The sequence below is a fragment of the Protopterus annectens genome, chromosome 7.part0 (genome assembly GCF_019279795.1).
Source record: "Protopterus annectens isolate FY-2018-M chromosome 7.part0, PAN1.0, whole genome shotgun sequence".
Taxonomy (NCBI): Eukaryota; Metazoa; Chordata; order Ceratodontiformes; family Protopteridae; genus Protopterus; species Protopterus annectens.
The window spans coordinates 747,836,873-747,981,051 of NC_056739.1; positions in this window are offsets into that span (position 1 = coordinate 747,836,873).

Sequence of the window (144,179 nt, forward strand, 5' to 3'; positions counted from 1 at the left end):
TTGCAACAGAAAGTAATCAGTCTGGTTTAATCTAGCTTAAAGCATTCCTGCAACAATGTTTTTTGATTTGATAATTGGACTGGTTTCTGTTTCTCTGCCTTTAATAGCCAGTGTTCTGAACCAGTTATACTTGTTTGCCCAAGCTGTTCAAAGCTGGGGTAAGATTGGCCTTCTGCCTTTTGCCCTTCTGCAGTTTTGGAAAAAGATAACCGTTTATTTTCAATTGTTTTCTGCACTTTTGTGTAATATGTGCAATGTTTTTTGCAATCAGTGCAGCTGTTTTTACTCTCTTTTTTGTTGTCTGTTAGTCCTGAATATCTGTCACTGTTTGTGACCCTTTCTGTTTGTAGTGAAATCTTTTGTTTAGAGAGGCCTAACTGTTTTTCTTTGTGGTAGAACTTAATTAGTCTGGTTTAATATATCTAAAAGCATTCCTGCAACACTATTTTTTTATTGGAAATTTCCACTGGTCTCTGTTTTGCCTCTGTTAATAGGTATTGCTTTGAACCAATTATTTATTGCTTTGAACCAATTATACTTGTTTTCTCAAGCTGTTAAAATTCATAGAGGTATATTTTACCAATATCACAGCAGGGAAAAAGGCAAGTGTTTATTTTCAATTGTTTTTTACTCTTCTGTTTTACTATGTCTCTGTCTAATCTCTGCAGCTGTTTTTTTGCAATTGGTGCAGCTGTGTTTAGGCTCTTTTTTGTTGTATGATAGAGCTGAATATCTGCTACTGTTTGTGAACCTTTCAGCTTGTAGACAAATCTTTTTTCTAGAGAGGGCTAGCTGTTTATCTTTGTAGCAGAAAGTAATCCATCTGGTTTAATCTAGCTAAAAGCATTCCTGCAACACTTTTTTGGTTGGATAATTGGGCTGGTTTCTGTTTCTCTGCCTTTAAAAGCCAGTGTTTTGAACCAGTTAGACTTGATTGCTCAAGCTGTTCAAAGCTGCAGAGAGATTGGCCTTCTGCCTTTTGATCTGCTGTGATATTGGAAAAAGCTAAGTGTTTATTTTGAAAATTTTCTGCACTTCTGTTTTAATACATATTTGTGTAATCTGTTCCAGTGGATTTTGCAATTGATGCAATTGTCTTTTGTTTCCTTTTTGTTGTCTGTTACTGTTTGTGATCCTTTCAGTTTGAGGTGAAATCTTTTGTCTAGATAGGCCTAGCTGTTTTTCTTTGTGACAGAAAGTAACCAGTGTGGTTTAATCAAGCTGAAATTATTCCTGCAACAGTTTTATTTTTGAATAGGTAATTGGGCTGGATTCTCTTTCTCTGCCTTTAATTGCCAGTGTTTTGAACCATTTATACTTGTTTGCTCAAGCTTTTCAAATATGCCAAGAGATACCCCTTCTGCATTTTGCCTTGCTGTGATATTGAGAAAAGATAAGTGTTTATTTTCAATTGTTTTCTGCACTTCTGTTTTACTACTTACCTGTGTACTCTGTGGAATTGGTTATTGCAGTTGGTGCAACTGTTTTAGTCTCCTTTTTGCTGTCTATAGAGCTGAATATGTTTTACTGTTTGTGAACTTTTCAGTTTGTAGAAAAATTGTTTGTCTAGAGAGACATAACTGTTTTTCTTTGTGTCAGAAACTAATCACTCTGGTTTAATTAGGTAAAAGGATTCCTGCAACAATGTTTTTTTTTTTATTGGGTAATTGGGATGTTTTTTGTTTCTGTGTCTATAATCGTCAGTGTTTTGAACCAGTTATACTTGTTTTCTCAAGCTGTTCAAAGCTGGAGAGTGACTGGCCTTCTGCCTTTTACTCTGCTGTGATACTGAAAAAAGATACGTCTTTATTTTGAAATTTTTTCTGCACTTCTGCTTTACTACATATTTGTGTAATCTGTGCAAGGGGATTTTCCAATCAATTCCACTGCTTTTAGTCTCCTTTTTGGTGCCTGTTAGAGCTGAATATCTGTTACTGTTTGTGACCTTTTTAGTTGTAGTGAAATATTTTGTCTAGAGAGGCCAGCTGTTTTTCTTTGTGGAAGAAAGTAATTAGTCTGGGTTAATTTAGCTAAAATCATTCCTGCAACACAGTTCTTTTTTTTTTTTTGATTGGATAATTGGGTTTGTTTCTGTTTTTCTGCCTTTTATAGCATGTGTTTTTAACCAGTTATCCTTGATTGCTCAATCCTTTTAAAGGTGTAGAGAGACTGGCCTTCTGCCTTTTGCCCTGGTCTTATATTGGAAATATATAACTGTTTATTTTCACTTGTTTTCTGTACTTCTATTGTACTACATATCTGTGTAATCTGTTCAACTGGGTTTTGCAATCAGTGCAACTGTATTTAGTGTCCTTTTTGTTCTTATTACTTTTGTGACCCTTTCAAATGGTTGTGAAGTCTTTTGTCTTGAGATGCCTAGCTGTTTTTCGTTGTGGCAGAAAATAATCAGCCTGGTTTATTCTAGCTGAAAGAATTCCTGCAACACCACTCTTCTTTTTAATTAGATAATTCGGCTGGTTTATGTTTTTCTCCCTTTAATAGCCAGTGTTTTGAATCAGTTATACATGTTTGATCAAGCTGTTCAAAGCTGCAGGGAGATTGCCCTTTGCATTTTGCTTTGCTGTAATATTGGAAAAAGAAAAGTGTTCATTTTCAATTGTTTTGTGCACTTTTGTTTTACTACACACCTGTGTAATCTCAGCAACTATTTGTTGTAATTGGTGCAACTGCTTTAGTCTCCTTTGTGTTGTATGTTAGAGCTGAATTTCTGTTACTGTTTGTGACCCTTTCAGCTTGTAGTGAAAATATTTTGTTTAAGGAAGATCTAGCTGTTTTTCTTTGTGGCACAAAGTAATCAGTCTGGTTTAATCTAGTTAAAAGCATTCTTGCAACACTGTTTTTTGATTGGATAATTGGGTTTATTTCTGTTTTTCTGCTTTTAATAGTCAGTGTTTTGGACCAGTTATCTTTGCTTGCTTAAGCGTTTTATAAGTGTAGAAAGATTGTCATTCTGCCTTTTGCCCTGATGTGATATTGAAATTATTTCAATAATAAGATAAGTGTTTATTTTCAATTGTTTTCTACACTTCTCTTTTACTATATATCTGTGTAATCTGTGCAACTGTTTTTTGCAGTTGGTACAACTGTTTTTAGTCACATTTTTGTTATCTGTTTGATCTGAATATCTGTGATTTTTTTGTGTCCCTTTCACCTTGTAGTGAAATCTTTTGTCAAGAGAGGCCTAGCTGTGTTTCTTTGTGGCAGAAATTAATCTGTCTGGTTTAATCTAGTTAAAGGCATTCATGTAACACTGTTTAGGTTGGATAATTGGGCAGGTTTCTGTTTCTCTGCCTTTAATAGCCAGTGTTTTTGACTAGTTATACCTGATTGCTCAAACTATTTAAAGATGCAGAGAGATTGCTTTTTGCCTATTGCCTTGCATCGATATTGGAAAAAGATAAGTGGTTATTTTCAATTGTTTTCAACACTTCTGTTTTACTATATATGTGTGTAATCTGTGCAATTGCTTTTTGCAATCGGTGCAACTGTTTTAGTCTCCATTTTGTTGTCTGTTTCAGCTCAATATCTGTGAGTTTTTGTGCCCCTTTCAGTTTGTAGTGAAATCTTCTACGTCTAGTAAGGCCTAGCTATTTTTCTTTGTGACAGAAAGTAATCAGTCTGGTTTAATCTAGCTTAAAGCATTCCTGCAACAATGTTTTTTGATTTGATAATTGGACTGGTTTCTGTTTCTCTGCCTTTAATAGCCAGTGTTCTGAACCAGTTATACTTGTTTGCCAAGCTGTTCAAAGCTGGGGTAAGATTGGCCTTCTGCCTTTTGCCCTTCTGCAGTTTTGGAAAAAGATAACCGTTTATTTTCAATTGTTTTCTGCACTTTTGTGTAATATGTGCAATGTTTTTTGCAATCAGTGCAGCTGTTTTTACTCTCTTTTTTGTTGTCTGTTAGTCCTGAATATCTGTCACTGTTTGTGACCCTTTCTGCTTGTAGTGAAATCTTTTGTTTAGAGAGGCCTAACTGTTTTTCTTTGTGGTAGAACTTAATTAGTCTGGTTTAATATATCTAAAAGCATTCCTGCAACACTATTTTTTATTGGAAATTTCCACTGGTCTCTGTTTTGCCTCTGTTAATAGGTATTGCTTTGAACCAATTATTTATTGCTTTGAACCAATTATACTTGTTTTCTCAAGCTGTTAAAATTCATAGAGATATATTTTACCAATATCACAGCAGGGAAAAAGGCAAGTGTTTATTTTCAATTGTTTTTTACTCTTCTGTTTTACTATATCTCTGTCTAATCTCTGCAGCTGTTTTTTTTGCAATTGGTGCAGCTCTGTTTAGGCTCTTTTTTGTTGTATGATAGAGCTGAATATCTGTTACTGTTTGTGAACCTTTCAGCTTGTAGACAAATCTTTTTTCTAGAGAGGGCTAGCTGTTTATCTTTGTAGCAGAAAGTAATCCATCTGGTTTAATTTAGCTAAAAGCATTCCTGCAACACTTTTTTGGTTGGATAATTGGGCTGGTTTCTGTTTCTCTGCCTTTAAAAGCCAGTGTTTGAACCAGTTATACTTGATTGCTCAAGCTGTTCAAAGCTGCAGAGAGATTGGCCTTCTGCCTTTTGATCTGCTGTGATATTGGAAAAAGCTAAGTGTTTATTTTGAAATTTTTCTGCACTTCTGTTTTTATACATATTTGTGTAATCTGTTCCAGTGGATTTTGCAACTGATACAATTGTCTTTTGTTTCCTTTTTGTTGTCTGTTACTGTTTGTGATCCTTTCAGTTTGAGGTGAAATCTTTTGTCTAGATATGCCTAGCTGTTTTTCTTTGTGACAGAAAGTAACCAGTATGGTTTAATCAAGCTGAAATTATTCCTGCAACAGTTTTATTTTTGAATAGGTAATTGGGCTGGATTCTCTTTCTCTGCCTTTAATTGCCAGTGTTTTGAACCATTTATACTTGTTTGCTCAAGCTTTTCAAATATGCCAAGAGATACCCCTTCTGCATTTTGCCTTGCTGTGATATTGAGAAAAGATAAGTGTTTATTTTCAATTGTTTTCTGCACTTCTGTTTTACTACTTACCTGTGTACTCTGTGGAATTGGTTATTGCAGTTGGTGCAACTGTTTTAGTCTCCTTTTTGCTGTCTATAGAGCTGAATATGTTTTACTGTTTGTGAACTTTTCAGTTTGTAGAAAAATCGTTTGTCTAGAGAGACATAACTGTTTTTCTTTGTGGCAGAAACTAATCACTCTGGTTTAATTAGGTAAAAGGATTCCTGCAACAATGTTTTTTTTTATTAGGTAATTGGGATGTTTTTTGTTTCTGTGTCTATAATTGTCAGTGTTTTGAACAAGTTATACTTGTTTTCTCAAGCTGTTCAAAGCTGGAGAGTGACTGGCCTTCTGCCTTTTACTCTGCTGTGATACTGAAAAAAGATACGTCTTTATTTTGAAATTTTTTCTGCACTTCTGCTTTACTACATATTTGTGTAATCTGTGCAAGGGGATTTTCCAATCAGTTCCACTGCTTTTAGTCTCCTTTTTGGTGCCTGCTAGAGCTGAATATCTGTTACTGTTTGTGACCTTTTTAGTTGTAGTGAAATATTTGGTCTAGACAGGCCAGCTGTTTTTCTTTGTGGAAGAAAGTAATTAGTCTGGGTTAATTTAGCTAAAATCATTCCTGCAACACAGTTCTTTTTTTTGATTAGATAATTGGGTTTGTTTCTGTTTTTCTGCCTTTAATAGCCATTGTTTTGACCCAGTTATACTCTTTTTCTCAAGCTGTTTAAAGCTGCAGAGAGATTGGTCTTCTGTCTTTTGCCCTGCTTTGGTATTGGAAAAAGATAAGTGTTTATTTTCAATTGTTTTCTGCACTTCTATTTTACTACATATCTGTCTAATCTGTGCAACTGTGTTATGCAGTTGGTGCAACTGTTTTTAGTCTCCTTGTAGTTGTCTGTTAGAGCTGAATATGTGTTACTATTTGTGACCCTTTAAGCTTGTAGTAAAAACTTTTGCCTAGAGGCATAGCTGTTTTTTGTTGTGGCAGAAAGTAATTAGTCTGGTTTAATCTAGCTAAAATTATTCCTGCAACAGTTTTTTTATTGGATAATTGGGCTGGTTTCTTTTTCTCTGCCTTTAATAGCCAGTGTTTTTGAATAGTTATACCTGATTGCTCAAACTGTTTAAAGCTGCAAGGACATTGCCTTCTGCCTATTGCACTACTTTGATATTGGAAAAAGACAAGTGTTTATTTTTAATTGTTTTTTGCACTTCTGTTTTAATAAATATCTGTGTAATCTATGCAACTGCTTTTAGTCTCCAGTTTGTTGTCTGTTTGAGCTCAGTATGTGTAACTGTTTGCTAGCTTGTGGGGAAATATTTAATTTAGAGAAGCCAAGCTATTTTTCTTTGCAGCAGAAAGTAATCAGTCTGATTTAGTTTAGCTAAAAACTCCTGCAGCACTGTTTTTTTATTGGATTGTTGGGCTGGTTTCTGTTTTTCTGCCTTTAATAGCCAGTGTTTTGAATCATTTATACTTGTTTGCTCAAGCTGTTCAAAGCTGCAGATAGATTGGCCTTCTGCCTATTGCCCTTCTTTGATATTGGGAAAAGATAATTTTTTATTTTTAATTGTTTTTTGCACTTCTGTTTTAATAAATATCTGTGTAATCTATGCAACTGTTTTAGTTTCCTTTTTGTTTTCTCTTAGATCTGAATATCTCTTACTGTTTGTGACCCTTTCAGCTTGTAGTGAAATCTTTTGTGTAGAGAGGCCTAGCTGTTTTTTTCTTTGTGGGAAGAAAGTAATCACTCTGGTTTAATCTACCTAAAGGCTGTTCTGTCACACAGGTTTTTTGATTTGATAATTGGTCTGCTTTTTATTTCTCCGCCTTTAATATCCAGTGTTTTGAACCAGTTATACATGTTTACTCAAGCTGTTCAAAGCTGCAGAGAGATTAGCCTTCTGCCTTTTTCCCTGCTGTGATATTGGAAAAATATAAGTGTTTATTTTCAATTGTTTTCTGTACTGCTGTTTTACTACATACCTGTGTAATCTCAACATCTGGATTTTGCAATCAGTGCATCTGTTTTTAGTCTCCTTTTTGTCTGTTGGAGCTGTATATTGTTAGTATTTGTGACCCTTTTAGCTTGTAGTGAGGACTTTTGGCTAGAGAGGCCTAGCTGTTTTTCTTTGTGGCAGAAAATAATGTGTATGATTTAATCTAGCTAAAAAGATTCCTGCAACAGAGGATTTTTTATTGGATAATTGGAATGTTTTTTGTTTGTCTATAATAGCCAGTGTTTTGAATGAATTATATTTGTTTTCTCAAGCTGTTCAAAGCTGGAGAGTGATTGGCCTTCTGCCTTTTCCTCTGCTGTGACACTGGAAAAATATATGTGTTTATTTTGAATTTTTTTCTGCACTTCTGCTTTACTACATATTTGTGTAATCTGTGCAAGTGGAGTTTGCAGTCAATGTCACTGTTTTTAGTCTCCGTTTTGTTGTCTGTTAGAGCTGAATATCTGTTACTGTTTGTGCCCTTTTCAATTGTAGTGAAATCTTTTGTCTAGATAGGCCTAGCTGTTTTTGCTTTGTGGAAGAAAGTAATTACTGTGGGTTAATCTAGCTAAAAGCATTCCTGCAACACAGTTGTTTTTTTTTTTTTAGGTTCATAGGTTCATAGATTAGTACTAGGCTAACTGCCCTTATGGGTCATTTAAGCCTAGCCAGTTACCCCATGTGAGAATCAAACCCTGCACCTTGTGTTTGTAAAGTAGTCAACTGAACCATTATGCCAACCTCCCACCCGTTGATTGGATAATTTGGCTGGTTTCTGTTTTTCTGACTTTAACAGCTAGTGTTTTGAACGAGTTATACTTGTTTGCTCAAGCTGTTCAAAAATGCAGAGACACTGGCCTTCTGCCTTTTTGACCTGATCTGATATTAGAAAAAGATGTGTTTATTTTCAATTGTTTTCTACACATCTGTTTTACTGTATATCTATTTAATCTGTGCAACTGTTTTCTGCAGTAGGTGCAACTGTTTTAGTCTCATGTTTGGTGTCTATTACAGCTGAATATCTATTACTGTTTGTGACAGTTTGAGCTTCTAGTGAAATATTTTGTATAGAGAGGCCTAACTGTTTTTCTTTGTTGCAGAAAGTAATCAGTCTGGTTTAATCTAGTTAAAAGCATTCCTGCAACATTGTTTTTGATTGGATAATTGGATTTGTTTCTGTTTTTTTTGCCTTTAATAGCCAGTGTTTTGAACCAGGTATACTTATTTGCTCAAGCTGTTAAAAGGTATAGAGAGACTGACCTTCTGTCTTTTGCCCTGCTGTAATATTGGAAAAATATAAGTGTTTATTTTCAATTGTTTTCTGCACTTCTGTTTTACTATATATCTGTCTAATCTGTGCAACTGTTTTTTGCAGTCGGTGCAAGTTGAATTTCTGTGACTGTTTGTGACTTTTGTCTAGAGAGGCCTAGCTGTTTTTCTTTGTAGCAGAAACTAATCACTCTGGTTTAATCTATCTAAATGTATTCATGCAACATTGTTTAATTGGATAATTGGGCTGATTTCTGTTTCTCTTTTAATCACCCGTGTATTATACCAGTTATACTTGTTTGCTCAAGCTGTTCAAAGCTGCAGAGAGTCTGGGCTTCTGTATTTTACCCTGCTGTGATACTGGAAAAAGATAAATATTTATTTTCAAATTTTTTCTGTACTTCTGTTTTACTACATATCTGTGTAATCTGTGCAACTGGTTTTTGCAATTGGTACAACTGTTTAGTCAAATTTTGTTGTCTGTTTGATATGAATATCTATGACTTTTTGTATCCCTTTCACCTTGTAGTGAAATCTTTTGTTGAGAGGCCTAGATGTTTTTCTTTGTGGCAGAACATAATCAGTCTGGATTAATCTCACTAAAGGCATTTGTGCAATACTGTTTAGGTTGGATAATCTAGCAGGTTTCTGTTTCTCTGCCTTTAAAAGCCAGTGTTTTTGACTAATTGTACTTGATTGCTCAAACTATTCAAAGCTGGAGAGAGATTGATTTCTGCCTATTGCCCTGCTTTGATATTGGAAAAAGATAAGTGTTTTTTTTAATTGTTTTTCGCATGTATATTTAAATTCATATCTGTGTAATCTCTGCAACTGTTTTTTGCAATTGGTGCAACTGTTTCTCTTTCTCTGCCTTTAATTGCCAAGTTTTGAGTTGTTTGCTCAAGCTTTTCAAATATGCCGAGAGATAGCCCTTCTGCATTTTGCCTTGCTGTGATATTGGGAAAAGATAAGTGTTTATTTTCAATTGTATTCTGCACTTCTGTTTCACTACTTACCTATGTATTCTGTGCAACTGGTTTTTGCAATTGCTGCAACTGTTTTTAGTCTCATTTTTTGTTGTCTGTTGGAGCTGAATATGTTTTACTGTTTGTGACCTTTTCAGTTTGTAGAGAAATCTTTTGTCTAGAGAGACCTAGCTGGTTTTCTTTGTGGCAGAAACTAATTACTCTGGTTTAATTAGGTAAAAGGATTCCTGCAACAATGTTTTTTTTGATTGGGTAATCGGGCTGCTTTCTGTTTCTCTGCCTTTAATAGCCATTGTTTTGAACCAGTTACAGCAACTGTTTTTAGTCTCCTTGTTGTTGTCTGTTAAGGCTGAATATCTGTTACTATTAGTGAACCTTTAAGCTTGTAGTAAGAACTTTTGTCTAGAGAGGTATAGCTGTTTTCCTTTGTGGTAGAAAGTAATCTGTCTGGTTTAATCTGGCTAAAATGATTCCTGAAACACTGTTTTTTTATTGGATAATTTGAGGTTGGTTTCCGTTTTTCTGCCTTTAATACCCAGTGTTTTTAGTTATACCTGATTGCTCAAACTGTTCAAAGCTGCAGGGACATTGCCTTATGCCTATTGAGCTACTTTGATATTGGAAAAAGATAAGTGTTTATTTTTAATTGTTTTTGCACTTCTGTTTTAATAAATATCTGTGTAATCTGTGCAACTGTTTTAGTATCCATTTTATTGTCTGTTTGAGCTCATTATCTGTGAGTTTTTGTGCCCCTTTCAGCTTGTAGTGAAATCTTCTATGTCTAGAGAGGCCTAGCTATTTTTCTTTGAAACAGTAATTAGTCTGGTTTAATCTAGCTAAAAGCATTCCTGCAACAATGTTTTTTGATTGGATAATTGGACTGGTTTCTGTTTCTCTGCCTTTAATAGCCAGTGTTCTGAGCCAGTTATACTCGTCTGCCCAAGCTGTTCAAAGCTGGGGTGAGATTGGCCTTCTGCCTTTTGCCCTTCTGCAATTTTGGAAAAAGATAACTTTTTATTTTCAATTGTTTTCTGCACTTCTGTGTGCAATGTTTATGCAATCTGCACAGCAGTATTTACTCTCCTTTTTGTCTGTTACACCTGAATATCTGTCACTGTTTGTAACCCTTTCAGTTTATAGTGAGGTATTTTATTTAGAGAGGCCTAACTGTTTTTCTTTGTAGTAGAAAGTAATTAGTCTGGTTTAATCTATCTAAAAGCATTCCTGCAGCACTATTTTTGTTTTTGATTGGAAATTTCCGCTGGTTCCTGTTTTCCTGCTGTTAATAGGTATTGTTTGAACCAATTATACTTGTTTGCTGAAGCTGTTTAAAAATTCATAGAGATTGACCTTTTGCCCTGCTGTGATATTGGTAAAAGATAAGTGTTTATTTTCAATTGTTTTTTACTCTTTGGTTTTACTATGTATCTGTCTAATCTGTGCAGTTGGTTTTTGCAATTAGTGCAGCTGTGTTTAGTCTTATTTTTGTAGTCTGATAGAGCTGAATATCTATTACTGTTTGTGACCCTTTCAGCTTGCAGTCAAATCTTTTTTCTAGAGAGGCTTAGCTGTTTTTCTTTGTGGCAGAAAGTAATCAGTCTGGTTTAATCTTGCTAAAAGCATTCCTGCAACACTTTTTTGGTTGGATAATTGGGCTGGTATCTGTTTCTCTGCAAGTTATACTTGATTGCTCAAGCTGTTCAAAGCTGCAGAGAGATTGCCTTCTGCCTATTACCCTGCTTTGATACTGGAAAAGATAAGTGTTTATTTTCAGTTGTTTTTTGCACTTATGTTTAAATTCATATTGGTGTAATCTGGTTTTTGCAATCAGTGTAACTGTTTTCATTCTCCTTTTTGTTCTCTGTTTGAGCTAAATATCTGTGACTGTGTGTTACCCTTTCAGGTTGTAGTGAAATATTTTCTCTAGAGAGGCCTAGCTGTTTTTCTTTGTGGTAGAAAGTAATCACTCTGGTTTAATCTAGCTAAAAGCATTCTTGTGACACTGTTATTTGATTGGATAACTGAGCTGGATTCTGTTTCTCTGCCTTTAATAGCCAGTGTATTGAACCAGTTATGCATGTTTCCTCAAGCTGCTCAAAGCTGCAGAGAGATTGGCCTTCTGCTTTTGATCTGCTGTGATATTGGAAAAAGCTAAGCATTTATTTTGAATTTTTTTCAACTTTTGTTTTAATACATATCTGTGTAATCTGTGCAAGAGAATTTTGCAATTGATGCAATTGTTTTTTGTTTCCTTTTTGTTGTCTGTTAGAGCTATCTGTTACTGTTTGCGATCCTTTCAGTTTGAGGTGAAATCTTTTGTCTAGATAGGCCTAGCTGTTTTTCTTTGTGACAGAAAGTAACCAGCGTGGTTTAATCAAGCTAAAATGATTCCTGCAACAGTTTTTTTTGAATGGGTAATTGGCTGGATTCTTTCTCTGCCTTTAATAGCCAGTGTTTTGAACCATTTACACTTGTTTGCGCAAGCTTTTCAAATATGCCGAGAGATAGCCATTCTGCATTTTGCCTTGCTGTGATATTGGGAAAAGATAAGTGTTTATTTTCAATTGTTTTCTGCACTTCTGTTTTACTACTTACCTATGTATTCTGTGCAACTGGTTTTTGCAATTGCTGCAACTGTTTTTAGTCTCATTTTTTGTTGTCTGTTGCTCAAGCTGTTCAAAGCTGCAGAGAGATTGGCCTTCTGCCTATTGCCCTGCTTTGATATTGGAAAAAGATAAGTTTTAATTTCTAATTGTTTTTTGCACTTCTGTTTTAATAAATATATGTGTAATCTGTGCAACTGTTTTTAGTTTCCTTTTTGTTTTCTGTTAGATCTGAATATCTGTTACTGTTTGTGACCCTTTCAGCTTGTAGTGAAATATTTTGTGTAGAGAGGCCTAGTTGTTTTTCTTTGTGGAAGGAAGTAATCAGTCTGGTTTAATCTATCTAAAGGCTGTCCTGTCACCCAGTTTTTTTATTTGATAATTGGTCTCCTTTTTGTTTCTCTGCCTTTAATAGCCAGTGTTTTGAACCAGTTATACATGTTTGCTCAAGCTGTTCAAACCTGCAGAGAGATTAGCCTTCTGCCTTTTTCCTTGCTGTGGTATTGGAAACATATAAGTGTTTATTTTCAATTGTTTTCTGTACTTTTGTTTTACTACATACATGTGTAATCTCAACAACTGGATTTTGCAATCAGTGCATCTGTTTTTAGTCTCCTTTTTGTCTGTTGGAGCTGAATATTGTTAGTGTTTGTGACCCTTTTAGCTTGTAGTGAAGACTTTTGGCTAGAGAGGCCTAGCTGTTTTTCTTTGTGGCAGAAAATAATCCATCTGATTTAATCTAGCTAAAAATATTCCTGCAACAGAAGATTTTTTTAATTGGATAATTGGAATGTTTTTTGTTTCTCTGTCTATAATAGCCAGTGTTTTGAATGAATTATACTTGTTTTCCCAAGCTGTTCAAAGCTGGAGAGTGACTGGTCTTCTGCGTTTTCCTCTGCTGTGACACTGGAAAAAAGATATGTATTTATTTTGATTTTTTTTCTGCACTTCTGCTTTACTAGATATTTGTGTAATCTGTGCAAGTGGATTTTGCAATCAATGTCACTGTTTTTAGTCTACTTTTTGTTGTCTGTTAGAGCTGAATATCTGTTACTGTTTGTGACCTTTTCAGTTGTAGTGAAATCTTTTGTCTAGATAGGCCTAGCTGTTTTTTGCTTTGTGGAAGAAAGTAATTAGTCTGGGTTAATCTAGCTAAAAGCATTCCTGCAACACAGTTTTTTTTTATTGGATAATTTGGCTGGTTTCTGTTTTTCTGCCTTTAACAGCTAGTGTTTTGAATGAGTTATACTTGTTTGCTCAAGCTGTTAAAAAATGCAGAGACACTGGCCTTCTGCCTTTTGACCTGATCTGATATTAGAAAAAGATGTGTTTATTTTCAATTGTTTTCTATACTTCTGTTTTACTGTATATCTGTTTAATCTGTGCAACTGTTTTTGCAGTAGGTGCAACTGTTTTAGTCTCATGTTTGTTGTCTATTACAGCTGAATATCTATTACTGTTTGTGACACTTTCAGCTTCTAGTGAAATCTTTTGTATAGAGAGGCCTAACTGTTTTTCTTTGTTGCTGAAAGTAATCAGACAGGTTTAATCTAGTTAAAAGCATTCCTGCAACACTGTTTTTGATTGGATAATTGGATTAGTTTCTGTTTTTTTTTTGCCTTTAATAGCCAATGTTTTGAACCAAGTATACTTATTTGCTCAAGCTGTTAAAAGGTATAGAGAGACTGACCTTCTGTCTTTTGCCCTGCTGTAATACTGGAAAAATATGTGTCTATTTTCAATTGTTTTCCGCACTTCCGTTTTACTATATATCTGTCTAATCTCTGCAACTGTTTTTTGCAGTCAGTGCAACTGTTTTTAGTCTCTTTTTGTTGTCTGAGTTGAATACATGTGACTGTTTGTGACTTTTGTCTAGAGAGGCCTAGCTGTTTTTCTTTGTGGCAGAAACTAATCACTCTGGTTTAATCTGTCTAAATGCATTCATGCAACACTGTTGTTTGATTGGATAATTGGGTTGATTTCAGTTTCTCTACTTTTAATCACCAGTGTATTGTACCAGTTATACTTGTTTGCTCAAGCTGTTCAAAGCTGCAGAGAGTCTGGCCTTCTGTATTTTGCCCTGCTGTGATACTGAAAAAAGATAAATGTTTATTTTCAACTTTTTTCTGTACTTCTATTTTACTACATATCTGTGTAATCTGTGCAACTGTTTTATGCAACTGGTACAACTGTTTTTAGTCACCTTTTGTTGTTTGTTTGATCTGGACTTTTTGTATCCCTTTCACCTTGTAGTGAAATCTTTTGTCAAAAGAGGCCTAGCTGTTTTTCTTTGTGGCAGAAAGTAATCAGTCTGGTTTAATATAACTAAAGGCATTTGTGCAATACTGTTTAGGTTGGATAATCTGGCAGGTTTCTGTTTCTCTGCCTTTAAAAGCCAGTGTTTTCGACTAGTTATGCTTGATTGCTCAAACTATTCAAAGATGCAGAGAGATTGCTTTCTGCCTATTGCCCTGCTTTGATATTGGAAAAAGATAAGTGGTTTTTTTTCAATTGCTTTTCACACATATGTTTAAATTCATATCTGTGTAATCTCTGCAACTGTTTTTTGCAATCAGTGCAACTGTTTTCATTCTCCTTTTTGTTCTCTGTTTGAGCTATATATCTGTGACTGTTTGTTACTCTTTCAGGTTGTAGTGAAATCTTTTGTCTAGAGAGGCCTAGCTGTTTTTCTTTGTGGTAGAAAGTAATCACTCTGGTTTAATCTAGCTAAAAGCATTCTTGCAACACTGTTATTTGATTGGATAATTGGGCTGGATTCTGTTTCTCTGCCTTTAATAGCCAGTGTATTGAACCAGTTATGCATGTTTCCTCAAACTGTTCAAAGCTGCAGAGAGATTGGCCTTCTGACTTTTGATCTGCTGTGATATTGGAAAAAGCTAAGTGTTTGTTTTGAATTTTTCTGCACTTCTGTTTTAATACATATCTGTGCAATCTGTAAAAGTGAATTTTGCAATTGATGCAATTGTTTTTTGTTTCCTTTTTGTTGTCTGTTAGAGCTATCTGTTACTGTTTGCAATCCTTTCAGTTTGAGGTGAAATCTTTTGTCTAGATAGGCCTAGCTGTTTGTCTTTGTGACAGAAAGTAACCAGTGTGGTTTAATCAAGCTAAAATGATTCCTGCAACAGTTCTTTTTGAATGGGTAATTGGGCTGGATTCTCTTTCTTTGCCTTTAATTGCCAGTGTTTTGAACCATTTACACTTGTTTGCTCAAGCTTTTCAAATATGCCGAGAGATAGCCCTTCTGCATTTTGCCTTGCTGTGATATTGGGAAAAGATAAGTGTTTATTTTCAATTGTTTTCTGCACTTCTGTTTTACTACTTACCTATGTATTCTGTGCAACTGGTTTTTGCAATTGCTGCAACTGTTTTTAGTCTCATTTTTTGTTGTCTGTTGGAGCTGAATATGTTTTACTGTTTGTGACCTTTTCAGTTTGTAGAGAAATCTTTTGTCTAGAGAGACCTAGCTGGTTTTCTTTGTGGCAGAAACTAATCACTCTGGTTTAATTAGGTAAAAGGATTCCTGCAACAATGTTTTTTTTGATTGGGCAATTGGGCTGCTTTCTGTTTCTCTGCCTTTAATAGCCATTGTTTTGAACCAGTTAAACTTGTTTGCTCAAGCTGTTCAAAGCTGCATAGAGATTGGCCTTCTGTCTTTTGCCCTGCTTTGATATTGGAAAAAGATAAGTGTTTATTTTCAATTGTTTTCTACACTTCTGTTTTACTACATATCTGTGTAATCTGTGCAACTGTATTATGCAGTTGTTGCATCTGTTTTTAGTCTCCTTGTTGTTGTATGTTAAGGCTGAATAACTGTTACTATTAGTGTACCTTTAAGCTTGTAGTAAGAACTTTTGTCTAGAGAGGTATAGCTGTTTTCCTTTGTGGCAGAAAGTAATCTGTCTGGTTTAATCTAGCTAAAACGATTCCTGCAACACTGTTTTTTATTGGATAATTGGAGGTTGTTTTCCATTTTTCTGCCTTTAATACCCAGTGTTTTGACTAGTTATACCTGATTGCTCAAACTGTTCAAAGCTGCAGCGACATTGCCTTATGCCTATTGAGCTACTTTGATATTGGAAAAAGATAAGTGTTTATTTTTAATTGTTTTTTGCACTTTTGTTTTAATACATTTCTGTGTAATCTGTGCAACTGTTTTTTGCAATCTGTGCAACTGCTTTTAGTCTCCATTTTGTTGTCTGTTTGAGCTCATTATCTGTGAATTTTTGTGCCCCTTTCAGCTTGTAGTAAAATCTTCTATGTCTAGAGAGGCCTAGCTATTTTTCTTTGAAACATAAAGTAATTAGTCTGATTTAATCTAGCTAAAAGCATTCCTGCAACAATGTTTTTTGATTGGATAATTGGATGGTTTCTATTTCTCTGCCTTTAATAGCCAGTGTTCTGAGCCAGTTATACTTGTTTGTTCGAGCTGTTCAAAGCTGCAGAGAGATTGGCCTTCTGTCTTTTGCCCTGCTGCGATATTGAAAAAAGCTAAGTGTTTATTTTCAATTGTTTTCTTCACTTCTGTTTTACTACTCATCTGTCTAATCTGTGCAATTGTGTTATGCAGTCATTGCAACTGTTTTTAGTCTCCTTGTTGTCTGTTAGAGCTGAATATCTGTTACTATTAGTGACCCTTTAAGCTTGTAGGAAAAATGTTTGTCTAGAGAGGCATAGCTTTTTTTCTTTGTGGCAGAAAGTAATCAGTCTGATTTAATCTAGCTAAAAGGACTCCTGCAAAAGAGAATTTTTTTGATTGGATAATTGGGATTTTTTTTTGTTTCTCTGTCTATAATAGCCAGTGTTTTGAACCAGTTATACTTGTTTTCTCATGCTATTCAAAGCTGAAGAGTGGTTGTCCTTCTGGCTTTTTTTCTGCTGTGATACTGGAAAAAGATACGTGTTTATTTTGAATTTTTTCTGCACTTCTGCTTTACTACATATTTGCAACAATAGAATGACAAAAAGTCACTAAATAAAACTGGTGCAGAAATCAAGGACTGAAGCACAGCTCGAACAGTGATGCTCTTTTATTGAATAATACAATATAGACACTCGACTGGTATTGAATACATCAACGGAACGACGGAATTTCTTAGATTTACTTACAATATAAGTGAAAAGGGTATTGCTTACCTAGATACGTATATAAGTCATTCTAGTGGAGGTTTTGCATCTAGGATATATAGGAAAACTACATTTTCAAATAACTATATAGAATTTAACAGTAATCATCCACCTTATATGTTTAAAAATGTCTTCAAGGGACAATGTATTAGAGCTGCCCGCATGTCATCCACAAAGGAAGTAATGGAAGTTGAATTAGAGTTTATTTCCAATATGTTTAGAAACAGGGGATACACTTTAGTCATGTTGAAAGATATAATAGATTATGTAAAAAAGCAATGGGGTAGTAAATATATACCATTATTAGGTAAATTTCAATTTGCCAGTGTAGACATTGATACAAAAAATAATCAGTTGGCATGTGAAGGTAGAAATAGAGTGTGTGTTTTAATGTATATACCATATGTGAACTTAGTGAAGGAAATAGTAAACAGACACTGGGATTTGATAACAATATCGGAATATATTGGGATGAGACTAGGTAGTCACCCGTACTTTGTATATAAAACAGCGCCAAATATTAAAAGGTTATTGGAAAGGGCAAACAAATTTGTAAAACCTAAGAACATATTAAAAGGGACTAGTAAATGTGGATCATGCAAACAGTGTGGGCGTATTAACGAAGTGGTAGGCATTAAGCTTGAAGACATTAACAGGACATATGTGAAGTGCAGGGCAGGCAATTGCAATTCCAAGCAGGTAGTTTACATAGCTACATGCCTTGCCTGCACAGCATTTTATATAGGAAAAACCGAGAAAACAGATAAAAAAATGTATATATGAACATTATTACAAAATTCAAGTAAAAGATATGAACAATGCATTGTATAAACATTTGTGTGACAAAGGGAATCAACATTATTTTAAATTTTCTATTATCGATCAGGTAGATAGCTATGCACAAGGAGGGAATTGGAAAATGTTGTTAGCAATGAAAGAAAGCAAGTGGCAAATACTTACAGATGCCACTAGATATCCGGGCATTAATGAAAGTATTAGTATTAAACCTTTTTTAGTTCTAAGTTAGTATTTATATTGCATTTATGTATTTATAGTAGATATTTATAGTAGATGAGTATGTGATTGTCACATTTTTAGGATATAAACTAGTAAATAGATTTTTTAAATGGATTTTAAATGGAGTTTTGAATTCCATTAGAGAATTTTTAGAATGTATTATTGGAATGTATTTGTATAGTTATGTGTATAAAGTGTATCATGTTATATAGGAGGATGTTATATAGGAGGATGTTTCTTTAAGCAATTTTTAAAAAAAAATTTGGTGCCAAATTTGCTATTTAAACCATGGGTACTTTCAAAATACTGGTTCTGAGGAAGTCTGTATATTAACAGATGAAAGTGCTTAACCAGTCGAGTGTCTATATTGTATTATTCAATAAAAGAGCATCACTGTTCGAGCTGTGCTTCAGTCCTTGATTTCTGCACCAGTTTTATTTAGTGCTTTTACTACATATTTGTGTAATCTGTGCAAGTGGATTTTGCAATTGATGCCACTGTTTTAGTCTCCTTTTTGTTGTCTGTTAGAGCTGAATATCTGTTACTGTTTGTGACCTACTCATTTGTAGTGAAATCTTTTGTCTAGAGAGGCCTAGCTGCTTTTCTTTGTGGAAGAATGTAATTAGTCTGGGTTAATCTAGCTAAAAGCATTCCTGCAACACAGTTGTTTATTTTTTTTTGCCTGGGTTCTGTTTTTCTGCCTTTAACAGCTAGTGTTTTGATTGATATATACTTGTTTTCTCAAGCTGTTCAAAAATGCAGAGAGACTGGCCTTCTGCCTTTTGCCCTGATGTGATATTGGAAAAAGATGTGTTTATTTTCAGTTGTTTTCTACACTTCTGTTTTACTATATACCTGTTTAATCTATGCAACTGTTTTTTTCAGTAGGTGCAACTGTTTTTAGTCTTCTGTTTGTTATCTGTTACAGCTGAATATCTATTACTATTTGTGGCACTTTCAGCTTCAAGTGAAATCTTTTATCTAGACAGGCCTAGCTGTTTTTCTTTGTTGCTTAAAATAATCAGTCTGGTTTAATCTAGTTAAAAGCATTCCTGCAACACTGTTTTCTGATTAGATAATTGAGTTTGTTTCTGTTTTTCTTTTGCCTTTAATAGCCAGTGTTTTGAACCAGGTATACTTATTTGCTCAAGCGTTTCAAAGATATAGAGAGACAGGCTTTCTGCCCTTTGCCTTGTTGTGATATTGGAAAAAGATAAATTTTTTCAATTGTTTTCTGCACTTCTGTTTAATTATATATCTATCTAATATGTGCAACTGCTTTTTTTGCAGTAGGTGCAACTGTTTGTCACTTTTTGTTGTCTTTTTCAGTTGAATATCTGTGATTGTTTGTGACGTTTGTCTAGAGAGGCCTAGCTGTTTTTCTTTGTGGCAGAAACTAATCACTTTGGTTTAATCTAGCTAAACGCATTCATGCAACACTGTTGTTTGGATAATTGGGCTGGTTTCTGATTCTCTAGTTTTAATCATCAGTGTATTGTACCAGTTATACTTGTTTGCTCAAGCTGTTCAAAGCTGCAGAGAGACTGGCCTGCATTTTGCTCTGCTGTGATGTTGGAAAAAGATAAATGTTTATTTTTAATTTTTTTCTGTACTTCTGTTTTACTACATATCTGTGTAATCTGTGCAATTGTTTTTTTGCAATCAGTGCAACTGTTTTATTCTCCTTGTTGTCTGTTAGAGCTGAATATCTGTTACTGTTTGTGACCATTTCAGCTTGTAGTGAAATCTTTTGTCTAAGGAAGGTCTAGATGTTTTTTTTTTTTTGTAGCAGAATGTAATCAGTCTGGTTTAATCTCATTTAAAGCATTCATGCAACACTGTTTTTTGATTGGATGATTGGGTCTGTTTCTGTTTTTCTGCCTTTAATAGCCAGTGTTTTGAACCAGTTATACTTGTTTGCTCAAGCTGTTCAAAGCTACAGAGAGATTGCCCTTCTGCCTATTGCCCTGCTTTGATATTGGAAAAAGATAAGTGTTTATTTTCAATTGTTTTCTGCACTTTTATTTTACTACATATCTGTCTAATCTGTGCAACTGTGTTATGCAGTTGGTGCAACTGTTTTTAGTCTCCTTGTAGTTGTCTGTTAGAGCTGAATATATATTACTATTTGTGACCCTTTAAACTTGTAGTAAAACGTTTTGTTTAGAGAGGCATAGCTGTTTTTCTTTGTGGTAGAAAGTAATTAGTCTGGTTTAATCTAGCTAAAATGATTCCTGCAACAGTTTTTTTATTGGATAATTGGGCTGGTTTCTGTTTCTCTGCCTTTAATAGCCAGTGTTTTTGAATAGTTATACCTGATTGCTTAAACTGTTCAAAGCTGCAGGGACATTGCCTTCTGCCTATTGCACTACTTTGATATTGGAAAAAGATAAGTGTTTATTTTTAATTGTTTTTGCACTTCTGTTTTAATAAATATCTGTGTAATCTGTGCAACTGTTTTTGCAATCTGTGCAACTGTTTTTAGTCTCCAGTTTGTTGTCTGTTTGAGCTCAGTATCTGTAACTGTTTGTTCCCCTTTCAGCTTGTAGGGAAATCTTCTATTTAGAGAAGCCAAGCTATTTTTCTTTGCAGCAGAAAGTAATCAGTCTGATTTAGCTTAACTAAAACTCCTGCAACACTGTTTTTTTATTGGATTGTTGGGCTGGTTTCTGTTTCTCTGCCTTTAATAGCTAGTGTTTTGAATCATTTATACTTGTTTGCTCAAGCTGTTCAAAGCTGCAGAGAGATTGTCCTTCTGCCTATTGCCCTGCTTTGAAATTGGAAAAAGATAAGTTTTTATTTTTAATTGTTTTTTGCACTTCTGTTTTAATAAATATATGTGTAATCTGTGCAACTGTTTTTAGTTTCCTTTTTGTTTTCTGTTAGATCTGAATATCTGTTACTGTTTGTGACCCTTTCAGCTTGTAGTGAAATCTTTTGTGTAGAGAGGCCTAGCTGTTTTTCTTTGTGGAAGGAAGTAATCACTCTGGTTTAATCTATCTAAAGGCTGTCCTGTCACCCATTTTTTTTTATTCGATAATTGGTCTCCCTTTTGTTTCTCTGCCTTTAATAGCCAGTGTTTTGAACCAGTTATACATGTTTGCTCAAGCTGTTCAAAGCTGCAGAGAGATTAGCCTTCTGCCTTTTTCCTTGCTGTGGTATTGGAAAAATATAAGTGTTTATTTTCAATTGTTTTCTGTACTTCTGTTTTACTACATACCTGTGTAATCTCAACAACTGGATTTTGCAATCAGTGCATCTGTTTTTAGTCTCCTTTTTGTCTGTTGGAGCTGAATATTGTTAGTATTTGTGACCCTTTTAGCTTGTAGTGAAGACTTTTGGCTAGAGAGGCCTAGCTGTTTTTCTTTGTGGCAGAAAATAATCCGTCTGATTTAATCTAGCTAAAAATATTCCTGCAACAGAGGATTTTTTTAATTGGATAATTGGAATGTTTTTTGTTTCTCTGTCTATAATAGCCAGTGTTTTGAATGAATTATACTTGTTTTCTCAAGCTGTTCAAAGCTGGAGAGTGATTGGCCTTCTGCGTTTCCCTCTGCTGTGACAATTGAAAAAGATATGTGTTTATTTTGATTTGTGTAATCTGTGCAAGTGGATTTTGCAATCAATGTCACTGTTTTTAGTCTACTTTTTGTTGTCTGTTAGAGCTGAATATCTGTTACTGTTTGTGACCTTTTCGGTTGTAGTGAAATCTTTTGTCTAGATAGGCCTAGCTGTTTTTTTGCTTTGTGGAAGAAAGTAATTAGTCTGGGTTAATCTAGCTAAAAGCATTCCTGCAACACAGTCATTTTTTGCTTTTTTTATTGGATAATTTGGCTGGTTTCTGTTTTTCTGCCTTTAACAGCTAGTGTTTTGAACGAGTTATACTTGTTTGCTCAAGCTGTTCAAAAATGCAGAGACACTGGCCTTCTGCCTTTTGACCTGATCTGATATTAGAAAAAGATGTGTTTATTTTCAATTGTTTTCTATACTTCTGTTTTACTGTATATCTGTTTAATCTGTGCAACTGTTTTTGCAGTAGGTGCAACTGTTTTAGTCTCATGTTTGTTGTCTATTACAGCTTAATATCTATTACTGTTTGTGACACTTTCAGCTTCTAGTGAAATCTTTTGTTTAGAGAGGCCTAACTGTTTTTCTTTGTTGCTGAAAGTAATCAGTCTAGTTTAATCTAGTTAAATTCCTGCAACACTGTTTTTGATTGGATAATTGGATTTGTTTCTGTTTTTTTTTTGCCTTTAATAGCCAATGTTTTGAACCAAGTATACTTATTTGCTCAAGCTGTTAAAGGGTATAGAGAGAGTGACCTTCTGTCTTTTGCCCTGCTGTAATACTGGAAAAATATGTGTCTATTTTCAATTGTTTTCTGCACTTCCATTTTACTATATATCTGTCTAATCTCTGCAACTGTTTTTTGCAGTCAGTGCAACTGTTTTTAGTCTCTTTTTTGTTGTCTGTTTGAGTTGAATATATGTGACTGTTTGTGACCTTTGTCTAGAGAGGCCTAGCTGTTTTTCTTTGTGGCAGAAACTAATCACTCTGGTTTAATCTGTCTAAATGCATTCATGCAACACTGTTGTTTGATTGGATAATTGGGCTGATTTCTGTTTCTCTACTTTTAATCACCAGTGTATTGTACCAGTTATACTTGTTTGCTCAAGCTGTTCAAAGCTGCAGAGAGTCTGGCCTTCTGTATTTTGCCCTGCTGTGATACTGGAAAAAGATAAATGTTTATTTTCAACTTTTTCTGTACTTCTGTTTTACTACATATCTGTGTAATCTGTGCAACTGTTTTTTGCAATTGGTACAACTGTTGTTAGTCACCTTTTGTTGTTTGTTTGATCTGAATATCTGTGACTTTTTGTATCCCTTCCACCTTGTAGTGAAATATTTTGTCAAGAGGCCTAGCTGTTTTTCTTTGTGGCAGAAAGTAATCAGTCTGGTTTAATCTAACTAAAGGCATTTGTGCAATACTGTTTAGGTTGGATAATCTGGCAGGTTTCTGTTTCTCTGCCTTTAAAAGCCAGTGTTTTTGACTAGTTATACTTGATTGCTCAAACTATTCAAAGATGCAGAGAGATTGCTTTCTGCCTATTGCCCTGCTTTGATATTGGAAAAAGATAAGTGTTTTCTTTCAATTGTTTTTCACACATATGTTTAAATTCATATCTGTGTAATCTCTGCAACTGTTTTTTGCAATCGGTGCAACTGTTTTCATTCTCCTTTTTGTTCTCTGTTTGAGCTAAATATCTGTGACTGTTTGTTACCCTTTCAGGTTGTAGTGAAATCTTTTGTCTAGAGAGGCCTAGCTGTTTTTCTTTGTGGTAGAAAGTAATCACTCTGGTTTAATCTAGCTAAATGCATTCTTGCAACACTGTTATTTGATTGGATAATTGGGCTGGATTCTGTTTCTCTGCCTTTAATAGCCAGTGTATTGAACCAGTTATGCATGTTTCCTCAAATTGTTCAAAGCTGTAGAGAGATTGGCCTTCTGACTTTTGATCTGCTGTGATATTGGAAAAATATACCTGTTTATTTTCAATTGTTTTCTGCACTTCTGTTTTACTACATACATGTGTAATCTCAACAACTGGTTTTAGTAATCAGTGCATCTGTTTTTAGTCTCCTTTTTGTCTGATAGTCCTCCATATTTGTTAGTATTTGTGACCCTTTTAGCTTGTAGTGAAGACTTTTGTCTAGAGGGGCCTAGCTGTTTTTCTTTGTGGCAGAAAGTAATCAGTCTGGTTTAATCTGGTTAAAAGCATTCCTGCAACACTGTTTTTGATTGGATAATTGGGTTTGTTTCTGGCTTTTTTTTGCCTTTAATAGCCAGTGTTTTGAACCAGGTATACTTATTTGCTCAAACTGTTCAAAGGTATAGAGAGATTGACCTTCTGCCTTTTGCCCTGCTGTGATATTGGAAAAAGATAAGTGATTATTTTGAATTGTTTTCTGCACTACTGTTTTACCATATATCTGTCTAGTCCGTGCAACTGTTTTTTGCAGTAGGTGCAACTGTTTTAGTCTCTTTTTTGTTGTCTGTTTGAGTTGAATATCTGTGACTGTTTGTGACTTTTGTCTAGAGAGGCCTAGCTGTTTTTCTTTGTGGCAGAAATGAATCACTCTGATTTAATCTATTTAAACGCATTCATGCAACACTGTTGTTTGATTGGATAATTGGGCTGGTTTCTGTTTCTCTACTTTTAATCACCAGTGTATTGTACCAGTTATACTTGTTTGCTTAAGCTGTTCAAAGCTGCAGAGAGACTAGCCACCTGCATTGTGCCCTGCTGTGATATTGGAAAACGATAAATGTTTACTTTCAATTTTTTCTGTACTTCTGTTTTACTACATATCTGTGTAATCTGTGCAACAGGTTTTTGCAATCAGTGCAACTGTTTTAGTCCCCTTGTGTTGTCTGTTAGAGCTGAATATTTGTTACTGTTTGTGACCATTTCAGCTTGTAGTGAAATTTTTGTCTAAGGAAGGTCTAGTAGTGAAATCTTTTGTCTAAGGAAGATCTAGATGTTTTTCTTTGTGGCAGAATGTAATCAGTCTGGTTTAATCTCATTAAAAGCATTCCTGCAACACTGTTTTTTGATTGGATAATTAGGATTGTTTCTGTTTTTCTGCCTTTAATGGCCAGTGTTTTGAACCAGTTATCTTTGATTGCTCAATCCTTTTAAAGGCATAGAGAGATTGGCCTTCTGCCTTTTGCCCTGCTCTGATATTGGAATAGATAAGTGTTTATTTTCACGTGTTTTCTGTACTTCTATTTTACTGCATATATGTGTAATCTCTGCAACTGTGTTTTGCAATCAGTGCAACTGTATTTAGTGTGCTTTTTGTTGTATGTTAGAGCAGAATATCTGTTACTGTTTGTTACCCTTTCAAATGGTAGTGAAGTCTTTTGTCTAGAGATGCCTAGCTGTTTTTCTTTGTGGAAGAAAATTATCAGTCTGGTTTAATCTAGCTAAAAGCATTCCTGCAACACTGTTCTTTTTTAATTGGATAATTCAACTGGTTTCTGTTTTTCTCCCTTTAATAGCTAGTGTTTTGAATGAGTTATAGTTGTTTGCTCAAGTTGTTCAAAATGCACTCGATTATAATTGGGGGGGGGGACAGGAATATAACTATTAATCCACTAAAAGATAGGTCATATAAAATCATAATCAACCTCTCCAAGCCACAACATTCCCATCAGAAATAACTGAGGACTTCAACTTAATAGATCCATTTGAACTAAACAATACAGACACTCAAGGTGCCAGATACACTTATTTTTCCCCATATTATAATACCTGGTCTAGGATTGACATGTTTTTGATTTCTCAAGGCTTGGTACATCATGAAGTGAGCTATAACACAGAACCTAGATGTTAATCAGATCACTCTAAAATAAATCTACAAATAGTACATAACAAGGTGGGGTATAAATTACACAATACAGAAATCTGGACATTAAATACAAATTTGCTGATAAATAAAGAGGTAGAACAAGAGATTATTAAATCTCTAATGCAATTAAATGAAGATTTTTTTTTTAAGAGTCGAGATTCCTCTGGACATTCAGTGGGCAGCCTTTAAAGTTATGGCTAGGGGTACCTTCATCCAAAAGGCATCATATTTTAAAAAGCAAAGAAGAGAAAATACAGAGCAATTAGAAAACAAGCTAAGACTGCTTGAAACTGAGTTTAAAAAAAAACGGTAATCCTACTGTTGAGAAGCAAATAGCAAGCTTACAGAAACAATTAAATGAGATTATAACACAACAATTCTCATTTACAGAACTCAGAATGCTACATAAATATGCAAAATGGGTGCAAACACCTTCAAAATATCTTCTCAAGAATTATCAACATAAAGAACCCCCATTGTAAAATACAAGAAATAAAATATAAAGACAAGACGTATAGATGTGATATTGAAATAATTTGGGTTTTTGAAGAAAGATTTCAAAACATATATGGCCCATAAGAGTATATTAATGAGAACCTATTTCAATCCTTTGCAAATACCTTAGAATTTCCTAAGGTTAATGAATCCCAAGCCAATAACCTTAAAAGCTTAATAACAGAAGAGGAAATTAGTAGGGCTATTGATAAAATAAAACCTGGAAAAGCTCCTGCCCCTGATGGATATGTAGCAGAATTCTATAAACACTTTAAGTCTCAAGTCACACCAATACTTTTAAAACTATAGAACTATATTATACAAGTTGGGATATTGTTTATATATAAACAACTCCAAATCTGTGCTTATTCCAAAACCAAATACAGATCCCACAAACCCAAATAATTATTTACCTATAGCTTTGATTAATCTGGACATTAAGATTTTCTCAATGATTATAGCTCAAAGAATACAAAAGGTAGCTCCAGTCATAATATCACCAGAACAACTAGGTTTTATGAGTCATAGACAAGTTAAGGATAACACATTAACTATAGATGCTCTAACCCATTTATGTGCTATGGACAAATCCCCAAAATATGCATTATCTGTCGAAGCAACAAAAGCCTTTGACAGAGTATAAATTTGGATTCCCTAAGGAATATATAAAAATGATCCAAACATTATATACTAAAGCAACTACTACCCTTTATTTTAATAAGAAAACTTCTAAACCAATACAAATAGTTAATGAAACAAGACAAGGTTGCCCACTTTCTCCACATTTGTTTAATCTGTATATAGAAACACTACTACTGCAAATTACTCAGAGAACATACCATCATCTTATCTATGTCTCCAACACCCAAATTAAATACACAGCATTTGCGGATGATCTTAATATCTACTTTCAATATCCAAATACTGATTTAAATAAAATACTATCATCTATAGATACTTTTTCCATGGTATCCAACTATGAGATTAATTCCAGGAAATCAATCGTATATCCAATTAATCCAATAGGACATAAAGAGTTTTACTTTTCGGAGACTAAGGTCAAAGTGCAATGCACTCTGAAATATTTGGGTATAAACTTTAGTTATGTACAAGCAGAATTGTTCACTAACAATTTTGGTAAAACATGGCACAATATAGTTAAGAGTATGACTAAATGGGAAAAGCTTAAACTATCTACCTTATCAAAAGCCTCAGTTATAAATATGAACATTCTGCCTAAAATATTATATCATCTCAATGCCATCTTTATAAAAATACCAGTTACTTTCTTCAATAAAATGAAAGTTAGACTGGCAAAATTCATACGGTACCCAAAGTGTACGATAACTAGCTATGATAAGCTAATACCCCCAAAAGAAAAAGGTGGCCTAGGCCTTCCTGACTTTCAGTTATACTATGAAATTATCAATGCAAGCCATATCGTACAGATAGCGAATTATGACCCAGTAGGGAATACACGGTATCCATTATGGATCATATTACTATATAGGCATGTAACACAATATAAAATCAATCCAAAATTTATTCACTTTATAAAACAGGAAACTCTTAAAACAATATAAATTCATCCAATATCAATCAACAACTCTGAAATTTTTTAAAAAACTACTGATGTCAGTAAACTTAAAAGATACAATTACTCTCCTGCAACCAATTCACAATAATCCAGATATAAAACTAGCAAACAATGTGATACATCTGGATAACTTTCCTTTAATAAAAAATTATACAGTTTGGGATTTTTATCAAATAAGAAATCTTTCATTGAAAGATATCACAAACTTAGTCAAAGTCAAGAGTACTGTAAAACATTAATTGAAATACTCTCTGAATAGTCTGGGATAGTCTATGTATTTTAAGGATAGTAAACATTACTGCTGGAATCAAACCTGCTACTAAAGGATACTGTAACACATTAATTGATATCTTGTCATGAATGGTATGTGAATATTATGTACATAAGAAAAGTAAGCACACCACTCTGTTGAGATTAGCAACCAAAATAAGTAAGGTGACATATCTGTACATATGTATATAAGTTTTTAGTAGAGTAGAATGTTATCATATTATAGGCTGATGTTATGCATATGTTATAGCTCACAGTAGTAAAGTTGGTATAATAAATATGCGATATGGAAAAACTTTTAGACAAACTTAATAATTTAATTATATCAGTGTGATAATACTATGGTTTTCTACAAAATATGAATGTTATTAGCATAATTGACAATAACTATCATTACATGTTTATGAATGTACAATGCAACATCAACTGTACCACATCTAATTGTCTTGTTATTCTTTTTGTTTTGTTTTTATACCAGAAAAGTTTTCAATAAAAAGATATTTGATTAAAAAAAAAAAAAAAAGCTGTTCAAAAATGCAGAGAGACTGGTCTTCAGCCTTTTGCCCTGATGTGATATTGGAAAATGACAAGTGTTTATTTTCAATTGTTTTCTACACTTCTGTTTTACTATATATCTGTGTAATCCATGCAACTGGTTTTTGAAATCGGTACAACTGTTTTTAGTCACCTTTTTGTTGTCTGTTTGATCTAAATATCTGTGTTTGTTTGTGCCCCTTTCAGCCTGTAGTGAAATCATTTGTCAAGAGAGGCCTAGCTGTTTTTCATTGTGGCAGAAAGTAATCAGTCTGGTTTAATCTATCTAAAGGCATTCGTGTAAGACTGTTTTGGTTGGATAATTGGGATGCTTTCTGTTTCTCTGCCTTTAATAGCCAGTGTTTTCAACTAGTTATATGTGATTGCTCAAACTATTCAAAGATGCAGAGAGATTGCCTTCTGCCTATTGCCCTGCTTTGATACTGGAAAAAGATAAGTGTTTATTTTCAATTTTTTTGCACTTCTGTTTTAATAAATATATGTGTAATCTGTGCAAATATTTTTTGCAATCGTGCAACTGTTTTTATTCTCCATTTTGTCTGTTTGAGCTCAGTATCTTTGACTGTGTCCCTTTCAGCTTGTACTGAAATCTTTTGTTTAGAGAGGCCTAGCTTTTCTTCTTTGCTGCAGAAAGTAATCAGTGTTTAATCTAGCTAAAAGCATTCCTGTAACACTGTTTTTTTATTGGATAATTGGGCTGGTTTCTGCTTCTCTTCCTTTAATAGCCAGTGTTCTGTGCCATTTATACTTGTTTGCCCAAGCTGTTCAAAGTTGGAGTGAGATTGGTCTTCTGCCTTTACCCTGCTGTGATATTTGAGAAAGTTAAGTGTTTATTTTCAATTGTTTTCTGTACTTCTGTTTTACTATATATCTAATCTGTGCAACTGGTTTTTGAAATTGGTGCAACTGTTTTTAGTTTCCTTTTTGTTGTCTGTTAGAGCTGAATATATGTTACTGTTTGTGACACTTTCAGCTTGTAGTGAAATCATTAGTCTAGAGAGTCTTTTTCTTAGTGGCAGAAAGTAATTTCTGGTTTAATCTAGTTAAGAGCATTCCTGAAACACTGTTTTTTTATTGGATAATTGGGCTGCTTTCTGTTTTTTTGCCTTTAATAGCTCGTGTTTTGAATCAGTTATACTCGTTTGCTCAAGCTGCTCAATGTAGCAGAGAGATTGGCCTTCTGCTTTTGCCCTGCTTTGATTTTGGAAAAAGATCAGTGTTTCTTTTCAATTATTTTCTGCACTTCTGTTTTACTACATATCTGTGTAATTCATGCAACTGTTTTTGCAATTGGTGCAACTGTTTTAGTCTCCTTTTTGTTGTCTGTTAGAGCTGAATATCTGTTAGTGTTTGTCAGCCTTCCAATTTGTAGTGAAATCTTTTGTCCAGAGAGTCTTAGCCTGAGTTACTCTAGGTAAAAGCATTCCTGCAACATTGTGTTTTGATTGGCTTATTGCCTGATTTCTGTTTCTCTGCCTTTAATAGCTAGTGTTTTGAACCAGTTATACTTGTTTGCTTAAGCTCTTCAAAGCTGCAGAGAGATTGGTCTTCTGCCGTTTGCCCTGCTGTGATTTTGGAAAAAGATAAGTGTTTATTTTCAATTGTTTTCTGCACTTTTGTTTTACTACATATATGTGTAATCTGTGCAACTGTGTTATGCAGTCGGTGTAACTGTTGTTAGTCTCCTTTTTGTTTTCTGTTAGACCTAAATATCTGTGCCTGTTTGTGACCCTTTCATCTTGTAGTGAAATCTTTTATGTAAAGAGGCCTAACTGTTTTTCTTTGTGGCAGAAAGTAATCACACTGGTTTAATCTACCTAAAGGCTGTCCTATCACACTGATTTTTTGATTTGATAATTAGTCTGCTTTTTGTTTCTCTGCCTTTAATAGTCAGTGTTTTGAACCAGTTATACATGTTTGCTCAAGCTGTTAAAAGCTGCAGAGATATTAGCCTTCTGCCTTTTTCCCTGCTGTGATATTGGAAAAATATAAGTGTTTATTTTCAATTGTTTTCTGCACTTCTGTTTTACTACATACCTTTGTAATCTCGACAAGTGGTTTTTGCAATCAGTTTATCTGTTTTTAGTCTCCTTTTTGTTGTTTAGTGCTGAATATCTGTTAGTATTTGTGAGCCTTTCATTTGTAGTGAAGACCTTTGGCTAGAGAGGCCTAGCTGTTTTTCTTTGTGGCAGAAAGTAATCAGTTTGATTTAATCTAGCTAAAAGGACTCCTGCAAAAGAGAAATTTTTGATTGGATAGTTGGGATTTTTTTTGTTTCTCTGTCTATAATAGCCAGTGTTTTGAACCAGTTATACTTGTTTTCTCATGCTGTTCAAAGCTGGAGAGTGATTGTCCTTCTGCCTTTTGTCCGCTTTTGTCCGCTATGATACTGGAAAAAGATACATGTTTATTTTTAATTTTTTCTGCACTTCTGCTTTACTACATATTTTTGTAATATGTGCAAGTGGATTTTGCAATTGATGCCACTGTTTTTAGTCTCCTTTTTGTTGTCTGTTAGAGCTGAACATCTGTTACTGTTTGTGACCTTTTCAGTTGTAGTGAAATGTTTTGTCTAGAGAGGCCTAGCTATTTTCTTTGTGGACAAATGTAATTAGTCTGGGTTAATATAACTAAAAGCATTCCTGCAATAGTTGTTTTTTTTTTTTTTTTTTTTGCCTGGGTTCTGTTTTTCTGCCTTTAACAGCTAGTGTTTTGAACAAGATATACTTGTTTTCTCAAGCTGTACAAAAATGCAGAGAGACTGGCCTTCTGCCTTTTGCCCTGATGTGATATTGGAAAAAGATATGTTTATTTTCAGTTGTTTTCTACACTTCTGTTTTACTATATATCTGTTTAATCTGTGCAACTGGTTTTTGCAGTAGGTGCAACTGTTTTTAGTCTTGTGTTTGTTGTCTATTACAGCTGAATATCTATTACTATTTGTGGCACTTTCCGCTTCGAGTGAAATCTTTTGTCTAGACAGACCTAGCTGTTTTTCTTTGTTGCAGAAAGTAATCAGTCTGGTTTAATCTAGTTAAAAGCATTCCTGCAACACTGTTTTTTGATTAGATAATTGAGTTTGTTTCTGTTTTTCTTTTGCCTTTACTAGCCAGTATTTTGAACCAGGTATACTTATTTGCTCAAGCTGTTCAAAGATATAGAGAGACAGGCTTTCTGCCCTTTGCCCTGTTGTGATATTGGAAAAAGATAAATGTTTATTTTCAATTGTTTTCTGCACTTCTGTTTAACTATATATCTATCTAATCTGTGCAACTGCTTTTTTGCAGTAGGTGCACTGTTTGTCTCTTTTTGTTGTCTGTTTGAGTTGAATATCTGTGAGTGTTTGTGACTTTTGTTTAGAGAGGCCTAGCTGTTTTTCTTTGTGGCATAAGCTAGTCACTTTGGCTTAATCTAGCTAAACGCATTCATGCAACACTGTTGTTTGATTGGATAGTTGGGCTGGTTTCTGATTCTCTAGTTTTAATCATCAGTGTATTGTACCAGTTATACTTGTTTGCTCAAGCTGTTCAAAGCTGCAGAGAGACTGGCCTTCTGCATTTTGCTCTGCTGTGATATTGGAAAAAGATAAATGTTTATTTTTATTTTTTTCTGTACTTCTGTTTTACTACATATCTGTGTAATCTGTACAACTGTTGTTTGCAATCAGTGCAACTGTTTTATTCTCCTTGTTGTTGTCTGTTAGAGCTGAATATATGTTACTGTTTGTGACCATTTCAGCTTGTAGTGAAATCTTTTGTCTAAGGAAGGTCTAGATGTTTTTTCTTTGTAGCAGAATGTAATCAGTCTGGTTTAATCTCATTTAAAACATTCATGCAACACTGTTTTTTGATTGGATAATTGGGTTTGTTTCTGTTGTTCTACTTAGTTGTCTGTTTGAATTGAATATCTGTGAGTGTTTGTGACTTTTGTCTAGAGAGGCCTAGCTGTTTTACTTTGTGGCAGAAGCTAATCACTTTGGTTTAATCTAGCTAAACGCATTCATGCAACACTGTTGTTTGATTGGATAATTGGGCTGGTTTCTGTCTCTCTACTTTTAATCACCAGTGTATTGTACCAGTTATACTTGTTTGCTCAAGCTGTTCAAAGCTGCAGAGAGACTGGCCTTCTGCATTTTGCTCTGCTGTGATATTGGAAAAAGATAAATGTTTATTTTCAATTGTTTCTCTACTTCTGTTTTACTACATATCGGTAAAATCTGTGCAACTGTTTTATTCTCCTTGTTGTTGTCTGTTAGAGCTGAATATCTGTTACTGTTTGTGATAATTTTAGATTGTAGCAAAATTATTTGTCTAAGGTAGGTGTTTTTTCTTTGTGGCAGAATGTAATCAGTCTGGTTTAATATCATTAAAAGCATTCCTGAAACACTGTTTTTGATTGGATGTTTTTTGTTTCTCTGTCTATAATAGCCAGTGTTTTGAACCAGTTATACTTGTGTTCTCATGCTGTTCAAAGATGGAGAGTGATTGGCCTTCTGCCTTTTCTCTGCTGTGATACTGGAAAAAGATACGTGTTATTTTGAATTTTTTTCTGCACTTCTGCTTTACTGCATATTTGTGTATTCTGTACATCTGTTACCATTTGTGACCTTTTCATTAGTAGTAAAATCTTTTGTTTAGAAAGTCCTAGCTGTTTTTCTTTCTGGAAGAATGTAATTAGTCTGGGTTAATTTAGCTAAAAGCATTCCTGCAACACAGTTGTTTTTTTATTGGATAATTTGCCTGGGTTCTGTTTTTCTACCTTTAACAGCTAGTGTTTTGAACGAGTTATACTTGTTTGCTCAAGCTGTTCAAAAATGCAGAGAGACTGGCCTTCTGCCTTTTGCCCTGATGTGATATTGGAAAATATATGTTTATTTTCAATTGTTTTCTACACTTCTGTTTTACTATATATCTGTTTAATCTGTGCAACTGTTTTTTGCAGTAGGTACAACTGTTTTTAGTCTCCTGTTTGTTGTCTATTACAGCTGAATATCTATTACTGTTTGTGACACTTTCAGTCTCTAGTGAAATCTTTTGCCTAGACAGGGCTAGCTGTTTTTCTTAGTTGGAGAAAGCAATCAGTCTGGTTTAATCTCATTAAAAGCATTCCTGTTTTTTGATTGAATAATTGGGCTTGTTTCTGTTTTTTTTTTTTTTTTTTTTTTTTTTGCCTTTAATAGCCAGTGTTTTGAACCAGGTATATTTATTTGCAAAAGCTTTTCAAATGTATAGAAAGACTGGCCTTCTGCCCTTTGCCCTGCTGTGATATTGGAAAAAGATAAGTGTTTATTTTCAATTGTTTTCTGCAATTCTGTTTTATTATATATCTGTTTAATCTGTGCAACTGGTTTTTGCAGTAGGTGCAAGTGTTTCTAGTCTCTTTTTTTGTCCATTTGAGTTGAATATCTGTGACTGTTTGTGACTTTTTTCTAGAGAGGCATAGCTGTTTTTCTTTGTGGCAGAAACTATTCACTCTGGTTTAATCTAGCTATACGCATTCATGCAACACTGTAGATTGATTGGATAATTGGGCTGGTTTCTGTTTCTGTAGTTTTAATCACCAGTGTATTGCACCAGTTATACTTGTTTGCTCAAGCTGTTCAAAGCTGCAGAGAGACTGGCCTTCTGCATTTTGCTCTGCTGTGATACTGGAAAAAGTTAAATGTTTATTTTCAATTTTTTTCTGTTCTTCTGTTTTACTGCATATCTGTGTAATCTGTGCAACTGGTTTTTGCAATCAGTGCAACTGTTTTTTTCTCCTTGTTGTTGTCTGTTAGAGCTAAATATCTTTTACTGTTTGTGACCATTTCAGCTTCTAGTGAAATATTTTGTCTAAGGAAGGTAGTTTTTTCTTTGTGGCAGAATGTAATCAGTCTGGTTTAATCTCATTTAAAGCATTCTTGCAACACTGTTTTTTTGTTTGGATAATTGGGTTTGTTTCTGTTTTTCTGCCTTTAATAGCCAGTGTTTTGAACCAGTTATCCTTGATTGCTCAATCCTTTTAAAGGTGTAGATTGGCCTTTTGCCTTTTGCCCTACTCTGATATTGGAAATAGATACATTTTTATTTTTACTTGTTTTCTGTGCTTCTATTTTACTACATATCTGTGTAATCTGTGCAACTGGGTTTTGGAATCAGTGCAACTGTATTTAGTGTCCTTTCTGTTGTATGTTAGAGCAGAATTTGTCACTGTTTGTGACCCTTTCAAATGGTAGTGAAGATTTTTTTCTAGAGATGCCTAGCTGTTTTTTTTTTGATCAGTCTGGTTTAATCTAGCTAAAAGCATTCCTGCAACACTGTTCTTTTTTTAATTGGATAATTCGACTGGATTCTGTTTTTCTCCCTTTAATAGCTAGTGTTTTGAATGAGTTATACTTGTTTGCTCAAGCTGTCCAAAAATGCAGAAAATGGCCTTCAGCCTTTTGCCCGATTGTGAAATTGGAAAAAGATAAGGGTTTATTTTCAATTTTTTTCTACACTTCCTTTTTACTATATATCTGTGTAATCTGTACAACTGTTTTTTGCAATCAGTACAACTGTTTTTAGTCACCTTTTTGTTCTCTGTTTGATCTGAATATCTGTATTTGTTTGTGCCCCTTTCAGCTTGTAGTGAAATCTTTTGTCAAGGGAGGCCTAGCTGTTTTTGTGTTGTGGCAGAAAGTAATCAGTCTGGTTTAATCTAGTTAAAGGCATTCATGCAAGACTGTTTTGGTTGGATAATTGGGCTGGTTTCTGTTTCTCTGCCTTTAATAGCCAGTATTTTTGACTAGTTATACGTGATTGCTCAAACTATTCAGTGATGCAGAGAGATTGCCTTCTGCCTATTGCCCTGCTTTGATATTGGAAAAAGATAAGTGTTTATTTTTAATTTTTTTGCACTTCTGTTTTAATAAATATCTTTGTAATCTGTGTAACTATTTTTTGCAATCATGCAACTGTTTTTAGTCTCCATTTTGTCTGTTTGAGCTCAATATTTGTGACTGTACCCCTTTCAGCTTGTAGTGAAATCTTTTGTCTAGAGAGGCCTAGCTATTTTTCTTTGCTGCAGATGGTAATCAGTGTGGTTTAATCTAGCTAAAAGCATTCCTGCAACACTTTTTTATTGGATAATTGGGCTGGTTTCTGCTTCTCTGCCTTTAATAGCCAGTGTTCTGAACCATTTATACTTGTTTGCCCAAGCTGTTGAAAGCTGGAGTGAGATTGGCCTTCTGCCTTTGCCCTGCTGTGATATTTGAAAAAGATCAGTGTTTATTTTCAACTGTTTTCTGTACTTCTGTTTTACTATATATCTAATCTGTGCAACTGGTTTTTGCAATCAGTGTAACTATTTTAGCCTCCTTTTTGTTGTTTGTTAGAGCTGAATATCTGTTACTTTTTGTGACCCTTTCAGCATGCAGTTAAAACTTTTGTTTAGAAAGGCCTAGCAGTTTTTCTTTGTGACAGAAAGTAATCAGTCTGATTTAATCTAGTTAAAAGCACTCCTGCAACACTGTTTTTTGTACTGGTTACTTGGGCTGTTTTCTATTTCTTTGCCGTTAATAGCCTGTGTTTTGAACCAGTTATATTTTTTTGCTCAATTTGCTCAAAGTTGCAGAGAGATTGGCCCTCTGCTTTTGTCCTGCTGTGATTTGTGAAAAAGATCAGTGTTTATTTTCAATTGTTTTCTGCACTTCTGTTTTGCTACATATCTGTGTAATCTGTGGAACTGTTTTTTGCAAAGGGTGCAACTGTTTTAGTCTCCTTTTTGTTGTCTGTTAGAGCTGAATACCTGTTAGTGTTTGTCGGCGGTTCAGTTTGTATTTAAATATTTTGTCTAGAGAGTCCTAGCTCTTTTTCATTGTGGCAGAAAGTAATCAGCCTGGGTTAATCTAGCTAAAAGCTTTCTTGCAACATTGTGTTTTGGTTGGATTATTGCCTGATTTCTGTTTCACTGCCTTTAATAGCTAGTGTTTTGAACCATATAAACTTGTTTTCTCAAGCTGTTTAAAGCTGCAGAGAGATTAGCCTTCTGCCTTTTGCCCTGATCTGATAGTGGAAAAAGATAAGTGTTTATTTTTAATTTTTTTTCTGCACTTCTGTGTTACTACATATCTGTGTAATCTGAGCAATTGGATTTTGCAATCGATGCAACTGTTTAGTCTCTTTTTTGTTGTTTGTTAGAGCTGGATATCTATTGCTGTTTGTGACCTTTTCAGGTTTAGTCAAATCTTTTGTCTAGAGAGGCCTAGCTGTTTTTCTTTGTGGCAGAAAGTAATCAGTCTGGTTTAATCTAGCTAAAAGTATTCCTGCAACACTTTTTTTTGACTGGGTAATTGGGTTGGTTTCTGTTTCTCTAACTTTAATAGCCAGTGTTTTAACCAGTTACACTTTTTTGCTCAAGCTGTTCAATGCTGCAGATAGAATTCCCTTCTGTGATATTGGAAAAAGATAAGTGTTTATTTTCAATTGTTTTCTGCACTTCTGTTTTACTACATACCCATGTAACCCCTGCATCTGTTTTTTTGCAATCAGTGCAACTGTTTTTGCTCTCCTTTGTGTTGTCTGTTAGAGCTGAATATCCATTACTGTTTGTGACCCTTTCAGCTTGTAGTGAAATATTTTGTCTAGAGTGGCCTAGCTGTTTTCTTTGTGGCAGAAAGTAATCAGTCTGGTTTAATCTAGCTAAAAGCAGTACTGCAACACTGTTTTTTTATTGGATAATTGGGCTGGTTTGTGTTTTTTTGCCTTTAATAGTTAGTGATTTGAACAAGTTATACTTGTTTACTCAATCTGTTTAAAGCTACAGAGAGATTGGACTTCTGCCTTTTGCCCTGCTGTGCTATTGGAAAAATAAAAACGTGGTTATTTTCAGTTGTTTCAGTACTTGTTTTACTATATATCTGTCTAATCTGTGCAACTGTTTTTTGTAATTTGTGTAACTGTTTTTGCTCTCCTTTATGTTGTCTGTTAGAGCTGAATATTCATTACTGTTTGTGATCCTTTCAGGTTGTAGTGAAATATTTTGTCTAGAGAGGCCTAGATCTTTTTCTTTGTGGCAGAAAGTAATCAGTCTGGTTTAATCTAGCTAAAAGCATTCCTGCAACACTATTTTTTGATTGGATAATTGGGCTGCTTTCTGTTTCTTTGCCTTTAATAGCTAGTATTTTGAACAAGTTATACGTCTTTATTCAATCTGTTCAAAGCTGCAGAGAGATTGGACTTTGGTCTTTTGCCCTGCTGTGATATTTGAAAAAGATATGTGTTTATTTTCAATTGTTTTCTGTACTTCTGTTTTACTATATATGTGTCTAATCTGTGCAACTGTTTTTTGCAATTGGTGCAACTGTTTTTAGTTTCCTTTTTGTTCTCTGTTAGAGCTGAATACATGTTACTGTTTGTGGCCCTTTCATCTTGTAGTGAGCACTTTTGTCTAGAGAGGCCTAGCTGTTTTTCTTTGTGGCATAAAGTAATCAGTCTGGTTAGTTTAGCTATAATGATTCCTGCAACACAGTTTTTTTTATTGGATAATTGGGTTGGTTTCTGTTTCTCTGTCTTTAATAGCCGGTGTTTTAAACCAGTTATACTTGTTTGCTCAAGCTGTTCAAAGCTGCAGAGAGATTGCCCTTATGCCTTTTGCTCTGCCATAATAGTGGAAAAAGATAAGTGTTTATTTTCAATTGTTTTCTGCACTTCTGTTTAACTGCATACCTGTGTAATCTGTACAACTGGTTTTTGCAATTAGTGCACCTGTTTTTGCTCTCCTTTATGTTGTCTGTTAGAGCTGCATATCCGTTACTGTTTGTGATCCTTTCAGGTTGTAGTGAAATATATTTTCTAGAGAGGCCTAGAACTTTTTCTTTGTGGCAGAAAGTAATCAGTCTGGTTTAATCTAGCTAAAAGCATTCCTTCAACACTAATTTTTGATTGGATAATTGGGCTGGTTTCTGGTTCTTTGCCCTTAATAGCTAGTATTTTGAACAAATTATACTTGTTTATTCAATTTGTTCAAAGCTACAGAGAGATTGGCCTTCTGCCTTTTGCCCTGCTGTAAAATTTGAAAAAGATGTATTTATTTTCAATTGTTTTCTGTACTTCTGTTTTACCGTATATGTGTCTAATCTGTGCAACTAGTTTTTGAATTGGTGCAACTGTTTTTAGTTTCCTTTTTGTTGTTTGTTAGAGCTGAATATATGTTATTGTTTGTGACCCTTTCAGCTGGTAGTGACATCGTTTGTCAAGAGAGTTCTAGCTGTTTTTCTTTGTGGCAGAAAGTAATCATTCTGGTTTAATCTAGTTAAAAGCAGTCCTGCAACACTGTTTTTTGATTGGATAATTGGGTTGGTTTCTGTTTTTCTGCCTTTAATAGCCAGTGTTTTAAACAAGTTATATGTTTTATCTCAAGCTGTTCAAATATGTAGAGAAACTGGTCTTCTGCCTTTTGCCCAGCTGTGATATTTGAGAAAGATATGCGTTTATTTTCAATTCTTTTATGTACTTCTGTTTTACTACCTATATGTGGAATCTGTGCAACTGGGTTTTGCAATCTGTGCAACTGTTTTTAGTCTCCCTTTTGTTGCCTGTTAGAGCTGAATATCTTTTACTGTTTATGATCCTTTCAAGTTGCAGAGAAATCTTTTGTCTAGGGAGGCCTAGCTGTTTTTCTTTGTGGCAGAAAGTAATCACTCTGGTTTAATTAGGTAAAGGATTCCTGCAACACTGTTTTTTTGATTGGACAATTGCGCTACTTTATATTTCTCTGTTTTTAATGGCCAGTGTTTTGAACCAGTTATACTTCTTTGCCCAAGCTGTGCAAAGCTGCATAGAGATTGGTCTTCTACTTTTTGCCCTGCTGTGATATTGGAAAAAGATAAGTGTTCATTTTCAATTGTTTCTGTACTTCTGTTTCACTATATATCTGTCTAATCTGTGGAACTGTTTTATGCAATTGGTGCAACTGTTTTAGTCTCCTTTTCATTGTCTGTTAGAGAAGAATATATTTTACTGTTTGTGATACTTTCAGCTTGTAGTGAAATCTTTTGTCTAGAGAGGCCTAGCTATTTTTATTTACGGCAAAAAGTGATCAGTCTAGTTTACTTTAGTTAAAAGCATTCCTGCAACACCATTTTTAATTGGATAATCGGGCTGGTTTCTGTTTTTCTGCCTTTAATAGCCAGTGTTTTGAACCAGTTGTACTTGTTAGCTCAAGTTGTTCAAAGCTGTAGAGACTTTGGCCTTCTGCCTTTTGCTTTGCTGTGATATTGAAAATAGATAAGTATTTATTTTCAATTCTTTTCTGTACTTCCATTTTACTACATATATGTGCTATATGTGCAACTGCATTTTGCAGTTGGTGCAACCTTTTTAGTGTCCTTTTTGTTCTCTGTCAGAGCTGAATATCTGATATGGCTTGTGACCCTTTCAGCTTGTAGTGAAATCTTTTGTCTAGAGATGTCTAGCTATTTTTGTTTCTGGTGAAAAGTAAACAGTCTGGTTTAATCTAGATAAAAACATTCCTGCAAGACTTTTTCATTGGATAATTAGGCTGGTTTCTGTTTCTCTGCCTTTAATACCCAATGTTTGAACCAGTTACGCATTTTTGCTTAAGCTGTTCAATGTTGCAGAGAGATTCCCTTCTGCCTTTTGCCCTGTTTTGATATTAGAGAAAGATAAGTGTTTAAATTCAGTTGTTTTATGCACTTCTGTTTTACTACATACCTGTGTAATCTGTGCAACTGTTTTTTGCAATTAGGGCAACTGCTGTTGGTCTCTGTTTGTTGTCTTTTAGAGCTGAATATCTTTTACTGTTTTTGACCATTTCAGCTTGCAGAGAAGTTTTTTGTCTAGAGAGGGCTATCTGTTTTTCTTTGTGGCAGAAAGTAATCACTCTGGTGTAATTAGGTAGAATGATTCTTGCAACAATGTTTTTTTGATTGGATAATTGATCTGCTTGCTGTTTCTCTGTCTTTAACTCATTACATCCAAGTAACATCTCCAGATGCATCTGTAGTTAACACCTACTGATGCCTCTCAGCATCAAATATTGCCTGCTCATATTTGCATCAATATTTCTAAAACATGGTATGTGCAAGATTTTAAAAGATTTCAGCTTAACGATTACACAATGGCAAACTCAACTTCATTAACATTTAATTTCTGTCTAGTGCAGGTAAATAGGTATTAACAGTTTTTATGTTATTAATTTATATAGATATAATTCTCACATTTTTCTAAATATCTCAACAAACAAGTAACACAGACAAAACTCCTTAGCCTCATAAGAAAACTCTCATTTAGATGAATAAAATTCTGCTGACAGTATGTGTGTATCATAAATGGTTGCTGAAATATTGTAAGGTGTTTACAGAATATTACAAATGTAATAGCTGCTATGTTTACCGTGATTTATAAAATTTGGTTAAAGACCTGGAACTAAAGAATACTACTACTGTAAAAAGAGTTTATGCTCAAGAGTTCAACATTTATACTTCTCTATTAACTCCTATAATCCCAGAGATATGAACATTTGTTGAAATGTGAAGACGTAATTTGATTCTGTCAAAAAGCTTAGAGTCCACCCATTGGAAGTTACATTGCATCTTCCTGATCTCCACTGCAGTGAATGAGTTAATAGCCATTGTTTTGAACCAGTTATACTCATTTGCTAAAGCTGTTCAAAGCTGCAGAGAGATTGGCCTTCTGCCTTTTGCCCTGCTGTGATATTGGAAAAAAATAAGTGTTTATTTTCAATTCTTTTCTGCACTTCTGTTTTACCACATATCTGTGTAATCTGTACAACTGCTTTATGCTATCAGTGCAACTGTTTTAGTCTCTTTTTTGTTTCTGTTAGAGCTGAATGAATGTTACTACTTGTGCCCCTTTCAGTTTGTAGTGAATACTTTTGTCTAGAGAGGCCTAGCTGTTTTTCTTTGTGGCATAAAGTAATTAGTCTGGTTAGTTTAGCTAAAATTCTTGCAACACTTTTTTTGATTGGATAATTGGGTTGGTTTCTGTTTCTCTGTCTTTAATAGCCAGTGTTTTGAACCAGTTATACTTGTTTGCTCAAGCTGTTCAAAGCTGCAGAGAGATTGCCCTTATGGCTTTTGCTCTGCCATAATAGTGGAAAAAGATAAGTGTTTATTTTCAATTGTTTTCTGCACTTCTGTTTTACTACTTACATGTGTAATCTCTATAACTGTTTTTTGCAATCAATGCAACTGTTTTTGCTCTCCTTTATGTTGTCTGTTAGAGCTGAATATCCGTTACTGTTTGAGATCATTTCAGGTTGTAGTGAAATCTTTTGTGTAGAGTGACCTAGATCTTTTTCTTTGTGGCAGAAAGTAGTCAGTCTGGTTTATCAAGCAAAAAGCGTTCCTGCAACACTATTTTTTGATTAGATAATTGAGCTGGTTTCTGGTTCTTTGTCTTTAATAGCTAGTATTTTGAACAAGTTATACTTTTTTACTCAATCTGTTCAAAGCTGCAGAGAGATTGGCCTTCTGCCTTTTGCCCTGCTGTGATATTTGAAAAAGATATGTGTTTATTTTCAATTGTTTTCTGTACTTCTGTTTTTTATATATGTGTCTAATATGTGCAACTGGTTTTTTGCAATTGGTACAACTGTTTTTAGAGTCCTTTTTGTTGTCTGGTAGAGCTTAATATATGTTACTGTTTGTGACCCTTTCAGCTTGTAGTGAAATCTTTTGTGAAGTGAGGCATAGTTGTTTTTCTTTGTGGCAAAAAGTAATCAGTCTGGTTTAAATTAGTTAAAAGTATTCCTGCAACACTGTTTTTTGATTGGATAATTGTGCTGGTTTCTGTTTTTTGCCTTTAATGGCTAGTGTTTTAAACCAGTTATAGTTTTTAACTCAAGCTGTTCAAAGATGTAGAGACATTGGCCTATTGCCCTGCTGTGATATTTGAAATAAATAAGTGTTTATTTTCAATTCTTTTATGTACTTCTGTTTTACTACATATATGTGCAATCTGTGCAACTGGGTTTTGCAATCAGTGCAACTGTTTTTAGAGTCCTTTTTGTTGTCTGTTAGAGCTGAATTTCTGTTACATTGTGTGACCCTTTCAGCTTGTAGTGAAATCTTTTATCTAGCGATGCCTAGCTGTTTTCTTTGTGGTAGAAAGTAATCAGTCTGGTTTAATCTAGTTAAAAGCATTTCTGCAACACTGTTTTTTGTATTGGATAATTGGGCTGTTTTCTGCTTCTTTATCTTTAATAGCCCATGTTTTGAACCAGTTATACTTGTTTGCTCAATTTGCTCAAAGTTGCAGAGAGATTGGCCATCTGCTTTTGCCCTGCTGTGATTTTGGAAAAAGATCAGTGTTTATTTTCAATTGTTTTCTGCACTTCTGTTTTACTACATATCTGTGTAATCTGTGGAACTGTTTTTTGCAATTGGTGCAACTGTTTTAGTCTCCATTTTGTTGTCTGTTAGAGCTGAATATCTGTTAGTGTTTGTCAGTGTTTCAGTTTGTAGTGAAATCTTTTGTCCAGAGAGTCCTAGCTCTTTTTCATTGTGGCAGAAAGCAGTCAGCCTGGGTTAATCTAGCTGAAAGCATTCTTGCAACATTGTGTTTTGATTGGATTATTGCCTGATTTTGGTTTCTTTGCCTTCAATAGCTAGTGTTTTGAACCATTTAAACTTGTTTTCTCAAGCCGTTCAAAGCTGCAGAGAGATTAGCCTTTTGTCTTTTTCCCTGCTCTGACATTGGAAAAAGATAAGTGTTTATTTTGAATTTTTTTCTGCACGCCTGCATTATTATATATCTGTGGAATCTGTGCAAGTGGATTTTGTCATCAATGCAACTGTTTTAGTCTCTTTTTTGTTGTCTGTTAGAGCTAAATATCTATTACTGTCTGTGACCTTTTCAGGTTTAGTCAAATCTGTTGTCTAGAGAGGCCTAGCTGTTTTTCTTTGTGGCAGAAAGTAATCAGTCTGGTTTAATCTAGCTAAAAGCATTCCTGCAACACTTTTTTTGATTGGGTAATGGGGCTGCTTTCTGTTTCTCTGACTTTAATAGCCAGTTACACTTTTTTGCTCAAGCTGTTTAGTGCTACAGAGAGAATGCCCTTCTGCCTTTTGCCTGATGTGATATTAGAAAAAGATAAGTTTTTATTTTAATTGTTTTCTGCACTTTTGTTTTACTACATACCTGTGTACTCTGTGCAATGGGTGTTTGCAATCAGCACAACTGTTTTTCATCTCCCTTTTGTTGACTGTTAAAGCTGAATATCTTTTACTGTTTGTGACCCTTTCAACACGCAGAGAAATATTTTGTCTAGGGTAGAAAGTAATCAATTTGGTTTAATCTAGCTAAAAGCAGTCTTGCAACACTTTTTTGTTTTGATTGGATAATTGGGTTGGTTTGTGTTTTTCGCCTTTAATAGCTAGTGTTTTGAACAAGTTGTACTTGTTTTCTCAATCTGTTCAAAGCTGCAGAGAGATTGGCCTTCTGCCTTTGCCCTGCTGTGATATTGGAAAAAGATAAGTGTTTATTTTCAATTGTTTCTATACTTCTGTTTCACTAAGTAGCTGTCTAATCTGTGCAACTGTTTTTTGCAATTGGTGCAACTGTTTTTAGTCTCCTTTTTATTCTCTGTCAGAGCTGAATATCTGTTATGATTTGAGACCTTTCAGCTTGTAGTGAAGACTTTTGTCTAGAGATGCCTAGTTGTTTTTCATTGTGGCATAAAGTAATCAGTCTGGTTAGTTTAGCTAAAATGATTCCTGTAACACTATTTTTTTATTGGATAATTGGGTTGGTTTCTGTTTCTCTGTCTTTAATAGCCAGTGTTTTGAACCAGTTATACTTATTTGCTCAAGCTGTTCAAAGCTGCAGAGAGATTGCCCTTATGCCTTTTGCTCTGCCATGATAGTGGAAAAAGATAAGTATTTATTTTCAACTGTTTTCTGCACTTCTGTCTTACCACATATCTGTGTAATCTGTGCAACTGCTTTATGCAATCAGTGCAACTGTTTTAGTCTCCTTTTTGTCTGTTAGAGCTGAATATCTGTTACTATTTGTGACCTTTCAGCTTGTTGTGAAGACCTTTGTCTAGAGAGGTCTAGCTCTTTTTTTTTGGGGGGGGGGCATAAAGTAATCAGTCTGGTTAATTTGGCTAAAATAATTCCTGCAACACTTTTTTGATTGGATAATTGGGTTGGTTTCTGTTTCTCTGTCTTTAATAGCCAGTGTTTTGAACTAGAAATGAGAAATTGCCCTTATGCCTTTTGCTCTGCCATGATAGTGGAAAAAGATAAGTGTTTATTTTCAATTGTTTTCTGCACTTCTGTTTTACTACATACCTGTGTAATCTCTACAACTGTTTTTTTGCAATCTGTGCAACTGTTTTTTCTCTCCTTTTGATGTTTGTTAGAGCTGAATGTCCATTACTGTTTGTGGTCCTTCCAGGTTGTAGTGAATTCTTTTGTGTAGAGTGGCCTAGCTGTTTTCTTTCTGGTAGAAAGTAATCAGTCTGGTTTAATCTACCTAAAAGCAGTCCTGCAACACTGCTTTTTTTGTTGGGTTAATTGGGCTGGTTTGTGGGGGGGGGGGTTGCCTTTAATAGCTAGTGATTTGAACAAGTTGTACTTCTTTACTCAATCTGTTCAAAGCTGCAGAGAGATTGGCCTTCTGCGGTTTGCCCTGCTGTGATATTGGTAAAATATGTGCTTATTTTCAATTGTTTCTGTACTTCTGATTTAATATATATCTGACTAATCTGTGCAACTGGTTTTTGCAATTGGTGCAGCTGTTTTTAGTCTCCTTTTTTGCCTGTTAAAGCTGAATATATTTTACTGTTTCTGACACTTTCAACTTGCAGTGAAATCTTTTGTCCAGAGAGGCCTAGCTATTTTTCTTTGTGGCAGAAAGTAATCAGTCTAGTTTTGTCTAGTTAAAAGCATTCCTGCAAGACAGTTTTTGATTGGATAATCTGGCTGGTTTCTGTTTTGCTGCCTTTAATAGCCAGTGTTTTGAACTAGTTGTACTTGTTAGCTCAAGTTGTTCAAAGCTGTAGAGACATTGGCCTTCTGCCTTTTGCCCTGCTGTGATATTGGCAATAGATAAGTGTTTATTTTCAATTATTTTCTGTACTTCTGTTTTACTACACATGTGTAATTTGTGCAACTGGATTTTGCAATCAGTGCAACTGTTATTAGTGTCTTTTTGTTGTCTGTTAGAGCTGAATATCTTGTACTGTTTTGATGCTTTCAGCTTGCAGAGAAATCTTTTGTCTAGAGAGGGCTAGCTGTTTTTCTTTGTGGCAGAAAGTAATCAGTCTGGTTTAATCTAGCTAAAAGCATTCCTGCAACACTTTTTTTGATTGGGTAATGGGGCTGCTTTCTGTTTCTCTGACTTTAATAGCCAGTTACACTTTTTTGCTCAAGCTGTTTAGTGCTACAGAGAGAATGCCCTTCTGCCTTTTGCCTGATGTGATATTAGAAAAAGATAAGTTTTTATTTTAATTGTTTTCTGCACTTTTGTTTTACTACATACCTGTGTACTCTGTGCAATGGGTGTTTGCAATCAGCACAACTGTTTTTCATCTCATGCAACTGCTTTATGCAATCAGTGCAACTGTTTTAGTCTCCTTTTTGTCTGTTAGAGCTGAATATCTGTTACTATTTGTGACCTTTCAGCTTGTTGTGAAGACCTTTGTCTAGAGAGGTCTAGCTTTTTTTTTTTTGGGGGGGGGGCATAAAGTAATCAGTCTGGTTAATTTGGCTAAAATAATTCCTGCAACACTTTTTTGATTGGATAATTGGGTTGGTTTCTGTTTCTCTGTCTTTAATAGCCAGTGTTTTGAACTAGAAATGAGAAATTGCCCTTATGCCTTTTGCTCTGCCATGATAGTGGAAAAAGATAAGTGTTTATTTTCAATTGTTTTCTGCACTTCTGTTTTACTACATACCTGTGTAATCTCTACAACTGTTTTTTTGCAATCTGTGCAACTGTTTTTTCTCTCCTTTTTGATGTTTGTTAGAGCTGAATGTCCATTACTGTTTGTGGTCCTTCCAGGTTGTAGTGAATTCTTTTGTGTAGAGTGGCCTAGCTGTTTTCTTTCTGGTAGAAAGTAATCAGTCTGGTTTAATCTACCTAAAAGCAGTCCTGCAACACTGCTTTTTTTTTGATTGGTTAATTGGGCTGGTTTGTGGGGGGAGGTTGCCTTTAATAGCTAGTGATTTGAACAAGTTGTACTTCTTTACTCAATCTGTTCAAAGCTGCAGAGAGATTGGCCTTCTGCGGTTTGCCCTGCTGTGATATTGGTAAAATATGTGCTTATTTTCAATTGTTTCTGTACTTCTGATTTAATATATATCTGACTAATCTGTGCAACTGGTTTTTGCAATTGGTGCAGCTGTTTTTAGTCTCCTTTTTTGCCTGTTAAAGCTGAATATATTTTACTGTTTCTGACACTTTCAACTTGCAGTGAAATCTTTTGTCCAGAGAGGCCTAGCTATTTTTCTTTGTGGCAGAAAGTAATCAGTCTAGTTTTGTCTAGTTAAAAGCATTCCTGCAAGACAGTTTTTGATTGGATAATCTGGCTGGTTTCTGTTTTGCTGCCTTTAATAGCCAGTGTTTTGAACTAGTTGTACTTGTTAGCTCAAGTTGTTCAAAGCTGTAGAGACATTGGCCTTCTGCCTTTTGCCCTGCTGTGATATTGGAAATAGATAAGTGTTTATTTTCAATTATTTTCTGTACTTCTTTTTTACTACACATGTGTAATTTGTGCAACTGGATTTTGCAATCAGTGCAACTGTTATTAGTGTCTTTTTGTTGTCTGTTAGAGCTGAATATCTTGTACTGTTTTGATGCTTTCAGCTTGCAGAGAAATCTTTTGTCTAGAGAGGGCTAGCTGTTTTTCTTTGTGGCAGAAAGTAATCAGTCTGGTTTAATCTAGCTAAAAGCATTCCTGCAACACTTTTTTTGATTGGGTAATGGGGCTGCTTTCTGTTTCTCTGACTTTAATAGCCAGTTACACTTTTTTGCTCAAGCTGTTTAGTGCTACAGAGAGAATGCCCTTCTGCCTTTTGCCTGATGTGATATTAGAAAAAGATAAGTTTTTATTTTAATTGTTTTCTGCACTTTTGTTTTACTACATACCTGTGTACTCTGTGCAATGGGTGTTTGCAATCAGCACAACTGTTTTTCATCTCCCTTTTGTTGACTGTTAAAGCTGAATATCTTTTACTGTTTGTGACCCTTTCAACGCGCAGAGAAATATTTTGTCTAGGGTATAAAGTAATCAATTTGGTTTAATCTAGCTAAAAGCAGTCTTGCAACACTTTTTTGTTTTGATTGGATAATTGGGCTGGTTTGTGTTTTTTGCCTTTAATAGCTAGTGTTTTGAACAAGTTGTACTTGTTTTCTCAATCTGTTCAAAGCTGCAGAGAGATTGGCCTTCTGCCTTTACCCTGCTGTGATATTGGAAAAAGATAAGTATTTATTTTCAATTGTTTCTATACTTCTGTTTCACTAAGTAGCTGTCTAATCTGTGCAACTGTTTTTTGCAATTGGTGCAACTGTTTTTAGTCTCCTTTTTATTCTCTGTCAGAGCTGAATATCTGTTATGATTTGAGACCTTTCAGCTTGTAGTGAAGACTTTTGTCTAGAGATGCCTAGTTGTTTTTCATTGTGGCATAAAGTAATCAGTCTGGTTAGTTTAGCTAAAATGATTCCTGTAACACTATTTTTTTATTGGATAATTGGGTTGGTTTCTGTTTCTCTGTCTTTAATAGCCAGTGTTTTGAACCAGTTATACTTATTTGCTCAAGCTGTTCAAAGCTGCAGAGAGATTTGCCTTATGCCTTTTGCTCTGCCATGATAGTGGAAAAAGATAAGTATTTATTTTCAACTGTTTTCTGCACTTCTGTCTTACCACATATCTGTGTAATCTGTGCAACTGCTTTATGCAATCAGTGCAACTGTTTTAGTCTCCTTTTTGTCTGTTAGAGCTGAATATCTGTTACTATTTGTGACCTTTCAGCTTGTTGTGAAGACCTTTGTCTATAGAGGTCTAGCTCTTTTTTTTGGGGGGGGGGGCATAAAGTAATCAGTCTGGTTAATTTGGCTAAAATAATTCCTGCAACACTTTTTTGATTGGATAATTGGGTTGGTTTCTGTTTCTTTGTCTTTAATAGCCAGTGTTTTGAACTAGAAATGAGAAATTGCCCTTATGCCTTTTGCTCTGCCATGATAGTGGAAAAAGATAAGTGTTTATTTTCAATTGTTTTCTGCACTTCTGTTTTACTACATACCTGTGTAATCTCTACAACTGTTTTTTTTGCAATCTGTGCAACTGTTTTTTCTCTCCTTTTTGATGTTTGTTAGAGCTGAATGTCCATTACTGTTTGTGGTCCTTCCAGGTTGTAGTGAATTCTTTTGTGTAGAGTGGCCTAGCTGTTTTCTTTCTGGTAGAAAGTAATCAGTCTGGTTTAATCTACCTAAAAGCAGTCCTGCAACACTGCTTTTTTTTTTGATTGGTTAATTGGGCTGGTTTGTGGGGGGGGGGTGCCTTTAATAGCTAGTGATTTGAACAAGTTGTACTTCTTTACTCAATCTGTTCAAAGCTGCAGAGAGATTGGCCTTCTGCGGTTTGCCCTGCTGTGATATTGGTAAAATATGTGCTTATTTTCAATTGTTTCTGTACTTCTGATTTAATATATATCTGACTAATCTGTGCAACTGGTTTTTGCAATTGCTGCAGCTGTTTTAGTCTCCTTTTTTGCCTGTTAAAGCTGAATATATTTTACTGTTTCTGACACTTTCAACTTGCAGTGAAATCTTTTGTCCAGAGAGGCCTAGCTATTTTTCTTTGTGGCAGAAAGTAATCAGTCTAGTTTAGTCTAGTTAAAAGCATTCCTGCAAGACAGTTTTTGATTGGATAATCTGGCTGGTTTCTGTTTTGCTGCCTTTAATAGCCAGTGTTTTGAACTAGTTGTACTTGTTAGCTCAAGTTGTTCAAAGCTGTAGAGACATTGATCTTCTGCCTTTTGCCCTGCTGTGATATTGGAAATAGATAAGTGTTTATTTTCAATTATTTTCTGTACTTCTGTTTTACTACACATGTGTAATTTGTGCAACTGGATTTTGCAATCAGTGCAACTGTTATTAGTGTCTTTTTGTTGTCTGTTAGAGCTGAATATCTTGTACTGTTTTGATGCTTTCAGCTTGCAGAGAAATCTTTTGTCTAGAGAGGGCTAGCTGTTTTACTTTGTGTCCAAAAGTAATCACTCTGGTGTAATTAAGTAAAAGGATTCCTGCAACAATGTTTTTTTGATTGGATAATTGATGTGCTTGCTGTTTTTCTGCCTTTAACTCATTACATCCAAGTTAAAGGCAGAGATGCATCTGTAGTTAACACCCTCTGACGCCTCTAGGTATCAAATATTGCCTGTTTATATTTGCATCAATAATTTCAAAAACATGGTATATGCAAGGTTTTAAAAGATTTCATCTTAAAGTTTACTCAATAGCAAACTCAACTTCATTAATATTCAATCTCTGTCTAGGGTAGGTAAATTGGTAGTAACTCTTTTTATGATATTAATTTATATAGATATAAATTTTCACATTTTTGTAAATATCTCAACAACCAAGTAACACAGACAGAACTCCTTAGCCTTATATGAAAACTGTCATTTAGATGAATAAAATTCTGCTGACAGAATGCGTGTAACATAAGTGGTTGCTAAAATATTGTAAGGTGTTGACAAAATATTACAAATGCAATAGTTACTGTGTTTACCGGGACTTATAAAATTTGGTTTAAGACTGGGAACTGAAGAATACTACCACTGTAAAAAGGGTTTATGCTCTAAAGTTTGACATTTACACTTCTTTATTAACTCCTATAATCCTAGAGATATGAATATTCGTTTGAAATGTGAGGACATAATTTGATTATGTCAAAAGGTTTAGGCTCCGCCCATCGAAAGTTATATTGCGTCTTCCGGAGCTCCATTGGAGTGAATAAGTTAATAGCCATTGTTTTGAACCAGTTATACATGTTTGCTCATTCTGCCTTTGCCCTGCTGTGATATTGGAAAAAGATAAGTGTTTATTTTCAATTGTTTCTGTACTTCTGTTTCACTAAATAATTGTCTAATCTGTGCAACTGTTTTTTGCAATTGGTGCAACTGTTTTTAGTCTCCTTTTTGTTCTCTGTCAGAGCTGAATATCTGTTATGGTTTGAGACCTTTCAGCTTGTAGTGAAGACTTTTGTCTAGAGATGCCTAGTAGTTTTTCATTGTGGCATAAAGTAATCAGTCTGGTTAGTTTAGCTAAAATGATTCCTGCAACACTATTTTTGTTATTGGATAATTGGGTTGGTTTCTGTTTCTCTGTCTTTAATAGCCAGTGTTTTGAACCAGTTATACTTATTTGCTCAAGCTGTTCAAAGCTGCAGAGAGATTTGCCTTCTGCCTTTTGCCCTGCTGTGATATTGGAAAAAGATAAGTGTTTATTTTCAATTGTTTTCTGCACTTCTGTTTTACCGCATACCTGTGTACGCTGTGCAACTGGTTTGCAATTGGTGCAACTATTTGTAGTCTCCTTTTTGTGGTCTTTTAAAGCTGAACATCTCTTACTGTTTGTGACCCTTTCAGCTTTTAGTGAAATCTTTTGTCTAGAGAGACCTAGCTGTTTTTCTTTAAGGCAGAAAGAAATCATTCTGGTTTAATCTATCTAAACGGATTCCTGGAACGCTGTTTTTTTTATTGGATAAATGGGTTGGTTTCTGTTTCTCTGCCTTTAGTAGCCAGTGTTTTGAACCAGTTATAGTTTGCTCAAGCTGTTCAAAGCTGTAGAAAGACTGGCTTTCTAACTTTTACTTTGCTGTGATATTGGAAAGAGAGCTTGGCCTTCTGCTATTTGCCCAGCTGTGGCCCTGGAAAAAGATAAGTGTTTACAGCTTGTAGTGAATTCTTTTTTTTTTTTTTTGTGTAGCAGAAAGTAATCAGTCTGGTTTAATTTAGCTAAAAGCATTCCTGCAACACTGTGTTTTGATTGGATTATTGTCTAGTTTCTGTTTCTCTGCTTTAATACCCAGTATTTTGAACCAGTTATACTTGTTTGCGCAAGCAGTTTAAAGCTGCAGAGAGATTGGCCTTTTGCGTTTTGCCCTGCTGTGATATTGGAAACAGATAACTGTTTATTTTCCATTGGTTTCTGCAATTCTGTTTTTCTACATATCTGTGTTATCTGTGCAACTTGGCTATGCAATCAGTGCAACTGTTTTTAGTATCCTTTTTATTGTCTGATATAGCGGAATATTTGTCATTATCTGTGACAATTTCAGCTTGTAGTGAAAATGTTTTTCTGGAGAGGTCTAGCTGTTTTTCTTTGTGGCAGAAAGTAATCAGTCTGGTTTAGTCTAGCTAAAAGCAGTCCTGCAACACCATTTTTTTTATTGGGTAATTTGGCTGGTTTGTGTGGGGGGGTTATCCTTTAATAGCTAGTGTTTTGAAAAAGTTATACTTGTTTACTCAGTCTGTTTTCAAGCTGCAGAGAGATTGTCCTTCTGCCTTTTGCCCTTCTGTGATATAGGAGACAGATAACTGTTTATTTTCCATTGATTTCTGCAATTCTGTTTTTCTACATATCTGTGTTATCTGTACAACTGAGTTTTGCAAGCAATGCAACTGTTTTCATCTCCTTTTTGTTGTCTCTTAGAGCTGAATATCTGTTACAATTTGTGACGCTTTCAACTTATAGTGAAGACTTTGTCTAGAGAGGCCTAGCTGTTTTTCTTTGTGGCAAAAAGTAATCAGTCTGGTATAATCTAGGCAAAAGGACTCCTGCAACCTTTTTTATTGGATAATTGGGCTTGTTTCTGTTTCTCTGCCTTTAATATCCAGTATTTTGAACCAGTTATACTCGTTTGCTCAAGATATTCAAAGCTGCAGAGAGAAAGTGTCCTTCTGCCTTTTGCCTGCTTTGATTTTGGAAAAAGATAAGTATGTATTTTCAATTGTTTTCTGCACTTTTGTTCTACTACATATCTGTGCAATCTCTGCAATGGGTTTTTGCAACTGGTGCATCTGGTTTTAATCTCCTTTTTGTTGTCTGTTAAAGCTGAATATCTGTTACTGTTTGTCACTGTAGTGAAATATTTTGTCTAGAGAGACCTAGCTGTTTTTCTTTAAGGCAGAAAGTAATCATTCTGGTTTAATCTATCTAAACGGATTCCTGAAACACTGTTTTTTTTATTGGATAAATGGGTTGGTTTCTGTTTCTCTGCATTTAATAGCTAGTGTTTTGAACCAGTTATAGTTTGCTCAAGCTGTTCAAAGCTGCAGAGAGACTGGCTTTCTCCATTTTACTTTGCTGTGATATTGGAAAGAGAGCTTGGCCTTCTGCTATTTGCCCACCTGTGATCCTGGAAAAAGATAAGTGTTTACAGCTTGTAGTGAATTCTTTTTTTTTTTTGTGAAGCAGAAAGTAATCAGTCTGGTTTAATTTAGCTAAAAGCATTTCTGCAACACTGTGTTTTGATTGGACTATTGTCTCGTTTCTGTTTTTCTGCTTTAATATCCAGTATTTTGAACCAGTTATACTGGTTTGCTCAAGCTGTTTAAAGCTGCAGAGAGATTGGCCTTTTGCATTTTGCCCTGCTGTGATATTGGAAAAAGAGAAGTGTTTATTTTCAATTGTGTTCGGTACTTCTGTTTTACTATATATCTGTGTAATCTGTGCAACTTGGCTATGCAATCAGTGCAACTGTTTTTAGTATCCTTTTTATTGTCTGTTATAGAGGAATATTTGTCAGTATTTGTGACCATTTCAGCTTGTAGTGAAAACTTTTTTTCTGGAGAGGCCTAGCTGTTTTTCTTTGTGGCAGAAAGTAATCAGTCTGGCTTAGTCTAGCTAAAAACAGTCCTGCAACACAGTTTTTTTTTGATTGGATAATTTGGCTGGTTTGTGGGGGGGAGGGTTGCCTTTAATAGCTAGTGTTTTGAAAAAGTTATACTTGCTTACTCAGTCTGTTTTCAAGCTGCATAGAGATTGTCCTTCTGCCTTTTGCCCTTCTGTGATATTGGAAACAGATAACTGCTTATTTTCAGTTGGTTTCTGCAATTCTGTTTTTCTACATATCTGTGTTATCTGTACAACTGATTTTTGTAACCAATGCAACTGTTTTTGTCTCATTTTTGTTGTCTTAGAGCTGAATAGCTGTTACAATTTGTGATGCTTTCAACTTGTAGTGAAGACTTTGTCTAGAGAGGCCTAGCTGTTTTTCTTTTTGGCAAAAAATAATCAGTCTGGTATAATCTAGCTAAAAGGACTCCTGCAACCTTTTTTATTGGATAATTGGGCTTTTCTGTTTCTCTGCCTTTAATATCCAGTGTTTTGAACCAGTTATACTTGTTTGCTCAAGATATTCAAAGCTGCAGAGAGAAAGTGCCCTTCGGCCTTTTGCCTACTTTGATTTTGGAAAAAGATAAGTATGTATTTTCAGTTGTTTTCTGCACTTTTGTTCTACTACATATCTGTGCAATCTCTGCAATGGGTTTTTGCAACTGGTGCATCTGGTTTTAATCTCCTTTTTGTTGTCTGTTAAAGCTGAATATCTGTTACTGTTTGTCACTGTAGTGAAATATTTTGCCTAGAGAGGCCTGGCTGTTTTTCTTTCTGGCAGAAAGTAATCAATCTGATTTAATCTAGCTAAAAGCATTTCTGCAACAACGTTTTTGACTGGAAAGTTGGGCTGGTTTCTGTTTCTCTGCCTTTAATAGCCAATGTTTTGCACCAGTTATAATTGTGTGCTCAAGCTGTTCAGAGCTGCAGAGAGATTGGCCTTCTGCCTTCTGTGATATTGGAAAAAAATAAGTGTTTATTTTCATTTTTTTTTCTGTACTTTTGTTTAACTACATATCTGTGTAATCTGTGCAACTGGTTTCTGTAATTGGTCAACTATTTTACCCTCCTTTTTGTTGTTTGTTGGAGCTGAATATCTGTTACTGCTTTTGATATATATATATATATATATATATATATATATATATATATATATATATATATATGAATGTGTGTGTGTGTGTGTGTGTGTAATCTGTGCAACTTTTTTTTGGAATCAGTGCAACTCTTTTTAGTATCCTTTTTGGTGTCTGTTAGAGCTGAATATCTGTTATAGTTTGTGACCCTTTTAGCTTGTAGTGAAATCTTTTGTCTAGACGGCCCTAGCTGTTTTCATTTGTGTGCAGAAAGTTATCAGTCTGGTTTAATCTAGCTAAAAGTATTCCTGCAATACTGTTTTTTTTTTGTTTCAGTAATTGGTCTGGTTTCTGTTTCACTGTCTTTAATAGCCAGTGTTTTTAATCAGTTATACTTGTCTGCTCAAGTTGTTCAAAGCTGCAGAGAGATTGGCCTTCTGTCTTTTGCCCTGCTATGATACTAGAAAAGATAAGTGTTTATTTTCAATTATTGTCTGCACTTCTGTTTTACTACATATTTGTTTAATCTGTGCAACTGGTTTCTTCAATCGGTGCAACTATTTTTAACCTCCTTTTTGTTGTTTATTGGAGCTAAATATCTGTTACTGCTTGTGACCCTTTCACCTTGTAGTGAAATTATTTGTGTAGAGAGGCCTAGCTGTTTTTCTTTGTGGCAGAAAGTAATTACTCTGGTTTAATCTAGCGAAAAGCATTCCTGCAATTCTATTTTTGATTGGATAATAGGACTGGTTTCTGTTCATTTGCCTTTAATAGCCAGTATTTTGAACCAGTTATACTTGTTTGCTCAACCTGTTTAAAGCTGCAGAGAGATTGGCCTTCTGCCTTTTGCCCTGCTGCAATATTGGAAATTGGAGAGTGTGCATTTTCAATTGTTTTCTGAACTTCTTTTCTACTACATATTTGTGTAATCTGTGGAATGGTTTTTTTCAATCTGTGCAACTGGTATTAATCTCTTTTTTTGTTGTTTGTTAGAGCTGAATATCTGTTGTTGTTTATGACCCTTTCAGCTTGTAGTGAAATCTTTTGTCTAGAGATGTCTAGCTGTTTTTTTTCTGGTGAAAAGTAAACAGTCTGGTTTAATCTAGCTAAAAACATTCCTGCAAGACTTTTTCATTGGGTAATTAGGCTGGTTTCTGTTTCTCTGCCTTTAATACCCAGTGTTTGAACCAGTTACACATTTTTGCTTAAGCTGTTCAATGTTGCAGAAAGATTCCCCTTCTGCCTTTTGCCCTGTTTTGATATTGGAAAAAGAAAAGTGTTTAATTTCAGTTGTTTTATGCACTTCTGTTTTTCTACATACCTGTGTAATCTGTGCAACTGTTTTTTGCAATTAGTGCAACTGTTGTTGGTCTCTTTTGTTGTCTGTTAGAGCTGAATATCTTTTACTGTTTTTGACCATTTCAGTTTGCAGAGAAGTCTTTTGTCTAGAGAGGGCTAGCTGTTTTTCTTTGTGGCAGAAAGTAATCACTCTGGTGTAATTAGGTAAAAGGATTCTTGCAACAATTTTTTTTTTTGATTGGATAATAGGGTTGGTTTCTGTTTCTCTGTTTTTAATAGCCAGTGTTTTGAACCAGTTATACTTGTTTTCTCAAGCTGTTCAAAGCTGCAGAGAGATTGCTCTTATGCCTTTTGTTATACCATGATAGTGGAAAAAGATGAGTGTTTATTTTCAATTGTTTTCTGCACTTCTGTTTAACTACATGCTTGTGTAATCTCTACAACTGTTTTTTGCAATCAGTGCAACTGTTTTTGCTCTCCTTTATGTTGTCTGTTAGAGCTGAATATTCATTACTGTTTGTGATCCTTTCAGGTTGTAGTGAAATATTTTGTCTAGAGAGGCCTAGATCTTTTTCTTTGTGGCAGAAAGTAATCAGTCTTGTTTAATCTAGCTAAAAGCATTCCTGCAACACTATTTTTTTTTTGATTGGATAATTAGGCTGGTTTCTGTTTCTTTGCCTTTAATAGCTAGTATTTTGGACAAGTTATACTTGTTTATTCAATCTGTTCAAAGCTGCAGAGAGATTGGCCTTTGGCCTTTTGCCCTGCTGTGATATTTGAAAAAGATATGTGTTTATTTTCAATTGTTTTCTGTACTTCTGTTTTACTATATATGTGTCTAATCTGTGCAACTGGTTTTTGCAATTGGTGCAACTGTTTTTTGTTTCCTTTTTGTTGTCTGTTAGAGCTGAATATATGTTACTGTTTGTGACCCTTTCATCTTGTAGTAAAGACTTTTGTCTAGAGAGGCCTAGTTGTTTTTCTATGTGGCATAAAGTAATCAGTCTGGTTAGTTTAGCTAAAATGATTCCTGCAACACAGTTTTTTTTGATTGGATAATTGGTTTGGTTTCTGTTTCTCTGTCTTTTATAGCCAGTGTTTTAAACCAGTTATACTTGTTTGCTCAAGCTTTTCAAAGCTGCAGAGAGATTGCCCTTATGCCTTTTGCTCTGCCATAATAGTGGAAAAAGATATGTGTTTATTTTCAATTGTTTTCTGCACTTATGTTTAACTGCATACCTGTGTAATCCATGCAAATGGTTTTTGCAATCAGTGCAACTGTTTTTGCTCTCCTTTATGTTGTCTGTTAGAGCTGAATATCCGTTACTGTTTGTTATCCTTTCAGGTTGTAGTGAAATATTTTTTCTAGAGAGGCCTAGATCTTTTTCTTTGTGGCAGAAAGTAATCAGCCTGGTTTAATCTAGCTAAAAGCTTTCCTGCAACACTAATTTTTTATTGGATAATTGTGCTGGTTTCTGGTTCTTTGCCTTTAATAGCTAGTATTTTGAACAAATTATACTTGTTTATTCAATCTGTTCAAAGCTGCAGAGAGAATGGCCTTCTGCCTTTTGCCCTGCTGTAATATTTGAAAAAGATGTGTTTATTTTCAATTGTTTTCTGTACTTCTACTTTACTATATATGTGTCTAATCTGTGCAACTGGTTTTTGAATTAGTGCAACTGTTTTTAGTTTCTTTTTTGTTGTCTGTTAGAGCTGAATATATGTTACTGTTTGTGACCCTTTCAGCTGATAGTGAAATTGTTTGTCAAGAAAGTTCTAGCTGTTTTTCCTTGTGGCAGAAAGTAATCATTCTGGTTTAATCTAGTTAAAAGCATCCCTGCAACATTGTTTTTTGATTGGATAATTTGGTTAGTTTCTGTTTTTCTGCTTTTAATAGCCAGTGTTTTAAACAAGTTATACATTTTATCTCAAGATGTTCAAAGATGTAGAGAAATTGGTCTTCTGCCTTCTGCCCTGCTGTGATATTTGAAAAAGATATGTGTTTATTTTCAATTCTTTTATGTACTTCTGTTTTACTACCTATATGTGCAATCTGTGCAACTGGGTTTTGCAATCGGTGCAGCTGTTTTTAGTCTCCCTTTTGTTGTCTGTTAGAGCTGAACATCTTTTACTGTTTATGATCCTTTCAACTTGCAGAGAAATCTTTTGTCTAGGGAGGCCTAGCTGTTTTTCTTTGTGGCAGAAAGTAATCACTCTGGTTTAATTAGGTAAAGGATTCCTGCAACACTGTTTTTTTGATTGGGCAATTGCGCTGCTTTCTATTTCTCTGTTCTAAATGGCCAGTGTTTTGAACCAATTATACTTCTTTGCTCAAGCTGTGCAAAGCTGCATAGACATTGGTCTTCTACGTTTTGCCCTGCTGTGATATTGGAAAAAGATAAGTGTTCATTTTCAATTGTTTCTGTACTTCTGTTTCACTATATATCTGTCTAATCTATGCAACTGTTTTATGCAATTGGTGCAACTGTTTTAGTCTCCTTTTTGTTGTCTGTTAGAGATGAATATATTTTACTGTTTGTGATACTTTCAGCTTGTAGTGAAATCTTTTGTCTAGAGAGGCCTAGCTATTTTTATTTATGGCAGAAAGTGATCAGTCTGGTTTACTCTAGTTAAAAGCATTCCTGCAACACCATTTTTAATTGGATAATCGGGCTGGTTTCTGTTTTTCTACCTTTAATAGCCAGTGTTTTGAACCAGTTGTACTTGTTAGCTCAAGTTGTTCAAAGCTGTAGAGACTTTGGCCTTCTGCCTTTTGCTTTGCTGTGATATTGAAAATAGATTAGTGTTTAATTTCAGTTCTTTTCTGTACTTCAGTTTTACTACATATATGAGCAATATGTGCAACTGGATTTTGCAATCGGTGCAACATTTTTTAGTGTCGTTTTTGTTCTCTGTCAGAGCTGAATATCTGTTATGGTTTGTGACCCTTTCAGCTTGTAGTGAAATCTTTTGTCTAGAGATGCCTAGCTGTTTTTGTTTTTGGTGACAAGTAAACAGTTTGGGTTAATCTAGCTAAAAACATTCCTGCAAGATTTTTTCATTGGGTAATTAGGCTGGTTTCTGTTTCTCTGACTTTAATACCCAGTGTTTGAACCAGTTACACATTTTTGCTTAAGTTGTTCAATGGTGCAGAACGATTCCCCTTCTGTCTTTTGCCCTGTTTTGATATTGGAAAAAGATAAGTGTTTAATTTCAGTTGTTTTATGCACTTCTGTTTTACTACATACCTGTGTAATCTGTGCAACTGTTTTTTGCAATTAGTGCAACTGTTGTTGGTCTCTTTTTGTTGTCTTTTAGAGCTGAATATCTTTTACTGTTTTTGACCATTTCAGTTTGCAGAGAAGTCTTTTGTCTAGAGAGGGCTAGCTGTTTTTCTTTGTGGCACAAAGTAATCACTCTGGTGTAATTAGGTAAAAGGATACTTGCAACAATGTTTTTTTTTGATTGGATAATAGGGTTGGTTTCTCTTTCTCTGTTTTTAATAGCCAGTGTTTTGAACCAGTTATACTTGTTTTCTCAAGCTGTTCAAAGCTGCAGAGAGATTGCCCTTATGCCTTTTGTTATACCATGATAGTGGAAAACGATGAGTGTTTATTTTCGATAGTTTTCTGCACTTCTGTTTAACTACATGTCTGTGTAATCTCTGCAACTGTTTTTTGCAATCAGTGCAACTGTTTTTGCACTCCTTTATGTTGTCTGTTAGAACTGAATATTCATTACTGTTTGTGATCCTTTCAGGTTGTAGTGAAATATTTTGTCTAGAGAGGCCTAGATCTTTTTCTTTGTGGCAGAAAGTAATCAGTATGGTTAGTTTAGCTAAAATGATTCCTGCAACACAGTTTTTTTTATTGGAAAATTGGGTTGGTTTCTGTTTCTCTGTCTTTAATAGCCAGTGTTTAAAACCAGTTATACTTGTTTGTTCAAGCTGTTCAAAGCTGCACAGAGATTGCCCTTGTGCCTTTTGCTCTGCCATAATAGTGGAAAAAGATATGTGTTTATTTTCAATTGTTTTCTGCACTTATGTTTAACTGCATACCTGTGTAATCCATGCAACTGGTTTTTGCAATCAGTGCAACTGTTTTTCTCTCCTTTATGTTGTCTGTTAGAGCTGAATATTCATTACTGTTTGTGATCCTTTCAGGTTGTAGTGAAATATTTTTTCTAGAGAGGCCTAGATCTTTTTCTTTGTGGCAGAAAATAATCAGCCTGGTTTAATCTAGCTAAAAGCTTTCCTGCAAAACTAATTTTTTATTGGATAATTGGGCTGGTTTCTGGTTCTTTGTATTTAATAGCTAGTATTTTGAACAAATTATACTTGTTTATTCAATCTGTTCAAAGCTGCAGAGAGATTGGCTTTCTGCCTTTTGCCCTGCTGTAATATTTGAAAAAGATGTCTTTATTTTCAATTGTTTTCTGTACTTCTGTTTTACTCTATATATGTCTAATCTGTGCAACTGGTTTTTGAATTGGTGCAACTGTTTTTAGTTTCCTTTTTGTTGTCTGTTAGAGCTGAATATATGTTACTGTTTGTGACCCTTTCAGCTGGTAGTGAAATTGTCAAGAAAGTTCTAGCTGTTTTTCTTTGTGGCAGAAAGTAATCATTCTGGTTTAATCTAGTTAAAAGCATTCCTGCAACACTGTTTTTTGATTGGATAATTGGGTTGGTTTCTGTTTTTCTGCCTTTAATAGCCAGTGTTTTAAACAAGTTATACATTTTATCTCAAGCTGTTCAAAGATGTAGAGAAATTGGTCTTCTGCCTTTTGCCCTGCTGTGATATTTGAAAAAGATATGTGTTTATTTTCAATTATTTTATGTACTTCTGTTTTACTACCTATATGTGCAATCTGTGCAACTGGGTTTTGCAATTGGTGCAGCTGATTTTAGTCTCCCTTTTGTTGTCTGTTAGAGCTGAATATCTTGTACTGTTTATGATCTTTTCAACTTGCAGAGAAATCTTTTGTCTAGGGAGGCCTAGCTGTTTTTCTTTGTGGCAGAAAGTAATCACTCTGGTTTAATTAGGTAAAGGATTCCTGCAACACTGTTTTTTTGATTGGACAATTGCGCTACTTTATATTTCTCTGTTTTTAATGGCCAGTGTTTTGAACCAGTTATACTTCTTTGCCCAAGCTGTGCAAAGCTGCATACAGATTGGTCTTCTACTTTTTGCCCTGCTGTGATATTGGAAAAAGATAAGTGTTCATTTTCAATTGTTTCTGTACTTCTGTTTCACTATATATCTGTCTAATCTGTGGAACTGTTTTATGCAATTGGTGCAACTGTTTTAGTCTCCTTTTCATTGTCTATTAGAGATGAATATATTTTACTGTTTGTGATATTTTCAGCTTGTAGTGAAATCTTTTGTCTAGAGAGGCCTAGCTATTTTTATTTATGGCAGAATGTGATCAGTCTGGTTTACTCTAGTTAAAAGCATTCCTGCAACACCATTTTTAATTGGATAATCAGGCTGGTTTCTGTTTTTCTACCTTTAATAGCCAGTGTTTTGAACCAGTTGTACTTGTTAGCTCAAGTTGTTCAAAGCTGTAGAGACTTTGGCCTTCTGCTTTTGCTTTGCTGTGATATTGAAAATAGATAAGTGTTTAATTTCAATTCTTTTCTGTACTTCAGTTTTACTACATATATGTGCAATATGTGCAACTGGATTTTGCAATCGGTGCAACTTTTTTTAGTGTCCTTTTTGTTCTCTGTCAGAGCTGAATATCTGTTATGGTTTGTGACCGTTTCAGCTTGTAGTGAAATCTTTTGTCTAGAGATGCCTAGCTGGTTTTGTTTCTGATGAAAAGTAAACAGTCTGGTTTAATCTAGCTAAAAACATTCCTGCAAGACTTTTTCATTGGGTAATTAGGCTGGTTTCTGTTTCTCTGCCTTTAATGCCCAGTGCTTGAACCAGTTACACATTTTTGCTTAAGCTGTTCAATGTTGCAGAGAGATTCCCCTTCTGCCTTTTGCCCTGTTTTGATATTGGAAAAAGATAAGTGTTTAATTTCAGTTGTTTTATGCACTTCTGTTTTACTACATACCTGTGTAATCTGTGCAACTGTTTTTTGCAATTAGTGCAACTGTTGTTGGTCTCTTTTTGTTGTCTGTTAGAGCTGAATATCTTTTACTGTTTTTGACCATTTCAGCTTGCAGAGAAGTCTTTTGTCTAGAGAGGGCTAGCTGTTTTTCTTTGTGGCAGAAAGTAATCACTCTGGTGTAATTAGGTAAAGGATTCTTGCAACAATGTTTTTTTTTTTGATTGAATAATAGGGTTGGTTTCTGTTTCTCTGTTTTTAATAGCCAGTGTTTTGAACCAGTTATACTTGTTTTCTCAAGCTGTTCAAAGCTGCAGTGAGATTGCCCTTATGCCTTTTGTTATACCATGATAGTGGAAAAAGATGAGTGTTTATTTTCAATAGTTTTCTGCACTTCTGTTCAACTACATGTCTGTGTAATCTCTACAACTGTTTTTTTTTGCAATCAGTGCAACTGTTTTTGCTCTCCTTTATGTTGTCTGTTAGAGCTGAATATTCATTACTGTTTGTGATCCTTTCAGGTTGTAGTGAAATATTTTGTCTAGAGAGGCCTAGATCTTTTTCTTTGTGGCAGAAAGTAATCAGTCTGGTTTAATCTAGCTAAAAGCATTCCTGCAACACTATTTTTTGATTGGATAATTGGGCTGCTTTCTGTTTCTTTGCCTTTAGTAGCTAGTATTTTGAACAAGTTATACTTCTTTATTCAATCTGTTCAAAGCTGCAGAGAGATTGGACTTTGGCCTTTTGCCCTGCTGTGATATTTGAAAAAGATATGTGTTTATTTTCAATTGTTTTCTGTACTTCTGTTTTACTATATATGTGTCTAATCTGTGCAACTGGTTTTTGCAATTGATGCAACTGTTTTTAGTTTCCTTTTTGTTCTCTGTTAGAGCTGAATACATGTTACTGTTTGTGGCCCTTTCATCTTGTAGTGAGCACTTTTGTCTAGAGAGGCCTAGCTGTTTTTCTTTGTGGCATAAAGTAATCAGTCTGGTTAGTTTAGCTATAATGATTCCTGCAACACAGTTTTTTTTATTGGATAATTGGGTTGGTTTCTGTTTCTCTGTCTTTAATAGCCGGTGTTTTAAACCAGTTATACTTGTTTGCTCAAGCTGTTCAAAGCTGCAGAGAGATTGCCCTTATGCCTTTTTCTCTGCCATAATAGTGGAAAAAGATAAGTGTTTATTTTCAATTGTTTTCTGCACTTCTGTTTAACTGCATACCTGTGTAATCTGTACAACTGGTTTTTGCAATTAGTGCACCTGTTTTTGCTCTCCTTTATGTTGTCTGTTAGAGCTGCATATCCGTTACTGTTTGTGATCCTTTCAGGTTGTAGTGAAATATATTTTCTAGAGAGGCCTAGAACTTTTTCTTTGTGGCAGAAAGTAATCAGTCTGGTTTAATCTAGCTAAAAGCATTCCTTCAACACTAATTTTTGATTGGATAATTGGGCTGGTTTCTGGTTCTTTGCCCTTAATAGCTAGTATTTTGAACAAATTATACTTGTTTATTCAATTTGTTCAAAGCTACAGAGAGATTGGCCTTCTGCCTTTTGCCCTGCTGTAAAATTTGAAAAAGATGTATTTATTTTCAATTGTTTACTGTACTTCTGTTTTACCGTATATGTGTCTAATCTGTGCAACTAGTTTTTGAATTGGTGCAACTGTTTTTAGTTTCCTTTTTGTTGTCTGTTAGAGCTGAATATATGTTATTGTTTGTGACCCTTTCAGCTGGTAGTGACATCGTTTGTCAAGAGAGTTCTAGCTGTTTTTCTTTGTGGCAGAAAGTAATCATTCTGGCTTAATCTAGTTAAAAGCAGTCCTGCAACACTGTTTTTTGATTGGATAATTGGGTTGGTTTCTGTTTTTCTGCCTTTAATAGCCAGTGTTTTAAACAAGTTATATGTTTTATCTCAAGCTGTTCAAATATGTAGAGAAACTGGTCTTCTGCCTTTTGCCCAGCTGTGATATTTGAGAAAGATATGCGTTTATTTTCAATTCTTTTATGTACTTCTGTTTTACTACCTATATGTGGAATCTGTGCAACTGGGTTTTGCAATCTGTGCAACTGTTTTTAGTCTCCCTTTTGTTGCCTGTTAGAGCTGAGTATCTTTTACTGTTTATGATCCTTTCAAGTTGCAGAGAAATCTTTTGTCTAGGGAGGCCTAGCTGTTTTTCTTTGTGGCAGAAAGTAATCACTCTGGTTTAATTAGGTAAAGGATTCCTGCAACACTGTTTTTTTGATTGGACAATTGCGCTACTTTTTATATTTCTCTGTTTTTAATGGCCAGTGTTTTGAACCAGTTATACTTCTTTGCCCAAGCTGTGCAAACCTGCATAGAGATTGGTCTTCTACTTTTTGCCCTGCTGTGATATTGGAAAAAGATAAGTGTTCATTTTCAATTGTTTCTGTACTTCTGTTTCACTATATATCTGTCTAATCTGTGGAACTGTTTTATGCAATTTGTGCAACTGTTTTAGTCTCCTTTTCACTGTCTGTTAGAGATGAATATATTTTACTGTTTGTGATACTTTCAGCTTGTAGTGAAATCTTTTGTCTAGAGAGGCCTAGCTATTTTTATTTATGGCAAAAAGTGATCAGTCTGGTTTACTTTAGTTAAAAGCATTCCTGCAACACCATTTTTAATTGGATAATCGGGCTGGTTTCTGTTTTTCTGCCTTTAATAGCCAGTGTTTTGAACCAGTTGTACTTGTTAGCTCAAGTTGTTCAAAGCTGTAGAGACTTTGGCCTTCTGCCTTTTGCTTTGCTGTGATATTGAAAATAGATAAGTATTTATTTTCAATTCTTTTCTGTACTTCCATTTTACTACATATATGTGCTATATGTACAACTGCATTTTGCAGTTGGTGCAACCTTTTTAGTGTCCTTTTTGTTCTCTGTCAGAGCTGAATATCTGATATGGCTTGTGACCCTTTCAGCTTGTAGTGAAATCTTTTGTCTAGAGATGTCTAGCTATTTTTGTTTCTGGTGAAAAGTAAACAGTCTGGTTTAATCTAGATAAAAACACTCCTGCAAGACTTTTTCATTGGGTAATTAGGCTGGTTTCTGTTTCTCTGCCTTTAATACCCAATGTTTGAACCAGTTATGCATTTTTGCTTAAGCTGTTCAACGTTGCAGAGAGATTCCCTTCTGCCTTTTGCCCTGTTTTGATATTAGAGAAAGATAAGTGTTTAAATTCAGTTGTTTTATGCACTTCTGTTTTACTACATACCTGTGTAATCTGTGCAACTGTTTTTTGCAATTAGGGCAACTGCTGTTGGTCTCTGTTTGTTGTCTTTTAGAGCTGAATATCTTTTACTGTTTTTGACCATTTCAGCTTGCAGAGAAGTTTTTTGTCTAGAGAGAGCTAGCTGTTTTTCTTTGTGGCAGAAAGTAATCACTCTGGTGTAATTAGGTAGAATGATTCTTGCAACAATGTTTTTTTGATTGGATAATTGATCTGCTTGCTGTTTCTCTGTCTTTAACTCATTACATCCAAGTAACATCTCCAGGTGCATCTGTAGTTAACACCTACTGATGCCTCTTAGCGTCAAATATTGCCTGCTCATATTTGCATCAATATTTCTAAAACATGGTATGTGCAAGATTTTAAAAGATTTCAGCTTAACAATTACACAATGGCAAACTCAACTTCATTAACATTTAATTTCTGTCTAGTGCAGGTAAATAGGTATTAACAGTTTTTATGTTATTAATTTATATAGATATAATTCTCACATTTTTCTAAATATCTCAACAAACAAGTAACACAGACAAAACTCCTTAGCCTCATAAGAAAACTCTCATTTAGATGAATAAAATTCTGCTGACAGTATGTGTGTATCATAAATGGTTGCTGAAATATTGTAAGGTGTTTACAGAATATTACAAATGTAATAGCTACTATGTTTACCGTGATTTATAAAATTTGGTTAAAGACCTGGAACTAAAGAATACTACTACTGTAAAAAGAGTTTATGCTCAAGAGTTCAACATTTATACTTCTCCATTAACTCCTATAATCCCAGAGATATGAACATTTGTTGAAATGTGAAGACGTAATTTGATTCTGTCAAAAAGCTTAGAGTCCACCCATTGGAAGTTACATTGCATCTTCCTGATCTCCACTGCAGTGAATGAGTTAATAGCCATTGTTTTGAACCAGTTATACTCATTTGCTAAAGCTGTTCAAAGCTGCAGAGAGATTGGCCTTCTGCCTTTTGCCCTGCTGTGATATTGGAAAAAAATAAGTGTTTATTTTCAATTATTTTCTGCACTTCTGTTTTACCACATATCTGTGTAATCTGTACAACTGCTTTATGCTATCAGTGCAACTGTTTTAGTCTCTTTTTTGTTTCTATTAGAGCTGAATGAATGTTACTACTTGTGCCCCTTTCAGTTTGTAGTGAATACTTTTGTCTAGAGAGGCCTAGCTGTTTTTCTTTGTGGCATAAAGTAATTAGTCTGGTTAGTTTAGCTAAAATTCTTGCAACACTTTTTTTTTGATTGGATAATTGAGTTGGTTTCTGTTTCTCTGTCTTTAATAGCCAGTGTTTTGAACCAGTTATACTTGTTTGCTCAAGCTGTTCAAAGCTGTAGAGAGATTGCCCTTATGGATTTTGCTCTGCCATAATAGTGGAAAAAGATAAGTGTTTATTTTCAATTGTTTTCTGCACTTCTGTTTTACTACTTACATATGTAATCTCTATAACTGTTTTTTGCAATCAGTGCAACTGTTTTTGCTCTCCTTTATGTTGTCTGTTAGAGCTGAATATCCGTTACTGTTTCAGATCATTTCAGGTTGTAGTGAAATCTTTTGTGTAGAGTGACCTAGATCTTTTTCTTTTTGGCAGAAAGTAGTCAGTCTGGTTTATTAAGCAAAAAGCGTTCCTGCAACACTATTTTTTGATTAGATAATTGAGCTGGTTTCTGGTTCTTTGTCTTTAATAGCTAGTATTTTGAACAAGTTATACTTTTTTACTCAATCTGTTCAAAGCTGCAGAGAGATTGGCCTTCTGCCTTTTGCCCTGCTGTGATATTTGAAAAAGATATGTGCTTATTTTCAATTGTTTTCTGTACTTCTGTTTTTTATATATGTGTCTAATATGTGCAACTGGTTTTTTGCAATTGGTACAACTGTTTTTAGTTTCCATTTTGTTGTCTGGTAGAGCTTAATATATGTTACTGTTTGCAACCCTTTCAGCTTGTAGTGAAATCTTTTGTGAAATGAGGCCTAGCTGTTTTTCTTTGTGGCAAAAAGTAATCAGTCTGGTTTAAATTAGTTAAAAGTATTCCTGAAACACTGTTTTTTGATTGGATAATTGTGCTGGTTTCTGTTTTTTGCCTTTAATGGCTAGTGTTTTAAACCAGTTATAGTTTTTAACTCAAGCTGTTCAAAGATGTAGAGACATTGGCCTATTGCCCTGCTGTGATATTTGAAATAAATAAGTGTTTATTTTCAATTCTTTTATGTACTTCTGTTTTACTACATATATGTGCAATCTGTGCAACTGGGTTTTGCAATCGGTGCAACTGTTTTTAGAGTCCTTTTTGTTGTCTGTTAGAGCTGAATTTCTGTTACATTTTGTGACCCTTTCAGCTTGTAGTAAAATCTTTTATCTAGCGATGCCTAGCTGTTTTCTTTGTGGTAGAAAGTAATCAGTCTGGTTTAATCTAATTAAAAGCATTTCTGCAACACTGTTTTTTGTATTAGATAATTGGGCTGTTTTCTGCTTCTTTATCTTTAATAGCCCATGTTTTGAACCAGTTATACTTGTTTGCTCAATTTGCTCAAAGTTGCAGAGAGATTGGCCATCTGCTTTTGCCCTGCTGTGATTTTGGAAAAAGATCAGTGTTTATTTTCAATTGTTTTCTGCACTTCTGTTTTACTACATATCTGTGTAATCTGTGGAACTGTTTTTTGCAATTGGTGCAACTGTTTTAGTCTCCATTTTGTTGTCTGTTAGAGCTGAATATCTGTTAGTGTTTGTCAGTGTTTCAGTTTGTAGTAAAATCTTTTGTCCAGAGAGTCCTAGCTCTTTTTCATTGTGGCAGAAAGCAGTCAGCCTGGGTTAATCTAACTGAAAGCATTCTTGCAACATTGTGTTTTGATTGGATTATTGCCTGATTTTGGTTTCTTTGCCTTCAATAGCTAGTGTTTTGAACCATTTAAACTTGTTTTCTCAAGCCGTTCAAAGCTGCAGAGAGATTAGCCTTTTGTCTTTTTCCCTGCTCTGACATTGGAAAAAGATAAGTGTTTATTTTGAATTTTTTTCTGCACGCCTGCATTATTATATATCTGTGAAATCTGTGCAAGTGGATTTTGTCATCAATGCAACTGTTTTAGTCTCTTTTTTGTTGTCTGTTAGAGCTAAATATCTATTACTGTCTGTGACCTTTTCAGGTTTAGTCAAATCTGTTGTCTAGAGAGGCCTAGCTGTTTTTCTTTGTGGCAGAAAGTAATCAGTCTGGTTTAATCTAGCTAAAAGCATTCCTGCAACACTTTTTTTGATTGGGTAATGGGGCTGCTTTCTGTTTCTCTGACTTTAATAGCCAGTTACACTTTTTTGCTCAAGCTGTTTAGTGCTACAGAGAGAATGCCCTTCTGCCTTTTGCCTGATGTGATATTAGAAAAAGATAAGTTTTTATTTTAATTGTTTTCTGCACTTTTGTTTTACTACATACCTGTGTACTCTGTGCAATGGGTGTTTGCAATCAGCACAACTGTTTTTCATCTCCCTTTTGTTGACTGTTAAAGCTGAATATCTTTTACTGTTTGTGACCCTTTCAACGCACAGAGAAATATTTTGTCTAGGGTAGAAAGTAATCAATTTGGTTTAATCTAGCTAAAAGCAGTCTTGCAACACTTTTTTGTTTTGATTGGATAATTGGGCTGGTTTGTGTTTTTCGCCTTTAATAGCTAGTGTTTTGAACAAGTTGTACTTGTTTTCTCAATCTGTTCAAAGCTGCAGAGAGATTGGCCTTCTGCCTTTGCCCTGCTGTGATATTGGAAAAAGATAAGTGTTTATTTTCAATTGTTTCTATACCTCTGTTTCACTAAGTAGCTGTCTAATCTGTGCAACTGTTTTTTGCAATTGGTGCAACTGTTTTTAGTCTCCTTTTTATTCTCTGTCAGAGCTGAATATCTGTTATGATTTGAGACCTTTCAGCTTGTAGTGAAGACTTTTGTCTAGAGATGCCTAGTTGTTTTTCATTGTGGCATAAAGTAATCAGTCTGGTTAGTTTAGCTAAAATGATTCCTGTAACACTATTTTTTTATGGATAATTGGGTTGGTTTCTGTTTCTCTGTCTTTAATAGCCAGTGTTTTGAACCAGTTATACTTATTTGCTCAAGCTGTTCAAAGCTGCAGAGAGATTGCCCTTATGCCTTTTGCTCTGCCATGATAGTGGAAAAAGATAAGTATTTATTTTCAAATGTTTTCTGCACTTCCGTCTTACCACATATCTGTGTAATCTGTGCAACTGCTTTATGCAATCAGTGCAACTGTTTTAGTCTCCTTTTTTTCTGTTAGAGCTGAATATCTGTTACTATTTGTGACCTTTCAGCTTGTTGTGAAGACCTTTGTCTAGAGAGGTCTAGCTCTTTTTTTTGGGGGGGGGGGCATAAAGTAATCAGTCTGGTTAATTTGGCTAAAATAATTCCTGCAACACTTTTTTGATTGGATAATTGGGTTGGTTTCTGTTTCTCTGTCTTTAATAGCCAGTGTTTTGAACTAGAAATTAGAAATTGCCCTTATGCCTTTTGCTCTGCCATGATAGTGGAAAAAGATAAGTGTTTATTTTCAATTGTTTTCTGCACTTCTGTTTTACTACATACCTGTGTAATCTCTACAACTGTTTTTTTGCAATCTGTGCAACTGTTTTTTCTCTCCTTTTTGATGTTTGTTAGAGCTGAATGTCCATTACTGTTTGTGGTCCTTCCAGGTTGTAGTGAATTATTTTGTGTAGAGTGGCCTAGCTGTTTTCTTTCTGGTAGAAAGTAATCAGTCTGGTTTAATCTACCTAAAAGCAGTCCTGCAACACTGCTTTTTTTTTTATTGGTTAATTGGGCTGGTTTGTGGGGGGGGGGTTGCCTTTAATAGCTAGTGATTTGAACAAGTTGTACTTCTTTACTCAATCTGTTCAAAGCTGCAGAGAGATTGACCTTCTGCTGTTTGCCCTGCTGTGATATTGGTAAAATATGTGCTTATTTTCAATTGTTTCTGTACTTCTGATTTAATATATATCTGACTAATCTGTGCAACTGGTTTTTGCAATTGGTGCAGCTGTTTTTAGTCTACTTTTTTGCCTGTTAAAGCTGAATATATTTTACTGTTTCTGACACTTTCAACTTGCAGTGAAATCTTTTGTCCAGAGAGGCCTAGCTATTTTTCTTTGTGGCAGAAAGTAATCAGTCTAGTTTAGTCTAGTTAAAAGCATTCCTGCAAGACAGTTTTTGATTGGATAATCTGGCTGGTTTCTGTTTTGCTGCCTTTAATAGCCAGTGTTTTGAACTAGTTGTACTTGTTAGCTCAAGTTGTTCAAAGCTGTAGAGACATTGGCCTTCTGCCTTTTGCCCTGCTGTGATATTGGAAATAGATAAGTGTTTATTTTCAATTATTTTCTGTACTTCTGTTTTACTACACATGTGTAATTTGTGCAACTGGATTTTGCAATCAGTGCAACTGTTATTAGTGTCTTTTTGTTGTCTGTTAGGGCTGAATATCTTGTACTGTTTTGATGCTTTCAGCTTGCAGAGAAATCTTTTGTCTAGAGAGGGCTAGCTGTTTTACTTTGTGTCCAAAAGTAATCACTCTGGTGTAATTAAGTAAAAGGATTCCTGCAACAATGTTTTTTTGATTGGATAATTGATGTGCTTGCTGTTTTTCTGCCTTTAACTCATTACATCCAAGTTAAAGGCAGAGATGCATCTGTAGTTAACACCCTCTGACACCTCTAGGCATCAAATATTGCCTGTTTATATTTGCATCAATAATTTCAAAAACATGGTATATACAAGGTTTTAAAAGATTTCATCTTAAAGTTTACTCAATAGCAAACTCAACTTCATTAATATTTAATCTCTGTCTAAGGTAGGTAAATTGGTAGTAACTCTTTTTATGATATTAATTTATATAGATATAAATTTTCACATTTTTGTAAATATCTCAACAACCAAGTAACACAGACAGAACTCCTTAGCCTTATATGAAAACTGTCATTTAGATGAATAAAATTCTGCTGACAGAATGCGTGTAACATAAGTGGGTTCTAAAATATTGTAAGGTGTTGACAAAATATTACAAATGCAATAGTTACTGTGTTTACCGGGACTTATAAAATTTGGTTTAAGACTGGGAACTGAAGAATACTACCACTGTAAAAAGGGTTTATGCTCTAAAGTTTGACATTTACACTTCTTTATTAACTCCTATAATCCTAGAGATATGAATATTCGTTTGAAATGTGAGGACATAATTTGATTATGTCAAAAGGTTTAGGCTCCGCCCATCAAAAGTTATATTGCGTCTTCCGGAGCTCCATTGGAGTGAATAAGTTAATAGCCATTGTTTTGAACCAGTTATACTTGTTTGCTCATTCTGCCTTTGCCCTGCTGTGATATTGGAAAAAGATAAGTGTTTATTTTCAATTGTTTCTGTACTTCTGTTTCACTAAATAACTGTCTAATCTGTGCAACTGTTTTTTGCAATTGGTGCAACTGTTTTTAGTCTCCTTTTTGTTCTCTGTCAGAGCTGAATATCTGTTATGGTTTGAGACCTTTCAGCTTGTAGTGAAGACTTTTGTCTAGAGATGCCTAGTAGTTTTTCATTGTGGCATAAAGTAATCAGTCTGGTTAGTTTAGCTAAAATGATTCCTGCAACACTATTTTTGTTATTGGATAATTGGGTTGGTTTCTGTTTCTCTGTCTTTAATAGCCAGTGTTTTGAACCAGTTATACTTATTTGCTCAAGCTGTTCAAAGCTGCAGAGAGATTTGCCTTCTGCCTTTTGCCCTGCTGTGATATTGGAAAAAGATAAGTGTTTATTTTCAATTGTTTTCTGCACTTCTGTTTTACCGCATACCTGTGTACGCTGTGCAACTGGTTTGCAATTGGTGCAACTGTTTGTAGTCTCCTTTTTGTGGTCTTTTAAAGCTGAACATCTCTTACTGTTTGTGACCCTTTCAGCTTTTAGTGAAATCTTTTGTCTAGAGAGACCTAGCTGTTTTTCTTTAAGGCAGAAAGAAATCATTCTGGTTTAATCTATCTAAACAGATTCCTGGAACGCTGTTTTTTTTATTGGATAAATGGGTTGGTTTCTGTTTCTCTGCCTTTAGTAGCCAGTGTTTTGAACCAGTTATAGTTTGCTCAAGCTGTTCAAAACTGTAGAAAGACTGGCTTTCTAACTTTTACTTTGCTGTGATATTGGAAAGAGAGCTTGGCCTTCTGCTATTTGCCCAGCTGTGGCCCTGGAAAAAGATAAGTGTTTACAGCTTGTAGTGAATTCTTTTTTTTTGTGTGTGTAGCAGAAAGTAATCAGTCTGGTTTAATTTAGCTAAAAGCATTCCTGCAACACTGTGTTTTGATTGGATTATTGTCTAGTTTCTGTTTCTCTGCTTTAATACCCAGTATTTTGAACCAGTTATACTTGTTTGCGCAAGCTGTTTAAAGCTGCAGAGAGATTGGCTTTTTGCGTTTTGCCCTGCTGTGATATTGGAAACAGATAACTGTTTATTTTCCATTGGTTTCTGCAATTCTGTTTTTCTACATATCTGTGTTATCTGTGCAACTTGGTTATGCAATCAGTGCAACTGTTTTTAGTATCCTTTTTATTGTCTGATATAGCGGAATATTTGTCAGTATCTGTGACAATTTCAGCTTGTAGTGAAAACTTTTTTCTGGAGAGGTCTAGCTGTTTTTCTTTGTGGCAGAAAGTAATCAGTCTGGTTTAGTCTAGCTAAAAGCAGTCCTGCAACACCATTTTTTTTATTGGGTAATTTGGCTGGTTTGTGTGGGGGGGGGTTATCCTTTAATAGCTAGTGTTTTGAAAAAGTTATACTTGTTTACTCAGTCTGTTTTCAAGCTGCAGAGAGATTGCCCTTCTGCCTTTTGCCCTTCTGTGATATTGGAGACAGATAACTGTTTATTTTCCATTGATTTCTGCAATTCTGTTTTTCTACATATCTGTGTTATCTGTACAACTGAGTTTTGCAAGCAATGCAACTGTTTTCATCTCCTTTTTGTTGTCTCTTAGAGCTGAATATCTGTTACAATTTGTGACGCTTTCAACTTATAGTGAAGACTTTGTCTAGAGAGGCCTAGCTGTTTTTCTTTGTGGCAAAAAGTAATCAGTCTGGTATAATCTAGGCAAAAGGACTCCTGCAACCTTTTTTATTGGATAATTGGGCTTGTTTCTGTTTCTCTGCCTTTAATATCCAGTGTTTTGAACCAGTTATACTCGTTTGCTCAAGATATTCAAAGCTGCAGAGAGAAAGTGTCCTTCTGCCTTTTGCCTGCTTTGATTTTGGAAAAAGATAAGTATGTATTTTCAATTGTTTTCTGCACTTTTGTTCTACTACATATCTGTGCAATCTCTGCAATGGGTTTTTGCAACTGGTGCATCTGGTTTTAATCTCCTTTTTGTTGTCTGTTAAAGCTGAATATCTGTTACTGTTTGTCACTGTAGTGAAATATTTTGTCTAGAGAGGCCTAGCTGTTTTTCTTTCTGGCAGAAAGTAATCAATCTGGTTTAATCTATCTAAAAGCATTTCTGCAACAATGTTTTTGACTGGAAAGTTGGGCTGGTTTCTGTTTCTCTGCCTTTAATAGCCAATGTTTTGCATTGGTTATAATTGTGTGCTCAAGCTGTTCAGAGCTGCAGCAAGATTGGCCTTCTGCCTTCTGTGATATTGGAAAAAAAATAAGTGTTTATTTTCAATTGTTTTCTGTACTTTTGTTTTACTACATATCTCTGTAATCTGTGCAACTGGTTTCTGTAATTGGTGCAACTATTTTTACCCTCCTTTTTGTTGTTTGTTGGAGATGAATATCTGTTACTGCTTTTGATATATATATATATATATATATATATATATATATATATATATATATATATGTGTGTGTGTGTGTGTGTGTAATCTGTGCAACTTTTTTTTTGCAATCAGTGCAACTGTTTTTAGTATCCATTTTGTTGTCTGTTAGAGCTGAATATCTGTTATAGTTTGTGACCCTTTTAGCTTGTAGTGAAATCTTTTGTCTAAAGGGCCCTAGCTGTTTTCATTTGTGTGCAGAAAGTTATCAGTCTGGTTTAATCTAGCTAAATACCGACCAATGTAAAAGAAATCCAGGCCACCTTGTTGAGGTAAAAAACAGTCTTTATGATAAGCCAACAATACAAAATATGAGCATTTCATCTACAAACTAGACTTCTTCAGATAAGAATCATATATATCTGCTACACTTTCCTTAAATAACATTTCCCCTAAATTAATCAATTAACATTCAAAAGGGAACTCATTTTGAAATTGCACTTTCCAAAAGTTTACTATCTCTGTGCATTTTCCAAAATGCAGCTCCTGCAGAACAATTTCTAAAGAAAAAAACACACAATAACCTTGAGTTAAAAAATGTTATACATAATATGGAATAAAATGTAAAAAGAAATATACATTACTCATACTACTACAACAATAACTGTGCATATAAAAAGGAGTCAACCACCTGCACCTAAAGATATGATGTTAATACATAAATAATACCCTAAATCCTTTCGGGGATATTTACAAAATATATCTTTAGATCCAGAATTTCATTACCTAACATACTATTATAAAAGAAAAATAATCCTAAAAAAATACTTGTTACTAACAAGGAAATGTTAACTTGTTTTAGATAATATAGGGCAATATGGGGCTAAGGCGAAACCTGCTAAATGTTTTCTCCTTTAGATATTAGGACAGGTTTGATGGTCACATATTCATTCAATCCTGGTGTAATAAAAGATTTTAATCTCAACTGCCATCTCAATTCTTTACCCAGCAGAATATTTTTTATGTCTCCCCCCTTCACGTTGTTATCTGTGATGAAATCAATAATACCAAATTTGAAACCATTATATGCTGGGCATACCAATGAATGTTTATATAAGGCACTCGTCTCTTTCCCTGTTCTTATATCGTATTGGTGCTCATACATTCTATCTTTTAGTGCCCTTTCAGTTTTTCCTATATAGAATGCATGGCAACCCTCGCATTTAGCCATGTATACTACCATCCTGGTTTTGCAGTTGCCCTTACAAAATCTTACCACACTATTTAAATCATTGTTCAACCTGATCCATGTATCTCTCAAAATCATATTACATAGATTACAGTTACCACAAGAAGTGGTAGCTTTTAAAATATCTTTCTTTTTCTCTCCTTGCTCAAATATTCTTTTGAAATTTTTTCCAGTTCTGTGTGTAAAAAGAGGTACATTCCCAACTATTTCATATACTTCCTTATTTATTTTCAATGTATTCCAATTTTTTCTAATTATGTTAGTAAATGATGCAGAAAACATATTGTATTCTAAGACACAGGCCCCATAGAAATTTTTACCTTCCTTCCCTCTTTTTGTAGTTACATTAGTTGTAGTTTTTCCCAAAAGTGCCACGTATTTACTTCCCCAGCCTCTATATACTTCATCTAGAATTTCAATAACCATGTCGGTAGGGTACCCCCTTTCCAAGAATTTTTTACCCAAAAAAAGGAACTCATTAAACAAGTCATTGAAGTCAGAAGTCATTCTAGCTATTCTGACAGCTTGACCTTTAATGATACTTTTCTTTTGCATCTGGGGGAAGTGGCTAGTATAATGTAAATAACTATTACACCAGGTATCCTTACGGTATATTTTAGATCTAAAACCATTAGATGTTTTTATGATGGTGGTATCCAAATAATTAATACTATCTTTATTTCATGTATGTGTAAAAAACAAAAAAGAAGTACTCCTATTTATATAATCCATAAATTGCTCTAAGATATCCTGAGTGCTATCCCACAATATAAAAATATCATCAAAGAACCTCAAGTAAAGCCTTATATATTTTTGAAAATGACTGTGGAATACATACCTGTTTTCCCATTCTAGTAAAACCAAATTGGCATAGACAGGAGCACAAGCTGCCCCCATAGCCACACCGCTCCTTTGTTGGTAGTATTCCCCTTGGAAGCTGATGTAATTATTGTCTAAAATCACTTCCATAAGTTCCAAACTTAACAGTATCTTGTCATTAGGAAGAGTAGAATACTTATAAAGACTCTTCCCAAAGTATTCATGACCTTCCAGTCTAGGAATACTAGTAAAAAGGTCTTTAATATCTATTGTCAAGAAGCTGCAGCTCTCAGTCCATGTGTCTTTAGTTAATTTACTAAGAAATTCCCATGAATCTTTTATGAGATGAGGAATTTTATCCACTATTTCCTTTGTAAGATTATCCACTGACACTGCTAGGGGATGAGTCTTAGAATTTTTTGCTGACACTATGGGTCTGATGACCCATAGTTCACTGATGTTCATGGGTTCACTGATGGATTTGTGAAGTTTAGGTACACCAAAAAAGCAAGGTATAGAAGGGTAATTCTGCCTTAAAAAATTGTACATTTTGGTGTTTATCCTATTGTCCATCAAATATTCCTCCAACAAGGAGTCTATTCTCCTGTAAGCTATGTTAATCTGATTTTTTGATACTGGTGAATATGTGGAAGTGTCTAACAATATATCCATAATTGCATTGTTGTATTCCTCTACACCAAACAAGACAACCCCACCCCCTTTGTCAGGCTTCATAATACGACAATTACCCTGAGCTACCAAATCTTTCAATAAATACGTTTCATCAGTAGCCAAATTGGAGTGTTGTGCCTTCCATATATTTCTAGCATATTCTTCATAAATCTCGTCTGTTACAATTTTTTAAACATTAACAATACAGGGTGTAGGGGTGGATTGTATGTACTACTTCTCACTAATTCTACAGGCATACTGTTATGGTAATCTTTTTTATAATTATTGGTATCTCTATTAATATTTTCATTGCTGTTGCTATAACTGTTATTCTTATTATTGAACAAAATGTTTAAATTTAACTTTCTAAGATATAACTTTAGATATATAAGCAAATTAGCTACATAACCATAATCTGATTTCACAAATTTGAAACCTTTCGTAAAAAGTGTGAAGTGTTCCTTCGTCAAAATAATTGCAGTATAATTAAATATTTTGAATCCCTTATATTCCATGGCGATACCTTCCATACCATCTATTGGTGTTATTTTCCCTTCCTCGTTACTTTCTTCCACCCATAGTTCATCCCATAAGTGTCGGGTATTTGACCTGGATCCGAGGGATACCTGGTTTTGTTTGCCAGACGCTCTGACCTTCTTAGTTCTAAAAAATGTTCACTTTGTTCGGGAAAGGAATCTAACTCATCCAAGAGTCTACAGGTGTCAGTGTCTCCTGCTAACTCCCCATCATTCACAAATGTTCTATTTTCTAAATGTTGCTCCCCTCGTGTGTCCCTATTTTTAAAAACAGGATGCACCTTACTGCCAACTTTATTATAATTTTTGTATGGACCAGGGTACATCTTACCCACCTCATATTGCTGTTTGTCCCTTGCATACTTTTTCTGTTTTCTAAAATAAATGTTAGAAGCCCTTTTGTCTATTTTAGCTAACAACCTGTTGTATAATTGTTCATACTCAGAAAACAACAGGTCGTTAACAATATCACCATTTAATCTGTTCACTTCAACAGTTAGTGTAGCCAAAACTGCTTCATTACATTTAATCAACCTGGACACTAAACCCATACCACATTCATTAAAAAATTCATGAAAATCATCAATAATAGCTTCAGTGTAGTTTATACCAAAAGGGTATTTACATAATCTAAGTCCCTGCGGTACAATCTTGTTATTAAAACAACATTTAAGATAACCATTGTCAATTTGAAAACATTTCAGCTTAAACAATTTATTTTCCAATGAAAATATCATCTCTTTCAATGTTGGCATTACTTTATAAGTTTCCCCTCTGTAGTTATCATTCTGACAAACAAAACTAGCATTTAAATTGATATTAAAGTCAAATTTTTTGTCCATCACTTCCTTAAAATATATAGAGGGTAAAGAACCTGTACCGTAATGCTTTCCATTAGCTTCCATGCGTTTAGTAACGTTAACAGAATCATGATTTTCTAAAACAGAATTTTGAGCTAGCAAAACAGTACCTTGTTTTTCAGAGTTTATTGAGCCACTACCTCGCCCATCATTAAAGGGAATAGTCCGAGAACAGAAGGAAGGAATGGCAAGGACCTGTCAATACTGCTCCTTGTTGAGGAAAACTTTCTTTTGCAGCGCCTGTACCCGCCAACAGTCCACCATTACTCGCACACAGACCTTCCAAGCGTGGGGATGACGTCATCATCGCTGCTGAAGGTTTTGAAACCACCAAGGATGTGTATTCTTTAACAATAGCACCACCTCCTGGTGTATTTTGGCTCAAAATCTCAATGAGCCTAGTAAGATCACCTTTTAATGAAGCCACTTCATCCCGGACTTTCATTACTTCTTGCTCCGTTCTGACCGCTCTGTCAGAACTATAATTATCTTCATTAAATAAAGTAGTAGAGTCTGATGATGAATCATCCATAATGGGTAACGATAATAGAAAATTATTTATATAAACTGATTTATATAAACCTCAAAAACTCAGCAAACTCCAAATAATTATGAAACCAAATACCGACCAATGTAAAAGAAATCCAGGCCACCTTGTTGAGGTAAAAAACAGTCTTTATGATAAGCCAACAATACAAAATATGAGCGCTTTCGTCTACAAACTAGACTTCTTCAGATAAGAATCATATACATCTGCTACCCTTTCCTTAAATAACATTTCCCCTAAATTAATCAATTAACATTTAAAAGGGAACTCATTTTGAAATTACACTTTCCAAACGTTTACTATCTCTGTGCATTTTCCAAAATGCAGCTCCTGCAGAACAATTTCTAAAGAAAAAAACCCACAAAATATATATGTAATCTGTGCAACTTTTTTTGCAATCAGTGCAACAGTTTTTAGCATCCTTTTTGTTGTCTGTTAGAGCTGAATATCTGTTATAGTTTGTGATCCTTTTAGCTTGTAGTGAAATCTTTTGTCTAGAGGGCCCTAGCTGCCTTCATTTGTGTGCAGAAAGTTATCAGTCTGGTTTAATCTAGCTAAAAGTATTCCTGCAATACTGTTTTTTTTTTGTTTCAGTAATTGGTCTGGTTTCTGTTTTACTGCCTTTAATAGCCACTGTTTTTAATCAGTTATACTTGACTGCTCCAGTTGTTCAAAGTTGCAGAGAGATTGGCCTTCTGCCTTTTGCCCTACTATGATACTAGAAAAGATAAGTGTTTATTTTCATTGTCTGCACTTCTGTTTTACTACATATTTGTTTAATCTGTGCAACTGGTTTCTTCAATCAGTGCAACTATTTTTAACCTCCTTATTGTTGTTTATTGGAGCTGAATATCTGTTACTTCTTGTGACCCTTTCAGCATGCAGTGAAATTGCTTGTGTAGAGAGACCTAGCTGTTTTTCTTTGTGGCAGAAAGTAATTACTCTGGTTTAATCTAGCTAAAAGCATTCCTGCAACACTGTTTTTGATTGGATAATAGGACTGGTTTCTGTTCATTTGCCTTTAATAGCCATTGTTTTGAACCAGTTATACTTGTTTGCTCAACCTGTTCAAAGCTGCAGAGAGATTGGCCTTCTGCCTTTTGCACTGCTGCAATATTAGAAATAGGTGAGTATGTATTTTCAATTGTTTTCTGAACTTCTGTTCTACTACATATTTGTGTAATCTCTGGAATGGGTTTTTTCAATCTGTGCAACTGGTTTTAATCTCTTTTTTTGTTGTTTGTTAGAGCTGAATATATGTTGTTGTTTATGACCCTTTTAGCTTGTAGTGAAATATTTTGTCTAGAGATGCCTAGCTGTTTTTGTTTCTGGTGAAAAGTAAACAGTCTGGTTTAATCTAGCTAAAAACATTCCTGCAAGACTTTTTCATTGGGTAATTAGGCTGGTTTCTGTTTCTCTGCCTTTAATACCCAGTGTTTGAACCAGTTACACATTTTTGCTTAAGCTGTTCAATGTTGCAGAGAGATTCCCCTTCTGCCTTTTGCCGTGTTTTGATATTGGAAAAAGATAAGTGTTTAATTTCAGTTATTTTATGCACTTCTGTTTTACTACATACCTGTGTAATCTGTGCAACTGTTTTTTTTGCAATTAGTGCAACTGTTGTTGGTCTCTTTTTGTTGTCTGTTAGAGCTGAATATCTTTTACTGTTTTTGACCATTTCAGCTTGCAGAGAAGTCTTTTGTCTAGAGAGGGCTAGCTGTTTTTCTTTGTTGCAGAAAGTAATCACTCTGTTGTAATTAGGTAAAAGGATTATTGCAACAATGTTTTTTTTTTATTGGATAATAGGGCTGGTTTCTGTTTCTCTGTTTTTAATAGCCAATGTTTTGAACCAGTTATACTTGTTTTCTCAAGCTGTTCAAAGCTGCAGAGAGATTGCCCTTATACCTTTTGTTATACCATGATAGTGGAAAAAGATGAGTGTTTATTTTCAATTGTTTTCTGCACTTCTGTTTAACTACATGCCTGTGTAATGTCTACAACTGTTTTTTGCAATCAGTGCAACTGTTTTTGCTCTCCTTTATGTTGTCTGTTAGAGCTGAATATTCAATACTGTTTGTGATCCTTTCAGGTTGTAGTGAAATATTTTGTCTAGAGAGGCCTAGATCTTTTTCTTTGTGGCAGAAAGTAATCAGTCTGGTTTAATCTAGCTAAAAGCATTCCTGCAACACTATTTCTTTGATTTGATAATTAGGCTGGTTTCTGTTTCTTTGCCTTTAATAGCTAGTATTTTGAACAAATTATACTTTTTTATTCAATTTGTTCAAAGCTGCAGAGAGATTAGCCTTCTCCCTTTTGCCCTGCTGTAATATTTGAAAAAGATGTGTTTATTTTCAATTGTTTTCTGTACTTCTGTTTTACTATATATGTGTCTAATCTGTGCAACTTGTTTTTGAATTGGTGCAACTGTTTTAGTTTCCTTTTTGTTGTCAGTTAGAGCTGAATATATGTTACTGTTTGTGACCCTTTCATCTTGTAGTGAAGACTTTTGTCTAGAGAGGCCTAGCTGTTTTTCTTTGTGGCATAAAGTAATCAGTCTGGTTAGTTTAGCTAAAATGATTCCTGCAACACAGTTTTTTTTCATTGGATAATTGGGTTGGTTTCTGTTTCTCTGTCTTTAATAGCCAGTGTTTTAAGCCAGTTATACTTGTTTGCTCAAGTTGTTCAAAGCTGCAGAGAGATTGCCCTTATGCCTTTTGCTCTGCCATAATAGTGGAAAAAGATGTGTTTATTTTCAATTGTTTTCTGCACTTCTGTTTATCTACATACCTGTATAATCTATGCAACTGTTTTTTGCAATCAGTGCAACTGTTTTTGCTCTCCTTTATGTTGTCTATTAGAGCTGAATATCCGTTACTGTTTGTGATCCTTTCAGGTTGTAGTGAAATATTTTTTCTAGAGAGGCCTAGATCTTTTTCTTTGTGGCAGAAAATAATCAGCCTGGTTTAATCTAGCTAAAAGCATTCCTGCAACACTCGTTTTTGATTGGATAATTGGGCTGGCTTCTGGTTCTTTGCCTTTAATAGCTAGTGTTTTGAACAAATTATACTTGTTTATTCAATCTGTTCAAAGCTGCAGAGAGATTAGCCGTCTGCCTTTTGCCCTGCTGTAATGTTTGAAAAAGATGTGTTTATTTTCAATTGTTTTCTGTACTTCTGTTTTACTATATATGTGTCTAATCTGTGCAACTGGTTTTTGAATTGGTGCAACTGTTTTTAGTTTCCTTTTTGTTGTCAGTTAGAGCTGAATATATGTTACTGTTTGTGACCCTTTCAGCTGGTAGTGAAATCGTTTGTCAAGAGAGTTCTAGCTGTTTTTCTTTGTGGCAGAAAGTAATCATTATGGTTTAATCTAGTTAAAAGCATTCCTGCAACACTGTTTTTGATTTTATAATTGGGTTGGTTTCTGTTTTTCTGCTTTTAATAGCCAGTGTTTTAAACAAGTTATATGTTTTATCTCAAGCTGTTCAAAGATGTAGAGAAATTGGTCTTCTGCCTTTTGCCCTGCTGTGATATTTGAAAAAGATATGTGTTTATTTTCAATTATTGTATGTACTTCTGTTTTAATACCTATATGTGCAATCTGTGCAACTGGGTTTTGCAATCAGTGCAACTTTTTTTAGTCTCCCTTTTGTTGTCTGTCAGAGCTGAATATATTTTACTGTTTATGATCCTTTCATCTTGCAGAGAAATCTTTTGTCTAGGGAGGCCTAGCTGTTTTTCTTTGTGGCAGAAAGTAATCACTCTGGTTTAATTAGGTAAAGGATTCCTGCAACACTGTTTTTTGATTGGACAATTGTGCTGCTTTCTATTTCTCTGTTTTTAATAGCCAGTGTTTTGAACCAGTTATACTTGTTTGCTCAAGCTGTGCAAAGCTGCATAGAGATTGGTCTTCTACTTTTTGCCCTGCTGTGATATTGGAAAAAGATAAGTGTTCATTTTCAATTGTTTCTGTACTTCTGTTTCACTTTATATCTGTCTAATCTGTGCAACTGTTTTATGCAATTGGTGCAACTGTTTTAGTCTCCTTTTTTTGTCTGTTAGAGATGAATATATTTTACAGTTTGTGATACTTTCAGCTTGTAGTGAAATTTTTTGTCTAGAGAGGCCTTTTTATTTATGGCAGAAAGTGATCAGTCTGGCTTACTTTAGTTAAAAGCATTCCTGCAACGCCATTTTTAATTGGATAATCAGGCTGGTTTCTGTTTTTCTGCCTTTAATAGCTAGTGTTTTGAACCAGTTGTACTTGTTAGCTCAAGTTGTTCAAAGCTGTAGAGACTTTGGCCTTCTGCCTTTTGCTTTGCTGTGATATTGAAAATAGATAAGTGTTTATTTTAAATTCTTTTCTGTACTTCCGTTTTACTACATATATGTGCAATATGTGCAACTGGATTTTGCAATCGGTGCAACTTTTTTTAGTGTCCTTTTTGTTCTCTGTCAGAGCTGAATATCTGTTATGGTTTGTGACCCTTTTAGCTTGTAGTGAAATCTTTTGTCTAGAGATGCCTAGCTGTTTTTGTTTCTGGTGAAAAGTAAACAGTCTGGTTTAATCTAGATAAAAACATTCCTGCAAGACTTTTTCATTGGGTAATTAGGCTGGTTTCTGTTTCTTTGCCTTTAATACCCAGTGTTTGAACCAGTTACGCATTTTTGCTTAAGCTGTTCAATGTTGCAGAGAGAATCCCCTTCTGTCTTTTGCCCTGTTTTGATATTGGAAAAAGATAAGTGTTTAATTTCAGTTGTTTTATGCACTTCTGTTTTACTACATACCTGTGTAATCTGTGCAACTGTTTTTTTGCAATTAGTGCAACTGTTGTTGGTCTCTTTTTGTTGTCTATTAGAGCTGAATATCTTTTACTGTTTTTGACCATTTCAGCTTGCAGAAAAGTATTTTGTCTAGAGAGGGCTAGCTGTTTTTCTTTGTGGCAGAAAGTAATCACTCTGGTGTAATTAGGTAGAAGGATTGTTGCAAAAATGTTTTTTTTTGATTGGATAATTGATCTGCTTGCTGTTTCTATGTCTTTAACTCATTACATCCAAGTGACATCTCCAGGTGCATCTGTAGTTAACACCTACTGATGCCTCTCGGCATCAAATATTACCTGTTCATATTTGCATCAATATTTCTAAAACATGGTATGTGCAAGGTTTTAAAAGATTTCAGCTTAAAGATTACACAATGGCAAACTCAACTTCATTAACATTTAATCTCTGTCTAGTGCAGGTAAATAGGTATTAACAGTTTTTATGATATTAATTTATATAGATATAATTCTCACATTTTTCTAAGTATCTCAACAAACAAGTAACACAGACAAAACACATTAGCCTCATAAGAAAACTCTCATTTAGATGAATAAAATTCTGCTGACAGCATGTGTATATCATAAATGGTTGCTGAAATATTGTAACGTGTTTACAAAATATTACAAATGTAATAGTTACTATATTTACCGTTACTTATAAAATTTGGTTAAAGACCTGGAACTAAAGAATACTACTACTGTAAAAAGTGTTTATGCTCAAGAGTTCAACATTTATACTTCTCCATTAACTCCTATAATCCCAGAGATATGAACATTTGTTGAAATGTGAAGACGTAATTTGAATCTGTCAAAAAGTTTAGAGTCCACCCATTGGAAGTTACATTGCATCTTCCTGATCTCCATTGCAGTGAATGAGTTAATAGCCATCGTTTTGAACCAGTTATCCTCGTTTGCTAAAGCTGTTCAAAGCTGCAGAGAGATTAGCCTTCTGCCTTTTGCCCTGCTGTGATATTGGAAAAAAAATAAGTGTTTATTTTCAATTCTTTTCTGCACTTCTGTTTTACCACCTATCTGTGTAATCTGTACAACTGCTTTATGCAATCAATGCAACTGTTTTAGTCTCTTTCTTGTTTCTGTTAGAGCTGAATATCTGTTAATACTTGTGCCCCTTTCAGCTTGTAGTGAAGACTTTTGTCTAGAGAGGCCTAGATGTTTTTCTTTGTGGCAGAAAGTAATTAGTCTGGTTAGTTTAGCTAAAATTCCTGCAACACTTTTTTTTGATTGGATAATTGGGTTGGTTTCTGTTTCTCTGTCTTTAATAGCCAGTGTTTTGAACCAGTTATACTTGTTTGCTCAAGCTGTTCAAAGCTGCAGAGAGATTGCCCTTATGGCTTTTGCTCTGCCATAATAGTGGAAAAAGATGTGTTTATTTTCAATTGTTTTCTGCACTTCTATTTTACTACATACATGTGTAATCTCTATAACTGTTTTTTGCAATCAGTGCAACTGTTTTTGCTCTCCTTTATGTTGTCTGTTAGAGCTGAATATCCATTACTGTTTGTGATCCTTTCAGGTTGTAGTGAAATCTTTTGTGTAGAGTGGACTAGATATTTTTCTTTGTGGCAGAAAGTAATAAGTCTGGTTTATCAAGCAAAAAGCATTCCTGCAACACTATTTTTTTGATTAGATAATTGAGCTGGTTTCTGGTTCTTTGTCTTTAATAGTTAGTATTTTGAACAAGTTATACATTTTTACTCAATCTGTTCAAAGCTGCAGAGAGATTGTCTTTCTGCCTTTTGCCCTGCTGTTATATTTGAAAAAGACGTGTTTATTTTCAATTGTTTTCTGTACTTCTGTTTTTTTATATATGTGTCTAATATGTGCAACTGTTTTTTGCAATTGGTACAACTGTTTTTAGTTTCCTTTTTGTTGTCTGGTAGAGCTTAATATATGTTACTATTTGTGACCCTTTCAGCTTGTAGTGAAATCTTTTGTGAAGAGAGGCCTAGCTGTTTTTCTTTGTGGCAAAAAGTAATCAGTCTGGTTTAAATTAGTTAAAAGTATTCCTGCAACACTGTTTTTTGATTGGATAATTGTGCTGGTTTCTGTTTTTTACCTTTAATGGCCAGTGTTTTAAACCAGTTATACTTTTTAAATCAAGCTTTTCAAAGATGTAGAGACATTGGCCTTTTGCCCTGCTGTGATATTTGAAATAAGTGTTTATTTTCAATTCTTTTATGTACTTCTGTTTTACTACATATATGTGCAATCTGTGCAACTGGGTTTTGCAATCTGTGCAACTGTTTTTAGAGTCCTTTTTGTTGTCTGTTAGAGCTGAATTTCTGTTACATTTTGTGACCCTTTCAACTTGTAGTGAAATCATTTGTCTAGCAATGCCTAGCTGTTTTCTTTGTGTTAGAAAGTAATCAGTCTGGTTTAATCTAGTTAAAAGCATTTCTGCAACACTGTTTTTTGTATTGGATAATTGGGCTGTTTTCTGCTTCTTTATCTTTAATAGCCCATTTTTTGAACCAGTTATACGTGTTTGCTCAATTTGCTCAAAGTTGCAGAAAGGCCATCTGCTTTTGCCCTGCTGTGATTTTGGGAAAAGATCAGTGTTTATTTTCAATTGTTTTCTGCACTTCTGTTTTACTACATATCTGTGTAATCTGTGGAAGTGTTTTTTGCAATGGGTGCAACTGTTTTAGTGTTCTTTTTGTTGTCTGTTAGAGCTGAATATCTGTTAGTGTTTGTCAGTGTTTCAGTTAGTAGTGAAATATTTTGCCCAGAGAGTCCTAGCTCTTTTTCATTGTGGCAGAAAGCAATCAGCCTGGGTTAATCTAGCTAAAAGCATTCTTGCAACATTGTGTTTTGATTGGATTATTGCCTGATTTTGGTTTCTTTGCCTTAAATAGCTAGTGTTTTGAGCCATTTAAACTTGTTTTCTCAAGCCGTTCAAAGCTGCAGAGAGATTAGCCTTCTTTCTTTTTCCCTGCTCTGATATTGGAAAAAGATAAGTGTTTATTTTGAAATTTTTATGCATGTCTGCATTATTATATATCTGTGGAATCTGTGCAAGTGGATTTTGCCATCAATGCAACTGTTTTAGTCTCTTTTTTGTTGTCTGTTAGAGCTAAATATCTATTACTATGTGTGACCTTTTCAGGTTTAGTCAAATCTGTTGTCTAGAGAGGCCTAGCTGTTTTTCTTTGTGGCAGAAAGTAATCAGTCTGGTTTAATCTAGCTAAAAGCATTCCTGCAACACCTTTTTTTGATTGGGTAATTGGGCTGCTTTCTGTTTTTCTGACTTTAATAGCCAGTTACACTTTTTTGCTGAAGCTGTTTAGTGCTGCAGAGAGAATGCCCTTCTGGCTTTTGCCTGCTGTGATATTAGAAAAAGATAAGTTTTTATTTTAATTGTTTTCTGCACTTTTGTTTTACTACATACCTGTGTACTCTGTGCAACGGGTGTTTGCAATCAGCGCAACTGTTTTCAGACTCCCTTTTGTTGACTGTTAAAGCTGAATATCTTTTACTGTTTGTGACCCTTTCAACATGCAGAGAAATCTTTTGTCTAGGGCAGAAAGTACTCAATCTGGTTTAATCTAGCTAAAAGCAGTCTTGCAATACTTTTTATTGATTGAATAATTGGGCTGTTTTGTGGTTTTTTTTTTGCCTTTAATAGCTAGTGTTTTGAATAAGTTGTACTTGTTTACTCAAGCTGTTCAAAGCTGCAGAGAGATTGGCCTTCTGCCTTTGCCCTGCTGTGATATTGGAAAAAAGATAAGTGTTTATTTTCAATTGTTTCTGTACTTCTGTTTCACTAAATAGCTGTCTAATCTGTGCAACTGTTTTTTGCAATTGGTGCAACTGTTTTTAATCTCCTTTTTGTTCTCTGTCAGAACTGAATATCTGTTATGGTTTGTGACCCTTTCAGCTTGTAGTGAAGACATTTGTCTAGAGATGCCTAGTTGTTTTTCATTGTGGCATAAAGTAATCACTGTAGTTAGTTTAGCTAAAATGATTCCTCCAACACTATTTTTTTATTGGATAATTGGGTTGGTTTTTGTTTCTCTGTCTTTAATAGCCAGTGTTTTGAATCAGTTATACTTATTTGCTCAAGCTGTTCAAAGCTGCAGTGAGATTGCCCTTATGCCTTTTGCTCTGCCATGATAGTGGAAAAAGATAAGTATTTATTTTCAATTGTTTTCTGCACTTCTGTCTTACCACATATCTGTGTAATCTATCCAACTGCTTTATACAGTCAGTGCAACTGTTTTAGTCTCCTTTTTGTCTGTTAGAGCTGAATATCTGTTAATATTTGTGACCTTTCAGCTTGTTGTGAAGACTTTTATCTAGAGAGGTCTAGCTCTTCTTTTTTTTTTTTTGGGGGGGGGGGATAAAGTAATCAGTCTGGTTAGTTTGGCTAAAATGATTCCTGCAATACTTTTTTTGACTGGATAATTGGGTTGGTTTCTGTTTCTCTGTCTTTAATAGCCAGTGCTTTGAACTAGAAATGAGAAATTGCCCTTATGCATTTTGCTCTTCCATGATAGTGGAAAAAGATAAGTGTTTATTTTCAATTGTTTTCTGCACTTCTGTTTTACTACATGCCTGTGTAATCTCTACAACTTTTTTTGCAATCTGTGCAACTGTTTTTGCTCTCCTTTTTGATGACTGTTAGAGCTGAATATCCATTACTGTTTGTGGTCCTTCCAGGTTGTAGTGAAATCTTTTGTCTAGAGTGGCCTAGCTGTTTTTCTTTCTGGCAGAAAGTAATCAGTCTGGTTTAATCTACCTAAAAGCAGTCCTGCAACACTACTTTTTTATTGGTTAACTGGGCTGGTTTGTGGGGGGTTTTGCCTTTAATAGCTAGTGTTTTGAACAAGTTGTACTTCTTTACTCAATCTGTTCAAAGCTGCAGTGAGATTGGCCTTCTGCGTTTTGCCCTGCTGTGATATTGGAAAAAGATGTGTTTATTTTCAATTGTTTCTGTACTTCTGATTTAATATATATCTGACTAATCTGTTCAACTGGTTTTTGCAATTGTTGCAGCTGTTTTTAGTCTCCTTTCTTGCCTGTTAAAGCTGAATATATTTTACTGTTTCTGACACTTTCAACTTGCAGTGAAATCTTTTGTCCAGAGAGGCCTAGCTATTTTTCTTTGTGGCAGAAAGTAATCAGTCTAGTTTAGTCTAGTTAAAAGCAATCCTGCAAGACCATTTTTGATTGGATAATCAGGCTCATTTCTGTTTTACTGCCTTTAATAGCCAGTGTTTTGAACTAGTTGTACTTGTTAGCTCAAGTTGTTCAAAGCTGTAGAGACATTGGCCTTCTGCCTTTTGCCCTGCTCTGATATTGGAAATAGATAAGTGTTTATTTTCAATTATTTTCTGTACTTCTGTTTTACTACATATATGTGTAATTTGTGCAACTGGATTTTGCAATCAGTGCAACTGTTATTAGTGTCTTTTTTGTTGTCTGTTAGAGCTGAATATCTTGTACTGTTTTTGATGCTTTCAGCTTGCAGAGAAATCTTTTGTCTAGAGAGGGCTAGCTGTTTTACTTTGTGTCCAAAAGTAATCACTCTAGTGTAATTAGGTAAAATGATTCCTGTAACAATGTTTTTTTGATTGGATAATTGATGTGCTTGCTGTTTTCCTGCCTTTAACTCATTACATCCAAGTTAAAGGCAGAGGTGCATCTGTAGTTAACACCTACTGATGCCTCTAGGCATCAAATATTGCCTGTTTATATTTGCATCAATAATTTCAAAAACATGGTATATACAAGGTTTTAAAAGATTTCATCTTAAAGTTACTCAATAGCAAACTCAACTTCAATAATATTTAATCTCTGTCTAGTGTAAGTAAATTGGTAGTAACTCTTTTTATAATATTAATTTATATAGATATACATTTTCACATTTTTGTAAATATCTCAACAACCAAGTAACACAGACAGACCTCCTTAGCCTTATATGAAAACTGTCATTTAGATGAATACAATTCTGCTGACAGAATGCATGTATCATAAGTGGTTGCTAAAATATTGTAAGGTGTTGACAAAATATTACAAATGCAATAGTTACTGTGCTTACCAGGACTTATAAAATTTGGTTTAAGACCTGGAACTGAAGAAAACTGCCACTGTAAAAAGAGTTTATGCTCTAGAGTTTGACATTTACATTTCTTTATTAACTCCTATAATCCTAGAGATATGAACATTCATTTGAAATGTGAGGACATAATTTGATTATGTCAAAAGGTTTAGGCTCCGCCCATTGAAAGTTACATTGCATCTTCCAGAGCTCCATTAGAGTGAATGAGTTAATAGCCATTGTTTTGAACCAGTTATACTTGTTTGCTCAAGCTGTTCAAAGCTGCAGAGAGATTGGCCTTCTGCCTTTTGCCCTGCTGTGATACTGGAAAAAGATAAGTGTTTATTTTCAATTGTTTTCTGCACTTCTGTTTTACCGCATACCTGTGTACTCTGTGCAACTGGTTTGCAATCAGTGCAACTGTTTGTAGTCTCTTTTTTGTAGTCTTTTAAAGCTGAATATCTCTTACTGTTTGTGACCCTTTCAGCTTGTAGTGAAATATTTTGTCTAGAGAGACCTAGCTGTTTTTCTTTAAGGCAGAAAGTAATCATTCTGGTTTAATCTATCTAAACAGATTCCTGAAACACTGTTTTTTTTGATTGGATAAATGGGTTGGTTTCCACTACTCTGCCTTTAATAGCCAGTGTTTTGAACCAGTTATTCTTGTTTGCTCAAGCTGTTTAAAGCTGCAGAGAGCTTGGCCTTTTGCATTTTGCCCTGCTGTGATATTGGAAAAAGAGAAGTGTTTATTTTCAATTGTTTTCTGTACTTCTGTTTTACTATATATCTGTGTAATCTGTGCAACTTGGCGATGCAATCAGTGCAACTGTTTTTAGTATCCTTTTTATTGTCTGTTATAGCAGAATATTTGTCAGTATTTGTGACCATTTCAGCTTGTAGTGAAAACTTTTTTCTGTTGAGGCCTGGTTTAGGCTAGCTAAAAGCAGTCATGCAACACAGTTTTTTTTTATTGGGTAATTTGGCTGGTTTGTGGGAGGTGGGTTGCCTTTAATAGCTAGTGTTTTGAAAAAGTTATACTTGTTTACTCAATCTGTTTTCAAGCTGCATAGACATTGTCCTTCTGCCTTTTGCCCTTCTGTGATATTGGAAACAGATAACTGTTCATTTTCAATTGGTTTCTGCAATTCTGTTTTTCTACATATCTGTGTTATCTGTGTAACTGATTTTTGCAAGCAATGCAACTGTTTTCGTCATCTTTTTGTTGTCTCTTAGAGCTGAATATCTGTTACAATTTGTGACGCTTTCAACTTGTAGTGAAGACTTTGTCTAGAGAGGCCTAGCTGTTTTTCTTTGTGGCAAAACGTAATCAGTCTGGTATAATCTAGCTAAGATTACTCCTGCAACCCTTTTTATTGGATAATTGGGCTTGTTTCTATTTCTCTGCCTTTAATATCCAGTGTTTTGAACCAGTTATACTCGTTTGCTCGAGATATTCAAAGCTGCAGAGAGAGAGTGTCCTTCTGCCTTTTGCCTGCTTTGATTTTGGAAAAAGATAAGCATGCATTTTCAATTGTTTTCTGCACTTTTGTTCTACTACATATCTTTGCAATCTCTGCAATGGGTTTTTGCAACTGGTGCATCTGGTTTTAATCTCATTTTTGTTTGTTAAAGCTGAATATCTGTTACTGTTTGTCACTGTAGTGAAATATTTTGTCTAGAGAGGCCTAGCTGTTTTTCTTTCTGGCAGAAAGTAATCAGTCTGGTTTAATCTAGCTAAAAGCATTTCTTCAATGTTTTTGACTGGAATGTTGGGCTGGTTTCTGTTTCTCTGCCTTTAATAACCAATGTTTTACACCAGTTATAATTGTGTGCTCAAGCTGTTCAGAGCTGCAGAGCAATTGGCCTTCTGCCTTCTGTGATATTGGAAAAAAAAATAAGTGTTTATTTTCAATTGTTTTCTGTACTTTTGTTTTACTACATATCTGTGTAATCTGTTCAACTGGTTTCTGTAATTGGTGCAACTATTTTTACCGTCCTTTTTGTTTTTTGTTGGAGCTGAATATCTGTTACTGTTTTTGACCTATATATATATATATATATATATATATATATATATATATATATATATATATATATATATATATATATATCTGTGTAATCTGTGCAACTTTTTTTTTTGCAATCAGTGCAACTGTTTTTAGTCTCCTTTTTGTTGTCTGTTAGAGCTGAATATCTGTTATAGTTTGTGACCCTTTTAGCTTGTAGTGAAATATTTTGTCTAGAGGTCCCTAGCTGCCTTCATTTGTGTGCAGAAAGTTATCAGTCTGGTTTAATCTAGCTAAAAGTATTCCTGCAATACTGTTTTTTTTTTGTTTCAGTAATTGGTCTGGTTTCTGTTTCACTGCCTTTAATAGCCACTGTTTTTAATCAGTTATACTTGTCTGCTCCAGTTGTTCAAAGCTGCAGAGAGATTGGCCTTCTGCCTTTTGCCCTACTATGATACTAGAAAAGATAAGTGTTTATTTTCATTGTCTGCACTTCTGTTTTACTACATATTTTTTTAATCTGTGCAACTGGTTTCTTCAATCAGTGCAACTATTTTTAACCTCCTTTTTGTTGTTTATTGGAGCTGAATATCTGTTACTTCTTGTGACCCTTTCAGCATGCAGTGAAATTACTTGTGTAGAGAGACCTAGCTGTTTTTCTTTGTGGCAGAAAGTAATTACTCTGGTTTAATCTAGCTAAAAGCATTCCTGCAACACTGTTTTTTATTGGATAATAGGACTGGTTTCTGTTCATTTGCCTTTAATAGCCATTGTTTTGAACCAGTTATACTTGTTTGCTCAACCTGTTCAAAGCTGCAGAGAGATTGGCCTTCTGCCTTTTGATCTGCTGCAATATTAGAAATAGGTGAGTATGTATTTTCAATTGTTTTCTGAACTTCTGTTCTACTACATATTTGTGTAATCTCTGGAATGGGTTTTTTCAATCTGTGCAACTGGTTTTAATCTCCTTTTTTGTTGTTTGTTAGAGCTGAATATATGTTGTTGTTTATGACCCTTTTAGCTTGTAGTGAAATATTTTGTCTAGAGATGCCTAGCTGTTTTTGTTTCTGGTGAAAAGTAAACAGTCTGGTTTAATCTAGCTAAAAACATTCCTGCAAGACTTTTTCATTGGGTAATTAGGCTGGTTTCTGTTTCTCTGCCTTTAATACCCAGTGTTTGAACCAGTTACACATTTTTGCTTAAGCTGTTCAATGTTGCAGAGAGATTCCCTTTCTGCCTTTTGCCCTGTTTTGATATTGGAAAAAGATAAGTGTTTAATTTCAGTTATTTTATGCACTTCTGTTTTACTACATACCTGTGTAATCTGTGCAACTGTTTTTTTTTGCAATTAGTGCAACTGTTGTTGGTCTCTTTTTGTTGTCTGTTAGAGCTGAATATCTTTTACTGTTTTTGACCATTTCAGCTTGCAGAGAAGTCTTTTGTCTAGAGAGGGCTAGCTGTTTTTCTTTGTTGCAGAAAGTAATCACTCTGTTGTAATTAGGTAAAAGGATTATTGCAACAATGTTTTTTTTTTATTGGATAATAGGGCTGGTTTCTGTTTCTCTGTTTTTAATAGCCAATGTTTTGAACCAGTTATACTTGTTTTCTCAAGCTGTTCAAAGCTGCAGAGAGATTGCCCTTATACCTTTTGTTATACCATGATAGTGGAAAAAGATGAGTGTTTATTTTCAATTGTTTTCTGCACTTCTGTTTAACTACATGCCTGTGTAATGTCTACAACTGTTTTTTTGCAATCAGTGCAACTGTTTTTGCTCTCCTTTATGTTGTCTGTTAGAGCTGAATATTCATTACTGTTTGTGATCCTTTCAGGTTGTAGTGAAATATTTTGTCTAGAGAGGCCTAGATCTTTTTCTTTGTGGCAGAAAGTAATCAGTCTGGTTTAATCTAGCTAAAAGCATTCCTGCAACACTATTTCTTTGATTTGATAATTAGGCTGGTTTCTGTTTCTTTGCCTTTAATAGCTAGTATTTTGAACAAATTATACTATTTTATTCAATCTGTTATTAGCCTTCTCCCTTTTGCCCTGCTGTAATATTTGAAAAAGATGTGTTTATTTTCAATTGTTTTCTGTACTTCTGTTTTACTATATATGTGTCTAATCTGTGCAACTTGTTTTTGAATTGGTGCAACTGTTTTAGTTTCCTTTTTGTTGTCAGTTAGAGCTGAATATATGTTACTGTTTGTGACCCTTTCATCTTGTAGTGAAGACTTTTGTCTAGAGAGGCCTAGCTGTTTTTCTTTGTGGCATAAAGTAATCAGTCTGGTTAGTTTAGCTAAAATGATTCCTGCAACACAGTTTTTTTTCATTGGATAATTGGGTTGGTTTCTGTTTCTCTGTCTTTAATAGCCAGTGTTTTAAGCCAGTTATACTTGTTTGCTCAAGTTGTTCAAAGCTGCAGAGAGATTGCCCTTATGCCTTTTGCTCTGCCATAATAGTGGAAAAAGATGTGTTTATTTTCAATTGTTTTCTGCACTTCTGTTTATCTACATACCTGTATAATCTATGCAACTGTTTTTTGCAATCAGTGCAACTGTTTTTGCTCTCCTTTATGTTGTCTATTAGAGCTGAATATCCGTTACTGTTTGTGATCCTTTCAGGTTGTAGTGAAATATTTTTTCTAGAGAGGCCTAGATCTTTTTCTTTGTGGCAGAAAATAATCAGCCTGGTTTAATCTAGCTAAAAGCATTCCTGCAACACTCGTTTTTGATTGGATAATTGAGCTGGTTTCTGGTTCTTTGCCTTTAATAGCTAGTGTTTTGAACAAATTATACTTGTTTATTCAATCTGTTCAAAGCTGCAGAGAGATTAGCCGTCTGCCTTTTGCCCTGCTGTAATATTTGAAAAAGATGTGTTTATTTTCAATTGTTTTCTGTACTTCTGTTTTACTATATATGTGTCTAGTCTGTGCAACTGGTTTTTGAATTGGTGCAACTGTTTTTAGTTTCCTTTTTGTTGTCAGTTAGAGCTGAATATATGTTACTGTTTGTGACCCTTTCAGCTGGTAGTGAAATCGTTTGTCAAGAGAGTTCTAGCTGTTTTTCTTTGTGGCAGAAAGTAATCATTATGGTTTAATCTAGTTAAAAGCATTCCTGCAAAACTGTTTTTGATTTTATAATTGGGTTGGTTTCTGTTTTTCTGCTTTTAATAGCCAGTGTTTTAAACAAGTTATATGTTTTATCTCAAGCTGTTCAAAGATGTAGAGAAATTGGTCTTCTGCCTTTTGCCCTGCTGTGATATTTGAAAAAGATATGTGTTTATTTTGAATTATTTTATGTACTTCTGTTTTAATACCTATATGTGCAATCTGTGCAACTGGGTTTTGCATTCAGTGCAACTTTTTTTAGTCTCCCTTTTGTTGTCTGTTAGAGCTGAATATATTTTACTGTTTATGATCCTTTCATCTTGCAGATAAATCTTTTGTCTAGGGAGGCCTAGCTGTTTTTCTTTGTGGCAGAAAGTAATCCCTCTGGTTTAATTAGGTAAAGGATTCCTGCAACACTGTTTTTTGATTGGACAATTGTGCTGCTTTCTATTTCTCTGTTTTTAATAGCCAGTGTTTTGAACCAGTTATACTTGTTTGCTCAAGCTGTGCAAAGCTGCATAGAGATTGGTCTTCTACTTTTTGCCCTGCTGTGATATTGGAAAAAGATAAGTGTTCATTTTCAATTGTTTCTGTACTTCTGTTTCACTTTATATCTATCTAATCTGTGCAACTGTTTTATGCAATTGGTGCAACTGTTTTAGTCTCCTTTTTGTTGTCTGTTAGAGATGAATATATTTTACAGTTTGTGATACTTTCAGCTTGTAGTGAAATTTTTTGTCTAGAGAGGCCTAGCTATTTTTATTTATGGCAGAAAGTGATCAGTCTGGCTTACTTTAGTTAAAAGCATTCCTGCAACACCATTTTTAATTGGATAATCAGGCTGGTTTCTGTTTTTCTGCCTTTAATAGCCAGTGTTTTGAACCAGTTGTACTTGTTAGCTCAAGTTGTTCAAAGCTGTAGAGACTTTGGCCTTCTGCCTTTTGCTTTGCTGTGATATTGAAAATAGATATGTGTTTATTTTAAATTCTTTTCTGTACTTCCGTTTTACTACATATATGTGCAATATGTGCAACTGGATTTTGCAATCGGTGCAACTTTGTTTAGTGTCCTTTTTGTTCTCTGTCAGAGCTGAATATCTGTTATGGTTTGTGACCCCTTTTAGCTTGTAGTGAAATCTTTTGTCTAGAGATGCCTAGCTGTTTTTGTTTCTGGTGAAAAGTAAACAGTCTGGTTTAATCTAGATAAAAACATTCCTGCAAGACTTTTTCATTGGGTAATTAGGCTGGTTTCTGTTTCTTTGCCTTTAATACCCAGTGTTTGAACCAGTTATGCATTTTTGCTTAAGCTGTTCAATGTTGCAGAGAGAATCCCCTTCTGCCTTTTGCCCTGTTTTGATATTGGAAAAAGATAAGTGTTTAATTTCAGTTGTTTTATGCACTTCTGTTTTACTACATACCTGTGTAATCTGTGCAACTGTTTTTTGCAATTAGTGCAACTGTTGTTGGTCTCTTTTTGTTGTCTATTAGAGCTGAATATCTTTTACTGTTTTTGACCATTTCACCTTGCAGAAAAGTCTTTTGTCTAGAGAGGGCTAGCTGTTTTTCTTTGTGGCAGAAAGTAATCACTCTGGTGTAATTAGGTAGAAGGATTGTTGCAAAAATGTTTTTTTTTTGATTGGATAATTGATCTGCTTGCTGTTTCTATGTCTTTAACTCATTACATCCAAGTGACATCTCCAGGTGCATCTGTAGTTAACACCTACTGATGCCTCTCGGCATCAAATATTACCTGTTCATATTTGCATCAATATTTCTAAAACATGGTATGTGCAAGGTTTTAAAAGATTTCAGCTTAAAGATTACACAATGGCAAACTCAACTTCATTAACATTTAATCTCTGTCTAGTGCAGGTAAATAGGTATTAACAGTTTTTATGATATTAATTTATATAGATATAATTCTCACATTTTTCTAAGTATCTCAACAAACAAGTAACACAGACAAAACACATTAGCCTCATAAGAAAACTCTCATTTAGATGAATAAAATTCTGCTGACAGCATGTGTGTATCATAAATGGTTGCTGAAATATTGTAACGTGTTTACAAAATATTACAAATGTAATAGTTACTATGTTTACCGTTACTTATAAAATTTGGTTAAAGACCTGGAACTAAAGAATACTACTACTGTAAAAAGAGTTTATGCTCAAGAGTTCAACATTTATACTTCTCCATTAACTCCTATAATCCCAGAGATATGAACATTTGTTGAAATGTGAAGACGTAATTTGAATCTGTCAAAAAGTTTAGAGTCCACCCATTGGAAGTTACATTGCATCTTCCTGATCTCCATTGCAGTGAATGAGTTAATAGCCATTGTTTTGAACCAGTTATCCTCGTTTGCTAAAGCTGTTCAAAGCTGCAGAGAGATTAGCCTTCTGCCTTTTGCCCTGCTGTGATATTGGAAAAAAAATAAGTGTTTATTTTCAATTCTTTTCTGCACTTCTGTTTTACCACCTATCTGTGTAATCTGTACAACAGCTTTATGCAATCAGTGCAACTGTTTTAGTCTCTTTCTTGTTTCTGTTAGAGCTGAATATCTGTTAATACTTGTGCCCCTTTCAGCTTGTAGTGAAGACTTTTGTCTAGAGAGGCCTAGATGTTTTTCTTTGTGGCAGAAAGTAATTAGTCTGGTTAGTTTAGCTAAAATTCCTGCAACACTTTTTTTTGATTGGATAATTGGGTTGGTTTCTGTTTCTCTGTCTTTAATAGCCAGTGTTTTGAACCAGTTATACTTGTTTGCTCAAGCTGTTCAAAGCTGCAGAGAGATTGCCCTTATGGCTTTTGCTCTGCCATAATAGTGGAAAAAGATGTGTTTATTTTCAATTGTTTTCTGCACTTCTATTTTACTACATATGTGTAATCTCTATAACTGTTTTTTGCAATCAGTGCAACTGTTTTTGCTCTCTTTTATGTTGTCTGTTAGAGCTGAATATCCATTACTGTTTGTGATCCTTTCAGGTTGTAGTGAAATCTTTTGTGTAGAGTGGACTAGATATTTTTCTTTGTGGCAGAAAGTAATAAGTCTGGTTTATCAAGCAAAAAGCATTCCTGCAACACTATTTTTTTGATTATATAATTGAGCTGATTTCTGGTTCTTTGTCTTTAATAGTTAGTATTTTGAACAAGTTATACATTTTTACTCAATCTGTTCAAAGCTGCAGAGAGATTGTCTTTCTGCCTTTTGCCCTGCTGTTATATTTGAAAAAGACGTGTTTATTTTCAATTGTTTTCTGTACTTCTGTTTTTTTATATATGTGTCTAATATGTGCAACTGTTTTTTGCAATTGGTACAACTGTTTTTAGTTTCCTTTTTGTTGTCTAGTAGAGCTTAATATATGTTACTATTTGTGACCCTTTCAGCTTGTAGTGAAATCTTTTGTGAAGAGAGGCCTAGCTGTTTTTCTTTGTGGCAAAAAGTAATCAGTCTGGTTTAAATTAGTTAAAAGTATTCCTGCAACACTGTTTTTTGATTGGATAATTGTGCTGGTTTCTGTTTTTTACCTTTAATGGCCAGTGTTTTAAACCAGTTATACTTTTTAAATCAAGCTGTTCAAAAATGTAGAGACATTGGCCTTTTGCCCTGCTGTGATATTTGAAATAAGTGTTAATTTTCAATTCTTTTATGTACTTCTGTTTTACTACATATATGTGCAATCTGTGCAACTGGGTTTTGCAATCTGTGCAACTGTTTTTAGAGTCCTTTTTGTTGTCTGTTAGAGCTGAATTTCTGTTACATTTTGTGACCCTTTCAACTTGTAGTGAAATCATTTGTCTAGCAATGCCTAGCTGTTTTCTTTGTGTTAGAAAGTAATCAGTCTGGTTTAATCTAGTTAAAAGCATTTCTGCAACACTGTTTTTTGTATTGGATAATTGGGCTGTTTTCTGCTTCTTTATCTTTAATAGCCCATTTTTTGAACCAGTTATACGTGTTTGCTCAATTTGCTCAAAGTTGCAGAGAGATTGGCCATCTGCTTTTGCCCTGCTGTGATTTTGGGAAAAGATCAGTGTTTATTTTCAATTGTTTTCTGCACTTCTGTTTTACTACATATCTGTGTAATCTGTGGAACTGTTTTTTGCAATGGGTGCAACTGTTTTAGTGTTCTTTTTGTTGTCTGTTAGAGCTGAATATCTGTTAGTGTTTGTCAGTGTTTCAGTTAGTAGTGAAATCTTTTGCCCAGAGAGTCCTAGCTCTTTTTCATTGTGGCAGAAAGCAATCAGCCTGGGTTAATCTAGCTAAAAGCATTCTTGCAACATTGTGTTTTGATTGGATTATTGCCTGGTTTTGGTTTCTTTGCCTTAAATAGCTAGTGTTTTGAACCATTTAAACTTGTTTTCTCAAGCCGTTCAAAGCTGCAGAGAGATTAGCCTTCTGCCTTTTTCCCTGCTCTGATATTGGAAAAAGATAAGTGTTTATTTTGAAATTTTTATGCATGTCTGCATTATTATATATCTGTGGAATCTGTGCAAGTGGATTTTGCCATCAATGCAACTGTTTTAGTCTCTTTTTTGTTGTCTGTTAGAGCTAAATATCTATTACTATGTGTGACCTTTTCAGGTTTAGTCAAATCTGTTGTCTAGAGAGGCCTAGCTGTTTTTCTTTGTGGCAGAAAGTAATCAGTCTGGTTTAATCTAGCTAAAAGCATTCCTGCAACACCTTTTTTTGATTGGGTAATTGGGCTGCTTTCTGTTTTTCTGACTTTAATAGCCGGTTACACTTTTTTGCTGAAGCTGTTTAGTGCTGCAGAGAGAATGCCCTTCTGCCTTTTGCCTGCTGTGATATTAGAAAAAGATAAGTTTTTATTTTAATTGTTTTCTGCACTTTTGTTTTACTACATACCTGTATACTCTGTGCAACGGGTGTTTGCAATCAGCGCAACTGTTTTCAGACTCCCTTTTGTTGACTGTTAAAGCTGAATATCTTTTATTGTTTGTGACCCTTTCAACATGCAGAGAAATTTTTTATCTAGGGCAGAAAGTACTCAATCTGGTTTAATCTAGCTAAAAGCAGTCTTGCAATACTTTTTATTGATTGAATAATTGGGCTGTTTTGTGTTTTTTTTTTGCCTTTAATAGCTAGTGTTTTGAATAAGTTGTACTTGTTTACTCAAGCTGTTCAAAGCTGCAGAGAGATTGGCCTTCTGCCTTTGCCCTGCTGTGATATTGGAAAAAAGATAAGTGTTTATTTTCAATTGTTTCTGTACTTCTGTTTCACTAAATAGCTGTCTAATCTGTGCAACTGTTTTTTGCAATTGGTGCAACTGTTTTTAATCTCCTTTTTGTTCTCTGTCAGAACTGAATATCTGTTATGGTTTGTGACCCTTTCAGCTTGTAGTGAAGACATTTGTCTAGAGATGCCTAGTTGTTTTTCATTGTGGCATAAAGTAATCACTGTAGTTAGTTTAGCTAAAATGATTCCTCCAACACTATTTTTTTTATTGGATAATTGGGTTGGTTTTTGTTTCTCTGTCTTTAATAGCCAGTGTTTTGAATCAGTTATACTTATTTTCTCAAGCTGTTCAAAGCTGCAGTGAGATTGCCCTTATGCCTTTTGCTCTGCCATGATAGTGGAAAAAGATAAGTATTTATTTTCAATTGTTTTCTGCACTTCTGTCTTACCACATATCTGTGTTATCTATTCAACTGCTTTATACAGTCAGTGCAACTGTTTTAGTCTCCTTTTTGCCTGTTAGAGCTGAATATCTGTTACTATTTGTGACCTTTCAGCTTGTTGTGAAGACTTTTATCTAGAGAGGTCTAGCTCTTCTTTTTTTTTTTGGGGGGGGGATAAAGTAATCAGTCTGGTTAGTTTGGCTAAAATGATTCCTGCAATACTTTTTTTGACTGGATAATTGGGTTGGTTTCTGTTTCTCTGTCTTTAATAGCTAGTGTTTTGAACTAGAAATGAGAAATTGCCCTTATGCCTTTTGCTCTTCCATGATAGTGGAAAAATATAAGTGTTTATTTTCAATTGTTTTCTGCACTTCTGTTTTACTACATGCCTGTGTAATCTCTACAACTTGTTTTGCAATCTGTGCAACTGTTTTTGCTCTCCTTTTTGATGTCTGTTAGAGCTGAATATCCATTACTGTTTGTGGTCCTTCCAGGTTGTAGTGAAATCTTTTGTCTAGAGTGGCCTAGCTGTTTTTCTTTCTGGCAGAAAGTAATCAGACTGGTTTAATCTACCTAAAAGCAGTCCTGCAACACTACTTTTTTATTGGTTAACTGGGCTGGTTTGTGGGGGGTTTTGCCTTTAATAGCTAGTGTTTTGAACAAGTTGTACTTCTTTACTCAATCTGTTCAAAGCTGCAGAGAGATTGGCCTTCTGCGTTTTGCCCTGCTGTGATATTGGAAAAAGATGTGTTTATTTTCAATTGTTTCTGTACTTCTGATTTAATATATATCTGACTAATCTGTTCAACTGGTTTTTGCAATTGTTGCAGCTGTTTTTAGTCTCCTTTCTTGCCTGTTAAAGCTGAATATATTTTACTGTTTCTGACACTTTCAACTTGCAGTGAAATCTTTTGTCCAGAGAGGCCTAGCTATTTTTCTTTGTGGCAGAAAGTAATCAGTCTAGTTTAGTCTAGTTAAAAGCATTCCTGCAAGACCATTTTTGATTGGATAATCTGGCTCATTTCTGTTTTACTGCCTTTAATAGCCAGTGTTTTGAACTAGTTGTACTTGTTAGCTCAAGTTGTTCAAAGCTGTAGAGACATTGGCCTTCTGCCTTTTGCCCTGCTCTGATATTGGAAATAGATAAGTGTTTATTTTCAATTATTTCCTGTACTTCTGTTTTACTACATATATGTGTAATTTGTGCAACTGGATTTTGCAATCAGTGCAACTGTTATTAGTGTATTTTTTGTTGTCTGTTAGAGCTGAATATCTTGTACTGTTTTTGATGCTTTCAGCTTGCAGAGAAATCGTTTGTCTAGAGAGGGCTAGCTGTTTTACTTTGTGTCCAAAAGTAATCACTCTAGTGTAATTAGGTAAAATGATTCCTGCAACAATGTTTTTTTGATTGGATAATTGATGTGCTTGCTGTTTTCCTGCCTTTAACTCATTACATCCAAGTTAAAGGCAGAGGTGCATCTGTAGTTAACACCTACTGATGCCTCTAGGCATCAAATATTGCCTGTTTATATTTGCATCAATAATTTCAAAAAAATGGTATATACAAGGTTTTAAAAGATTTCATCTTAAAGTTACTCAATAGCAAACTCAACTTCATTAATATTTAATCTCTGTCTAGTGTAGGTAAATTGGTAGTAACTCTTTTTATGATATTAATTTATACAGATATACATTTTCACATTTTTGTAAATATCTCAACAACCAAGTAACACAGACAGACCTCCTTAGCCTTATATGAAAACTGTCATTTAGATGAATACAATTCTGCTGACAGAATGCGTGTATCATAAGTGGTTGCTAAAATATTGTAAGGTGTTGACAAAATATTACAAATGCAATAGTTACTGTGCTTACCAGGACTTATAAAATTTGGTTTAAGACCTGGAACTGAAGAAAACTGCCACTGTAAAAAGAGTTTATGCTCTAGAGTTTGACATTTACATTTCTTTATTAACTCCTATAATCCTAGAGATATGAACATTCATTTGAAATGTGAGGACATAATTTGATTATGTCAAAAGGTTTAGGCTCCGCCCATTGAAAGTTACATTGCGTCTTCCAGAGCGCCATTAGAGTGAATGAGTTAATAGCCATTGTTTTGAACCAGTTATACTTGTTTGCTCAAGCTGTTCAAAGCTGCAGAGAGATTGGCCTTCTGCCTTTTGCCCTGCTGTGATACTGGAAAAAGATAAGTGTTTCTTTTTAATTGTTTTCTGCACTTCTGTTTTACTGCATACCTGTGTACTCTGTGCAACTGGTTTGCAATCAGTGCAACTGTTTGTAGTCTCCTTTTTCTAGTCTTTTAAAGCTGAATATCTCTTACTGTTTGTGACCCTTTCAGCTTGTAGTGAAATCTTTTGTCTAGAGAGACCTAGCTGTTTTTCTTTAAGGCAGAAAGTAATCATTCTGGTTTAATCTATCTAAACGGATTCCTGAAACACTGTTTTTTTTTGATTGGATAAATGGGTTGGTTTCCACTTCTCTGCCTTTAATAGCCAGTGTTTTGAACCAGTTATTCTTGTTTGCTCAAGCTGTTTAAAGCTGCAGAGAGCTTGGCCTTTTGCATTTTGCCCTGCTGTGATAAAGAGAAGTGTTTATTTTCAATTGTTTTCTGTACTTCTGTTTTACTATATATCTGTGTAATCTGTGCAACTTCGCTATGCAATCAGTGCAACTGTTTTTAGTATCCTTTTTATTGTCTGTTATAGCAGAATATTTGTCAGTATTTGTGACCATTTCAGCTTGTAGTGAAAACTTTTTTCTGTTGAGGCCTGGTTTAGGCTAGCTAAAAGCAGTCCTGCAACACAGTTTTTTTATTGCAACACAGTTTTTATTGGGTAATTTGGCTGGTTTCTATTTCTGTGGGGGGTGCCCTTTAATATCCAGTGTTTTGAACCAGTTATACTCGTTTGCTCGAGATATTCAAAGCTGCAGAGAGAGAGTGTCCTTCTGCCTTTTGCCTGCTTTGATTTTGGAAAAAGATAAGCATGAATTTTCAATTGTTTTCTGCACTTTTGTTCTACTACATATCTGTGCAATCTCTGCAATGGGTTTTTGCAACTGGTGCATCTGGTTTTAATCTCATTTTTGTTTGTTAAAGCTGAATATCTGCTACTGTTTGTCACTGTAGTGAAATATTTTGTCTAGAGAGGCCTAGCTGTTTTTCTTTCTGGCAGAAAGTAATCAGTCTGGTTTAATCTAGCTAAAAGCATTTCTTCAATGTTTTTGACTGGAATGTTGGGCTGGTTTCTGTTTCTTTGCCTTTAATAACCAATGTTTTACACCAGTTATAATTGTGTGCTCGAGCTGTTCAGAGCTGCAGAGCGATTGGCCTTCTGCCTTCTGTGATATTGGAAAAAAAATAAGTGTTTATTTTCAATTGTTTTCTGTACTTTTGTTTTACTACATATCTGTGTAATCTGTGCAACTTTTTTTTTTTGCAATCAGTGCAACTGTTTTTAGTCTCCTTTTTGTTGTCTGTTAGAGCTGAATATCTGTTATAGTTTGTGACCCTTTTAGCTTGTAGTGAAATATTTTGTCTAGAGGGCCCTAGCTGTTTTCATTTGTGTGCAGAAAGTTATCAGTCTGGTTTAATCTAGCTAAAAGTATTCCTGCAATAATGTTTTTTTTTTGTTTCTGTAATTGGTCTGGTTTCTGTTTCACTGCCTTTAATAGCCAGTGGTTTTAATCAGTTATAGTTGTATGCTCAAGTTGTTCAAAGCTGCAGAGAGATTGGCCTTCTGCCTTTTGCCCTGCTATGATACTAGAAAAGATACGTATTTATTTTCAATTATTGTTTGCACTTCTGTTTTACTACATATTTGTTTAATCTGTGCAACTGGTTTCTTCAATCGGTGCAACTATTTTTAACCTCCTTTTTGTTGTTTATTGGAGCTGAATATCTGTTACTGCTTGTGACCCTTTCAGCTTGTAGTGAAATTATTTGTGTAGAGAGGCCTAGCTGTGTTTCTTTGTGGCAGAAAGTAATTACTCTGGTTTAATCTAGCTAAAAGCATTCCTGCAACACTGTTTTTGATTGGATAATAGGATTGGTTTCTGTTCATTTGCCTTTAATAGCCAGTGTTTTGAACCAGTTATACTTGTTTGCTCAACCTGTTTAAAGCTGCAGAGAGATTGGCCTTCTGCCTTTTGCCCTGCTGCAATATTGGAAATAGGTGAGTGTGTATTTTCAATTGTTTTCTGAACTTCTGTTCTACTACATATTTGTGTAATCTGTGGAATGGTTTTTTTCAATATGTGCAAAAGGTTTTAATCTCCTTTTTGTTGTTTGTTAGACCTAAATATCTGTTGGTTGTTTATAACCCTTTCAGCTTGTAGTGAAATCTTTTGTCTAGAGAGGCCTAGTTGATTTTCTTTGTGACAGAAATTAATCAGTCTGATTTAATCCAGCTAAAAGCATTCCTGCAAAACTGATTTTCTTATTGGATAATTGGACTGCTTTCTCTTTCTCTGCCTTTAATAGCCAGTATTTTAACCAGTTATAATTGTTTGCACAAGCTTTTCAGAGATGCAGGGACATTGGCCTTCTGCCTTTTGCCCTCCTGTGATATTGGAAAATTATAATTCTTTATTTTCAATTGTTTTCTGCACTTCTGTTTTACTGCATGTCTGTGCAATCTGTACAACTGGTTTCTGCAATCAGTGCAAGTATTTTTAGCCTCCTTTTTGTTGTTTGTTAGAGCTGAATATCTCTTTCTGCCTGTGACCCTTTCAGCTTGCAGTGAACTCATTTGTCTAGAGAGGCCTTGCCTTTTTCTTTGTGGAAGAAAGTAATCAGTCTGGTTTATTCTAACTAAAAGCATTCCTGCAACACTTTTTTGATTGGATAATTGGGCTGGTTTATGTTTCTCTGCCTTTAATAGCTAGAGATTTGAACCAGTTATACTCATTTACTCAAGCATTTCAAAGCTGCAGAGAGATTGGCCTTCTGCTTTTTTGCCCTGCTTTGATATTGGAAAAAGATAAGTGTTCATTTTCAATTGCTTTTTGCAGTTCTGTTTTACTACATATCTATGTAATCTGAGCACCTGACCTGTTTTTTGCAACCAGTGTAACTGGTTTTAGTCTCCTTTTTGTTGTCTGTTTGAGCTAAATACCTGCGATTGGCTGTGGCTATTTCAGCTTGTAGTGAAATCTTTTGTTTAGAGAGGACTAGCTCTTTTTCTTTGTGACAGAAAGTAATCAGTCTGAGTTAATCTAGCTGATAGCATTTATGCAAAACTGTGTTTTGATTGCATTATTGGGCTGGTTTCTGTTTCTCTAACTTTAAAAACTAGTGTCTTGAACCAGTTATACTTGATTACTCAAGCTGTTCAAAGCCGCAGAAAGATTGGCCTTCTGCCTTTTGACTTGCTGCAGTAATGGAAAAAGATAAGTGTTTATTTTCAATTGTTTTCTGCAGTTCCTTTTTACTACAGATGTAATCTGTGCAACTGGGTTTTGTTATCAGTGCAACTGTTTTCATAGGTTCATAGGTTCATAGGTTCATACTAGGCTATCTGCCCGAGGGCATTTACAAGCCTAGCCCATCGTTTTGTGGCTTACGCCACCCCTTTAGTATGGGGAACTATACCCATTATTTTGCTGTGCCTCTGTCGAGCAGTGACACTGAGGTAATCCCTGGGGTATATCTGCGATCTCCCATCCATTGGTCAAGATTTCTCTTGAACAAGGCCAGCGAGGTGCTCTGCCTCACATGTACTGGGATTTTGTTCCACAGCATAGGGAGTCTTTGGGTGATGAATCTATCCTCCAGCACGTCCTATTAATAGCCGTGTCAAGGTTTAAGTCTCCGCCCTTGTGGCTCTGATGGATCTAGATTTTTGAGGTGAAGCATATTCATCAAATCTGGGTTTGACATGGCCTTGTATGTTAGGCAAAGGTCACCTCTGAGCAAGCGGTGCGACTGAATAGAGCTGGAGTTCTTTCAGTCGGGCAGCATAGGACAGATTTTGAGACCCTTTATCCTTTTGGTGAGGAACTTTTGTGGCCTCTCCAGCTGCTGCAAGTGTCGGGTCAGATACATTCCAAATGGGGCATTGTACTCAATCATTGGTCTGATGAGTGATGAGTAAAGGAGACTATGACCTCCTTGATCTAGATGAGAATCCCTTCATGATAAGGTGGGCAATGTAGAAGGTCTTCCTAACTACTTTAGCTACATGGGTGTCGAATGACAGACTACTATCAACCTGGGTCCCCAGGTCCCTGATAACTTCTTCTGTGCTCAGTGGATTGCCACCTATTTGGTAGCTAGGGGTAACCTTGTTTTTCCCGAAGGGTATGACTATGCATTTTTGGCATTTAACTTTAGGCCGTGGCTCTGGCACCAGTTATCCGTTTCTGTGAGACCCTTCTGAAGGATATGTGTGGCAGATGCCTTTTCTACTATGGTGCCCAGTTTGCAGTCATCTGCAAAGTTTGTCAGCTATAACGCTCCTGTGTTTGCTTGTACTTCGGAAAAGTAGATGCCAAACAAGAGTGGCGCCAGGACTGAGCCCTGTGGGACACCACTTGTGACAGGCTTTGAGTCTGACATGGCGCCAGCAGCTCTGACCCTGTGGGTTCTGTCACTCAGCCAGTTTGCAACCCATCTTGTGATGTATGGGTTGACATTTAAGCTGATGAGTTTTTCAATGATACCCGAATGGGGTATTGTATCAAGGCCTTAGCCAGATCGAGGTAGGCTGTATGGACTGCCTTTCCCTCATCAATGGCTTTGGTGACTGTTTCAAAAGTCAACCAAGTTTAAAAGGCATGATCTGCCTTTGACAAAGCCAAACTGGGTTGGATCCAAAGTCTGCAAATTCCCTATGTCTTTATTTATGAGGTCCATTATGATCCTCTCCATGGCTTTGCAGATAAGGCTTGTCAAGCTAATGGGCCGGTAATTTCCAGGGTCGGTGGAGGCACCGCCTTTGTGAAGTGGTACCACAGTTGCAGTGCGCCACTCCCTGGGTACGTATCCAGAGGTAAGACTTTGATTAAACAGCTGTCCTAGCTGTGGGTTTAATTCCTCATTGAGTTCATGGAGCACACACACCACACATGGAGCACACAGCCGGGGACACCATCAGGTCCCATGGATGCTGTGTTTTTTTGGATAATTTGACAATTTTCTGTTCCTCTGCCTTTAATAGATAATGTTATACTTGTTTGCTCAAGCTGTTCAAAGCTGGAGAGAGATTGGCCTTTTGCTTTTTCACCCTGCTCTGATATTGGAAAAAGATAAGTGTTTATTTTCAATTGTTTTTTGCACTTCTGTTTTACTGCATACGTGTATAATCTGTGCACCTGTTTTTTGCAATCAGTGCAACTCTTTTTAGTCTCCTTTTTGTTGTCTGAGTTGAATATCCGTGACTGGCTGTGACCATTTCAGCTTGTAGTGAAATCTTTTGTCTAGAGAGGCATTTTTTTCTTTGTGGCAGAAAGTAATCACCCTGGTTTAATCTAGCTAAAAGCATTCCTGCAACAATGTTTTTGACTGGATAATTGGGCTGGTCCCTGTTTCTCTGCCTTTAGTAGCCAGTGTTTTGCACCAGTTATAATTATTTGCTCAAGCTGTTTAGAGCTGCAGTGAGACTGGCCTATTGCCTTTTCCATGCTTTAATATTGGAAAAAGATAAGTGTTTATTTTCAATTGTTTTCTGCACTTCTGTTCTACTACATATCTGTGTAACATCTGCAATGGGTTTTTACAATCAGTGCAACTGGTTTTAATCTCCTTTGTGTTTTCTATCTGAGCTGAATATCTGTTACTGTTTGTGACCATTTCAGCTTGTAGTGAAATTGTTTGTCTAGAGAGGCATAGCTGTTTTTCTTTTTGGCACAAAGTAATCACTCTGGTTTAATCTAGCTGAAATAATTTCTGCAACAATGTTTTTGACTGGATAATTGGGCTGGTTTCTGTTTCTATGCCTTTAATAGCCGGTGTTTTGCACCAGTTATAATTTGGTGCTCAAGCTGTTCAGAGCTGCAGAGAGATTGGCCTTCTACCTTTTGCCTTTTTGTTGTCTATTAGAGCTGAATATCTGTTACTCTTTGTGAACCTTTCAGCTTGTAGTGAAATATTTTGTCCATAGAGGCCTAGCTGTTTTTCTTTGTGGCAGAAAGTAATCAATCTGCTTTAATCTATCTAGAAGCATTCCTGAAACACTGTTTTTGATCACATAATTGGGCTGAATTCTGTGTATCTGCCTTTAATAGCTATTGTTTTGAATGACTTATAAACTCCTAAGTCTCTGGAATATACCGCCCATACATGTCAAGCAGATCGCCTCTTTGGCCCTCTTCAAAAGGAACCTTGATGATTGGATGGGAGATAGGAAATTCACCCTTGGGATCTCATCAGTTGCCCTGCTAGGTCCTGGGAAGTAAATACTGTGGGAAGAAATAGCTAAGGAATTGTTATGGCTAGGCTTGTATAGGTCCTAAGGTTGATAGCCTAGTACCAACCTATGAACCTATACCTGTTTGCTCAAGCTTTTCAAAGCTGCAAAGAGATTGACCTTCGCTTTTTCCCCTGCTGTGATATTAGAAAAAGATAAGTGTTTATTTTCAATTGTTTTCTGAACTTCTGTTTTGCTTCATATCTGTGTAATCTGTGCAACTGGTTTCTGCAATCTGTGCAACTGTTTTTAGTCTCCTTTTTGTTGTCTGTTAGAGTTGAAAATCTGTTACTGTTTGTGACTCAGCTTGTAGTGAAATCTTTTGTTTGGAGAGGCCTTGCTTTTTTTTATTTGTGGCAAAAAGTAATCGGTCTTATTTAATCTTGCTAAAATCATTCCTGCAACACTGTTTTTATTGGTTAATTGAGCTGATTTCTGTTTCTCTTCATTTAATAGCCAGTGTTTTGAACCAGTTCTACTTGTTTTCTCAAGCTGTTCAAAGCTGAAGAGAGATTGACTTTCTGCCTTTTGCCCTGCTGCAATATTGGTAAAAATGTAAGTGTTTAACTTTAAATTGTTTTCTGCACTTCTGTTCTACAACATATCTCTGTAATCTGTGGAATTGATTTTCTCAATCTCTGCAACTGGTTTTAATCTCCTTTTTGTTGTTTGTTAGAGCTGAATATCTGTTACTGTTTGTGACCCTTTCAGCTTGTAGGGAAATCTTTGGTCTAGAGAGGCTTAGCTGTTTTTATTTGTGACATAAAGTAATCAGTCTGGTTTAATCTAGCTAAAAGCATTCATGCAACTGTTTTTTTTGGATAATTTGACAATTTTCTGTTCCTCTGCCTTTAATAGATAATGTTATACTTGTTTGCTCAAGCTGTTCAAAGCTGGAGAGAGATTGGCCTTTTGCTTTTTCACCCTGCTCTGATATTGGAAAAAGATAAGTGTTTATTTTCAATTGTTTTTTGCACTTCTGTTTTACTGCATACGTGTATAATCTGTGCACCTGTTTTTTGCAATCAGTGCAACTCTTTTTAGTCTCCTTTTTGTTGTCTGAGTTGAATATCCGTGACTGGCTGTGACCATTTCAGCTTGTAGTGAAATCTTTTGTCTAGAGAGGCATTTTTTCTTTGTGGCAGAAAGTAATCACCCTGGTTTAATCTAGCTAAAAGCATTCCTGCAACAATGTTTTTGACTGGATAATTGGGCTGGTCCCTGTTTCTCTGCCTTTAGTAGCCAGTGTTTTGCACCAGTTATAATTATTTGCTCAAGCTGTTTAGAGCTGCAGTGAGACTGGCCTATTGCCTTTTCCATGCTTTAATATTGGAAAAAGATAAGTGTTTATTTTCAATTGTTTTCTGCACTTCTGTTCTACTACATATCTGTGTAACCTCTGCAATGGGTTTTTACAATCAGTGCAACTGGTTTTAATCTCCTTTGTGTTTTCTATCTGAGCTGAATATCTGTTACTGTTTGTGACCATTTCAGCTTGTAGTGAAATTGTTTGCCTAGAGAGGCATAGCTGTTTTTCTTTTTGGCACAAAGTAATCACTCTGGTTTAATCTAGCTGAAATAATTTCTGCAACAATGTTTTTGACTGGATAATTGGGCTGGTTTCTGTTTCTATGCCTTTAATAGCCGGTGTTTTGCACCAGTTATAATTTGGTGCTCAAGCTGTTCAGAGCTGCAGAGAGATTGGCCTTCTACCTTTTGCCTACTATGATATTGGAAAAAGATAAGTGTTTATTTTCAATTGTTTTCTGCATTTTTGTTTTACTACATATCTGTGTAATCTGTGCACCTAGATTCTGCAATTGGTGCAACTATTTTTATACTCCTTTTTGTTGTCTTTAAGAGCTGAATATCTGTTTCTATTTGAGAACCTCTGACCTTATAGTGAAAACTTTTGTCTAGAGAGGCCTAGCTCTTTTTCTTTGTGGCAGAAAGTAATCAGTCTGGGTTAATCTAGCTGATAGCATTCCTGCAAGACTGTGTTTTGAATGCATTATTGGGCTGGTTTATATTTTTCTAACTGTAATAACCAGTGTCTTGAACTAGTTATACTTGGTGCTTAAGCTGCTCAAAGCCACAGAGAGATTGGCCTTCTGCCTTTTGATCTGCTGCAATAATGGAAAAAGATAAGTGTTTATTTTCAATTTATTTTGCACTTCTGTTTTACTACAGATCTGTGTAATCTGTGCAATGGTTTTTTGCAATTGGTGCAAATGGTTTTAGTCTACTTTTTGTTGTCTATTAATGCTGAATATCTTTTAGTGTTTGTTTCCCTTTCAGCTTGTAGTGAAATCTTTTGTGTAAAGAGGCCCAGCTCTTTTGCTCTGTGGCAGAAAGTAATCAGTCTGGGTTAATCTAGCTAAAAGCATTCATGCAACAGTGTGTTTTTATTGGATTATTGGGCTGGTTTCTGTTTTTCTATCTTTATAGCCAGTGTTTTCAACTAGTTATACTTGTTTGCTCAAACTGTTCAATGCTGGAGAGAGACTGGCCTTCTGCCTCTTGCCCTGCTGTAATATTGGAAAAAGCTAAGTGTTTATTTTACATTTTTTCTGCACTTCTGTTCTACTATATATCTGTGTAACTTGTGGAATGTGTTTTTTTCAATCTGTGCAACTAGTTTTAATCTCCTTTTTGTTGCCTGCTAGAGCTGAATATCTGTTACTGTTTGTCTTTTGTCTAGAGAGGCCTAGCTGTTTTTCTTTGTGGCAGAAAGTAATCAGTTTGGTTTAGTCTAGCTAAAAGCATTTCTGCAACAACATTTTTGACTGGATAATTGGGCTGGTTTCTGTTTTTCTGCTTTTAATAGCCAGTGTTTTGCACCAGTTATAATTGTGTGCTCAAGCTCTTCAGAGCTGCAGAGAGATTGGCTTTCTGCCTTTTGCCCAATGTGATATTGGAAAAAGATAAGAGTTTATTTTCAAATGTTTTCTGCACTTTTGTTTTACTACATATCTGTGTAATCTGTGCAACTGGATTCTTCTATCAGTGCAACAGTTTTAACCTCCTTTTTGTTGCTTGTTAGAGCTGAATATCTGTTACTGCTTGTGACCCTTTCAGCTTGTACTGAAATTGTTTGTCTAGAGAGACCTATCTCTTTTTCTTTGTGGCAGAAAGTACTGAGTCTGGTTTAATCTAGCTAAATGCATCCCTGCAACACTGTTTATTGATTGGATAATTGGGCTGGTTTCTGTTTCTCCGCCTTTAATAGTCATTGTTATGAATCAATTATATTTGTTTGTTCAAGCTGTTCAAAGCTGCAGAGACATTTGCCTTCTGCCTTTTGCCCTGCCATGATATTGAAAAAGATAAGTGTTTATTTTCAATTGTTTTATGCACTTCTGTTTTAGTACACATCTGTGTAATCCACACAACTGTTTTTAGTCTCTTTTTTTGTTGTCTTTTAGAACTGAATATTTATGACTGTTTGGAACCATTTCAGCTTGTAGTGAAATATTTTGTCTAGTGAGGCTTAGCTGTTTTTCTTTGTGGCAGAAAGTAATTACTTTGGTTTAATCTAACTAAAAGCATTCCTGCAACACTGTTTTTGTTTGGATAATAAGGCTGTTTTCTGTTCATCTGACTTTAGTAGCCAGTGTTTTGAACCAGTTATACTTGTTTTCTTAAGCTCTTCAAAGCTGCAGAGAGATTGGCCTTCTGCCTTTTGCCCTGCTGTGATATTAGAAAAAGATAAAAGCTATTGTCAACTTTATTCTGTACTTCTGTTATACTATATATCTGTGTAATCAGTGCAACTACTTTTTGCAATCTGTGCAACTGATTTTAGTCTCCTTTTTGTTGTCTGTTAGAGCTGAATATCTGTTACTGTTTGTGACCCTTTCAGCTTGAAGTGAAATCTTTTGTCTAGAGAGCCCTTGCTGTTTCCCTTTGTGTGCAGAAAGTAATCAGTCTGGTTTAATCTACCTAAAAGCATTCCTGCAACACAGGTTTTTGTTTTGGTAATTGGTCTGGTTTCTGTTTCTCTGCCTTTAATAACCACTGTTTTGAACAAGTTATTCTTGTCTGCTCAAGCTGTTCAAAGCTGCAGAGAGATTGGCCTTCTGCCTTTTGCACTGCTGTGATTCTAGAAAAGATAAGTGTTCACTTTCAATTGGTTTCTGCACTTCTGTTTTACTACATATCTTTGTAATCTGTGCAACTGGAGTCTGCAATTGGTGCAACTATTTTAACCTCCTTTTTGTTGTTTGTTGGAGCTTTGCAAAGCCTCAGAGAGACCTGCTGCAGTAATGGAAAAAGATAAGTGTTTATTTTCAATTTTTTTCACTTTTGTTTTACTACATATCTGTGTAATCTGTGCAATGGGTTTTTTCAATCTGTGCAACTGATTTTAATCTCCTTTTTGTTCTGTTAAAGCTGAATAGCTGTTACTGTTTGTGATCTTTTCAGCTTATAGTGAAATCTTTGGTCTAGAGAGGCCTAGCTGTTTTTCTTAGTGATAGAAAGTAATCAGTCTGGTTTAATCTAGCTAATAGCATTTCTGCAGCACTGCTTTTTTGTTTGGATGATTGAAGTGGTTTCTGCTTCTCTGCCTTTATTAGCTAGTGTTTTGAACCAGTTATACTCGTTTACTCAATCTGTTCAAAGCTGCAGGCAGATTGGCCTTTTGCTTTTTTGCCATGCTTTGATATTAGAAAAAGATGTGTTTATTTTCAATTGTTTTTTTGCACTTCTGTTTTACTACATATCTATGTAATATGTGCACTTGTTTTTTGCAATCAGTGCAACTGTTTTTAGTCTCCTTTTTGTTGTCTGAGCTGAATATCTGTGACCCCATTTCAGTTCATAGTGAAATCTTTTGTCTAGAGAGGCCTAGCTGTTTTTCATTGTGGCAGAAAGTAATCACTCTGGTTTAATCTGTCTAAAAGCATTCCTGCAACACTGTTTTTTGTTTGTATAATGGGGCTGGTTTCTGTTTATCTGCCTTTAGTAGCCAGTGTCTTGAACCAGTTATACTTGTTTGCTCAAGCTCTTCAAAGCTGCAGAGAGATTGGCCTTCTGCCTTTTGCCCTGCTGTGATATTGGAAAAAGATAAAAGCTTATTTTCAACTTGTTTCTGTACTTCTGTTTTGCTATATATCTGTGTAATCTGTGCAACTGCTTTTTGCAATCGGTGCAATGGTTTTTAGTCTCCTTTTTGTTGTCTGTTAGAGCTGAATATCTGTTATAGTTTGTGACCCCTTCAGCTTATAGTGAAATATTTTGTCTAGACAGCCCTAGTTGTTTGTCTTTGTGAGCAGAAAATAATCAGACTGGTTTAATCTAGTAAAAGCATTCCTGCAACACTTTTTTTTTGGTTGGGTAATTGGTCTGGTTTCTGTTTCTCTGCAATTAATAGCAAGTGTTTTAAACCAGTTATACTTGTCTGCGCAAGCTGTTCAAAGCTGCAGAGAGATTGTCCTCCTGCTCTGCTGTGATACTGGATAAGATAACTGTTTATTTTCAATTGTTTTCTGCACTTTTGTTTTACTACATATCTGTGTAATCTGTGAAACTGTTTTTTTTCTTCCATTCAGTGTAACTGTTTTTAGTCTCTTTTTTGTTGTCTATTAGAGCTGAATATCTGTTTCTGTTTGAGATCCTTTGAGCTTGTAGTGAAATCTTTTGTCTAGAGAGGCCTAGCTCTTTTTCTTTGTGGCAGAAAGTAATCAGTCTGGGTTAATCTAGCTGATAGCATTCCTGCAAGACTGTGTTTTGTTTGCATTATTGGGCTGGATTCTGTTTCTCTAAATTTTATAGCCAGTGTCTTGAAACAGTTATACTTGTTTGCTCAAGCTTTTCATTGCCCCAGAGAGAACTTCTGCAGTAATGGAAAAAGATAAGTGTTTATTTTTTGCACTTTTGTTTTACTACAGATCTGTGTAATTTGTGCAATGGATTTTTTCAATCTGTGCAACTGATGTTAATCTCCTTTTTGTTCTTTTAGAGCTGAATAGCTGTTACTGTTTGTGACCTTTTCAGCTTACAGTGAAATCTTTGGTCTAGACAGGCCTAGCTGTTTTTCCTTGTGACAGAAAGTAATCAGTCTGGTTTAATCTAGCTAAAAGCATTCATGCAACACAGCCTTTTTGTTTGGATGAATGGAGTGGTTTCTGCTTCTCCGCCTTTAATAGCTAGTGTTTTGAACCAGTTATACTCATTTACTCAACTGTTCAAAGCTGGAGACAGATTGTCCTTCTGCTTTTTTGCCATTCTTTGACATTGGAAAAAGATGTGTTTATTTTTAATTGTTTTATGCACTTCTGCTTTACTTCATATCTGTGTAATCTGTGCACTTGGTTTTTGCAATCAGTGCAACTGTTTTTAGTCTCCTTTTATGTCTGTTAGAGCTGAATATCTGTTTCTGTTTGTGGCCCTTTCAGCTTGTAGTGAAATCTTTTGTCTAGCAATTCCTAGCTCTTTTTATTTGTGTGCAGAAATTAATCAATCTGGGTTAATCTAACTTAATGCATTCCTGCAACACTGTGTTTTGATTGGATTATTGGGCTGGTTTCTGTTTCTCTGCCTTTAATAGCCAGTGTTTTTTACCAGTTATATTTTTTTGCTCAAGCTGTTTAGAGCTGCAGTGAGATTGGCCTTCTGCCTTTTGCCCTTGTGTGATATTGGAAAAAGATGTGTTCATTTTTAATTGTTTTCTGCACTTCTGTTTTGCTATATATCTGTGTAATCTGTGCAACTGCTTTTTGCAATCGGTGCAATGGTTTTTAGTCTCCTTTTTGTTGTCTGTTAGAGCTGAATATCTGTTATAGTTTGTGACCCCTTCAGCTTATAGTGAAATATTTTGTCTAGACAGCCCTAGTTGTTTGTCTTTGTGTGCAGAAAATAATCAGACTGGTTTAATCTAGTAAAAGCATTCCTGCAACACTTTTTATTTTTGGTTGGGTAATTGGTCTGGTTTCTGTTTCTCTGCAATTAATAGCAAGTGTTTTAAACCAGTTATACTTGTCTGCGCAAGCTGTTCAAAGCTGCAGAGAGATTGTCCTCCTGCTCTGCTGTGATACTGGATAAGATAACTGTTTATTTTCAATTGTTTCCTGCACTTTTGTTTTACTACATATCTGTGTAATCTGTGAAACTGTTTTTTTTTTCTTGCAATCAGTGTAACTGTTTTTAGTCTCTTTTTTGTTGTCTATTAGAGCTGAATATCTGTTTCTGTTTGAGGTCCTTTGAGCTTGTAGTGAAATCTTTTTTCTAGAGAGGCCTAGCTCTTTTTCATTGTGGCAGAAAGTGATCAGTCTGGGTTGATCTAGCTGATAGCATTCCTGCAAGACTGTGTTTTGAATGCATTATTGGGCTGGTTTCTGTTTCTTTAACTTTAATAGCCAGTGTTTTGAACCAGTTATACTTGTTTGCTCAAGCTGTTCAAAGCTGCAGAGAGATTGGCCTTCTGCCATTTGACCTGCTGTGGTAATGGAAAAAGATGTGTTTATTTTCAGTTGTTTTCTGCACTTCTTTTTTACTACAGATCTGTGCAATTGAGTTTTGATATTGGTTCAACTGTTTTTACTGTCCTTTTTGTTCTCTGTAAGAGCTAAATATCTGTTACTGTTTGTGACCCTTTCAGCTTGTACTGATATATTTTGTCTAGAGAGGCCTAGCTGCATTTCTTTGTGGCAGAAAGTAATCAGTTTGCTTTACTCTATATAGAAGCATTCCTGAAACACTGTTTTTTGATTCCATAATTGAGCTGCTTTCTGTGCATTTGGCTTTAATAGCTAATGTTTTGAACCAGTTATACTTGTTTGCTCAGACTTTTCAAAGCTGCAGAGAGATTGGCCTTCACCTTTTGCCCTGCTGTGATGTTGGAAAAAGATAAATGTTTAATTTCAATTGTTTTCTCCACTTCTGTTTTACTATATGTCTGTGTAATTTGTGCAACTGTTTTTTGCAATCAGTGCAATTGTTTTCAGTCTCCTTTTTGTTCTCTTTTAGAACTGAATATCTGTTTCTGTTTGTAATACTTTCAACTTGTAGTTATATATTTTGTCAAGAGATGCCTAGCTGTTTTTCTTTGTCTCAGAAAGTAATTACTCTGGTTTAATTTAGCTAAAAGCATTGCTGCAACACTGTTTTCAATTGGATAATAGGGATGGTTTCTGTTCATTTGCCTTTAATAGCCAGTGCTTTGAACAAGTTATACTTGTTGCTCAAGCTGTTCAAAGCTGCAGAGAGACTGACCTTCTGCTTTTTCACACTGCACTGATTTTGGAAAAAGATAAGTGTTTATTTTCAATTGTTTTCTGCACTTCTGTTATACTACATATCTGTGAAATCTGTGCAACAGGTTTCTACAATCAGTGCAACTATTTTAGCCTCCTTTTTGTTGTTTGAGTGGAATATCTGTTACTGCTTGTGACCCTTTCAGCTTGTAGTGAAATTGTTTATCTTGAGAGGCCTAGCTCTTTTTCTTTGTGGCAGAAAGTAATCAGTCTTGTTTAATATTGCTAAAAACATTCCTGCAACACTGTTTTTTTTGGATAATTGTACTATTTTTGTTCCTCTGCCTTTAATAGCTAGTGTTTTGAACCAGTTATACTCGTTTGCTCAAGCTGTTCAAAGCTGCACAGCGATTGGCCTTTTGCTTTTTCACACTGCTCTGATATTGGAAAAAGATAAGTGTTTATTTTCAATTGTTTTCTGCACTTCTGTTTTACTACATACCTGTGCAATCTCTACAACTGTTTTTTTGCAATTAGTGCAACTGTTTTTGCTCTCCTTTATGTTGTCTGTTAGAGCTGAATATCCATTACTGTTTGTGATCCTTTCAGGTTGTAGTGAAATATTTTTTCTAGAGTGGCCTAGCTGTTTTTCTTTGTGGCAGAAAGTAATCAGTCTGGTTTAATCTACCTAAAAGCAGTCCTGCAACACTGTTTTTTTATTGGATAATTGGGCTGGTTCATAGGTTCATAGGTTCATAGGTTCATACTAGGCTATCTGCCCAAGGGCATTTATAAGCCTAGACCATAGTTATGTGGCTTTCGCCACCCCTTTAGTTTGAATAAAACTATGCCTATTATTTTGCTGTGCCTCTGTCAAGCAGTGACACTGAAGTAATCCCTGGGGTATATCTGCGATCTCCCATCCATTGGTCAAGATTCCTCTTGAACAAGGCCAGCAAGGTGCTCTGCCTCACATGTACTGGGATTTTGTTCCACAGCATAGGGAGTCTCTGGGTGATGAATCTGTCCCTCCAGCATGTTCTATTAATAACCGTGTCAAGGTTTAAGTCTCCCACCCTTGTGGTTCTGAGGGATCTAGATTTTTTGAGGTGAAGCATATTCATCAAATCTGGGTTTGACATGGCCTTATATGTCAGGCACAGGTCACCTCTGAGCAAGCGGTATGAGACTGAATAGAGCTGGAGTTCTTTCAGTCGGGCAGCATAAGACATATTTTTGAGACCCTTTATCCTTTTGGTGAGGAACTTTTGGGGCCTTTCCAGCTGCTGCAGGTGTCGGGTCAGATACATTGCGAATGGGGCATTGTACTCAATCATAGTTCTAATGAGTGATGAGTACAGGGTGACGATGACCTCCCTTGATCTAGATGTGAATCCCTTCATGATCAGGTGGGCAATATAGAAGGTTTTCCTAACTACTTTAGCAACATGAGTGTCAAACGAAAGGCTACTGTCAACCTGGGTCCCCAGATCCCTGATGACTTCTTCTGTGCTCAGTGGATTGCCACCTATAGGGTAGTTAGGGGTAACCTTGTTTTTCCCGAAGGGTATGACTATGCATTTCTTGGCGTTTAACTTTAGGCCATGGCTCTGGCACCAGTTATCCGTTTCTGTGAGGCCCTTCTGAAGGATATCTGTGTCAGATGTGTTTTCGACTATGGCGCCCAGTTTGCAGTCATCTGCAAACTTTGTCAGCCATAACCCTCCTGTGTTTGCTTGTACTTCAGAAAAGTAGATGCCGAACAAGAGTGGACCCAGGACTGAGCCCTGTGGGACACCACTTGTGACAGGCTTTGAGTCTGACATGGCTCCAGCAACTCTGACCCTGTGGGTTCTGTCACTTAGCCAGTTTGCAACCCATCTTGTGATGTATGGGTTTACATTCAAGCTGATGAGTTTTTCGATGATACCTGAGTGGGGTATTGTGTTGAAGGCCTTTGCCAGGTCGAGGTAGGCTGTATGGACTGCCTTTCCCTCATCAATGGCCTTGGTGACTGTCTCGAAAAAGTCAACCAAGTTTAAAAGGCATGATCTGCCTTTGACAAAGCCAAACTGGGTTGGATCCAAAGTCTGCAAGTTCCCTATGTCTTTATTTATGAGTTCCATTATGATCCTCTCCATGGCTTTGCAGATAAGGCTTGTCAAGCTAATGGGATGGTAATTTCCAGAATCGGTGGAGGCACCGCCCTTGTGAAGTGGGACCACAGTCACCATACGCCACTCCTTGGGTACGTATCCTGAGGTGAGGCTAAGATTAAACAGCTGTCCTAACTGCGGGTTTAATTCCTCCTTGAGTTCGTGGAGCACACAGCCGGGGACACCATCCGATCCCATGGATGCTGTGTTTTTTGCCTTGGAGAGAGCAGTTCTCACCTGGGCGTTGGAGATGTTTGGGGGGCTACAATCCTCTGGTATAGATATCTCTCCGTTTGGGGAGGGGGGGGAGTTTGCACTGAACCTGTCAGCCAATATGTTGGCAATGTGTGTAGGTTCAGTAATCTTCACATCATTTTGAACTAATTCTGAGCATATCTGGGAGTTTCCTCCTAGGTTTCTAACATAGCTAAAGAAGGCCTTATGATTGTCTTTTGAGTCCTTGGCGATTTTTCTCTCAAAATTTGCCTTGGATGATTTTATGAGAGCTCTTAGTTTTTTACTTATAATGATCAGAGGTGTCTTACCTTTCAAGGATTTTGCTCTATCTTGTAGTAGCTTCCTCCTTTTGTTGTAGAGCTTGTTTATGGCTGGGGTCCACCAGACTGGACGCTTGCCTTTGGTACAAAGAGTCTTAATTTTGTTTGGGATTGCCTGATCCATGCAGTCCTGTAGGTGCTGGTAGAAGGCATTTGTAAGTGATTCACTGGTTTGAGTAATGTTTACCACTGGCTCATGGACCTTAAAGGAGACCACACTAGTTTTTAGAAGTGTGAAGTCGGCTTTTGAGAAGTTTTTCACTGTGGTCTTTTTTATTTCAGGTGGGGGCGGGATGAGGACCTCCAGCGAGATTAGTTTATGATCTGATCTCACCAGTGAGGGGTATACTTCCGGTGTTGAACATTGTGATCCCATGTTCGTGATGATGAGATCAAGTATGTTTTCTCCTCTTGTGGGGATGGTGACTAGTTGTTCCATGGCATTTGAGTTTATGAACTCCAGGAACCTTTGGGCTAGAGTGTTTGGGCTTGAGTAGTGTTCCCAGTCTATATTAGGGTAGTTGAAGTCACCTAGTATGATGGTGTTTGGAGATACATTTATCCCCTCCAATGTTTTCAGGAAGGCCATGTGAAGTTCCTGAGTTTGAGAGGGTGGCCTGTAACATGCTACAAATTGCAGAGCAGTCTTGCCTATGGTTAATTGCACCTGGATGGTCTCCGATGCATCGTGCGTTGCCACCAACCTTGAGGTGTGGGTGTCCTTAATGAATATGGACACCCCCCCTCCTTTCTTGGTGTTGTCCGGATTTTGGGGCCGGAACGCATGATATGAGGTGAAACCTGATAGTGCTGGGGTGCTCTCAGGAGCCTTGAACCAGGTTTCTGTCACAGCACAGACATCGATGTTCTCCATACTGAGAAGGGCCTCGAAAGTGCATCTTGAGATTGAGACTTCTGGCATTGAGCAGCATTACCCTTAGTTTTTTTCCTTTTTGTGTTCTAGGGTGGTAGGTTTAGAATTTGAGCCTTGCCTAAAAAGGCACTATGGGGTGGCAAGAGCCTTTGCCAATATCCGAAGCCTAGGGGTGACAGGTGCAAGCCATCCCTTGCGAGCAGCGTGGCTTGTCCAGCATGTCATCCCAGGCAGACAGACATTGATCCCTTTGAATGACACCAGAATTTAAGCCAATTATTAAAGCTGATCATCTTATCACTGTATTGTGGCATCATTCTAGGTGAAGGTAGGATACTGCTCAAGGTCAGGGTCATACCTGCCTGGGCTACATAATCAGAGAGCTCCTCAATGTCTTTTTTCATGTAGTCCAAGGAGGTACATCTCAGGTCGTTGACACCAGCGTGGACAATGACTGAGTCGTACTTGTACCTGCTGTTGAGAGACCTGAGTGCTTGCGTTATGTGGTGGATTCTAGCGCCCGACAGGCAGCTTACTGTGACCTTCTCCTTACTCAGTCTGGTGAGCGGGACGTCAGTGTGTCTGACTATGGAGTCACCAATGATGAGTGTGTCTGGCATTGTGTTTGGCCTTAAGGGCTTGTGGGGGGGGGGGTTGTCTTTAATAGCTAATGTTTTGAACAAGTTATACTTCATTACTCAATCTGTTCAAAGCTGCAGAGACATTGGCCTTCTGCCTTTTGTCCTGCTGTGATACTGGAAAAAGGTGTGTTTATTTTCAATTGTTTCTATACTTCTGATTTACAATATATCTGACTAATCTGTGCAACTGGTTTTTGCAACTGGTGCAACTGTTTTTAGTCTCCTTTTTTGCCTGTTAGAGATGAATATCTTTTACTGTTTATGACCCTTTCAGCTTGCAGAGAAATCTTTAGTCTAGAGAGGGCTAGCTGTTTTACTTTGTGTCCGAAAGTAATCACTCTGGTGTAATTAGGTAAAATGATTCCTGCAACAATGTTTTTTGATTGGATAATTGATGTGCTTGTTGTTTCTCTTCCTTTAACTCATTACATCTGAGTGATGTCTCTAGGTGCATCTGTAGTTAACATCTACTGATGCCTCTAGGTGTCCAATATTACCTGTTTATATTTGCATCAATAATTTCAAAAACATGGTATGTACAAGGTTTCAAAAAATTTCATCTTAAAGTTTACTCAATAGCAAATTCAACTTCATTAATATTTAATCTCTGTCTTGTGCAGGTAAATTGGTAGTAACTGTTTTTATGATATTAATTTATATAGATATAATTTTCACATATTTGTAAATATCTCAACAACCAAGTAACACAGACAGAACTCCTTAGCCTCATATGAAAACTATCATTTAGATTAATAAAATTCTGCTGACAGTATGCATGTAACATAAGTGGTTGCTAAAATATTGTAAGGTGTTTACAAAATGTTACAAATGCAATAGTTACTATATTTACAGTGACTTATAAAATTTGGTTTAAGACCTGGAACTGAAGAATACTACCACTGTAAAAAGAGTTTATGCTCAAGAGTTTGACGTTTACACTTCTTATTTAACGCCTATAATCCTAGAGATATGAACATTTGTTTGAAATGTGAGGACAATTTGATTCTCTCAAAAGGTTTAGGCTCCGCCCATTGAAAGTTACATTGCATCTTCCAGAGCTCCATTGGAGTGAATGAGCTAATAGCCATTGTTTTGAACCAGTTATACTTGTTTGCTCAAGCTGTTCAAAGCTGCAGAGAGCTTGGCCTTCTGCCTTTTGCCCTGCTATGATATTGGAAAAAGATAAAAGCCTATTTTCAACTTTGTTCTGTACTTTTGTTTTACTATATATCTGTGTAATAAGTGCAACTGATTTTTGCAATCGTTGCAACTGTTTTTAGTCTCCTTTTTATTGTCTGTTAGAGCTGAATATCTGTTACTGTTTGTGACTCTTTCAACTTGAAGTGAAATCTTTTGCTTAGAAAGCCGTTGCTGTTTCCCTTTCTGTGCAGAAAGTAATCAGTCTGGTTTAATCTAGATAAAAGCATTCCTGCAACATTATTTTTTGTTTTGGTAATTGGTCTGGTTTCTGTTTCTCTGCCTTTAATAGCCAGTGTTTTGAACAAGTTATTCTTGTCTGCTCAAGCTGTTCAAAGCTGCAGAGAGATTGGCCTTCTGCCTTTTGCCCTGCTGTGATACTAGAAAAGATAAGTGTTTACTTTCAATTGGTTTCTGTACTTCTGATTTACTACATATCTCTGTAATCTGTGCAACTGGATTCTGCAATTGGTGCAACTATTTTTAACCTCCTTTTTGTTGTTTGTTGGAGCCGAATATCTGTTACTGTTTGTGTCCCTTTCATCTTGTAGTGAAATCTTTGGTCTAGAGAGGCCTAGCTGTTTTTCTTTGTGACAGAAAGTAATTAGTCTGGTTTAATCTTGCTAAAACATTCCTGCAACACTGTTTTTTATTGGATAATTGGAATCATTTATGTTTCTCTGCCTTTAATCGCTAGTGTTTTTATACAGTTATAATTGTTTGCTCAAGCTGTTCAGAGCTGCAGAGAGATTGGCCTTCTGCTTTTTCGCCCTGTGAAAAAGATAAGTGTTTATTTTCAATTGTTTTTGGAACTTCTGTTTTACTACATATCTTTGTAATCTATGCACCTGATTTTTGCAATCAGTGCAATTGTTTTAGTCTCCTTTTCGTTGTCTGTTTGAGCTGAATATCTGTGACTGGTTGTGACCATTTCAGCTTGTAGGGAAATCTTTTGTTTAGAGAGGTCTAGCTGTTTTTATTGTGGCAGAAAGTTATCACTCTGGTTTAATCTAGCTAAACGCATTCCTGCAACAATGTTTTTGACTGGATAATTGGGCTGATTTCTGTTTCACTGCCTTTAATCGCCAGTGTTTTGCAGCAGATATAATTATGTGCTCAGGCTGTTCAGAGCTGCAGAGAGACTGGCCTTCCGCCATTTCCCTGCTGTGATATTGGAAAAATATAACTATTTATTTTTAATTGTTTTCTGCACTTCTTTTTTATTACATACTTGTGTGATTTGTGCAACTGGTTTCTGCAATCGGTGCAACTATTGTTAGCCTCATTTTTGTTGTTTCTTAGAGCTGAATATCTGTTACTGCTTGTGGCCCTTTCAGCTTGTAGTGAAATTGTTTATCTAGGGAGGCCTAGCTCTTTTTCTTTGTGGCAGAAAGTACTGAGTCTGATTTAATCTAGCTAAAAGCATTCCTGCAATGCTAAAAGCATTCCTGCAACACTGTTTTTTTTAGTTGGATCATTGCGCTGGTTTCTGTTTCTTTACCTCTAATAGCCAGTGTTTTGAATTAGTTATATTTGTTTGCTGAATGTGTTCAAAGCTGCAGTGAGATTTGCCTTCTGCCTTTTGCCCTGCCATGATATTGGAAAATATAAGTGTTTATTTTCAATTGTTTTCTGCTCTTCTGTTTTACTTCATATCTGTACAATCTGTACAACTGGTTTTTGCAATCAGTGCAACCCTTTTAGTCTCCTTTTTTGTCTTTTAGAACTGAATATCTATGACTGTTTGTAACCCTTCAGCTTGTGGTGAAATCTTTTGTCTAGAGAGTCCTAGTTTTTCTTTCTTTGTGGCAGAAAGTAATTACTCTGGTTTAATCTAGCTGAAAGTATTCATGCAACACTGTTTTTGATTGGATAATAGGGCTGGTTTCTATTAATCTGCCTTTAATAGCCAGTGTTTTGAACCAGTTATACTTTTTTGCTCAAGCTGTTCAAAGATGCAGAGGTATTGGCCTTCTGCCCTTTGCCCTGCTGTGATATTGGGAAAAGCTAAAAGTTTATTTTCAAATGTTTTCTGTACTTCTGTTTTCCTACATATCTGTGTAATCTGAGCAACTGTTCTTTGCAATTGGTGCAACTGTTTTTAATCTACTTTTTGTTATCTGTTAGAGCTGAATATCTGTTTGTGATTGTTTCAGCTTGTAATGAAATCTTTTGTCTAGACTGCCCTTGTTGTTTTTCTTTGTGTGCAGAAAGTAATCAGACTGGTTTCATCTAGCTAAAAGCATTCCTGAAACACTGTTTTTTTTTTTGGGTAATTGGTCTGGTTTCTGTTTCTCTGCAATTAATAGCAAATGTTTTGAACCAGTTATACTTGTCTGCTCAAGCTGTTCAAAACTGCAGAGAGACTGCCCTGCAGTGAGACTGGAAAAAATAAGTGTTTATTTTCCATTGTTTTCTGCACTTCTGTTTTACTACATATCTGTGTAATCTGTGCAACTGTTTTTTGCAATCAGTGTAACTGTTTTTAGTCTCCTTTTTGTTGTCTGTTACAGCTGAATATCTGTTTCTGTTTGAGGTCCTTTGAGCTTGTAGTGAAATCTTTTGTCTAGAGAGGTGTAGCTCTTTTTCTTTGTGGCAGAAAGTAATCAGTTTGGGTTAATCTAGCTGATAGCATTCATGCAAGACTGCATTTTTGATTGCATTATTGGGCTGGATTTTCTTTCTCTAAATTTAATAGCCAGTGTCTTGAACCAGTTATACATGTTTGCTCAAGCTTTTTTAAGCCACAGAGAGATTGTCCTTCTGCCTTTTGACCTGATGCAGTAATGGAAAAAGATAACATATTATTTTCAATTGTTCTCTGCACTCTTGTTTTACTACAGATCTGTGTAACTTGTGTATTTTTTTCAATCTGTGCAACTGGTTTTAATCTCCTTTTTTTCTCTGTTAGAGCTGAATAGCTGTTACTGTTTGTGACCCTTTCAGCTTGTAGTGAAATCTTTGGTCTAGAGAAGCCTAGCTGTTTTTCTTTGTGACAGAAAGTAATCAGTCTGGTTTAATCTGGCTAAAAGCATTCCTGCAACACTACTTTTTTGTTTGGATGTTTGGAGTGGTTTCTGCTTCTCTGCCTTTAATAGCTAGTGTTTTGAACCAGTTATAACCGTTTACTCAAGTGGTTCAAAGCTGCAGACAGATTGGCCTTCTGTTTTTTTTTTTTGCCCTGCTTTGATATTGGAAAAATATAAGTGTTTATTTTCAATTGTTTTTTGCACTTGTTTTGCTACATATCTGTGTAATTTGTGCACTTGTTTTTTGCAATCGATGCAACTGTTTTTAGTCTCCTTTTTGTTGTTTGAGCTGAATATCTGTGACTCCATTTCAGCTTGTAGTGAAATCTTTTGTCTAGAGAGGCCTAGCTGTTTTTCATTGTGGCAGAAAGTAATCACTCTGGTTTAATCTATCTAAAAGCATTCCTGCAACACTGTTTTTGATTGTATAATGGGGGCTGGTTTCTGTTTACCTGCCTTTAGTAGCCAGTGTTTTGAACTAGTTATACTTGTTTCCTCAAGCTCTTTAAAGCTGCAGAGAGATTGGCCTTCTGCCTTTTGCCCTGCTGTGTTATTGGAAAAAGATAAAACCTTATTTTCAACTTTTTTTATGTACTTCTGTTTTACTATATATCTGTGTAATCTGCACAACTGCTTTTTGCAATTGGTGCAACTGTTTTTAGTCTCCTTTTTTTGTCTTTTAGAGCTGAATATCTGTTACTGTTTGTGACCCTTTCAGCTTATAGTGAAATCTTTTATCTAGAGAGCCCTAACTATTTTCTTTGCATGCAGAAAGTAATCAGTCTGGTTTATTCTAGCTAAAAGCATACCTGCAACTCTGTTTTTTGTTTGGGTAATTGGTCTAGTTTCTGTTTCTCTGCCTTTAATAGCCAGTGTTTTGAACCAGTTATTCTTGTCTGCTCAAGCTGTTCAAAGCTGCAGAGAGATTTGCCTTCTGCCTTTTTGCTCTGCTGTGAAACTGGAAAAGATGTGTTTATTTTTAATTGATTTCAGCACTTCTGTTTTACTACATATCTATGCAATCTGTGCAACTGGTGCAACTACTTTTAACCTCCTTTTTGTTCTTTGTTTGAGCTGAATATCTGTTACTGTTTGTGACCCTTTCAGCCTGTAGTGGAATCATTGGTCTAGAAAGGCCTAGCTGTTTTTCTTTGTGACAGAAAGTAATCAGTCTGGTTTAATCTAGCTAAAAGCATTCCTGCAACACTGTTTTTTGTTGGATAATTGGACTGGTTTCTGTTTTTCTGTCTTTAATAGCTAGTGTTTTATACAGTTATAATTGTTTGCTTAAGCTGTTCAGAGCTGCAGAGAGATTGGCCTTCTGATTTTTCACCCTGCTTTGATATTTGAAAAAGATAAGGGTTTATTTTCAACTGTTTTGGAACTTATATTTTAGTATATATCTGTGTAATCTTTCACCTGGTTTTGCAATCAATGCAACTGTTTTAGTCTCCTTTTTGTTTTCTGTTTGAGCTGAATATCTGTGATTGGCTGTGACCATTTCAGCTTTTAGGGAAATCTTTTGTTTAGAGAGGCCTAGCTATTTTTTATTGTGGCAAAATTTATCACTCTGGTTTAATCTCGCTAAAAGCATTCCTGCAGCAATGTTTTTGACTGGATAATTGGGCTTGTTTCTTTTTCTCTGCCTTTAATAGCCAGTGTTTTGCAACAGATATAATTGTGTGCTCAAGCTGTTCAGAGCTGCAGAGATATTGGCCTTCTGCCATTTGCCCTGCAGTGATATTGGAAAAACATAAGTGTTTATTTTTAATTGTTTTCTGTACTTCTGTTTTACTACATATCTGTGTAATTTGCACAACTGGCTTCTGCAATCTGTGCAACTATTTTTAGCCTCCTTTTTGTTGTTTGTTAGAGCTGAATATCTGTTACTGCTTGTGGCCCTTTCAGCTTTTAGTGAAATAATTTGTCTAGGGAGGCCTAGCTTTTTTGTGGCAGAAAGTACTCATTCTGGTTTAATCTAGCTAAAAGCATTCCTGCAACACTGTTTCTTTTTATTGGATTATTGGGCTGGTTTCTGTTTTGCTGCCTTTAATAGCCAGTGTTTTGAATCATTTATATTTGTTTGTTCAAGGTGTTCAAAGCTGCAGTGAGATTGGCCTTCTGCTTTTTGCCCTGCTGTTATATTGGAAAAAGGTAAAAGGTTATTTTCAACTGTTTTCTGTACTTCTGATTTACTACGTCTGTTTAATCTGTGCAACTGTTTTTTGCAATTGGTACAACTGTTTTAGTCTCCTTTTTGTTGTCTGTTAGAGCTGAATATCTGTTTCTGTTTATGACCCTTTCAGCTTGTAGTGAAATATTTTGTCTAGAGAGCCCTAGATATTTTTTCTTTGTGTCCAAAAATTAATCAGTCTGGTTTACTCTAGCTAAAAGCTTTCCTGCAACACTGTTTTTGGATAATTGTACTATTTTCTGTTCCTCTGTCTTTAATAGATAGTGTTTTGAACCAGTTATACTCATTTGCTCAAGCTGTTCAAAGCTGCACAGAGATTGGCCTTTTGCTTTTTCACCCTGCTCTGATATTGGAAAAAGATAAGTGTTTATTTTCAATTGTTTTTTTGCACTTCTGTTTTACTACATATCTGTGTAGTCTGTGTCCCTGGTTTTTGCAATCAGTTCAACTGTTTTTAGTCTCCTTTTTGTTGTCTGTTTGAGCTGGATATCTGCAACTGCCTATGACCATTTCAGCTTGTTTCATAGTTTCACAGTTTCATAGTTTAGTACTAGGCTATCTGCCCTGGGGCATTTGTAAGCCTAGCCATAGTGATGTGGCTTTCGCCACCCCATGAAATGGTACAAAAATGCACAGAATAGATTTAGAATACTGTGCCTCTGTCTAGTAGTGACACAGTGAAGGTCCCCTTATATAATAGAATTAGTTTACTGTGCCCCTGTCTAGTAGTGACAGATGTGATCCCTGGGGTAAACGTACGATCTCCCATCCACTCATCAAGATTTCTCTTGAAGAGAGTTAGTGAGGGGCTCTGCCTAACATGAACTGGGATTCTGCTCCAGAGCATGGGAAGCCTCTGGGTTATGAATCTATCCCTCCAGCATGTCCTATTCATACTTGTGCCGAGGTTTAAGTCTTTAGCTCTCATGGTTCTGATGGATTTGGATTTTTTGAGGTGGAGCATGTCCATCAGTTCCTGATTGGACATGGCCTTGTACGTCAGGCACAGATCACCTCTGAGCAGGCACTATGCTACTGAATAGAGCTGGAGTTTCTTTAGTCTGGCAGAATAAGACATGTGTTGGAGACCCCTGATCCTCTTGGTGAGGTACTTTTGTGGTCTCTCCAGCTGATGCAAATGCTGGGTGAGGTACATACCAAATGCGGCATTGTACTCAATCATGGGTCTGATGAGGGAGGAGTATAGGGGTACAATGACATCCTTGGATCTGGATGTGAATCCCTTCATGATAAGGTGTGCAAGGTAGAATGTCTTTCTAACCACTTTGGCAACGTGGGTGTCAAATGAGAGGTCGCTGTCGACTTGGGTCCCTAGGTCTCTGATTACTTTTTCCGTACTCAGTGGGTTGCTGTCTATGTGATAATTTGTGGGTACCTTGTTTTTCCCAAAGGGGATGACTATACATTTTTTGGCATTTAGTTTAAGGCCATGACTCCTGCACTAGTTGTCCGTTTCTGTGAGGCCTTTTTGTAGGATGTATGTGTCCGCTGGTGTATCGACTATGGCGCCTAGTTTGCAGTCATCTGCGAACTTTGTCAGCCACAACCCTCCCATGTTTGCTTTAACATCTGAGAAATAAATGCCAAACAAGAGGGGTCTCAGGACAGATCCCTGTGGGACAGTACTTGTGAATGGCTTTGAGTCTGACATTGCTCCAGTGATTTTAACTTTATGGGTTCTGTCCTTTAGCCAGTTTGCAATCCATCTAGTGACATAAGGGTTTACATTTAAGCTGTTGAGCTTATCTATGATGCCTGAGTGGGGTATTGTGTTGAAGGCCTTAGCCAAGTCCAGGTAGGCTGTATGGACTGCTTTGCCCTCATCAATGGCTCTAGTGACTGTTTCGAAAAAGTCAGCCAGGTTCAAAAGGCAGGATCTGCCCTTTACAAAGCCGAACTGGGTGGAATCAAGTGTCTGTAGGTCCCCAATGTCTATGTTTATGAGTTCCATAATGATTCTTTCCATTGCTTTGCAGACCAGGCTGTTTAAGCTTATGGGGCGGTAGTTCCCAGGGTCTGTAGAGGTACCCCCTTTGTGGAGTGGGACCACTGTTGCTGTATGCCGGTGTTCAGGTACATATCCTGTAGTAAGGCTAAGGTTAAATAGCATTTTTATGTGCGGGTTTAACTCCTCTTGGAGTTCACGTAGCATGCAACCCTGGATACCATCAGGTTCCATTGATGCTGTGTTTTTAACTTTGCTGAGGGTGGCTCTCACCTGGACATCTGAGATGACAGGGAGATTACATTCAGCTGGGATAAGTATTTCTTCTTTTGGGGGTGAGGGAGGGGAGAAATTTGCACTGAACCTGTCAGCCAGAATGTTGGCAATATCTGTGGGTTCAGTGTATTTTTTGTTGTTGTGAACTAACTCTGAGCATATCTGAGGGTTTCCGCCCAGGTTTCTAACATAGCTGAAGAAGGCTTTGTGGTTATCTTTAGTGTCCTTAGCGATTTTTCTCTCAAAGTTGGCCTTGGATGTTTTTATGAGAGAATGTAGTTTTCTGCTAGTGTTGATCAGAGATGTCTTCCCTTTATGGGATTTTGCTCTGTCATGCAGTAGCTTCCTTCTTTTGTTATACAATTTGTTAATGGCTGAGGTCCACCAGACAGGACGCTTGCCTTTGGTGGAGAGGGACTTGGATTTATTTGGGATTGCATGATCCATGCATTCTTGGAGATGTCCATAGAAAGCATTTGTGAAGGATTCAGCATTGTGGGATGTGGTATCTACTGGCCCAGTGGGCTTAAAGGGTACCATCTCAGTCTTAAGAAGAGTGAAGTCTGCTTTTGAGAAGTTTTTCATTGTGGTCTTTTGTGCTGGGGGTGGAGGTGGGATCTGTATATCCAGGGTGATTAGTTTGTGGTCAGATCTCACTAGTGAGGGGTATACCTCTGGTGTGGAGCATTTTGTCCCCATGTTTGTGATGATCAGGTCTAGTATATTATCTTCCCTAGTGGGAGAGGTGACTAGTTGTTCCAGTGCATTTCAATTTATGAATTCCAAGAACCTTTGGGATAGGGTCTTAGGGCTAGAATAATGTACCCAATCTAGGTTAGGGTAGTTGAAGTCTCCCAGTATGATGGTATTTTGTGATACATTCATATCCTCCAATGTCTTCAGGAAGGCTGAGTGGGGTTCCTGAGATTGGGAGGGTGGTTTGTAACATGCTACCAGTTGTATAGCAGTTTTGCCTATGGTTAGTTGCACCTGTATGGTCTCTGATGCTTCATGTGTTGCTACTAACCTGGAGGTGTGGGTGTCCTTGATGAATATGGACACTCCCCCTCCCTTTGTGGTTCGGCCCGGGTTTTGGGGCTGAAAAGCATGATACGAGGTATAGCCTGGTAGCACTGGGGTGCTCTCAGGAGCATTGAACCTGGTTTCAGTTACTGCAAAGACATCAATGTTCTCCATACTGAGGAGTGCATCAAGTGCCTGCATCTTGAGATTTAGACTTCTGGCATTGAGCAGCATTACCCTTAGTTTTTTTTCCATTTTTGTTTTCTAAGGAGTTGGGTTTGTCTTTTGAGCCTTGCCTAAAAAAGGCACTATGGGGGTGGCAAGAGCCTTAGCCAATATCCGGAAGCCCAGTGGTGACAGGTGCAATCCATCCCTTGCGAAGCAGCGTGGCTTGTCCAACATGTCATCCCAAGCAGACAGACATTGGATCCCCTTAGAATGACACCAGTACTTGAGCCAATTATTAAAGCTGATCATCTTGTCTTTGTATTGTGGCATCATTCTTGGTGAGGGCAAGATGCTGCTCAGGGTCAGGGTCATACCAGCCTGGGCTACATAATCAGAGAGCACCTCTATGTCTCTTTTCATGTAGTCCGGGGAGGTACGTCTCAGGTCATTCATGCCAGCATGGACAATGACAGAGTCATATTTGTACTTGCTTTGGAGTGACCTGAGTGCATGTGTTATGTGGCGGATCCTAGCTCCCGATAGGCAGCTCACAGTCACTCTCTCCTTGTTCAGCCTGGTAAGTGGGACATCAGTGTGTCTGACTATAGAGTCACCTATTATTAATGTTTCAGGCATGGTGTTTGGCCTTAAGGGCTGTGATTGATTGACACACTGATTTATTGAAGTATGTGTTGCATGTGTTTTGTTTTGAGGTGATGGATTTTTGGATGTCTGCTTTGGGAGCCTCTGTTGTTTTGGTAAGTTTTTTATTAGAGTCTCCGTGTATGTCTTTGTGTTTTTATGTATTTGGTTTGCAGTTGTGGTAGGTCTATGTGGGACTGTGTTTGTTGTGTGTGTGGTTACCATCTCCTCCTGTCTGGTCATGCCAGCCCTGAGTTGAGAGAGTTCAGCCTCCAGTTTGGCTGTATAGTTGCATCTCTCACATGTATTTGTGTTTGTTGGGAGGAGGAGAGGGTTGTCTGTGTACATGAAACAATGGTAGCATTGTCTCAAGATACCCAGATTAACCAGCTGAACTGGAGAGGACACCAGTAATCTACCACTTGACATGCTAGAACAGTATAAGGGAGTGCTGTGCCTTTAAGGGAAGTGGATATTCACAGGGGTGGTAGGTGGATGTAGTGCTTACTTAGTATGAGAGTGCTTACTTAGTAGAGAAGTTTTGAGAACAAGTGCTAGGCTTATAATATAGTGAGTAGTCTGATTATACTAAGAGTAGAGCTTCCTTAAGGAAAAATTTAAAGAGCAGACTTGGCGGAGCCAGAAGAAGTTTAACCTTGTTTAACTGGCACTGTGCTATGCGCACAATCATGCAAAGCTGCGCAAACGTGGATTTTAAACAGGGAACTTCAAAAGAGCTAGAAATGGTCCAAAACAACCAATTACTACAGCTCTTGTGCTGAGGTCACTTCTTACAGGGACAGGTAGGCTGCTCAAGGCTCCCCACTCCCACTGGTGAGCAAAGAAACTTCCTTCTATCCAAGTAAGGTAATGGACAACACAGGAACTACACCACAGCCCAGAATACAGCAAAGCCTGTAAACTGGTCTAAACTAGTCGAGGAGAGGTGGGAAAACAAGGATTATTTTTTTTAGATAGAAAACACACAGAAAATGCAAAAAACGTAATAAATCAGTTACACAGGCTAGCATACTTTAGTGGGCAGCCTCAACAGTTAAATTTAACAAACAAACAAACTTTTGATCAATTTCGACTAAAATGTAACTTTAAGTGCAGATATTAAATAATGCAGTAAACAGCTAAAAAAAACAGTTTAAGCTTGTTTAGGGTAAAAGGCAGAAGTGTAGTGAAATCTTTGGTCTAGAGAGGCCTAGCTTTTTTTCTTTGAGACAGAAAGTAATCATTCTTGTTTAATCTAGCTAAAAGCTTTCCTGCAACACTGTTTTTGGATAATTGTACTATTTTCTGTTTCTCTGTCTTTAATAGATAGTGTTTTGAACCAGTTATACTTGTTTGCTCAAGCTGTTCAAAGCTGCACAGAGATTGGCCTTTTGCTTTTTCACCCTGCTCTGATACTGGAAAAAGATAAGTGTTTATTTTCAATTGTTTTTTGCACTTCTGTTTTACTACATATCTGTGCAGTCTGTGCCCTTGGTTTTTGCGATCAGTGCAACTGTTTTTAGTCTCCTTTTTGTTGTCTGTTTGAACTGGATATCTGTGACTGCATGTGACCATTTCAGCTTGTAGTGAAATCTTTTGTCTAGAGAGGCCTGGCTGTTTTTCTTTGTGGCAGACAGTAATCACTCTGATTTAATTTAGCTAAAAGTATTCCTAAAACAATGTTTTTGACTGGATAATTGGGCTGGTCTCTGTTTCTCTGCCTTTAATAGCCAGTGTTTTGAACCAGTTATACTTGTTTGCTCAAACTGTTCAAAGCTGGAGAGAGTATGGCCTTCTGCCTTTTGCCCTGCTGCAATATTGAAAAAAAATAAGTGTTTATTTTCAATTGTTTTCTGCACTTCTATTTCACTGCATATCTGTGTAATCTGTGCAATGGGTTTGTGCAGTCAGTGCAGCTGATTTTAATCTCCCTTTTGTTATCTGTTAAAGCTGAATATCTGTTAATGTTCTTGACCATTTCAGCTTGTAGTGAAATCTTTTGTCTAGACAGGCCTAGCTGTTTTTCTTTTTTAGCAGAAGATAATCAGTGTGGTTTAATTTAGCTAAAAGCATTCATGTAACGCTGTTTTTTAATTGGATAACTGGGCTGGTTTCTGTTTCTCTGCCTTTAATAGCCAGTGTTTTGAACCTGTTATACTTGCTTGCTTAAGCTGTTCAAAGCTACAGATAGATTAGTCCCCTGCCTTTTGCCCTGCTGTGATATTGGAAAAAGATAAGTGTTTATTTTCAATTGTTTTCTGCACTTCTGTTCTACTGCATATCTGTGTAAACTGTGCAACTTTTTTTTGCAGTTGGTGCAGCTGTTTTTAATCTATTTTTGCTATCTGTTAGAGCTGAATATCTGCTAATGTTTATGACCATTTCAGCTTGTAGTGAAATTGTTGGTCTAGACATCCCTAGCTGTTTTCTTTTTGACAGAAAGTAATCAGTTTGGTTTAATCTAGCTAAAAGCATTCTTGCAACACTGTTTTTTTATTGGATAGTTGGGCTGGTTTCTGTTTCTCTGCCTTTAATAGCCAGTCTTTTAAACCCGTTATACTTGTTTCCTCAAGGTATTCAAAGCTGCAAAGAGATTGGCCTTCTGCCTTTTGCCCTGCTGTGATATTGGAAAAAGATAAGTGTTTATTTTTAATTGTTTTCTGCACTTCTGTTTTACTACATATCTGTGTAATCTGTGCAACTGATTTTTGAAATTGGTGCAGCTGTTTTTAGTCCCCTTTTTTGTCTGTTAGAGCTGAATATCTGTTTCTGTCTGTGGCCCTTTCAGCTTGTAGTGAAATATTTTGTCTAGAAAGTCCTAGCTCTTTTATTTGTGTGCAGAAAGTAATCAATCTGGGTTAATCTAGCTCAAAGCATTCCTGCAACACTGTGTTTTGATTGGATTATTGGGCTGGTTTCTGTTTCTCTGCCTTTAAAGGGACGCTATCTCGTAGCTAAAATTGCATTTCTGCTTCGGACCAAAGCTGAAAACATTGCCACCCACTTAACTAATCACCTCCCTGTTTGTGACATCAGTAATGACCTTCTAACAATCACACCCACCACATTGTTTTTTTTTTTTTTTAATGTGTGCAAACCTGTATTCCAGTCCTGGTTTACTTCCCTCTGGGATAAGACACTCAGCACTTGTGTTCCCTGCTTTAGATAGTGCTCCATACTTGTTTCTTCCTTTGCTTTTGAACAAAGACAAAAATAATGGGGGGGGGGGTACAGATCCAAAAATAGGGGCACATTTTAAATACTGCTCTTAGAAATTTAGAATGTTGCTAGAATAAAAAGATATGGTGTTACTATACATTTTTTGAAGGATATGTTGTCTGAAACTCAAATGTCTGTCATTATTCAGTAAGTTCAATCTTTACTGGTTTGCCACAAAAAAAAATACAAAACCACAAATTCTCTTAGGAACACACTCAAAATGTGAGACAAAAATTTGGAGATTTGAGAGGCATGATATCTCAACTTGCAAGAGCCGATCTCAGTGCTTACGGTAAGACTAGATGCTCCGGACCTCCGTAGAATGTTGTTTGTTTTTTCATACATTTTATGTGTTTTACCTGCCTCTCTTAGTGGCTTGATGGGGAAAAAGACAATAATCATGATCATTGTTTAAGGCAATACCGGCTTTTAAAAGCCGGTATTACATTTGCGGTTAAACCTGAGAGCTGCTGCGCTCTGTGTGTGGTCTAAACTGTTAAATCTGCTTGTTACATTGTAGCAAACAGTTTGATACAGTTTAAAGTACAAAAAAGAAAAAATGTTTCTTTAATAAATAACAGCTGCATCCATTTCCTGATGTGATGCTAGGTGAGTGCACAGTTCTGTCATGCTTGGATGCATACCAGGCTACGATTCCCTGGTTGGTGAGCATTTCAGCTGAAAAGGCAGGCATTCTGATATAAAGTGGTCAGTTTTTAAAACTTAAAAATGTGATTAGCTCTAAAGAACCTAATCATGACCATGGGTCTAACATGTAAAAAACAGCACTGTTAATTCCCCTGTAAATCTACACCAAACCCAACAGAAATGTGAGAGGGAAATCTGGACAGTTGAGAGGCATGAACTTGCAAGAGCCGATGCCAGTGCTTACTCAGTGAGATAAGATGCTCCCGGTCTCCAGACATTTTTTTTTTCATAAATTTTATAAATGTTTCCCCTGCCTGTGTCAGTAGTATAGCTGGGCTGGTTTCACAGGGAAAAACACAATCATCAGTTTGATCACGATCTTTATTCAATGCAATACCGGCATTTAAACGGTTTGTGGTTAAACGGTTTGTGGTTAAACAGTACAAAAGCATACACAGGTAAGCAGGTGAGGATTGCATGATAAACTTAATAGACATATGTGGATCAGATGTGCTGTGAGATGTCAGTGAACTGACTGCATGGATACAGGGAAGTTTATTTGGCAGCTTTATAGGTATATGATTATCAGGGCAATTGCAGGGTTCCAGCACTTTGAAAGGACATGTAGATGTGCAGTAGATTCTAGGTTTACAGCCACATGGGCATCTGAGGTTCTGTAAGTACAACAGCATTGCATCAGGGTTACATACATGCTCATTAGACTGTAGCATACTAAGTAGGAGTGCACTGAGGATGCAGTTGGGTATTCAGCAATGCAGGACAATAGCAAAATTATTGTTCATCTATTGGTATAGAAGGGGGCTGTATATAGTGTAAAAATGTAGCATAATAATTATAGATCAATTGTAATGTATGCAGCAAGGAAGGAAACACATTGTTTATGTTAAATTAAGTTTTGCTATAAATAATACATGTTATACTCTGTGTGTGTGTGTGTGTGTGTGTGTGTGTGTGTGTGTGTGTGTGTGTGTGTGTGTGTGTACAGTATATAACTAGGCAGGAAAAGAGCTGCAATATGTAAGCTGTTTTAGGAGGGTCTCCTTGTTAGCTTGATTGTTTATTTTAGATTTTTTTGTTGTTGTTGTTTTTACTACTTTTTATCTTGTCTGTATTTTGAGTTACAATATTTAGTGTCTTAATGATACATGTTTCCTAGGTATGTGTGATTGTACATTTATGACTGGAAAGAAACTGTTTCATTTGATGAATGCAGCATATATTTATTGGCAAGGCTTCAAGATTTAGGAGGGCGTGTTGGGATATTCAGTACCTCCAAAGAGACCCAGCTGTGAATGTTATCCTTTTGGAGGAACCATCTACCTATGCTGTAAATAGCAGTGATAGGATTGCAGGCTGTAATGATGTACTAATGGGTTGGGCTTGTATTGTACAGAAACCTATTCACACGCATTCAAAGATCAGCACTTAGGATTGCTATTTACCATTTAATAATATTGATTTAGCACACCAGTGGTCCCCCGATGAGACAACTTAGGGTGTGAAGATATTTTGTGCTTAATATTTAAATCTCTGCTGGCTTAAATGATGTGTTGTTTAAAATGTCTTTATTGATTCAATGCATTTTTTATTTATTTGACTTTATTTACATGGTAATACATTCATCACAAAGTACTAAATTTAAGCATTTCCTAGAAACGTCCTGTGAGAAAATGATGGTTAATTTTCTTTTTTTTTTCTCAGAGTGGGGTGGTGGGGGTGGAATGTAGTTGGGTATTTTTTTTAAGTAAATGATGATTTTTAGTGTCTACTGAATTCAGCTCAGTTGAGAACTCATGGTCACAATAAAACATTACAAGAGAGTCTACTACATTTATTATTATTATTATTATTATTATTATTATTATTATTATTAGTAGTAGTAGTAGTAGTATTGTTATTTACAAGTTATTTTTGCTAGTGACAGTAGGTCATACATAACTGGACATACAGGTAAGTGTACATTTTTATATATGGGACTAATTAAAACTTTTATTACGGGTTGCGGCAGTGCACCTTTTTGACTTGTTGGTAGTGCACAGATCTAGAATGTTTGTTCCTCTTGCTGGGGGATATAATTTGCTCCAGAACATTTGAATTCACAAACTCAATAAAGTTTTGTTCTAGCAAGTTTGTGTAGAGTAGGTTTCTGCTTGATGGTGGGATAATTGAAATCCCCCATAACCAATGTGTTTGATAAAATTGGGGTTGTCTTCAGTTTGGTTAAGTAGGCTTCATGGGTGTTGTGACCCATGGAGGGGTAGTCTGGTCCAGAGAGTTTGTCTTTACAAAATCTAAGAGTTTATGTGCCTATATGTTTGGTGTCATATACGATTCCCTGTTAATACTGGGGTAATTAAAGTCACCCATGAATATGGCATTGGGTTGGATAGTGAGTATTTTCAGTAAGCTTAAATGCATGTTATGGGTTTCCTGGGTCAGAGAGGGAGGCCTACAGCTTACAGGGAAATAGTATGGGATTTTGCCTATGGTGATTTGAATGTGGAGAGGCTCAAGTGCATCATCCTGTCTGACCAGCCTTGAGGTATATTTATTATGTAAATCGAGACCCCTCCATCTTTAGTCCCTGTCTGTGTAATAACTGGTCTGTACCTGTGGCTTTAAACCATATCTCAATGACCACACAGACATCAGCATTCTTTAGGGTAAAGAGAACTTCTAAGCAGTGATGTTTTTGTTTAGACTCATAGCTTTGTGCTGTAAGACCTTTAGATTGTTTTGGTTTTGATTTGCTATTTCAGAAGTACTTTCAGTTTTGCATTGCCTAAAAAAGGCACTATGGGGGAAGACAATGTTTTAGCTAATTTTCAAAAGCTTAGAGGGGAGAGGTACAGACCATCCCTGGCAAAGCAGTGTGGTCTGTTGACCATCTCCTTCCATGCTGATAAATCTTGCACCCCCTTAGAATGACACCAGAAACTAATCCAATTATTACAGTTAGTCATCTTTTTTTCATATTGTAACATTATCCTTGAGAATGTAAAATGCTACTCAGTGCTAGTCTCATACCAGCCTGGGACACATATTCCAAGAGCTCCATGATGTCTGTTTTCATATAGTCTAGGGGAGATACGTCTCAAATCATTTACACCCATGTATCATGGACTACGACTGAGTCATACTGGTACTTGTGGTTCAATGACCCAAGTGCATGCGTAATGTGACAGATCCTGGCCCCTGATAAGTAACTGAGTGTGACTTTCTCCATTCTCGGCCTAATGAGAGGGACATCAGTGTGTCTTACAATGGAGTCTTCAATGACTAGAATGTTGGATTGTGTGGTGGCTTGCCTCATGGGCTTAGAAGTATAGGCTCCATGAGATGTGGCTGCATGTGTTAATGTGGGTGTTGTTTTGGAAAAGTATGTTCAGGGTTGCAGAGGTGGTTTGTTATGTGCACTTTGTCTGGGAGGTCTTCGGGGTTAGGCAGATAACATTTAAGTGCCTCAGCATATGTGGGTCTATCTGCTTGCTTTGAATTGCATGTGATGGGTGCAGCATGTACTACTGACAACCTTATTGATATTAGGAGTAGTTTTATGAGAGAGCTTTGCTTCCAGTGACATTTTGTAAGCATATTTCTCACATACCATATCAGTTTGAGAATTAACTGTCTGTCATTAAACATGAGGCAAGTTCTCCATTGCTTCAGGATGTCCATATCCATCAAGCTGGTAACAGAGATAGTGGCTATGTTTGTATCCATGGCAACAGACCTGTTTTTATTGATTAGACAGTTGGAAACATTTTATTTGTTTTGTTGTGTGAACTCATTTTTTTAATTGTAAACAGTTCTTTCAAAGGACTAAAATAAACATGATTTTTTTTCTGTAACAAGTTTATGACTGAGTAAATATTCATTTTTCAGTCATTTAGTAACTAGTTTAGCCAATGAAACATTTCTGTCAAGGCTTTTCTCTCAATACTATAAGGTTGAGAGGTATACCTTCAATTAGAACTGAAATGTTATGAAAACACAGGAAATTTAATGGCATGTGTATCCATCTATCTATAGAGAGAGAGCAAGAGAGGTGTCTGTGTGTGTGTATAAAATGTGTGTATCTCTCTCTTTATACATATATATATATATATATATATATATATATATATTGATAGATACATGTCTGTGTGTGTAAATGTGTGTGTGTATATATATATATATATATATATATATATATATATATATATATATATGTATATTTATATATATTATATATATCTTTATACGTGTGTGTATGTGTATATATGTGTGTAAGGATGTATATATGTGTATGTGGCTGGCTGTGTACATGTATGTATGTGTGTGTGTGTGTGTGTGTGTGTGTGTGTGTGTGTGTGTGTGTGTGTGTGTGTGTATATATATATATATATATATATATATATATATATATGTTTGTGTGTGTGTGTGTGTTTAAAAGATGAGTAGTCATAGAGGGAGGCCTATAGTTTGCAAGGACAAGGAAGTGGTATTGTATTTTAATGTGGAGAAGCTCAAGTAAATTCTCCTGTTTGACAAGTCTAGTGGTATATTTATTTTTTTATGTAAATCGAGACATCTTGTCTGTATAGCAGCTCCTTCAGTGTTAATGAATATTGCACCCCCCCCCTTAGAATGACATCAGAGACTAAGCCAACTATTAAAGTCAGTCAACTTCTGTTCATATTGTGGCATCATCCTTGGAGAAGGTAAAATGCTGCTCAGTGCTAGGCTCATACCAGCATGAGAGACACATTCCAAGAGCTCCATGATGTCTCTCTTCCTATAGTCCAGGGATGTACATCTCAAGTCATTTACACCCACATGGACTGTGACTAAGTCATACTAGTACTTGTGGTCCATTGACCTAAGTGTGTGCATAATGTGGTGTATCCTGGCCCCTGGGAAGCAACTGACCATGACTTTCTCCTTACTCAGCCTGGTGAGAGGGACATCGGTGTGTCTCACAATGGAGTCTTCAATGGCTAGAATGTTGGATTTGGTGGTAGCTTGCCTTATGGGCTTAGAAATAGAGGCTCCATGCGACGTGGCTCTATGTGTTGATGTGGGTGTTTTAAAAGAGTATGTTCAGGATTGCTGATGGGGTTTGTTATGTGTACTTTATCTAAGAGGTCTTTGGGGTTTAGGTACGTTGCATTTAAATGCCTCAGAATATGTGAGTCTATGTGTTTTCTTTGAATTTTGTGATGGGTGCATTGTGTGTACTGTGACAGTCGTATTGACATTAGAAGTGCTTTTATGTGAGGGCTTTGGCTCCATGGACATTGTATAAATACATTTTTCATATACCATATTGGTTTGAGAATTTACTGGCTGTCATAAAACATGAGGCAATTTCTACATTAACTCAGGATTCCATTATCTAGCAAGCTGGTAATGGAGATAGTGGTAAAGGCCATATCCATGGCTACAGAACCCTTTTTTATTGATTAGACAGTTGCAGATATATTTATTTTGCTAAGTGTACTCACTTTTAATTGTAAGCATTTTTTTTTTCAAAAGACTGTAGCAAATATTATTTTTTGTTATGTAAGAAGCTGGAGCCTGAAAAATGGGGAAAAAAGTGGCCTACTCTCCTGTAATGTGGTAAATAGCCACATATGTTTTAACACAATCTGCATGCTTTCAACTTTTACCTTGAAATTATGGACAAAGAAATAATTAGGGAAAACATATTTATTTATTTATATATTTATATATCTATATATTTATTTATTTATTGCTGCGTGAACTGCAAAGGCATGCAGGTCAGTGCGTGTGCATGTGGGTATGCCTTCGGTGAAGGTTGGGCATCGGGCTGGCAACTCAGCTCCCTAAAAACCACTGCCAATCATTAGCAGACCACTGATCCACTGTGGTGACCCCTAACTGGAAAAAGCTGAAAGATGTTGCTATTGACATTTGTTAACCAGGTTGGTCCAGCTGGACTTGTGGCCCATTTTCAGTGGAGTCCCAAGGAGAAAAGCTCCATTCAAGCAGTTTACAGAAATTAGAACATTTGAGTCTAAGGAATTACAAAAAACATGATAAACAGATAGTAAAGACACAATTAAATTGCATGCACAAAGGTATATAAACATCATGTTTTACAGAGAAATATATACAAATTTACATAAGAATTTTGACCATCCATACATTAATTAGATTTAGAACGTATCCATGTAATAGAGTACGTAGATGAAAGGGGAGGGATTGTTTAGGTGTGTATGTGGGGTATGGGGAGTTTAGGTTGGGTCTTGACAAGGGCAAGTTTTGGAGTTAAGTAGATGAAGATTGAGTTTATTTTTAAAGTGTGAAAGGTGGGTGATGGAACGTATGTCTAGGGGAAGTTTGTTCCACGCTTGGGCCACGGAGTGTTATATAGAAGTTTGCCTACTGTTTTTTTGGGCTGGTAGATGTCTAGCATTTTCTGATTAGAGGTACGTAGAGTCTGAGTTGGAGTATAAATAGAGACAAAGGAAGAGAGAGCAGGACAGGATGAAGGTTTGTAAAGAATGCTATGTAACATTTGAAATTGTGATAGCAGTAGTTGTTGGGGGAGTTCAAGCCACTGGAGGGAGTTTAGGTCAAGGCAGTGATGTGCATTGTATGGAAAGTTTGTGATAAATCTAGCTATCTTATGGTAAGTTTGTTGAAGTTTATTCAAGGTTGTGATTTGAATGTTGGTAAGAAGTGGGGCAGTATATAGAAGGAAGGGGCAGGAGGAGTGCCTGTGCAAGGGAGAGTCGGGCATTAGGGGTTAGAAATTTTTTGTTGCGATACATTAACCCTAGTTTCTGGTGTGTCTTTTTTATACATTGGAGTATGTGCAGGTTGGATTTGAGTTCATCATCAATGATAACTCCAAGGAGTTTTGTGTGGGTTTTGGGTTGGATTATTGTATTGTTACAGGGAGTAATAGCAAAGATGGATTTGTGGTGAGTGAGAGAACGAGGGATAAAAAGTAAGAGTTTGGTCTTTTTAGAGCTAAGGATAAGTAGATTATCAGACAGCCATTGTTCAGTGGATAGAAAGGCATGTTGGGTTAGGGTATGGAGTTCAGAGCTATTGTTAGAGATGGAGATGAGAGCTGAGTCATCTGCGTATTGGATGAGGGGGGATTGTTTACAAGATGTATAGAGGTCATTGGTAAAGACATTAAACAGCAGGCGACCCAAGATGGAACCTTGTGGTACTTCAGTTGTGACAGATATAAATGGAGAAAAGGATGACTGCCTTTTAACAGATTGATGCCTGCCGGATAGGTAACTTGAGAACCAGGCAAGGGAGGTGGAGATTAGCAAGTTTGGATAGCAGTAGGGGGTGGGAGACTATCTCAAAGGCCTTGGAAAGGTCTAGGAAGAGACAAAAAATGAGTTTATTGTTATCTTGGGCCTCAGCAATCATATGTGTGTGAAAGATAGGAGGGCAGTAGTTGTGCTATGGTTAGGACTGATACCGTGCTGAGTGGAAGTGAGAAGGTTATGCTGAAGGAGGTAGTTAAGAAGCTGTGAGTGAATGCATTTTTCAAGAATCTTAGAGAGGGGGGTTAGGATGATGATGGGCCAGTAGTTAGATGGGTCTGTTGAGTTTCCTCCTTCATGTAGGGGAATAGCGAAGAAAGATTTCCATAGGGTGGGGACAGTGGATTGGTGAATTGATCTATAGATTAGAATAGATATGGAATAGGCAATGGATTCAGCAGCAAGTCTAAGGAAGGTAGGATGTAGATTAGCAGTGGAGGGAGAGCAAGGTTTGAGCTTTAGAAGAAGAGATCTGATGTAGGAAGTAGGAACAGGGTGAAAGGAGAATAGATGTTTATCTGGAGGGTTGGCGGGGTAGACAAAGAAGTTGTACTACAGCTGGAAGGCATGAGTGTTTGGATGGTGTCAACAAAGTGTTGAGGAGAGTAGCAGTTTCCTGAGGTGATGTGTTTGGGTAAGGTCCGTGGTTAGAGGGGCAGCCTGGAGAAAGAATTCTGTTAAGAGTAGACCAAAGCTTCTGAGGGTTCCATATTAGGTACTCCTACTGGTGCTTTTAACTCAAAATAATTTCTAAATTTAGGATGGATGGAACAAAAGGCAGAACAAATTAGATGTGATCTTCCAAATTCAAGAGGGCTTAGAGGTGCTTGTGTGCATGTGTATTGGACATTTATGGTTTAGACCAGAAAACTGATTATTTTTGGGTTTCATTACATTAAATAAATACATATATGCATACATACATACATACATACACATGGAAATAATACGTATATGCATACATACATACATACACATGGAGATAAATGAAATATTTAGTAGCGAGGCTTCAATAACGAGGTGGAGAATGGTTACAAATGGTATTCCGTATATTTACAGAAACCCAGCTGTGTATCTTCCCTCCCCCAACTGACTGTGCTTTTTGTGTTGTAACTAATGGTTGTTGTTGTTATTGTCTTTCGGCTTTTCCAGCTAGAGGTCGCCACAGCGGAACTCCAGTCTGCTAATGATTGTCAGTAGATTTTGACGCACGCCAAGGTGCCAGCTGGACGTTCAACCAAGGCATGCCCATTTACGCATGTCTTTCGAACGCCCACCCAACTGCAGGGAGGACATGCAGACTCCACACAGTTGTAACTAGTGGTGATGATAGATAAAGGCTAAAATTATGTGCTAATAGGTTGTGCTTGTTTTGTACAGGAACCATTTTGCACACATTTAAAAATCATCACTTGTGATTGTCCTTTTAACACATTTAATGAGATTGCTTGCTAAAGGCTCAGGCCTATACTTAAGACAAATTTGGGTATGAATATGTGATTAAATGATTTAGACCTAAACTGGCTGAAAATGTAGTATGAACTACAGCTGACCAAAGTAATCAATTTTTATTATTTATTTATTTGTATTTTATGTTAATCAGGCAGCACATAACATACACAGACCTATCAGTATTTTT